Consider the following 120,882-nt stretch of genomic DNA (forward strand, 5'->3'; position numbering starts at 1 on the left):
ATAATATTCATATTTTTGGTGACTTTAATATTCACATGTAAAAGTCCACAGACCCACTCCAAAAGGCTTTCGGAGCCATCATCGACTCTTGGTTTTGTCCAACATGTCTCCGGACCTATTCACTGCCACAGTCATACTCTGGACCAAGTTATGTCCCGTGGAATAAATATTGTGAATCTTAATGTTTTTCCTCATAATCCTGGACTTATCAGACCACCATTTTATTACATTTGCAATCGTAACAAATAATCTGCTCAGACCCCAACCAAGGGTCATAAAAAAGTTGTGCTATAAATTCTCAGACAACCCAAAGCTTCCAAGATGCCTTTCCAGACTCCCTCTGCCTACCCAATGACGTCAGAGGACAAAAATCAGTTAACCACCCAACTGAGGAACTAATTTTAACCTTGTGCAATACCCTAGATGCAGTCGCACCCCTAAAAACCAAAAATATTTGTCTTAAGAAACTAGCTCCCTGGTATACAGAATATACCTAAGCTCTGAAGCAAGCTTCCAGAAAATTGGAAAGGAAATGGCGCTACACCAAACTGGAAGTATTCCGACTATATTGGAAAGACAGTACCATACAATATCGAAGAGCCCTCACTGCTGCTCGATCATCCTATTTTCCAACTTAATTGAGGAAAATAAGAACAATCCAAAAAAACATTTGATACTGTCGCAAAGCTAACTAAAAAGCAGCATTCCCCAAAAGAGGATGGCTTTCACTTCAGCAGTGATACGTTTTATGAACTTCTTTGAGGAAAAGATCATGATCATTAGAAAGCAAATTACCGACTCCTCTTTACATCTGCATATTCCTCCAAAGCTCAGTTGTCCTGAGTCTGCACAACTCTGCCAGGACCTAGGATCAAGGGAGTCACTCAAGGTTTTTAGTACTATATCTCTTGACACATTGATGAAAATAATCATGGCTTCTCAACCTTCAAGCTGCATACTGGACCCTATTCCAACTAAACTACTGAAAGAGCTGCTTCCTGTGCTTGGCCCTCCTATGTTGAACATAATAAATGGCTCTCTATCCACCGGATGTGTACCAAACTCATTAAAAGTGGCAGGAATAAAGCCTCCTGAAAAAGCCAAACCTTGACCCAGAAAATATAAAAAACTATCGGCCTATATCGAATCTTCCATTCCTCTCAACAATTTTAGAAAAATCTGTTGTGCAGAAACTCACTGCCTTCCTGAAGACAATGTATACGAAACACTTCAGTCTGGTTTTAGACCCTATCATAGCACTGAGCCTGCACTTGTGAAGGTGGTAAATCTTTTAATGGCCTCAGACCGAGGCTCTGCATCTGTCCTCATGCTCCTAGACCTTAGTGCTGCTTTTGATACCATCGATCACCACATTCTTTTGGAGAGATTGGAAACCCAAATTGGTCTACACGGACAAGTTCTGGCCTGGTTTAGATCTTATTTGTCGGAAAGATATCAGTTTGTCTCTGTGGATGGTTTGTCCTCTAACAAATCAAGTGTAAATTGCAGTGTTCCTCAAGGCTCCGTTTTAGGACCACTATTGTTTTCACTATATATTTTACATCTTGGTGACCTCTATGCAGATGACACACAGCTGTACATTTCGATGAAACATGGTGAAGCCCCAAAATTGTCCTCCCTGGAAGCCTGTGTTTCAGACATAGGGAAGTGGATGGAGGCAAATGTTCTACTTTTAAACTCGGACAAAACAGAGATGCTTGTTCTAGGTCCCAAGAAACAAAGAGATCTTCTGTTGAATCTGACAATTAATCTTGATGGTTGTACAGTCGTCTCAAATAAAACTGAAGGACCTCGGCGTTACTCGGGACCCTGATCTCTCTTTTGACGAACACATCAAGACTGTTTCAAGGAAAGCTTTTTTCCATCTACGTAACATTCGAAAAATCAGAAACTTTCTGTCCAAAAATAATGCAGAAAAATTCATCCATGTTTTTGTCACTTCTAGGTTAGACTACTGCAATGCTCTACTTTCTGGCTACCCGGATAAAGCACTAAATAAACTTCAGTTAGTGCTAAACACGACTGCTAGAATCTTGACTATTGATCATATTACTCCAGTGTTAGCATCTCTACACTGGCTTCCTATTAAGGCAAGGGCTGACTTCAAGGTTTTACTGCGAACCTACAAAGCATTACATGGGCTTGCACCTACCTGTCTTTCCCGGTTGGTCCTGCCATACATACCTACGGTCACAAGACACAGGCTTCCTTACTGTCCCTAGAAAAGCATGGGAGCAAACAGCTGGCGGTAGGGATTTCTCCTATAGAGCTCAATTTTTATGGAATGGTCTGCCTATCCATGTGAGAGACGCAGATTCGGTCTCAACCTTTAAGTCTTTGTTGAAGACTCATCTCTTCAGTAGTTCCTATGATTGACTGTAGTCTGGCCCAGGAGTGTGAAGGTGAACAGAAAGGCACTGGAGCAACAAACCGCCCTTGCTGTCTCTGCCTGGCCAGTTCCCCTCTCTCCGCTGGGATTCTCTGCCTCTAACCCTATTACAGGGGCTGAGTCACTGGCTTACTGGTGCTCTTCCATGCCGTCCCTAGGAGGGGTGCGTCACTTAAGGGGGTTGAGTCACTGACGTGATCTTCCTGTCTGGGTTGGTGCCCCCCTTGGGATGTGCCGTGGCGGAGATCTTTGTGGGCTATACTCGGCCTTGTCTCAGGATGGTAAGTTGGTGGTTTGAATATATCCCCCTAGTGGTGTGGGCGCTGTGCTTTGGTAAAGTGGGTGGGTTATATCCTGCCTGTTTGGCCCTGTCCGGGGGTATCGTCGGACGGGGCCACAGTGTCTCTCAGTCTCAGCCTCCAGTATTTATGCTGCAGTAGTTTATGTGTCGGGGTGCTAGGGTCAGCCTGTTATATCTGGAGTATTTCTCCTGTCTTATCCGGTATCCTGTGTGAATGTAAGTATTCTCTCTCTCGAAGGACCTGAGCCCTAGGACCATGCCTCAGGACTACCTGGCCTGATGACTCCTTGCTGTCCCTAGTCCACCTGGCCGTGCTGCTGCTCCAGTTTCAGCTGTTCTGCCTGCGGCTATGGAACCCTGACCTGTTCACCGGATGTGCTACTTGTCCCAGACCTGCTGTTTTCAACTCTAGAGACAGGAGGAGCGGTAGAGATACTCTGAATGATTGGCTATGAAAAGCCCACTGACATTTACTCCCGAGGTGCTGACCTGTTGTACCTTCGACAACCACTGTGATTGTTATTATTTGACCCTGCGGGTCATCTATGAACATTTGAACATCTTTGCCATGTTCTGTTATAATCTCCACCCGGCACAACCAGAAGAGGACTGGCCACCCTTCATAGCCTGGTTCCTCTAGGTTTCTTCCTAGGTTCTGGCCTTTCTAGGGAGTTTTTCCTTGCCACCGTGCTTCCACACCTGCATTGCTTGCTGTTTGGGGTTTTAGGCTGGGTTTCTGTATAGCACTTTGTAACATCAGCTGATGTAAGAAGGGCTATATAAATAAATTTGATTTGAATCACCCATTTCGTATGATATGTTACAAATTTGCAGAACTTACAATATGTTATGAATTTGCAAAACATATATGCTACGAATGCTAGCTGGCTAACATTAGCTAGGCTAGGGGTTAGGATTAAGAGTTAGGTAAAAGTGTTAAGGTTAGGGGAAGGGTTAGCTAACATGATATGTAGTTGCAAAGTCCCTAAAAAATAAGTAAGTAGTGAAAGTTGCCAATTAGCTAAAAATGCTAAAGTTGTCCGTAATGAGATTCAAAAGATGTTCGAGTTATCCGACTAAATGTTTTGCCTTAAGTAACCATCTGCCTTGTGTAACCATTCCAAACATAACCTATCATACTAATTTGGTCTCCCGGATTTACATTTTACTGTGTTACACCTAGTCTATGAGACCAGGCTGACCCCTGGGCGACAGTGTAGGTCGAATGTGACAAGTTAACTATAACCAGCCTGAGTAGGCCTATTCTATTTAGAGAAATGAATCATTATCAAGTTGGTTAATGTAATGTCTGCTGAATTTGTAAAAATCCACCCGCACTCAGTCCTGCCCCACCTACTCAGCCAGTCAGGAGTAGCTACTGTGTTGCGGCCGTTGCATACTGCATACTTTTTTACTAATGGTACTTGCTAAATAGTATGCGACGATGAGTACACAGTATGCAGTTTAAGTATGGGTATTCGGACACACGCACTGTCTAGAATTGGCACGGATGTAAGGTAACACTTCGCAAAACATATAAGCGGTGCAGCCAACGGGTTTCTCCACGCATCACGCCGACAAAAACAAACACCTTTCTGGTAAGAAGAGGGGTGGGGGCGTATGCCTTATGGCTAACGAGGCATGGTGCGATGAAAGAAACATACAGGAACTCAAATCCTTCTGTTCACCTGATTTAGAATTCCTCACAATCAAATGTAGACCGCATTATCTACCAAGAGAATTCTCTTCGATTATAATCACAGCCGTATATATCCCCCCCCAAGCAGACACATCGATGGCTCTGAACGAACTTTATTTAACTCTTTGCAAACTGGAAACCATTTATCCGGAGGCTGCATTCATTGTTGCTGGGGATTTTAACAAGGCTAATCTGAAAACAAGACTCCCTAAATTTTATCAGCATATCGATTGCGCAACCAGGGGTGGAAAAACCTTGGATCACTGTTACTCTAACTTCCGCGACGCATATAAGGCCCTGCCCCGCCCCCCATTCGGAAAAGCTGACCACGACTCCATTTTGCTGATACCTGCCTACAGACAAAAACTAAAACAAGAAGCTCCCACGCTGAGGTCTGTCCAACGCTGGTCCGACCAAGCTGACTCCACACTCCAAGACTGCTTCCATCACGTGGACTGGGACATGTTTCGTATTGCATCAGATAACAACATTGACGAATACGCTGATTCGGTGTGCGAGTTCATTAGAACGTGTGTTGAAGATGTCGTTCCCATAGCAACGATTAAAACATTCCCTAAACAGAAACCGTGGATTGATGGCAGCATTCGCGTGAAACTGAAAGCGCGAACCACTGGTTTTAATCAGGGCAAGGTGTCTGGTAACATGACTGAATACAAACAGTGCAGCTATTCCCTCCGTAAGGCTATCAAACAAGCTAAGCGTTAGTACAGAGACAAAGTAGAATCTCAATTCAACAGCTCAGACACAGGAGGCATGTGGCAGGGTCTACAGTCAATCACGGACTACAGGAAGAAATCCAGCCCAGTCACGGACCAGGATGTCTTGCTCCCAGGCAGACTAAATAACTTTTTTGCCCGCTTTGAGGACAATACAGTGCCACTGACACGGCCTGCAACGGAAACATGCGGTCTCTCCTTCACTGCAGCCGAGGTGAGTAAAACATTTAAACGTGTTAACCCTCGCAAGGCTGCAGGCCCAGACGGCATCCCCAGCCGCGCCCTCAGAGCATGCGCAGACCAGCTGGCTGGTGTGTTTACGGACATATTCAATCAATCCCTATACCAGTCTGCTGTTCCCACATGCTTCAAGAGGGCCACCATTGTTCCTGTTCCCAAGAAAGCTAAGGTAACTGAGCTAAACGACTACCGCCCCGTAGCACTCACTTCCGTCATCATGAAGTGCTTTGAGAGACTAGTCAAGGACCATATCACCTCCACCCTACCTGACACCCTAGACCCACTCCAATTTGCTTACCGCCCAAATAGGTCCACAGACGATGCAATCTCAACCACACTGCACACTGCCCTAACCCATGGACAAGAGGAATAACTATGTGAGAATGCTGTTCATCAACTACAGCTCGGCATTCAACACCATAGTACCCTCCAAGCTCGTCATCAAGCTCGAGACCCTGGGTCTCGACCCCGCCCTGTGCAACTGGGTACTGGACTTCCTGACGGGCCACCCCCAGGTGGTGAGGGTAGGTAACAACATCTCCTCCCCGCTGATCCTCAACACTGGGCCCCCACAAGGGTGCGTTCTGAGCCCTCTCCTGTACTCCCTGTTCACCCACGACTGCGTGGCCACGCACGCCTCCAACTCAATCATCAAGTTTGCGGACGACACAACAGTGGTAGGCTTGATTACCAACAACGACGAGACGGCCTACAGGGAGGAGGTGAGGGCCCTCGGAGTGTGGTGTCAGGAAAATAACCTCATACTCAACGTCAACAAAACTAAGGAGATGATTGTGGACTTCAGGAAACAGCAGAGGGAACACCCCCCTATCCACATCGATGGAACAGTAGTGGAGAGAGTAGCAAGTTTTAAGTTCCTCGGCATACACATCACAGACAAACTGAATTGGTCCACTCACACAGACAGCATCGTGAAGAAGGCGCAGCAGCGCCTCTTCAACCTCAGGAGGCTGAAGAAATTCGGCTTGTCACCAAAAGCACTCACAAACTTCTACAGATGCACAATCGAGAGCATCCTGGCGGGCTGTATCACCGCCTGGTACGGCAACTGCTCCGCCCTCAACCATAAGGCTCTCCAGAGGGTAGTGAGGTCTGCACAACGCATCACCGGGGGCAAACTACCTGCCCTCCAGGACACCTACACCACCCGATGTTACAGGAAGGCCATAGAGATCATCAAGGACATCAACCACCCGAGCCACTGCCTGTTCACCCCACTATCATCCAGAAGGCGAGGTCAGTACAGGTGCATCAAAGCTGGGACCGAGAGACTGAAAAACAGCTTCTATCTCAAGGCCATCAGACTGTTAAACAGCCACCACTAACATTGAGTGGCTGCTGCCAACACACTGACACTGACTCAACTCCAGCCACTTTAATAATGGGAATTGATGGGAAATTATGTAAATATATCACTAGCCACTTTAAACAATGCTACCTTATATAATGTTACTTACCCTACATTATTCATCTCATATGCATACGTATATACTGTACTCTATATCATCGACTGCATCCTTATGTAATACATGTATCACTAGCCACTTTAACTATGCCACTTTGTTTACATACTCATCTCATATGTATATACTGTACTCGATACCATCTACTGTATCTTGCCTATGCTGCTCTGTACCATCACTCATTCATATATCCTTATGTACATATTCTTTATCCCCTTACACTGTGTATAAGACAGTAGTTTAGGAATTGTTAGTTAGATTACTTGTTGGTTATTACTGCATTGTCGGAACTAGAAGCACAAGCATTTCGCTACAATCGCATTAACATCTGCTAACCATGTGTATGTGACAAATAAAATTAGATTTTATTTTATTTATAGATTGATTATGTTCCATGCATCTTATTTTCATTGAGTAAATAAATGCAGTAAATTTTTAAAAAAATGGTTAGAATATAATATTGTGTCTTTGTGCAAGATTGCTAATCAGGGGAATTATTGCATACTATTCCAAAACTGTCAAAGACCCAATTCTGGTTAACTATGTGGTTAATAACGCATCTAAAGTCACACATGCGCAGAGGGGAACGGGGCAACAGGCCCAGAAGCCTCGTCCTGCAAAATGTACCTCTTGACATCCCTCTGTATTGGTCGAGGATCTTGACACTACTGGGACGACTGGCGAGAACGCGCTCTCGCATTGTCCTCTCTGCGCGCTCCCGTGATACCTTCATTTCCAGTAGTTGTAGTTTCCTCCGCAATCCCCGGTTTTCTTTCTGGCTTTGAGTTATTTCCAATCGAAACACTGCATAGTCGTCGTCTACGAGTTTACAGATCTCTGCCACGGCAGCATTCGCTAGCACCTCCATAACGGAGGCTATTTGAGTGTGAAAAACCACACAGTTAGCCATTGTTAGTAGCTAGTTAGCGTTACCTAGATAACATCTATCAATATTTTGAGTTATAGGGTTAATACATGTCTAAATAACAACAAAAACGCTTAACGTGGAAATTGATCTTGGTCGTTCTTGATTCCGTTGACTTCTTCTTTGGTAGATTGGCGGTCTTAAACGTCTAAGATGCATGCCGCCACCTACTGTGCTGGAGTGCGTGGTCAATCACGATTCTCAAAGCTGTACTTTGATAGAAAAGAAAACCCATAAAACTAAATCCTCATACTACTAAGAAAATAAAAAATAGCCATATTAACTTCCAACAGACCATCCCCCAAATCCCTTCCAACACCCCGAACCTTAATGACCCTACACTTGAATATCACCCTCTCCTCAACATACCTGTAACAATACAATGCATGCTCCACTGTTACATCAACCATGCACTCCAGACGCAAAGCATTATGCTTACCGAACACCAACTCTAACTTCCTAATCTGACCTTTGAATCTTGGTCCACCGACCTTTCTTTAGAGGGCATATAAATCCTGGCCCTTGGGCTCAGAGTCCCACCTCTTCTGCTACACATCTATCAAAATGGCTCTGATCTTACATTTGGCCTCACCTCTACCCAGTGGTAGAGGTCATCGGTTTGTCTTCTACACACAGTATTTTGAACATCTAATTCAGGAATGTATACGCCTGTTCCTGTGCGACCACTATCTGGGTTGTTTACTTCTTCTTCATGTGATTTTCCGGCAGACTGAACACTTTGATGCGTATTGCTGCTGTTCACAGGTCTGAGTGTGAATTTTACCTTTTGGTCCCCCCAAAAAAAAGAGAAAAGGGGAAACATTTAAATTGCACCACTATTTAACCCTGGATATGCTATCCCCCAAAACCCACCACCCCATCCCACTACTTTGGCCCCAAGAGATCCTACATCAGGCCGCCGGTCTGGGAGGATGGAAGCCCTTCCCTCAAAACTCCCTGTAGGTCTTCTGTACTAAAATCGCTCATACCCAAATATTTCTCTGCTGCCTCAACTACCACATCTATCTTTGATTCATGTGATTTCCGCTCCATCAGTGCAGTGCAGTTGATCACCATGGCTATACACGCAAGAAATCCAACCTTTCTAAAAATGTATCCTCTCTGGATCTCTTTCATTTGCTCTAAGTTATTGTCTAACTTGTTGGGAAAGTGGTCAAAGTAGCTGATTTGTGTCAAAAGTTGAACGTTTGGAAGGCATGTCACAATGGGCCCTTTAGAATGCTGAGGAAATCCCATGAAAGTAGATGGACAAAAAGCTTAGTAGTGTAACGAAACAGGCAGGGAGCAGGTCTCGAACCCTCGACCTTCGAGCCCGAGGTCCGGCGCGCTATCGACCGTGCCGCAAAAGCATTCTCGTGCGGCAGAGTCGATTTCCGCGCTTACAAACCCAGGGTCGTTACAATATTTTATAAAGTATGAAGTATATCAAACACTTGTCATAAGTATATGACAACTGTAATAATAGAGAACAGAAGATAATGAGGCACTGAAGTTAAGTAAATTAAAAATATATACATTTCACAACATATTTGGACAACAGAGGGATGTTCATGAAGTCCTCTCTGGGCTGGGGGAGGATCAGTGGGTAGAGGGACTCTCTGCCTGGAACCCCTTTCCCTCAGATCACCTCTGACCCCGGCGTGGACACACATTAACTGAGCATAGCATACTGTACATGTGAAATTCATTATTTGAAATGCAAATGTAGACCGTTCCTTTTATTTAGACTTTTCTTTTAATGCTAATGAAGACAGAACGAATGCAAGCAGTGAAATGTGATACCAATGTTTTAGTCAAGATTCATACCTGGGAGATGTCTGAAGTGAAAATGCAATACACTGGGTTGTGATAGCTTCAGTATCTCTGCAGCATATCTGAATGGAAGCAAGTTTGTGGTTGTGAAATGAACACTGGATCCAGCAGGGTATTATTTTCTGTGGTCGCAGCTTGTATCAACTGTGCGTACCCTCTTTTCGTACAACAACGTCAAGATGGGCTTGTCAATCTGGACAGCAGATCCTTGTGGAAGGAGTGTGTGTACTGGTCTCAATGTTTTTGTGACTTCTTAACTGTAGAAAACAAAAATTGTGGCACATCTAACAGACTGAGTCAAGAGGGCTATTAAATGCAAAGTGAGACCAAATGTTGCTATGCTAACCAGGGAAATGTCACCAACGAAGTTACATGAGTGGGACAATAGCCCAATGAAAGCAGTCGATGAGGTTACTAAAACAGCTCTAACCTTTGATTGTTAGAAACTATTCCTGTTCTGATTTCATATTTGAAAAGCAGAAGAAGATTTCCTACACTAACTTTTTGTCTCACTTCTTGGGAAAGTGGTTAGAATTTCAGTTGTTAGAATTTTTGGGGGGTTACCAAAACAGCTGTATCGTTAAGATATTTTTGCTCTGATTTCATATTTGAATAGCAGAAAAGTAGAGGAAGTGTTCAAACACACACTTTGTGAAAGTGGTCAAAGTAACAGATTTGTGTCAAATGTTATATTGTTGAATATAATAGAATGTTGGAAGTCAAGATGTCAAAATGGACCCTTTAGAATGTTGTGGAAATCCCATGAAAGTGATTTCCAATGCCTCGCAAAGAAGGGCACCTATTGGTAGGTTGGTACATATAAAAAAAGCAAACATTGAATATCCCTTTGAGCATGGTGATGTTATTAATTACACTTTGGATGATGTATCAATACACCTAGTCACTACAAAGAAACATGCATCCTACCCAACTCAGTTGCCGGAGAGGAAGGAAACCGCTCAGGGATTTCACCATGAGGCCAATGATAACTTTAAAACAGTTACATTGTTTAATGGCTGTATAAGGAGAAAATTGAGGATGGATCAACAACATTGTAGTTACTCCACTAACATAAATTACAGAGTGAAAAGGAAGCTTGTACAGAATAAAAATATTCCAAAACATGCATTCTGTTTGCAACAAGGCACTAACGTAATACTGCAAAACATGTGGCAAAGCAATTAACTTTTTGTTCTGAATACAAAGTGGTATGTTTGGGGCAAATCCAATACATCACTGAGTACCACTCTCCATATTTTCAATCATAGTGATGGCTGCATCCTGTTGTGGGTATGCTTGTAATCTTTAGGGACTGGGGAGTTTTTCAGGATAAAAAAATAATTGGAATGGAGCTAACCACAGGCAAAATCCAAGAGGAAAACCTGGTTCAGTCTGCTTTCCACCAGACACTGGGAGATTAATTCACCTTTCAGCATGACAACCTAAAACACAAGGCCAAATCGACACTGGGGTTTCTTACCAAGAAGACATTGAATGTTCCTGAGTGGCCGAGTTACAGTTTTGACTAAAATCTACTTGAAAATCTAACCTGAAAACAGTTGTCTCGCAATGTTCAACAACCACTTTGAAAGAGATAGAAGAATTTTGAAAATAATAAATGGGCAAATGTTGCACAATCCAGGTGTGGAAAGCTCTTAGAGACTTACAGACTCACTGCTGTAATTACTGCCAAAAAGGTGCTTCTACAAAGTATTGACTCAGGGGTGTGAACACTTACGTAAATTAGATAATTCTGTATTTCATTATCAATACATTTGCAAAAATGTCTAAAAACAAATTTTTGAATTCAGGCTGTAACACAACACAATATGGAATAAGTCAAAGGGTATGAATACTTTCATTGTATATTCCGGACTCTGACAAGGATTGTTCTGAAATTTCTTAATTTCTACATATATATATATATATATATATAAAATATATATTTGTTAACATTTATTTAACTAGGCAAGTCAGTTAAGAACTTAAGAACAAATTCGTATTTACAATGACGGCCTACACCGCCCAAACCCAGACGACACTGGGCCAATTGTGCGCCACCCTATAGGACTCCAAATCGCGGCTGGTTGTGATACAGCCTGGATTTGAACCAGGGTGTCTGTAGTGATGCCTTTAGCACTGAGATGCAGTGCCTTAGACCGCTGCGCCACTCGGGATTATGTGTGTATTGTTTTATGTTACCTGGTATTAATTACTGAACTGTTGGAAACACAAGCACTTGGCTGCACCTGCGATATCATCTGCAAATCTGTGTATGCGACCAGTGAACTTGATTAGATTTGATTAGATTTGTTAAAGCGCTGTCGGGTGAATGCAGAACAGGGTGAAAACCACACACACACAGACCTCAACGAAGAAACTGCATTAACTTGATAAACTGCATTAATTTCCTCATTAAAAGTGTCTTGGGAAAAAAATTTAGTTGGTGAATGGATGTATAAAATAGGAATTTGTGAACATCATATAGCCTACACCAGTGATCACCAACCAGTCAATCTTCAAGACATTCCACACCAAACAGTTCTGTAGAAAAAACGACGATAAAGGTTGTGATAAAGGCTTGCGCTCCTTTTTAAATTTGATTTGTGTTGCGCTGTTGGCGGTAGGTGCTGTCACCGATCAAGCAAAGTCTTCCCATTTTGAACCATTCCATTTGTTTGAAAAGACAAACCTACCAGGTGGACCGAGTGAGTGAGCCTACTGCACTGGCCAATCAGATAGCTCAAATCACTGGGCCTACAGAGCTTCCACAGTAAAGTTTGATACTAGCCTACGTAAGACTTAATAACTTTTAAAACCATGACCACAGAGACTGTCAAAGAATACAGTAAAGAGCTGCTGTTTTTATGAGTGAGTTCATGTCAAAAATAAAAATGATTCAGCACCATTGCAAAACATAAAATGCTCTTCTCTACTACTTCCACTCGCGATGCAGCTGCAATGAATGAGTAGCCAAGTGTATTGCTTGCCCTGCATTTTTAAATTATTATTAGTCCATCGTCGTGTCTACTTTAAGAGGAATATTTCACTTTCGACTCGAGTTTCGCCATCAGGTGGAAGACAGTGTCCCCTCTCTCTGTTCAGTCTCACCAGAGGAAAAGTAGGAGAGAGCAGTGACTGTGAGAAGTGGACCCTCTGCTGTTCTTTCCCTCCCTCCACTGAGACTAATGCAACCTGAAGATCACTGACATCATGATTTGACCTAGTTTTTTCCCGAGCTCCCATTTGTATTGAAAGCACCATGACAATCAGATGCAGGTACCATCAGTCCAGTAAAATAAAAAAGCAAATTATTTCAATTTATGCTAAGCAAGTTGCTACACCAACTGATCTATTTTGTAAACAAAGCTTGAGTTTTGAAATATGGTCTGAGAAGAACAAATATTGGCAGGCCAGGCATATTGCCAGTATGCTGTGATAATGTATTAGTCCTACTGCCCAAACCTCATTCCTACAAAACTGTTAAGTAATGTTTTTTTTTAATTCTGAGCGATAGATCAATGAAAGTGATCTTGAATAGGTTGGTGACCACTGGTCTACACAGTATTGTAGGATGCATTATTCTACCCAGGAATATTCAACACGGAAATCTGTGACTCTTGTTAATCCAAATGTTCTGCTGACAACAATGAAAGTTAATCTTTTAATGCAGGGTTTGATCTAAACGTCAGAAGCTATCGAGTCAAATTGTTACTTTCTATGTTATAGAGTGGAATGGTTTTTCTGCTGGTGTATCCTGAGGTAGCTCCTATCTGAAAATCTCTTCCCACAGGGCGTACAGGCGAACAGCCTCGCTTCAGTGTGGATCTTCAAGTGCATCTTCAGATGGTGCTGGTGGGAGAACCTCTTCTCACACTGGGGGCAGCTGTAAGGTCTCTCTCCTGTGTGGACCCTCTGGTGTCTCTTCAGGTCACCAGCCTGGGCGAAACACATGTGACACTGGGTACAGCTGAATGGTTTCTCCCCTGTGTGGACCCTCTGGTGCCTCTTCAGGTTGCCAGCCTGGGCGAAGCGCATAGAACACTGGGTACAGCTAAAGGGTTTCACCCCCTGTTTTTTGGCAGATGTTGCTTCCCCCCCCAGAGCCTGGGCTCTAGCCCTGTCTTTTGAGTTCAATGCCTGATCCATAAGGGCACAGCCGTGTGAATCGGAAGGCCCCATTGACGTGGACACTGGGTCGCGATCCCGTAACGGGTGGACGACATTTGGATTTGTCTCTAAGCTTTCCCTGTAATCTAAGAAATCTCTGCCTTGTGAGTGTCTGTCTCCTAGGTGACTATTTGCATTCCATGTGGGAGGAGCGTCACCCTCCACTTTCACAGTCACTTCGTCTACGACTATAACCTCTCCTTTCTTATCTAGGCACCCTTCAGAGTATACACTACTACTGTACCGGTTCCAGTCCCCTCTAGACAGATCATTCTGTGTCTCTAAATCCAAGGATACGTTTCCAGGGTCCATCTCTGTTGCGTAAGTACAAGACAAGTCATCAATGCCTGTGTATAACACCTCACCATCTCCACGAGAATGAACCGTCCTCTGGACCTGGTGAAATATCGGTAAGTATTCTGAGCCGGGAACAGGAGGACAGCCCAATGGCCCCAGCCCAAGTCTCTCTGGGTCTGATCCGTGGTCAGGTCCTGTGTGTAAAAGCCTGTGTGTTACAGTTAAAATCTCAGTGTCCGTCTCTGACTTTAGGACAGCCTCTGGTGTTCCACAGACCTCAGTGACAATGCGTTGGTAACTGGACTGCGCTGGGGCGGTGTCCTCCGTGGCTACAGGGGGCATTCCAGTCGGTCCAGTCTGGATGTCTCTGCTTTGCTGTGGGTCCTCCTCTCTTTCAGTCTTCTCCTGCTTAACCCCAGGACCAGCAGCCTCTGCATCTGCAGACTGACACAAGAAGAGGTTGTTACCATTAAATTAGTAAAATTGGATAAATGTTGTAGGGAAGAAAGTTTCACAAGCTCCCTTATGGCAGATAAATAAGGATGTACATGTAAGCAAGTGAATAGCCAGCCACATTTGATTCACAAAGTAACTGTAGTTTTTTTATGTAACACTATCACACAAACCTCTATCACGATAACGGGCTGGGTTGAGGTTCCACTCCCCTCATCAACAGTGATTGGTTGGTCATCTCTCCATGTATTGTGTCCCACTGGCTTCACAAAACTCCTGTGACCTCCAGTGAGATGTCCTTCACCTGAGAGAGTGATTGGGGGAAAAGAGATGGTTAGGTTAGCTAATGTTAGCTAATGCTCAACGCTGTATTGTACTCTATTGACAGTTTTGAAATTGACTATAATTGGTAAGGATGTAAGATAACCCTTCTCATAAATTATTGATATACTATTTATTGAGAAATGTATTATGTTTGATGCATCAAAATGTTTTCATTGAGTTAATAATAGGACATGCAATAAATCAAGAATATGGTTAAAATATCATATTGTGTCTTTGCTCAAGATAACTAAGTAATCAGGAGAATTATTGCATACTATCCAAAATATGACCAAGACCCAATTCTGAGGAACACATCTGAACACATGTGCAGAGGTGAACGGTGCGACAGGCACTGAGCTATATATGAACCGCGACAGGCCGCACAAGCTCGGCCTTCTGCAACATGTACAGTACCTCTTGCTATTCCTCTGTGTCTGTCGACGAGCTTGACACTATTGGGACGACTGGTGAGGACGCGCTCCCGTGCTACCTTCAGTTCGAATAGCTGTAGTTTCCTTCGCAATGCCCTGTTTTCTTTCTGGCTTTGAGACATTTCCAAACGAAACACTGCATAATCGTCGTCTACGAGTTTACAGACCTCTGCCACGGCTGCATTCGCTAACACCTCCATGATGGAGGCTATTTGAGTGTGAAAAACCATACTGTTAGCCATCGTTAGCTAACGTTATCCGCTAACTAGCTGGCTAGCGTTACCTCGACAATCGATAACATCTGTCAACCAAGTGCTGTAGGTATGTGATGTTGTGCAGTTAAATTGTTAATTTTGAGTTCCATGGTGTTAATAAACGTATAAATAACAACAACTCTAACGTGGAAATTGTTCTTGGTCGCTGTTCTTTTCCGGTTACACTTCTTCTTTGGGTTTTATGTCGAACAACACGCAAAAATATGTATTGTCGCCACCAACTGTGCGGAATGAAATAAAAGATCCCAAAATACTAAATGTAATGTGGATAAAAATACTGACTACCCGAAATCTCCCATCAACATGATCCTGTCTTCATCTGTTTAAATCAATAATCCATGTCTGATCCCTACACCGGCCCGGGAGATAGCACGTCTTCCATCTGCAATAGCCCTTGTAAATCTTCCGCTGTGAATTACTAAAGACACAGATACTTTTCCTGCTGTAGCCATAAGGAGTTCCTTTCTACTTGAGATGTGCAGTTTCACAGCTGCAATGAAAGCCACAAAACCCACTTTCTTTAAATACAGCAAGTCTGGTTCTCTTGGTTGTCAAATAGGCCTATTGACTATGAGTATTGATGCATCAACTACAGTACCATTTCTTCAACTTCACTTGCTTACTCAATTATTTTGATTGCCTCCGCATAGGAGCTCTGATTACCGCCCTAACTTTTGCCACCTCAACCTCCTTCACCCTTACAGGGCACTCCACGAACTCTGGGCCATGATCCCAACCACAATTGCAACAAGGCCATTCTTCACTCCGATCTGTATACTCCACCCGTCTGCACACACTTGAAACATGGCCATATCCTATACAATTTTTACACTGTTTTGGTGATAAAAGCTCTTGCTGCGTAACTCATATACCCCAGCTTCACATGTGTAGGGAGGTGCTCATCATCAACAAACAATAAAACCGACTAACTTTCTTCCATTGTTCCTTCCACCATGCAGGTCAAGCGACGGGCACGAACCACACCTGGGATTCCTGTCACAAGGTTTTCCTCCCGAACTTCCATCGACACCCTGGAGACACCCTACTCCGGAGATCAAAGCACGATACTTCGGGTGACTCGATTCTTGTGAGACCCACTGCCCTCTTCCTCTGTTCCTCAGACACAAAATGAATTAAGCCCACTCCTGTTCACTCTGATTGAACTTTTATCAACATACGATTCACCCTCTTCGAGACCCCGAACGGATATCCCAGATAAACATTATCATCAAAAAATCTCATCCCAACAAGAAACAAATCCTTGTCGGATATATTATCATCCAATTTAATTATTGACACTTTTTCATTTTTTCATTCCATTCTTCGACACTACTGTTGTCCATTCCTCTCCTTCAACTCCACTCGAAGCACTTTTAATTTCAAACTCGGTATTCACTTCTGCCATCACCGACGGCTACCTCTGTTTACTTCTTCTTCTATGATATAATGGCGGTCCGCAAACAAACATTAGCTCCACATTTCTAAATCCTCCTACTTAAGTAATTCTAAGAAAATAAAAAAGAGCCCTACTAACATTAAATAGACCCCCCCCCCCCATCCTCCAAATCCCTTCCAAACCCCGTTAAGCCTCAACAACCCTATACATCGACCATAGACTTCAGACACAAACCATTCACATGCTTGGCAACCAGATGTAATGTACAATGTACTAGGTACAATCGGGCAAAAACCACCTCTTCCTTCCTAATCTGACTTTCTTCGGGGGGCATATCAATGCAGACCCTTGGTCTCATTGTCCCATCTCTTATGCCACTCATCAATCAAAATGGCTTTGATCTTACATTTGGCCTCACCTCTACCCAGTGGAACATTAATATCAATTACATATTGTTTCAAATCTCTTTTGGCTATCTGGTCTACAATTTCATTCCCTTCAACAACCGAATGGGCTGGGACCCAGCAGAATCTCACTACTATACCTACGTTCTCAATTCTCCATAATAATATTAATGCCTCCAATAGTACAATACTCCTATTCGATTTGCCAGATGATAAACTATTCAATACAGACAGGGGATCTGAGCATACTATAATTCTGACAGGTTGTACATCCTCCACAGTTCAACTGAGTATACGGAAAGTTCATCTGTTAGTCTTCTACATATCTGCACATCAAATTCAGGAACGTAATCGCCTGCTCCTGTGCGCCTACTAGCTGGGTCCTTGGATCCATCTGTGAAAAGCCGTAAAAATGCATAAAAACTAATACCAATGTAATTGTCAACCAGTTTCCCTATATCACTGACTTCTGACCTATCTTGTCTTTTGTCTACCAAGGTTAGATCAACAACAGGATCTTGGAGTAACCACTGAGGAACATCCCCTATCACCACAGAAGGGCCAACCTCCAATTCCCTCAGACCACTCATCAGCAAGCTTTCCAACTGTCCAACCAAAACCACTGCCTTGTCTACTAATATATTCCCAACAGTCATCTAGAACAATAGCAGTGGGATGGTCAACCTCACAGCCTTTCAGCCTAACCCAATAAGCTAATTACAATTTTTTACACTGAATATCCGAAAGCATCTCACCTACCTCCACTAGTAAGGCACATGCAGATGTTGATTTAAATGCACCAATACATATCCTTAAAGCTGTATACTGGATTCTGTCCAGCCTCTGAAGACAAGTCTTCGCCGCTGTTCCATAAACTATACACCCGTAATCAATTGTCGTTCTGATCAGAGCTCTATAAATATCCATCAACGATTGTCTATCAGCACCACATTCATAACCAAAGACCAAGCGCATAAGATTCACCACCTTCTTACACTTTTTTTCAACATTTGACATGGTATTTCCATGTATATCGCTCATTGAACCATAGACCCAAATATTTGTACTTAGAAACCCTGATGATTTGGAAAGGCACACACCTGTTTATATAAGGTCCCACATTGAAAGTGCATGTCAGAGCAAAAACCAAGCCATGAGGTTAAAGGAATTGTCCGTAGAGTTCCAAGACAGGATTGTGTCGAGGAACAGATCTGGGGAAGGGTACCAAAAAATGTCTGCAGCTTTGAAGATCCCCAAGAACACAGTGGCCTCCATCATTCTTAAATGGAAGAAGTTTGGAACCACCAAGGCTCTTCCTAGAGCTGGGCGGAGAAGGGCCTTGATCAGGGAGGTGATCAAGAACCAGATGGTCACTCAGAGCTCTAGAGTTCCTCTGTGGAGTTGGGAGAAACTCCCAGAAAGACACCATCTCTGCAGCACTCCACCAATCAGGCCTTTATGGTAGAGTGGCCAGACAGAAGCCACTTTTCAGTCAAAGGCACATGACAGCCCGCTTGGAGTTTGCCAAAAGACACCTCAGACCATGAGAAACAAGATTCTCTGGTCTGATGAAACCAAGATTGAACTCTTTGGCCTGAATGCCAAGTGTCACGTCTGGAGGAAACCTGGCACCATCCCTACGGTGAAGCATGGTGGTGGCGGCATCATACTGTGGGGATGTTTTTCAGCAGTAGGGGTTGGGAGAGGCAAAGATGAACAGAGCAAAGTACAGCGAGATCCTTGATGAAAACCTGCTCCAGAGTGCTCAGGATCTTAGACTGTGGCGAAGGTTCACCTTCCAACAGCACAACGACCCTAAGCACACAGCCAAGACAGCGCAGGAGTGGCTTCGGGACAAGTCTCTGAATGTCCTTGAGTGGCCCGTACTTGATCCCGATCGAGCATCTCTGGAGAGTCCTGAAAGTAGCTGTGCAGCAACACTCCCCATCCAACATGACAAATATTGAGAGGATCTGCAGAGAGGAATGGGAGAAACTCCCCAAATACAGGTGTACCAAGCATGTAGCGTCATACCCAAGAAGACTCAATGCTGTAATCGCTACCGTGCTTCAACAAAGTACTGAGTAAAGGGTCTGAATGCTTCTGTAAATGAAACATTTCTAAAAACCTGTTTTTGCTTTGTCATTATAGGGTATTGTGTGTAGATTGATGAGGGGGGACGATTTAATCAATTTTAGAACAGGGCTGTAAAGTAAGAAAATGTGGAAAAAGTCAAGGGGTCTGAGTACTTTCCGAAGGCACTGTATACATTTGTAGCACTCAAAATCAGAGAGGTCACAGAGGCAGGACATACATCAACCGGCCTCTCTAAAGACAACTCTCCAACAGACTTTAAGCAATGATCCCCAAACTTTTACCAGTCTGCTTTATGAAAGCCCCATCTTCTGAATGGTACTCTACCTGGAATAGTAACATCACAGTTCATGGTACACCAAATCAAGAACAAATCATGGTACACCAAATCAGGAAATTATCACTTCCAACACTAGAATCATTCATTACATTACATTCACACTTAGATGCAATAGAGTTAGAAGCCATTGTGAGGTCCAGGCAGGATGTAACCCCTCGAACAACATCAACTCTTGTGCCACATCCATCATTAAGACATACTGATGCTCGTTTCCATCACATCTTCCACAATAGTACCATCAGCATCTGTTCTTCCTCATAAACTAGTTAGGTGCATTAAAGTCACAGCACTATCTTTCTAGAGCCCAATTCTACTGATATTTCATCAAACATCTCTACAGATATTTGATGACAAGTGTTGTACTTTTTTTTTAAACATTTAACAGTACCACCTGCACTGTAGATTTTCACCATCACACATTCATAGTCAGATGGGACAGGTGTATTACGATATACAAGACCTTTCCTTATGAACGTAGCACAGCCACCACACTGTCCAGTTGATCTATCAGAACTGATTGATCAACAACCAGGAATAATAAAAACAAGACGTGGCCTAAGCCACATTTCTTGAACACATATCACATCAGGTTTGATCTCTAAATCAATTACATATTCCTTAAAATGCTGACCGTTAGCAATAAGGCTTCTGGAATTCCACTAAAGGATGACAATAACTCTATCATCACACTGAGACATTACATCATTAGTATTATTGAGAATCAACATATCAACAATCATGGCGACATTAACATCTGTTACTCCTAAAAACCGTTGCTGCTACCACAGTGATCTTCAACCTGGCAGTTCTTCCTTCCACAAATGCCACCAGGTTGATCACCTTTCCAATGACGGCTATGAAGTCCTTTGACACAAAAACATTGTGAGAGCAAGATTTCTGAACAGGTCTCGTATCCATGTCAGGACCAACATAAGCAATATTTCCTACAGTAGGTCCACTTATTCCAGGAGTAACCCGATTATCTACATCATTCTGCCTAATAGTTCCACCAATCTGCCTTGCAGCCTCTGCATAAGATACTTTATGAGTGATTTTATATCTTTGGGTTTCTCTAGCCTCTTTTTGCACCTGGCATCCACCAAATGCTGCACCATGCCCCCACCACCACAGTTAACCTTGACATTATTCACACATTTACCATAATCATGTCCTCACTTGGCACATCTTTTCTTTACTTTGCACAGCGCTGCTACATGTCCCATTCTTTGGCATTTAAAACACCTTAATGAAGGTGGGACCAACGCTCTAGCAAGGAAAGTAAGGAAGCCCATCTGTACTTTCTTAGGCAAAACCTTCTCAAATATTAATAGTACTGACAGGCTTTCACTTCTCTGCCCCTCTTTCTTACCTTACAGCATTTTGGCTTCAACCACTCTGCCCCCTCTCAGTGGCATCCCGTCATTCAGGGCAGTTTTGAGCCCCACCTGTTGTGCTCCATTGAAAAGGAAGGTGGCGTGGCGGTCGTTGTGGGCCAATTTTGTTATCAAATTCTGACATTGTCTGGATTTATGGTGTATTTAACACAACTGGGAACTCTGGGAAAAAAATAAGGTTGAATTATGACGTCAGTGATCTTCAGGTCGGAGCTCTTGAAAGAGGCCAGAATTCCCGACTTGGAATTCCGAGTTGGATGACCGTTCAAAATGTATTTTCCCAGTCAGTGCTAATTTTTTTCCGAGTTCCCAGCTGTCTTGAACTCAATGAAGTTTGAGATTTCCACTTCCCTGAGTTTCCAGTTGTTTTGAACATGGCAGAAGTCATGCTGGATTGACAGCATGGCCAATTTATTCCACTTTTTCTGGCCCATTGTGTTGAATGTTTCTCCTTTGAAGCTTGGGAAAAGACACTCTAAAACCCAGACTTAGACCACACACTGAATATCAGGCTAGTGATTGCTTTGCAATGCTTGCAGTTGGCAACTGATTCCTTCCAAAACACTCATTGTTGAATTTGCGATTTACAACTTGTTGTGTAATGTTTATGTCCAATGGCCGATGGTAATTTCTACCCACCTTTTCTCCCCAATTTCATGATGACGATCTTGTCTCATCGCTGCAACTCCCCAACAGGCTCGGCAGAGGCGAAGGTCAAGTCATGCGTCCTCTGAAACATGACCTGGTTCACTTAGAAATGTCCTTGTTTAAAATTTAAAAAAAAAACATGTTTTGTCCGTTAAAATAACATAACATTTATCAGAAATACAGTGTAGACATTGTTAATGCTGGAAATGACTATTGTAGCTGGAAGCAGAATATTTTTTCATGGAATATCTACATAGGTGGACAGAGGCCCATTATCAGCAACCATCACTCCTGTTAGCTAATCCAAGTTTATCATTTTAAAAGGCTAATTGATCATAAGAAAAACATTTTTCAATCATGTTAGCACAGCTGAAAACTGTTGTCCTGATTAAAGAAGCAATAAAACTAGCCTTCTTTAGACTAGATGAGTATCTGGAGCATCAGCATTTGTGGGTTCGATTACAGGCTCAAAATGGCCAGAAACAAAGAACTTTCTTCTGAAACTCGTCATTCTGTTCTTGTTCTGAGAAAGGAAGGCTATTCCATGCGACAAAATGGCAAATAACTGAAGATCTCATACAACGCTGTGTACTACTCCCTTCACAGAACAGCGCAAACTGGCTCTAACAAGAATAGAAAGAGAAGTGGGAGGCCCCGGTGCACAACTGAGCAAGAGGACAAGTACATTAGAGTGTCTAGTTTGAGAAACAGACGCCTCACAAGTCCTCAACTGGCAGCTTCATTAAATACTACCCGCAAAACACCAGTCTCAACGTCACCAGTGAAGAGGTGTCTCCGGGAATGCTGGCCTTCTAGGCAGAGTTGCAAAGAAAAAGCCATATCTCGGACTGGCCAATAAAAAGAAAAGATTAAGATGGGCAAAAGAACACAGAACCTGGACAGAGGAACTCTGCCTAGAAGGCCAGCATCCCGGAGTCACCTCTTCACTGTTGACATTGAGACTGGTGTTTTGACAAAATCTGCATCCCTTTTAGACAAAACCCCTAACCTGCTACGAATAAGTCACTTCCGGTCGTAGCTATATACAACATTGTCAAAACCAAAACTAATGCTTCTTCTTCTTTGGTGTATTGGCGGAATGCGCTGTTCTTTGAAATACAGTACTGCCTATTACATCAAATCTCATGTGTGTTAGCAAGAACAGAGTAGAAATAGAATAAAATATAATACAATATAATGCCTTTATTCCATCTACATCACCTCAGTAAGGTAAATAGTCAACTCTCCTTTATCGAGCCAAGGATTACTGTCTCTCTAAAAACAGGTATTTGCAAGCATGTTTCAAATGAGTTAATAAAGAGTTAATGAGGCTAATTACACTCCTAAACAGAAGTAAACAGGTTGTACACTCTGATCCTATATGTAGAGACCAAGTACATGTTCACTTTAGTTCATGTTTAATATTTCAGTCATAACACGACCTGAAGGTAGCTTAAAGACCAGTGGTCACCAACCTTTCCTGAGTCAAGATCCCTTTTTCAGTCAAAAAGCAAGCATAGAGAATTTTTTAAATCCATTACTTTTTACATTAACCTATGAAAAACAGTTTTGTAGGAATGAGGTTTGAGCAGTAGGCCGAATACATTATCACAGCATATTGGCTATATGCCTGGCCTGACAATATTGTTCTTCTCAGACCATATCATATTTCAAAACTCGAGCTGTGATCACAAAATAGATCAGTTCGTGTAGCACTTGCTGAGAATAAATTGAAATCATTTCTCAATAATTCGCTTTTTATTTTACTGGACTGATGGTACCTGCATCTAATGGCCATGGTGCCTTCAAGACAACTGTGAACTCTGGGGGAAAAAACTAGGTAAAATCATGATGTCCGTGTGTTAGAGGAATTCAATTCCTATATGTTCATTAACCAATTCAATTATAACAAAGCAAAACACTTTGTCCGTTTCTAAGAATTTGTAAGGTTCTTATTTGCATGAAACAGGCAAAGATCAGTCTCAAAATTAATCAATAGCGTTTATTCTCGAGAGCTCTGAGCATAATCACATCAATAGTTTATATATTACACATAGCGTCATGTCTTACTAAAATGTCCCTCCTCCTCCTGGATCATAACAAAGCAGCTTTTCAATTCAATTCCAACACATACACATTGCTTATCTTCGGCTACCATATGTTACACAATCTACTGCACGCCCAACGGTTTCTCCCCTCCCTGGTTGTGGACCAGACATCTTTCCTGTTGTTAGTTTCACTGTGATCACAAGTTGTCTGTTGACCATTCCTCTTGGCCTATGTACCAACATATTCTTTAACAGACAACAGTTAACTATGTGAGTTATAACTCTATGCCAAATGTATACATTATTTAGTCATTATTGATAAAAATCCTTCAACACCGTGATCTTCAGGTCGGAGCTCTAGAAAGATGCCTGTTTTTTATTTGGAATTCCGAGTTCAAATCAAATTTTATTGGTCACATACACATATTTAGCTGATGTTATTGCGGGTGTAGCGAAATGCTTGTGTTCCTAGCTCCAACAGTGCAGTAGTATCAAACAATTGACAACAATACACACATCTAAAGTAAAAGAACGGAGTTAAGAAATATATAAATATTAGGACGAGCAATGTAGGAGTGGCATTGACTAAAATACAGTAGAATAGAATACAGTATATACAAATGATGAGTAAAGCAGTATGTAAACATTATTAAAGGGACTAGTGTTCCATTATTAAAGTGGCCAGTGATTCCATGTCTATGTATATAGGGCAGCAGCCTCTAAGGTGCAGGGTTGAGTAGCAGGGTGGTAGCTAGCTAGTGATGGCTATTTAACAGTCTGATGGCCTTGAGATAGAAGCTGTTTTTCAATCTCCCGGCCCCAGCTTGGATGCACATGCACTGACCTCGCCTTCTGGATGATAGTGTGGTGAACAGGTCGTGGCTCAGGTGGTTGATGTCCTTGATTATCTTTTTGGCCTTCCTGTGACATCGGGTGCTGTAGGTGTCCTGGAGGGCAGGCAGTGTGTCCCTGGTGACACGTTGGGCAGACCGCACCACCCTCGGGAGAGCACTGTGGTTGCGGGCGGTGCAGTTGCCGTACCAGGCGGTGATTCAGCCAGACAGGATGCTCTCAATTGTGCATCTGTAAAAGTTTGTGAAGGTCTCAGGGGCCAAGCCAATTTTCTCTCAACCTCCTGAGGTTGAAGAGGCACTGTTGCGCCTTCTTCACCACACTGTCTGTATGGGTGGACCATTTCAGCTTTCCACCTTCTCACCAGGTGAACTGATCGTTCAAAACTATTTTTCCCAGTCTAAGTTCCCAGTTGTCTTGAACGAACTGAAGTCTGAGATTTCCAAGTTCCCAGTTGTTTTGAACACAGCATTAGTCTGAGCTGAGGGAAGGATAGTTCAGCAGAGGGTGTCTGCCTCTCATGGTCCCTGATCTCTCCTTTTCTCTGGTGAGACTGTCTTCAACCTGATGGCGAAACTCGATTAAAAACTCAGATGATGATGGCAAAACTCCTATGACCATAGAAAGTTAAAAATATTCCTCAATATTAAAATAGACACGACGAGCTACTACTAATAAAAACGTAGGCCTATCACTTTGCCTACCCGGCGTACATGGCTTCTGAATCTAGTGCGCCAACAGCTCAACACGAAAACAAACGGAGCACACGCCTTAATAGTTGGCTGTTCTACAGAAATGTTTGGTGATGGAGTAGGATTGCCTTAAAGATCGCCCAGTCGGTCGTGATCGACCGGTTGGTGACCACTGTAATTGACCGTTTACTGCAAACAGCTTGAGGTCAAGGACTGTAGACTAAAAACACTGACGTACACTCCCCTACATATTTATTTGAACGTTGAAGCTAAAACTTTTAATTTGGCTCTATACTCCAGCATTTTGGATTTGAGATCAAATGTTTCATATGAGGGGATAATGTTGTGCCCAATATAAATTCATGGTAAATAATGTATTGTATTATTTTGGTGTCACTTTTATTGTAAATAAGAATATAATTTGTTTCTGAACACTGCTACATTAATGTGGATGCTACAACGATTGCGGATAATCATGAACGAATCGTGAATAATGATGAGTGAGAAAGTCAAAGGCACAAAAACCATACCCCTATGACATGCTAACCTCTCACCATTACCAATAACAGGGGAGGTTAGCCATTTTATTTTGAGTGGGGGTATGATATTTGTGCCTCTGTAACCTTCTCACTCTTACATATCTCCAGTTTGGTTCACGTTTTTAAGGACACATCTCAAATATTCCCTCCCATCTCAGCGAAAGCGAGTTGATGTTAAACAGGTAAATTAGCAACCCTGGCACAAGGGTTAGAAAATGGCAGAGTGCCAATTTCGACAAGTCGAAATTGCCAATGAGCAATAGCGCCCTTAATGTCTTATTCAACCGGCTGTGTCCCACCCTTAGCCTCTGCCTTGCTCATGGGCACTTCCTCTCTCCTAAGGGCCTGTCTAGCAAGCACATCTACTTCCTCAGTCTCTTCCACCCCCACATGGGCGTGGACACAAGCCAAACTAATCTGTACACCCCATCTGCCTCACCGGGAGTGAATGTGGAGTACCTCATATATCATGTCTTGTCTCCTCCGTGATCTGAATGACTTCATTATCAATACTGCACACAAGTCCGAACACACAGCAACCCTCCCCATTGCAAGGACAACAGTACTGCCATCAGCTGTGAGGATTGAAAATATGCTTGGCCTATCATGAGGGTGTCTGTGTATGTTAGAAGGCTGTGGCTGGCCTTGGGTGTAGGCAGTTATCATGAGTTGTTGGGGGCACATGCAGAACATAGTGTTGCGAGAACAAACAGTCTTTTGTTAGATAACAGGAGCCAGGTGTGTGATAACTGTATCGAGAGTATGAGCGCATAGATATTCTACACAGCAACAACGCCTGACCCCTGAAGCGCCTAGGGGCTGGGACCAGTTCATGCGCCAACAATCAACGATAGGCTGAGTGAGTTTAAACCACGCCCAGTCTCTACTCTGACAGGCCAGCTCGGAAGCAGGAACTACTTCTGTCAGAGTATTTTAGAAGATAATATTAGTGTGTTGGCTCGTTCTCTGTTCTACACTGCGTGGTGTTACAGCGGACCCATACGAATATACAAAAATTGCATTTGCCATTTATCGCTCGTGTTAAATAAAAATACTTAAAGTAATATACTTAAATCAGTGACTCTGGTTCACAATTTTATCCTGATACCAGATTCGATTGACGCAACCCTTAACACAGCTCTCCCGTGTATACACCCAGTTGGTCTCTGTGATAGATCTGCCGATTGCCATCCTACGATCTTTCACTACAAGTGAGGTGGACAAATGACCGGAAATGACCTGAAAAGAATGGCTGGCAAGATCCCATCAGTGGCAAGGACAGAAACCTATATAGGTTTGAAGGAAGCCAATAAAGCCAAGGCCAATTTAAATTCTAAATGATAAACAGGCAGAGTCAACATATCAACAGGTTTGATCACCTATTTAAAAATGTTTGGTACATAAAGAAACAGGTACCACATAATGTTGGGGTACATCTGTTATGAATAGAACATCGAAAAAAAAAACAAATTGAGGGAAAATGCAGTGTTACACTTCAATGACAGTGTTTCTGTTATGCTAGCACACCAAACAACAAGTCTGTGTCATCTGAGAATGTGAAAGGACACAGAAAGAAAACGCTTACCTCAAGACACTTCACATGATAACTATAATATGTCAGCTAAAGAATGGTTCCCAGATATCCTGAGTACATCTCAAGCCACACTGCTATGATTTCTCCCCATTGTGGACACTCCTGTGTCTGATAAAGCTACTCAGGAGGGAGAAGCTCTTGTAACATAGTTTGTACTTGAAAGTCCTTGGTGTGAACGGTCTGGTGCCTCTTTACATAGTTCACCCTCAGCACAGCGCTTCCCACACGTGGGGCAGGGTTTTGGCTTGTCAGCTTCCGTCCTAATCCTCGGTGTCTTACGTTGTGACCCAATGACACTAGAGCTCCCTCCTTGACCTCTAGCCATTGTTTGGGTGTTGTTGGGATTGTGTGCTGTGTTATAGGCTAGGTACCTCCCGTGGTGAACGCCCATCCTGACCCTGTCTGTATTGGTGGGGTAACCATGAGGTAACTGAGGAAGGCTAGACCCAGAACCAGGCTTTCTATGAATCCAGTCACCAGGCATTAGACGAGACCCTGAAGGAGAAGACAGACTTCCTGTTAGACTATCACCAGGGGGGTCTCCCACCAATCTCTATGAAGGCTGAAGCCCAGGGTGACCTGCTCTGTTCATCATGGATACTGTGGTGTTTGTATCATAGGAATAGGAGGGTCTCTATCAGCCCCAGGCCCTGCTCCATCCCTGCACTGATACTGTGAAGAGAAGAGTCTGGGCTGCAGACTGGAGCCTCTGTCTCTCTGATGACCACCAGGACTGAGGTTGTTCAGTCCACCTGTCCACTGGTTGTGTTCTGTGTGGTGGTGGAGTCTCTGTCCCTCGTAGTTCGGTCCTGATTCTAACTTCTCTATCTCTATGACTGTGATTCAATTACCCAACAATATGGAGCCATTGGAGTTTATTATAAAAAATACCCTTGCTTTGATAAAATACAATTTAGAATACTTTGGAAAAGGTTCTACATTACACTCATCTTTATGTTCTTATCTCAATCTTTCTTATTCTTAACTTCCTGTCACGTAAACATGAAATAAGGCACGATCATTTCCTCATTATAAAACATCAGCATCAAACGTGACAGGTTGTCAACTCTTCATCAGTGAAGCATTTTTTTTACAGACACCATCACACCAACCATATCGACTGTCTCATCATACTCATTCTTTCCTCAGTTCACCTCATCCAGTTCCCCACTACATCCAAAACCAACAGAATTAACTACAAACTAACTAGTACTACATTACATGTCAAATACTCTATACATGGGTCTTGTGCATTTTCTGCTGGTGTATCCTGAGGTAGCTCCCCTCTCCCATGTGGACCTTCAGGTGCATCTTCAGCTGGTCCTGGCGAGAGATCCTCTTCTCCCACTGTTGGCAGCTGTAGGGTTTTCCGCCTGAGTGGACTCTGTGGTGCCCCGCCCCTTCAGGCGGTGCTGGTGAAAAAAATCACAATCTTAATTTTGTTCTTAGTTCTTCAAAGTAAATAAGACATACTTTTATGACTGAATACCAAATATCAATCTTAGATCATGTATTTTCAGGTAAAGCAACTGCTCTCTACCCCTCTCGTCGCGCCTTCTTTGGTCTCTCTATCTCAGACCGGACAAGTAGGCATGCAATGGATTATGGTCATTGTAGTTAATTACCACGTTTTCTGTGCTAAACTACAGAAAATATTGTCCTGTTGGAAACTACTACTCTCTACTACATTGCACAATTTGGGCTTGATCTGACTTCTCTAGAGACACTGCTGCATTGCGGTCACAGAAAAAAACGAATGGAATTTAAATAATTGAACCAACATCAGTCAATTAGTTGTTTAAAATTGGAAAGATAATCTACATTTCTGTTAATTGAGCAGTACTACTGGTTGGAGAGCCTGTTCTCACACAGGGGGCCGCCAAATTCTTTCTCCCCTGTGTGCATCCTTTAGTGGATCTCCAGCTGTTTGGGGAAACTGAAGGTTTTCCCACAGAACAAACACAGGAAGCACTTCTCTTTGCCACAGGATCTTCTGATTGCGTTACTACTACTGTCATTTGTCAATGGGCTTGTGTAGCTATTTAGTGATGAGGCACTGGCATTGTCTGAGGTCTGGTTTAACATTAGGAGAGTGTGAGGAGGATGAAGGCCAGGGAGTGTCTGTGTTGTCTCAGGATCCATGTTCCAGTTGATAGATCCTATAGAAGGCAGGCTGAAGGCAGCACCTGTTAGGGGGTTAACCTGAGGCGCCATCAGTCTCTCTGAATCACAACAATAGGAGCAGGACGGAGCATCGCTATTCTAGTCTGTGACTGTTCTCTCCCACCAAATAAGACACTTCTCCATCGACCAAACCTATGCCTCACTCTGGTGTCAGCCAGTCTGTTGTCATGGACACTAAGTTTGGTTGTTGTTTTGTAATCAACTGTGTTTCTGGTTGTGGTTAACAGTGTTGTTCCCCAGCCCAGAGTTGAGGATGCTGCCCCACCCACTGACCTCCACTATGTCACCTCTGGTCCTGGCCTGCTCAGTGATGCCGTCCCCCAGGCCCTTGGCTTCACTGGTCTGGGAATCCAAGATGGCCTCCCAGTCTCCTCTGTTAGCCTCCAGCCAACCACCTGCAGGAAGCGGTTCGAAAATAGACTTTACAAACATGACAGAGAACTTTCTACATGTGGAGATTTTTGAGTCAAGTACCTGGTGAAGTTCATCCATTATAATGTGTGTTTTTCTATGTAAACATAAGTTGTGTTGATCAGCACTCCTACTCAGAAGCTTTGTGGATACAGGCCCTGACCTAATACCATTCAGACAGTAGTTCACAGTAGGCTCACCTTAGTGAGACTGTGTGTGGTCCTGTGCTGCTCAGCTGGTTCCTCTGTGGGTTCAGGAGGAGGTGTAGTCTGGTTGTCCTCCATGACCATGGTCCCCTCAGGGTTCCCCAGACCCTCCTCACACCCATCCTCCTTCACCAGCAGCACCTCTGGACCCTCCTCCTCCTGGAAGAGAGTTGTAATACAGATTACACAGACATACACTCCTTCAAGTATACACACAGATAATAAACACACTTTTAAAATGTGTTTCTCCATCTCTACTACATTTGAGTCCTATACTGTAGTTATAGAATGACTTCACTGTTAAACTCATCATGGTGGACATAAATATGATGTGGGTAATAATAGTCAAAAGTCATCATCAGACAAACCTGACTAAACTATAATGACGTGTACAGTAGATGTTTGTTAGTGTGTGGGTATGTGTAGGTATATTTAGTGTATATTGGTTATAAAGTGCTCTTGGGTGTATGTAGAATAGGGTGAGATCAGATGTGATGTATACTAAAGACAGATTCAATGAAAGTTAGAGTGAAAAGTCCCATTTTGTGTTTATTAAACATAAACAAGTGTTAAATACACCATATGAAAACCACACATACACATCTCAACTAAAAATATGCAAGAATTTAAAAAAATTAAATAGTTTAATGGAAGTAATCAAATAGGCATTTGTGAACATATATCCTACACAGTACAAACACAATAAGTATCAGACTTTTTAGGCTTATATGCCTTATATATCACACAATGTCTGGATGCAATATTCTACCAAGGAATATTCAACAATGAAATCTGTTACTCTCGTTATTCAAAATTCATCAGTGGATCTTTTCTGCTGACAATGCACATTAATATTTCTCTTTAATTCAAGATTTGATCTAAACCTCAGAAGCTATCGAGTGGAATGAATACTTAATATGTTATAGAGTGGAATGTTTTTTCTGCTGGTGTATCTTGAGGTAGCTCCTCTCTGAGAACCTCTTCCTGCAGTGTGTACAGGCGAACGGCCTCTCTCCCGTGTGGACTTTCAGGTGCATCTTCAGTTTGTCCAGACGGGAGAACCTCTTCTCACACTGGGGGCAGCTGTAGGGTTTCTCCCCTGTGTGGACCCTCTGGTGCCTCTTCAGGTCACCAGCCTGGGCGAAGCACATGTGACACTGGTTACAGCTGAAGGGTTTCACCCCTGTGTGGAACCTCTGATGAATCTCCACCTTCTGGAGGCAGCTGAAGCCTTTGTTACAGAACATGCAGAGGAACCGTTTCTCTTTACTACTGTCTGATGTTGCTCCCCCTTCCCGAGCCTGGGCTCTAGCGCTGTCGTTTGAGTTCAATACCTGATCGAAAAGGCTGTGTGAATCGGAAGGCCCCATTGATGTGGACACTGGGTCCCGATCCTTGAGTGTGTGTAAAGGGGAGTGGGTCGCGACATTTGGATTTGTCTCTAGACTTTCCCTGTAATCTAAGAAGTCTCTGCCTTGTGAGTGTCCGTCACCTAGGTGACTATCTGCATTCCATGTGAGAGAAATGTCACCCTCCATTTTCACAGTCACTTCATCAATGACTATAACCTCCTCTTTCTTATCTAGGCACCCTTCAGAGTATACACTACTAGTGTACCGGTTCCAGTCCCCTCTAGACAGATTATTCTGTGTCTCTAAACACAAAGGCATGTTGCCAGAGTCCATCTCTGTAGAGTAAGAACAAGACGGATCATTAACACCAGTGTCTAACGCGTCACCCTCTCCACGGGAATGAACCGTCTTCTGGCTCTGGTGAAATAATGGTAAGTATTCGGAACCGGGAGCAGGAGGACAGCTGAGTGGCCCCAGTCTCTCTGGGTCTGATCTGTGGTCAGTTCCTGTGTGTAATAGCCTGTGTGTTTCAGTTAATGTCTTGGTGTTGGTCTCTGACTTGAGGGCGAAGTTCGGCATTCCACTGACCTCCGTGATGCAGTGTCGGATCCTGGGCTGGGCAGGGGAGGTGGGGTCCTCCGTGGCTACATGGGGCGCACCAGATGCTGCTCCAGTCTGGATGTCTCTGCTGTGCCATGGTTCCTCCTCTCCTTCAGACCCCTCCAGCTTGACCCCAGGACCTGCCGCCTCTGCATCTTCAGACTGACACATGAAGAGAGGAGTTTATTACCGGTACATGAGTTGAATTGGATAACAATGTCGTAGGGAATGTGCTCTAACCTCTATCACGATAACGTGCTGGGTTGAGGTTCCACTCCCCTCATCAACAGTGATTGGTTGGTCATCTCTCCATGTATTGTGTCCCACTGGCTTCACAAAGCTCCTGTGGCCTCCAGTGAGATGTCCTTCACCTGAGAAAGTGATTGGGGGGAAAGAGGTGGTTAGTTTAGCTACTGTCAATGCTCAACAATATATTTATTGACAATGTCTACAATTGGCAAGGATGTAAGTTAACATTTCTCATAACTTCTTGATATACTATTTAGTGATCGATGTATTATGTTCCATGCATCACATTGTTTTCATTGAGTAAATATTAGGAAATGCAGTACATGAAGAATCTGGTTATAATATCATTGTGTCTTTGTGCAAGATAGCTAAGTAATCAGGGGACTTATTACATATTATCCAAAAACTGACCAAGACCCAATTCTGGTTAACACATTTGAACACATGTGCGCAGAGGGGACACATGAGCAGAGGGGAACCGGGCGAAATGCCCTGAGCTGTGAATCCGCACTCACATTGTGACGTATTTTACTACGCCGTACATCATCTTCACGCAATCTCGTTCCACTACTGGACGGAGACAATGGCCTTTTCTCCGTAATTTCAATCAGGCAAATGAGGTTTACAGGTGGATCCCAAAATAAATGTGTAATGTGATAAAAAACAAAACAATTTAAGTTAACTGTGAAAGACATTTTATATATAAAAGGTTAAGTAGCATATCGTTGTTAAATGTGTGCATGCTTTTCTCCTCTGAAAATACAATAGCTGTTTCAAAGGGGGTGTGGCAGATAACGGCAATTTCTATAGGCAATCACATAGAGAAGTGCGATTAGACAATTCCTAAAACACTTTAGTCCTCACCTTTGTGCACAAAACACCAATTGAATTATATTTAAAATATATAATCACTCATAGCCAAAGATATTAACATTTTATATTCACCCAATGTCTGCCATGTTTTGGGATGACGTCGTCGCTGCTCCCTATGTGCTAGTGCGCATGTGATGTTAGTCTGTATAAACCGGGAAAACTACGGTCAGACATTTTAGATACAGTCTCCAGTTCTTATTATACGTCAGTGATTGACACGCTCCTCGACCACTTATCGGTTTCCGGATCACAGGGGAGAGAGACAACGATTACGATATACTGACAAGATACACATCTCTCCGTCCTAACAATGGGAGTTGTTGTCCACAAAGCCGCAAGGAGGGCTGTCTTGCTCCCAACTATCCTTTCTTTGGATTGGTGGATACGTCTCATTATTGTAATTATTTTTTGAATGTTCGATGAGGGTTGTTGACGTCAACCGCCAGTATTCAATGGAGAGAGAAGCTACACAACTAGCCTCATTACATTTATAATAGCCATCTTGAAGCAAATACGATACAAAATATTTCCCCCCCCCCCCCCCCCAAAGTTGCCGGGATGTCACGTCGTACTTACACTCGTAACGCCTTAAGCATTACGAAGCTTCTATTCGACCAAACAAAACTCACGTAGCAAATAAGGCAGAACATTTTTTTTGTTGCAAAATTCAACACAATCATTGACTTCCCTGCAAAAACTCATTGCTTGGTGGGCGAAAATGATCAAACGGAGGGAGACAGACAGATTTTCCTCCGAGTTGGGCCTCTCTGTGCCAGATGCCAAGCAGTTGCCAATAGCGCAGCTGTAGAACTTTGAGGATCTGAGGGCCCGTGCCAAATCTTTTCAGTCTCCTGGGAGAGAAGAGGCATTGTCGTGCCATCTTCACAACTGGGTTGGTGTTTGTGGACCATGATAATTCCTTAGTGATGTGGACACCGAAGAACTTGAAACTCCACTACAGCCCTGTCAATGAGAATGGGAGCGTTTTGGTCCTTTGTCTTGCTGACGTCAAGGGAGAGGTTTCCAGGTCACTGACATCATCCCTATAGACTGTAGTGTTGGCACATTTTACAAATGATAAGAGGCCAAGTATCGCAATACCACGGCAGAAAAATTCAGTGGCCTAGAGTCCTGTTCGCCCCATCCCCTCCAATGCTTGTTCCCGATTTCTAAACGTTACGCACGTGCTACACACAAAAAACGTCACTGATATTCACACTTCTACTCAATACATATTGGATTTTTACAGTTTGCTGTAAAGCTGCACACATGCCTGTCGCAAAGCTGTTTTTCTTCTCTGGCACTGCTGTGTGACACAACACTTGCAAAGCCTACCCAGACTGGCCTATGCACTGGTTATACCAAGGATGAAATGATATACAATGTATCAACATGGCTCACTTTCTGAGCTGCTCCAATGTATCAAATGTACAAATGTAACAACATACAACTGTGACTGCATCACAGCTAAATTCAATTTTTAAAAATGGAGGAAAAGATGAGCATTAAGAGCAGATGGAGAGAAGCAGGTAAGTGGTGCCTGGAATGGGATTGGCTGATTAGAAGACATTTGTTGCTAAATTCCTATTGCCACTACGCTATATTTGACTGGGTAAATAAGCATAAGCTACAGCTAGCTAGCACGGCAGTGCATAAAATGTGTTGAGCAGTTGACACAAAGAGAGAAAGACAATAGTTGGACAGTTTTGAACAAATACATTTCTTCAAAAATGAAGGAGAAGCAAGAAAGCGAGAGATATTTTGTATTTTTTTTTCCACATTTTCACTGAGCTAGTGAATGCAGCTAGCTAGTTTAGTCTACTCAAACACCCAGCTCAAACAGCAAGGGATGCCATGTTAGCTAGCTGGCTATGCCTAGCCAACACTAATATTCCCAAGTCAAGGTAAGCTTTTGGTTTTAATTTAATGCCACGAGGCCCGCCAGTGTAACTACTAAACTTTTTGCTAACTGTACTGCATGATTGTAGCGTGTTTAACACGTTAGTTCTAGTAGCTATGTTGACAACAAAGTAGGCTGTGTGTACAGCCTGGGTCACAGACAGCTGATGTATTGTACACTAAAGCCTGCAAGGAATTAACGAGCAGTGATCATGCTGTTTGTATGCAGCTGCAATGAAAGTGAACTGTGTTTGCGTGTGATCAGGGGTCTATTCCTTCCGCCGATTCCGTTGAAAAACGTTTCTTCAATAGAAGCAAACAGAACGGGGATAAACATAGCTGAATTTGTAATTTGCTGTAAAGCTGCACACATGCCTGTCGCAAAGCTGTTTTTCTTCTCTGGCACTGCTGTGTGACACAACACTTGCAAAGCCTACCCAGACTGGCCTATGCACTGGTTATACCAAGGATGAAATGATATACAATGTATCAACATGGCTCACTTTCTGAGCTGCTCCAATGTATCAAATGTACAAATGTAACAACATACAACTGTGACTGCATCACAGCTAAATTCAATTTTTAAAAATGGAGGAAAAGATGAGCATTAAGAGCAGATGGAGAGAAGCAGGTAAGTGGTGCCTGGAATGGGATTGGCTGATTAGAAGACATTTGTTGCTAAATTCCTATTGCCACTACGCTATATTTGACTGGGTAAATAACTTTATTTTGAGTTCATGTGGCTCAGACTTGAGCACTTCGAGTCCCAGTGCCCGAGTCCTGGTCCGACTTCAGCCACAGCAACTCGTGACTCGAGCACAGCGGAATCAAGGTTTAGTGACTCTACTACATCACTGGGGCGAAACACTGCTCTGTGTATTATCTATGTAGCCTGAATTAGGAATTTACATGGCCAGATAATTCTTATATAAGCAGGGTTGAAAGTAGATTTAATTTATTCCCGGTATGGACGAGCTTAGTCATAGATTTAAATATACAATCTCTGTTAATTCAATAGGATCTCTGTGGGCGTAGTCGTAAAGATCTGTTATTTAACTTTTAAAATGTATTACATTTTATTGTGGTATAAACACAACCAGTCATGTTTTCATCTGATCAGTGGAGGCTCATCAGGAGGAAGGGGAGGGTCATACTCCACAGTGAATTTAATTTTTAAAAAAAATTAAAACCTGAAGAAAGTTAACCTTTTAAGATAAAACTATACTCAATATATTCACATCTTACCAAATAATTGATTATAAAACACTGTTTTGCAATGAAGGTCTACAGTAGCCTCAACAGCACTCAAAGGTAGCACCATGGTGTAGCCAGAGGACAGCTAGTTTCCGTCCTCCTCTTCAATACAAAACCTAGAAAGCTCATGGTTCTCACCCCCTTTCCATAGATTTTCACAGTAATTATGAAAACGTTCAGAGGACATTCTCCTACCTATCAGAGCTCTTGCAGCATGAACTGGCATGTCCACCCAATCAAAGGATCAGAGAATGAATCTAGTACTGAAAGCATAAGCTACAGCTAGCTAGCACGGCAGTGCATAAAATGTGTTGAGCAGTTGACACAAAGAGAGAAAGACAATAGTTGGACAGTTTTGAACAAATACATTTCTTCAAAAATGAAGGAGAAGCAAGAAAGCGAGAGATATTTTGTATTTTTTTTCCACATTTTCACTGAGCTAGTGAATGCAGCTAGCTAGTTTAGACTACTCAAACACCCAGCTCAAACAGCAAGGGATGCCATGTTAGCTAGCTGGCTATGCCTAGCCAACACTAATATTCCCAAGTCAAGGTAAGCTTTTGGTTTTAATTTAATGCCACGAGGCCCACCAGTGTAACTACTAAATTTTTTGCTAACTGTACTGCATGATTGTAGCGTGTTTAACACGTTAGTTCTAGTAGCTATGTTGACAACAAAGTAGGCTGTGTGTACAGCCTGGGTCACAGACAGCTGATGTATTGTACACTAAAGCCTGCAAGGAATTAACGAGCAGTGATCATGCTGTTTGTATGCAGCTGCAATGAAAGTGAACTGTGTTTGCGTGTGATCAGGGGTCTATTCCTTCCGCCGATTCCGTTGAAAAACGTTTCTTCAATAGAAGCAAACAGAACGGGGATAAACATAGCTGAATTTGTACAATAGAAACTCTCGTTTGCAACTGTTGGATTAATGATTACAGGCTAGATCAGCTAGATGCAGACAAGTGTGCAAGGTGGTATTGAATGTGTCACTGTCTGTCACCTTGATTACTCAAATGTTTCTCTCGACCTCAACATTGTAAACTTTCATTCATAGGCAAGGTTGTAGCAACCTCATGATGGGTGTAGGGAAAATTTGAGTATCATGTAGTAACCTAAACCTATCGAAGTTACATTAAGCAGGGTGAAAGGAATATGAATGGCAGTCACCCAGTATGCTATAAAATAAATAAGGCAATGCTCAGCAGTTTCCCATGTGTATCAAGAATGGTCCACCACCCAATGAACATCCAGCCAACTTGACACAACTGTGGGAAGCATTGGAGTAAACATGGGGAAGCCTACCAGGGGAATGCTTGACACCTTGAGTCCATGCCCCAACAAAATGAGGCTGTTCTAAGAGTAAACATTTGGAAGGGGTTCCTAATTGTACACTGTATGTGTGTGATTTATGTTTATTATAGGTTAATGAGGCAATACAAATGTGATGTGACGAAAATGAAAGGGCATTTCATTGACTAAAATGGCCCACTGTTTTCGTCATTTTGACAATAACTCGACTAAATCATTACTCAAACGAATTTTTTTTAACTTAATATGTTTGTCAAAATGACTAAGACTAGATTAAATCTAACATTAACACCCTGCCTGCTAAATGTACCTCTTGCCATCGCTCTGTATCGGTCGAGGATCTTGACACTACTGGGACGACTGGCGAGGACGCGCTCTCGCATTGTCCTCTCTGCGCGCTCCCGTGCCACCTTCAGTTCCAGTAGCTGTAGTTTCCTCCGCAAAGCCCTGTTTTCTTTCTGGCTTTGAGTTATTTCCAAACGAAACACTGCATAGTCGTCGTCTACGAGTTTACATATATCTGCTACGGCTGCATTCGCTAGCATCTCCATAATGGAGGCTATTTGAGTGTGAAAAATCATACCGTTAGCCATTGTTAATAGCCGTTCTCGGTAACGCTTGCTAGCTATCAACCAAGTCCGGTCTCCAACGCGAATTAAACACTACCTGAGGTAACTAATGTAATGATATGCAGTTAAATTAGTCATATTTTAAGTTCCAGGGTGTTAATAAACGTCTAAATAACAACAAAAACGCTTTAGTGGAAAATGTTCTTGGTCACTGTTCACTTCCGTTTACACTGAAGTAAAAGGATCTTATGGGTTGGCGTCATAGTGCAAAGGGTGTGGTTAATTGAAAAAGTTATGCGCGCTGTTCTTTGAAATACTGCTTATCACCCATCCTATTCATAATCACTATCTTTGAACGAGCCTAGGATTACAGTCTCTCTGAAAATAGGTATTTACACAAGCCTGTTTCAAATGACAAGTTAATGAGGGGCATGTGGTTAATTACCCTCTTACCTCAAGACACTTCACATGATAACTATAATATTTTAGCTAAAGAATGGTCCCCAGATATCCACTGCTATGATTTCTCCCCATTGTGGACACTCCTATGTCTGATAAGGTTACTCAGGAAGGAGAAGCTCTTGTAACATAGTTTGCACTTGAAGGGCCTCTCATTGGTGTGAATGGTTTGATGCGACTTCACATAGTTTGCATAGGCGAAGCACTTCCCACGCGTAAGGCTTGTTTGTGTCAGTCCTAATGCTCAACTTCCCACCTTGTGACGCAATGACACCAGAGGCGGTAGAAGCAGGATCCACCACACTCAGGTGGTTAGTCTTTGAGCTCCCTCCTTGACCTCTAGTCATTGTTTGGGTGTTAGGATTGTCTACTGTGTTATAGGCTAGGTACCTCTCGTGGGGAACACCCATCGTGACCCTGTCTGTATTCGTGGGGTAACCATGAGCCAGCTGAGGAAGGCTAGACCCAGGCCTTCTATGAACCCAGTCACCAGGCATTAGATGAGACCCTGAAGGAGAAGACCGATTTGCTGATAGACTTCCACCAGGGGCTCTCCCACCACTCTCTGTGAAGGCTTAAGCACAGGGTGATTTGCTTTGTTCATCATAGATACTGTAGTGTTTGTATCATAGGAACAGGAGGGTCTATCTCTATCAGCCCCAGGCCCTGCTTCATCCCTGCACTAATACTGTGAAGAGAAGAGTCTGGGCTGCAGACTGGATCCATGACTGGAGCCTCATCTCTCTGATGACCACCAGGACTGAGGTTGTTCAGTCCACCTGTCCACTGGTTGTGTTCTGTGTGGTGGTGGAGTCTCTGTCCCCCATGGTTGGGTCCTGGTTCTGACTCGGAAAGGAAGAGTACCGGCTCCTGATCCATGTTCCTGCCCGGGGCCAGGGTTTGTGACCAGCCACTTCAGAGGTCCAGTCTCTCCTGCCAGTAACACTGGATATCAGCAGGTTCTCATGGACTGCAGACTATAAACAAAGATTGTTCATTAGAGCATATAAAGGTATATATAAGAAACCCTTTGCTGTACACACAGAAACATGACATATTATAAAATGTTAACCACAGTGAAGTGTAACTAACACTGATTCAAGAACCTAGCCATATGGAGCTATTGGAGTTTATTACTTTTATATATATATAAAAAGGTTCAAACAGTCTGCAAATGATACAAAATAACCAAGTTAGTCAGCAGAATCAATGTAGGTTTTCAACAAAATGGCATTAGAATCATTTTTATTGTACAAAACCATACGCGACAAGTAGAATAACTTCTCACTATGGTAACACTTGACCATTTCTGTAAATCTGGTACGCTCGCTTTGATCAAATTCATTTTAGAATACTTTGGAAAAGGTTCAACATTATATTACACACACCCTCATGTCAAATAAACATGAATTAATGCACTATGATTATCTAATACACCTAAAGGGACAAAGTTTGTCACTATCACTTTAGCATTTTACAGACATCATCACACCAACCATCATCTACTTTGCCTCATCATACTCATTCTTTCCTCAGTTCATCTCACTCAGTTCCCAGCTACGTCCACCCAGTTCCCAGCTACGTCCAATACCAACAGAATGAACTACAAACAAACTAACTAGTACTACATTACACATCACTACCCACTGGATACGAACTGGTTAAATCAACGTTATTTCAATGTATTGTGACGTGGAAAATACATTGGATTAGAAAAAAGTCAAAACATAAAAAAATGTATTTATACTTTTGAAACAAAACGTATTATCCACTTAACGAAAACACAAACAATAGACTAGAGAGTTGATCTATCTACAAGTCCAGCCCTGCTTAGCTATTCGTCATTGACCATTACCAACGCGTTATCGTTAGAATGGTTGTTGAGAAACGTCCACTTAATAGATTCACTGTTGCTATGGAAGTCATTCTGAAGGGTAGGTTAAACAGAGAAAATGAAATGTAACCCTTCTTCATGAATCATATATCATCAATGATGCTATTTAGGCCTATATAGCATTTGGAACGTCATCAACAGCTATTGTTTCAATTCAACCCAGTGTAAAAGTAAAAAGAGACAATACATATAGGCCTGGAGTTTAAGCTTTGGTTGGTTTCAAATGGAATCTAGAAGTTCATAATACATATGTTGGATCAACAGTGAAGAGGCGACTCCGGGATACTGGCCTTCTAGGCAGAGTTGCAAAGAAAAAGCCACATCCCAGAATGGCCAATAAAAAGAAAAGATTAAGATGGGTAAAAGAACACAGACACTGGACAGAGGAACTCTGCCTAGAAGGCCAGCATCCCGGAGTCACCTCTTCACTGTTGACATTGAGACTGGTGTTTTGTGGGTACTATTTAATGAAGCTTCCAGTTTATGACTTGTGAGGCATCTATTGCTCAAACTAGATACTCTAATGTACATGCCCTCTTGCTCAGTTGTGCACTAGGGCCCTCCCACTCCTCTTTCTATTCTGGTAAGAGCCAGTTTGCGCTGTTCTGTGAAGGGACTAGTACACAGCGTTGTATGAGATCTTCAGTTTCTTGGTAATTTCTCGCAAGAAATAGCCTTCATTTCTCAGAACAAGAATAGACTGACGAGTTTCAGAAGAAAGTTATTTGTTTCTGGCTATTTTGAGCCTGTAATCGAACCCACAAATTCTGACGCTCCAGATACTCAACAAGTCTAAAGAAGGACAGTTTTATTGCTTCTTTAATCAGGACAACAGTTTTCAGCTGTGTTAACATACTTGTAAAAGGGTTTTCTAATGATCAATTAGACTTTTAAAATTATAAACTTGGATTAGCTAACACAGTGCAATTGGAACACAGGAGTGATGGTTGCTGATATTGGGCCTCTGTACGCCTATGTAGATATTCCACAATTAAAAAAAAAAAAAACAGTTTCCAGCTACAATAGTCATTTATAACATTAACAATGTCTACACTGTATTTCTGATCAATTTGATGTTATTTTAATGAATAAAAAGGTGCTTTTCTTTCAAAAAACAGGGACATTTCTAAGTGACCCCAAACTTTTGAAAGCTAGTGTATGTTGGCAAACGTTTTATCAAATAAATAAGGTATGAGAACCAGGGAATTATTGTGTGATAACAAGCTCTTAAGGGCTGTTTCCCCAGCCCTTGGCTTCACCTTGGTCATAAGAACAGCCCTTAGTCGGGAGCTATCACAGGATAAATCCTGGGTTCTCATGCCTTATTGCTGAAACAACATCTAGGTTGCTAAGAGAGATATCCGAATAGTCAGCACCAATTTCAAGTTAAGATAGTTGTTTTATGAGATCGCCAGTGTCTCAAGTATGATGGCAATTGCACCACTATAGTGCACCACTACAGGACAGCCAGCCTATAGTGGCCGCTAGATCTGCACTATCGTCTAGGATTGATGTGCATTCCCGGTAATACACTCGTTTCCCCTGTGGACCGGCTCGTACATATAACGTCCTTCATTCAGGCTGCAAAGGCATAATTTCCCTCCTTAACTAGCTTTAAATGGTGAGCCGCAGGCACCTTAGGATGTTACACACTTGGCTGAATGCGGTGTACAACATCTTAAGTTGTCCAAAAATAGTGGTCATTTGGTAGTGCTATTAGATCAATCACAGTCATAACACATTAAGTTGTTGTATAAATTAACAATATCTGACAATGTGTGATTTTAACTTTGAACTTTATTGTGATTTTACATTTTTGAAAGCTCAGTGACAACACAGGTGAAAACGAAACCAAAAATCTGACAGATTTTTCCATTGGAATTTGGTTTCACTTTTAGATGGTTGAAAGCATAGTGATAACACATTGGGAATTCAGCAAACTTTTAGCTGTCATTCTGAGTAGGTGAAAATAGATCAATATATCTACCAAATACCAAATATTACCCAATTCTACATGTTGAAATGACGTGGTGAACCCAGGGGGTACACACTATTCATGGACCATGTGCATTTTCTGCTGGTGTATCCTGAGGTAGCTCCTCTCTGAAAACCTTTTCCCGCAGTGCGTACAGGTGAACGGCCTCTCTCAAGGGTGGACCTTCAGGTGCATCTTGAGATCGTGCTGGCGTGAGAATCTCTTCTCACACTGGGGGCAGCTGTAGGGTTTCTCCCCTGTGTGGACTCTCTGGTGCCTCTTCAGGTTGGACAATTGGGAGAAACTAGCCCTGCACAAGTGGCAGCCAAATGGTTTCTCCCCTGTGTGCATCCTCTGATGGATCTCCATCTGTTTAGGGAAACTGAAGGCTTTCCCACAGAATGAACACGGGAAGCGCTTCTCTTTGCCACCGGATCTACTGACAGTGTTAAAACTACTGTCATTTGTCAATGAGCTTGTGTAGCCATTTAGCGTTGAGGAACTGGCATTGTCTGAGGTCTGGTTTAACAGGACAGTGTGAGGAGGACAAAGGCCTGGGCGTGTCTGTGATGTCTCGTGGTCCATGTTCCAGTTGATAGAGCCTATAGAAGGCAGGCTGAAGGCAGCACCTGTTAGGGGGTTAACCTGAGGTACCATCAGTCTCTCTGAATCACAACTATAGGAGCAGGACGGAACATCGCTAGCCGAGTCTGCGTCTGTTCTCTTCCGCCACATACGGACACTTCCCCGTAGCTGCAGACCAAATCTATGCCTCGCCCTGGTCTCAGCCAGTCCGTTGTCATGGAGACTAAGTTTGGTTGTTGTTTTGTGTTTGACTGTCTTTTTCTGGTTGTGGTTAACAGTGTTGTTCCCCAGCCCAGAGTTGAGGACACTGTCCCATCCACTGACCTCCACTATGTCGCCTCTAGTCCTGTCCTGCTCAGTGACATTATCCCCTGGGCCCTTGGCTGCACCCATCTGAGTCTGGGAATCCAAGATGGCCACCCAGTCTCCTCTGTTAGCCTTCAGCCATCCACCTGCAGGAAGAGGTTAGAAAATAGACTTTACGAACATGGCAGAGAAAACTCTATGCATGCAAACATAAGTTATATTGATTTAAGAAAAAACAATCCTGGAAAATTTCTAATCCCAGTTAAGATCTATTTTTGGTATTTGGTATTTTATTAGGAAAAGCATTCTAGGTGAAGCTGGTTGAGAGAATGCCAAGAGTGTATAAAGCAGTCATTACTGTACGTAGGCTATATGCATTTCTCCCTTACCTTGCTCACCCATCCTTAGTCCACTCAACAGATCAATGCTCTCTGGTGCATCTTCTGTCTCCTCTTTGACCAGCAGCAGATCAGGCTTCCCATCCTCCATGCCTGCTGACTGTAAGATACAGAGTGAGAGGATGTTGGATCAAGAAATCAAGAAACCTTGCTATGGAGCATCTTCTGATTGGGCAATGAGGGATTGCTATGAGTACCATGCAAACATGTTAGTTCATTTGATTACTTGGTTTGATAATTCAAAGGCATGGTTCCACACTTAAGACAACATGTATGAAGACCTAGGCCCGTATCAACAAAGAGAATCAGAGTAGGAGTGCTGGTCTAGGATCTTGCCATATAATCTTATTCATTATGATCTAAAAGGCTAAACTGATCCTAGATCAGCACTCCTACTCAGAGGCTTTGTGGATACAGGCCCTGAACGAATACCATTCAGACAGTAGTTCACAGTAGGCTCACCTCAGTGAGACTGTGTGTGATCCTGTGCTGCATAGCTGGTTCTTCTGTGGGTTCAGGAGGAGGTGTAGTCTGGTTGTACTCCATGACCATGTTCCCCTCAGGGTTCCCCAGACCCTCCTCACACCCCTCCTCCTTCACCAGCAGCACCTCTGGACCCTCCTCCTCCTGGAAAAGACAGGTGACACAGATTACACAGACATACACTCCCTCAGGTACATACACACAGATAATAAACACACTTTAATGATGGATGGGCCATACTTGTGAACATTAGAAACTAACATTAAATTCAAACAGTTGCTCTGTCACAAAATGTGCATCAGCCAGTTAAAATGGTCAATTTACTTGCACGTGATAGAACGCTGCATTGTAGCTGGTCCCATCAGATAACCTGGTACACGTTAGCCCTATGCTAACCTCACCAGATGACTGATTATTTCCTGGAACAAAATTCCACATCAGCCTATCAAAGATCTTAGACTTTATATCCACCAACAAATTGTATTTCTTAAAATAGGTCAACCCTGGCCACCAGAGGGATATTTTAAACCTACATATTCAAGGTTGCCTTTTGTTTTGTTGGTCTGTAACAACATATGCCAGTATTGCATTGATACATCCTTGACAAGGCTACTTGCTGTTACTACTAATGTTAGACAATGTTCAGCAATAAAGTTGTAGGTGGATTATACAACATGTACGTTTATATTCATTCAGTACCAGTCAAAAGTTTGGACACCTAATCATTCCCGTGTTTTTCTTTGTTTTTACTTTTTCTACATTATAGAATAATCGTGAAGATATCAAACTATGAAATGACACATGGAATCATGTAGTTACCAAATCATAATATATTGAATATTTGAGATTATTTAAAGAAGCCAACCTTTGCCTTGATGACAGCTTTGCACATTCTTGGCATTCTCAACCAGCTTCATGAAGTAGTCACCTGGAATGCATTTCAATTAACAGGTGTGCCTTCTTAAATTTGTGGAATTTCTTTCCTTCTTAATGCGTTTGTGCCAATCAGTTGTGTTGTGACAAGGTAAGGGTGGTATACAGAAGATAGCCCTATTTGGTAAAAGACCAAGTCCATATTATGGCAAGAACATAAGCAAAGAGAAATGACAGCATCATTACTTTAAGACACGAAGGCCAGTGGATCCCGGAAAATTAAGAACTTTGAAAGTTTCTTCAAGTGCAGTCGCAAAAACCATCAAATAAGCAAAGAGAAATGACAGCATCATTACTTTAAGACACGAAGGCCAGTGGATCCCGGAAAATTAAGAACTTTGAAAGTTTCTTCAAGTGCAGTCGCAAAAACCATCAAGAGCTATGATGTAACTGGCTCTCATGGGGACCGCCACAGGAAAGGAAAACCCAAAGTTACCTCTGCTGCGGAGGATAAGTTCATTAGATGTAACTACACCTCAAATTGCAGCCCAAATAAATGCTTCTGAGTTCAAGTAACAGACACATCTCAACATCAACTGTTCAGAGGAGACTGAGTGAATCAGGCCTTCATGTTCAAATTTATGCTTAGAAACCACAACTAAAGGACACCAACGAGAAGAGACTTGCTTGGGTCAAGAAAAACGAGCATTGGGCATTAGACCGGTGGAAATCTGTCCTTTGGTCTGATGAGTCCAAATCTGAGATTTTTGGTTCCAACCGCCATGTCTTTGTGAGACACAGAGTAGGTGAATGGATGATGTCCGCATGTGTGGTTCCCATTGTGAAGCATGGAGGTGGTGGTGGTGTGATGGTGCTTTGCTGGTGACACTGTCAGTGATTTATTTAGAATTCAAGGCACACTTAACCAGCATGGCTACCACAGCATTGTGCAGCGATACACCATCCCATCTGGTTTGTGCTTAGTGGGACTATCATTTGTTTTTCAACGGGACAATGACCCAACACACCTCCAGGCTGTGAAAGGGTTATTTGACCATGAAGGAGAGTGATGGAGTGCTGCATCAGATGACCTGGCCTCCACAATCACCCAACCTCAACCCAACTGAGATGGTTTGGGATGAGTTGGACCGCAGAGTGAAGGAAAAACAGCCAAAAAGTGCTCAGCATATGTGGGAACTCCTTCAAGACTGTTGGAAAAGCATTCCAGTTGAAGCTGGTTGAGAGAATGCCAAGAGTGTGCAAAGCTGTCAAAGGCAAAGGGTGCCAACTTTGAAGAATCTCAAATATAAAATAGATTTGGGTTTGTTTAACACTTTTTTTGGTTACTACATAATTTCATAGTTTTGATGTCTTCACTATTATTCTACAATGTAGAAAATAGTCAAAACAAATTAAAACCCTTGAATGAGTAGGTGTGTCCAAACTTTTCACTGGTACTGTACATTGTTTAAAAAAAAGTTGACAGCGCTCGTGGTCCTGTCAAATAGTTGTAATTTACCCTTACTGCTATCACTAATTGGTGGTGTAATCCACTAAGGCAGTAAACCTAGAGACGACAAGGTACGATGGCCGCGAGTTCGAATCCTCCTCTGGGCAAGGATTTAATTTGAGGAAAAAGCGCTCCACTGTGGGCCCTCGACTGAAATAATGGAAATGTGAAAAAGTAGATTATAAAAATGCATCTAAAACATTGTAAATGTAAGCCTACAATTATATCTAATATAGCCTATAGTAGCAATGATTATTTATGTAGTAGTGCCAGTAGCCTGTGTGTCGGTCAGCAACAGGGACAAGAAGCTACTCATAAAATGTATTGGTAATCTTCATTTACATGGTTTTGCCTGCACTTCTCCTCTTCACACAATTAGTGTAAGCCTAATATCTAGCTTCTTACTTTCAGTTGTCTCTATGACTATGAACACACCCTGAAAACAGTGAATGGTCTTAGTTCATTGAGTATAATTGCCTTTAAAGTAAGGGATCTAACATTAAGTAGCCCTACTTTGAGATGTGAGGTATCACGATTTCTTTCAATAATGACAGGAATGGAGGAGGTCTTTATCCTAGTGAGATTGCTAAGGCAAACACCGCCATGTTTATTTTTGCCCAACCCAGGTCGAGGAACAGACATGGTCTCAATGGGGATAGCTGAGCTGACTACACTGACTGTGCTAGTGGCAGACTCCACTAAGCTGGCAGGCTGGCTAACAGCCTGCTGCCTGGCCTGCACCCTATTTCATTGTGGAGCTGGAGGAGTTAGAGCCCTGTCTATGTTGGTAGATAAAATAAGAGCACCCCTCCAGCTAGGATGGAGTCCGTCACTCCTCAGCAGGCCAGGCTTGGTCCTGTTTGTGGGTGAGTCCCAGAGAGAGGGCCAATTATCTACAAATTCTACATTTTGGGAGGGGCAGAAAACAGTTTTCAACCAGCGATTGAGTTGTGAGGCTCTGCTGTAAGAGCTCATCACTCCCCCTAACTGGGAGGGGGCCAGAGACAATTACTCGATGCCGACACATCTTTCTAGCCGATTTACACGCTGAAGCTATGTTGCACTTGGTGACCTCTGTTTCATCCTAACATCGTTGGTGCCAACGTGGATAACAATATCTCTATTCTCTCTACACTCTCCAGTTTTAGTTTTAGCCAGCACCATCTTCAGATTAGCCTAAACTTTCACTGCTATGTGGATGACACACAGCTGTACATTTCAATGAAACATGGTGAAGCCCCAAAATTGCCCTCTCTCGAAGCCTGTGTTTCAGACATAAGGAAGTGGATGGCTGCAAACTTCCTACTTTTAAACTCAGACAAAACAGAGATGCTTGTTCTAGGTCCCAAGAAACAAAAAGATCTTCTGTTGAATCTGACAATTAATCTTAATGGTTGTACATTCGTCTCAAATAAAACTGTGAAGGACCTCGGCGTTACTCTGGACCCTGATCTCTCTTTTGACGAACATATCAAGACTTTTTCAAGGACAGCTTTTTTCCATCTACGTAACGTTGCAAAAATCAGAAACTTTGTCCAAAAATGATGCAGAAGAATTAATCCATGCTTTTGTTACTTCTAGGTTAGACTGCTGCAATGCTCTACTTTCGGCTACCCGGATAAAGCACTAAATTAACTTCAGTTAGTGCTAAATACAGCTGCTAGAATCCTGACTAGGACCAAAAAATTGATCATATTACTCCAGTGCTAGCCTCCCCACACTGGCTTCCTGTCAAGGCAAGGGCTGATTTCAAGGTTTTACTGCTAACCTACAAAGCATTACATGGGCTTGCTCCTACCTATCTCTCTGATTTGGTCCTGCCGTACATACCTACACACGTACGCTACGGTCACAAGACGCAGACCTCCTAATTGTCCCTAGAATTTCTAAGCAAACAGCTGGAGGCAGGGCTTTCTCCTATAGAGCTCCATTTTTATGGAATGGTCTGCCTACCCATGTGAGAGACGCAAACTCGGTCTCAACCTTTAAGTCTTTACTGAAGACTCATCTCTTCAGTGGGTTATATGATTGAGTGTAGTCTGGCCCAGGAGTGTGAAGGTGAACGGAAAGGCTCGGGAGTAACGAACTGCCCTTGCTGTCTCTGCCTGGCCGGTTCCCCTCTTTCCACTGGGATTCTCTGCCTCTAACCCTATTACAGGGGCTGAGTCACTGGCTTACTGGTGCTCTTTCATGCCGTCCCTGGGAGGGGTGCGTCACTTGAGTGGGTTGAGTCACTGATGTGATCTTCCTGTCTGGGCTGGAGCCCCCCCTTGGGTTGTGCCGTGGCGGAGATCTTTGTGGGGGAAACTCGGCCTTGTCTCAGGATGGTAAGTTGGTGGTTGAAGATATCCCTCTAGTGGTGTGGGGGCTGTGCTTTGGCAAAGTGGGTGGGGTTATATCCTTCCTGTTTGGTCCTGTCTGGGGGTATCATCGGATGGGGCCACAGTGTCTCCTGACCCCTCCTGTCTCAGCCTCCAGTATTTATGCTGCAGTAGTTTGTGTCGGGGGGCTAGGGTCTGTTTGTTATATCTGGAGTACTTCTCCTGTCTTATCCTGTGTCCTGTGTGAATTTAAGTATGCTCTCTCTAATTGTCTCTTTCTTTCTCTCTCTCGGAGGACATGAGCCCTAGGACCATGCCTCAGGACTACCTGGCATGATGACTCCTTGCTGTCCCCAGTCCACCTGGCCGTGCTGCTGCTCCAGTTTCAACTGTTCTGACTGCTGCTATGGCATCCTGACCTGTTCACCGGACGTGCTACCTGTCCCAGACCTATTATTTGAACATGCTGGTCATTTATGAACATTTGAACATCTCGGCCATGTTCTTTTGTAATCTCCACCCGGCACATCCAGAAGAGGACTGGCCACCCCTCATAGCCTAGTTCCTCTCTCGGTTTCTTCCTAGGTTTTGGCCTTTCGAGGGAGTTTTTCCTAGCCAACGTGCTTCAACACCTGCATTGCTTGCTGTTTGGGGTTTTAGGCTGGGTTTCTGTACAGCACTTTGAGATATCAGCTGATGTACGAAGGGCTATATAAATACATTTGATTTGATTTATTACCACCTTATTAATAGGCCTACAGCGTGCAGTAGGATGTGTTGATTAGTTGATTGACAGGTGTATTGTAGAACAGGGCCGGTCCAAGGCGTAAGCGGCCTTGAGCCCCATGGCAAAATGTGAAGAAATACAGCAACTTTAAAACTGAAATTCTCTCTGCCGTCAAAGGGCACAAAACGTTTTGCTGTGAGGTGGTGGCCCCCTCAATCAAATCTCGCTTAGGGCCCCCAAAAGCTAGGACCGGCCCTGCTTTAGAAGATAAACTTTCCTCGAGTGTGGATGCTCGCCAATGTGGGTTTGAGTCCGGACTCGTGATCAACTTTAAAAAAGAAAATAACACTGTTACTGCAATACTGCCATCTGTAGGATAATAATGAGGTGTTTGACTTTAAGGTCGCTCCTTTGCTCGTGTTTGTTCACCTCAATCTACGTCAACATTTATAATTGGCTGATGCAGAACTTGTTCCAGGAAATAATCAGTCTTCTGGTGAGGTTCGCATCGGACTAACGTGTAGGTTATCTGATGGGACCAGCTACAATGAAGCCTACTATTGCGTGCAAGTAACTTAATGAGTGAAACGGTTTCTAATGTTCACAAGTATGGCTCTGGAGTGTTTACCCATCCCCACTATGTTTGAGTCCTATACTGTAGTTTCAGAAGGACTTGATGGTTTTTAAACCCATCATAGTGGACATAAATATGATGTTGTGGGTAAATATAAGTCAGTTATCATGTCAAAAGTCAGACAAACATGACTGAACTACCTTGAACAGTAGGTGTTAGTGTGTAGTATTTATATTGAAGTGTATAATGCATATAAAGCACTGGTGTGTGTCTGCAGAATAGAGTGAGATCAGATACTAAAGAGAGTCAATAAAAGTCTTAGAAAAGTCCCATTGTGTTTATTAAACAAACAATTGTTAAATACACCATATGAAAACAACACATACATACGTATCTCTGCGTACCCGGCAGACATCTCAGCTTGGATGTCTGCCCACCACCTCAAGCTCACTCTTCCTCCCGGGGAAGACCTACCCCGCTCCAAGGTTCATGCTCTGCAACATCCGTAGAGTACGACCCTTACTCACACAAGAAGCGGAGCAGGCCTTAATCCACACAGTTGTCATTTCCCGTCTAGACTTCTGAAGCACTCTGTTGGATGGGCTCCCCTCCTGTGCCATCAAACCCCTGAAACTTATCTAGAACGCTGCAGTCCGCCAAGTTCTCCCATGTCACCCCGCTCCTCGGCACACTCCACTGGCTTCCAGTCGAAGTTCGTATCCACTACAAGACCATGATGGTTGCCTACAGAGCAGCAAAGTGAACTGCCCCTTCCTACCTTCAGGCTATGCTCAAATCCTACACCCCAATCCAAGCACTCCATTCTGCCACCTTTGGTCTCTTTACCGCCCCACCCTTACGAGTGGTCAGCTCTTGCTCAGACCAGTCAAAGCTCTTCTCTGTCCTGACACCCCAATGATGGAACCAGCTTCCCTCTGAAGCTAGAACAGCAGAGTCCCTTCCAAAAAAGAATGAGTCTTCCTACTAGCACTGACTTTGCTGCTAAGTACTTTATTTAAGGAAATGTACTTGCTACGACTGTGTTACGTGGTTGTTTAGCCCAGCTTTCTTAAAATGAACGCATTAACTGTAATTCACTGTAGATAAGAGTGCCTGCTAAATGACTAAAATGTACATTTAAAATATGTCTCAATCTGTATGAACATCATATAACCTACACAGTACAAACACAATATGTAACAGACTTTTTAGGCTTATATATATATATATATCACACAATGTCTGGATGCAATATTCTATCCAGGAATATTCAACACTGAAATATGTTACTCTCACTATTCTAAATGCATTTGTGGATATTTTCTGCTGACAATGAAAATTAATCTTTGTCTATAATGCAGGATTTGATCTAAACATCAGAGGCTATTGAGTGGAATGGTTACTTTCAATGTTATAGAGTGGAATGTTTTCTGCTGGTGTATCCTGAGGTAGCTCCTCTCTGAGAACCTCTTCCCGCTGTGAGTACAGGCGAACAGACTTTTTCCTGTGTGGACCTTCAGATGCATCTTTAGCTGGTTCTAGTTGGTGAAACTCTTCTTACACTGGGGATACCTTTAGGGTTTTCCCTTGTGTGGACCCTCTGGTGCCTCTTCAGGCTGGACGAGTGGGAGAAGCGCATCTGACACTGGGTACAGCTGAAAGGTTTCTCCCCTGTGTGGACCCTCTGGTGCCTCTTTAAGTCACCAGCCTGGGTGAAGCGCATGTGACACTGTGTACAGCTGAAGGGTTTCTCTCCTGTGTGGACCCTCTGGTGGATTTCCACCTTCTGGATGCAGCTGAAGCCTTTGTTACAGAACATGCAGAGGAATCGTTTCTCTTTACTACTGCTTGATGTTGCTCCCTCTCCCTGAGCCTGGGCTCTAGATCTGTTGTTTGAGTTCAATACCTGATCAAAAAGGACACGGCCGTGTGAATTGGAAGGCCCCATCAACGTGGACACTGGGTCTCGATCCCGTAGTGTGTGTAAAGGGGAGTGGGTCGCGACATTTGGATTTGTCTCTAAGCTTTCCCTATAATCTAAGAAATCTCTACCTTGTGAGTGTCCTTCTCCTGAGGGAGTCTCGTCTACATTCCATGTCAGAGGAACATCGCCCTCCACTTTTACAGTCACCTCATCTAAGACTATAACATCCCCTTTCTTATCTAGGCACCCTTCAGAGTATGCACTACTACTGTACAGGTTCCAGTCCCCTCTAGACAGATCAGTTTGTCTCTCTAAACCCAATGATATGTTGCCAGAGTCCATCTCTGTAGTGTAAGAACAAGACAGATCACTGCCAGCCTCTAACACGTCACCCGAGTCTCGATGGGAATTAACTTGAACCGCCCTCGAGCTCAGGTTATCGTAAAGTAAATAATCTGAGCTGGGAACAGGAGGACAGCCCAGTCGCCCCAGCCCCTCTGGGTCTGATCTGTGGTCAGATCCTGTGTGTAAAAGTCTTTGTGTTTCAGTTAAAGTCTCTGTGTCCGTCTCTGACTTGAGGACGGCGTTCGGCGTTCCACTGACCTCCGTGATTCTGCATCGGGTCCTGGGAGCGGTGGCGGTGAGGTCCTCCGTGGCTACATGGGACGCTCCAGTCTGGCTGTTCCGTGGGTCCTCCTCTCCTTCAGACCTTTCCAGCTTGACCCCAGGACCAGCAGCCTCTGCATCTGCAGACTGACACAAAAAGAGAGGAGGTTATTACCAGTCAATTATTTTAATTGGATAACAATATCTCAGGGAAGTTTCACAATATGTTAGATATGTAAGGGTGACCATGTAAGCAAATTAATAGCCAAGGGGAGCCATTTGATGTACTGTAAATTCTAATGTTACACTAAGACAGTAACCTCGATCACGATAACATGCTGGGTTGAGGTTCCACTCCCCTCATCAACAGTAATTGGTTGGTCATCTCTACACGCATTATGTGCCGCTTGCTTCACAAAGCTCTTGTGGCCTCGAGTGAGATGTCCTCCATCTAAGAGAGTGATTGGGGGAAAAGAGGTGCTTAAATTAGGTACTGTCAATGCTCAATGCTATATTGTACACTATTGAAACTGTCTAGGATGTAAGGTAACACTTCTTATAACTTCTTGATATACTATTTATTGTTCCATGCATAATGTTATTTTAATTGAGTTTGACAACAGGGCATGCAGTAAATCCAGAATCTGGTTAGAATATAATATTTTGTCCTAGTGCAAGAAGCCTGGTCCCAAACTATTTTTGTTGTTGTTGCAAGATGGCTAGGTTAACAGGGTAAGTATTGCATACTATCTAAACACTGACCAAGATCCAATTTTGGTTCACACATCTGAACACATGCGCAGAGAGGAACGGGGCGACAGCCTCCGCAACATCAAAATGTACCTCTTGCCATCCCTCTGTATCGGTCGAGGATCTTGACACTACTGTGACGACTAGCGAGGACGCGCTCCCGCGCCATCTTCAGTTCCAGTAGCTGTAGTTTCCTCCGCAATCCCCTGTTTTCTTTTTGGCTTTGAGTTATTTCCAAACGAAACACTGCATAGTCGTCGTCTACGAGTTTACAGATATCAGCCACGGCTGCATTTGCTAGTACCTCCATAATGGAGGCGATTTGAGTGTGAAAAATCATACAGTTAGCCATTGTTAGCAGTTTTAGGTAACGCTTGCTAGCTATCAACCAAGTCCTGTCTCCAACGCGAATTAGACACTGAGGTAACTAATGTAATGATATGCAGTTAAATTAGTCATATTTTGAGTTCCAGGTTGGTAATAAGCGTCTAAATAACAACAAAAACGCTTTCGTGGAAAATGTTCTTGGTCACTGTTCACTTCCGTTTACACTGAAGTAAAAGGATCTTATGGGTTGGAGTCATAGTGCAAAGGGTGTGGTTAATTGAAAAAGTTATGCGCGCTGTTTTTGAAATACGGTACTGCTTATTACGTTATACATCAAATCTCCTATTCATGATCACTATATTTCAAGGTAAGACCAGACTTTAGAAATAAGTGTGTTAGCAAGAATAGAGTTGAAAATAATGACTTTATTACGTCTAAGTAAGGTAACTATTCAGTTGTGCTTGAACTAGCCTAGGTTTACAGTCTCTATAAAAACAGATTTACACAAGCCTGTTTTAAATGACAAGTTAACAAAGGATTAATCAGGGGTATGTGGTTAATTACCCCAAGACACTTCAAATGATTAGCTAAAATATTATAGTTAAAAATAATTCCCGGATATCCCCTGCGTACATCTCAAGCCACACTGCTACAATTTCTCCCCGTTGTGGACACTCCTATGTCTGATGAGGCTCGTCAGGAAGGAGAAGCTCTTGTAACATAGTTTGCACTTGAAGGGCTTGTCCTTGGTGTGAACGGTTTGATGAGTCTTCACATAGTACGCATGAGCGAAGCGTTTTCCACATGTGGGGCAGGCGTACGGCTTGTCGGCGTCAGTCGTAATGCTCGACTTCCCACATTGTGACGCATTGACACCAGAGGAGGGAGAAGCAGGATCCACCACACTCAGGTGGTTAGTCTTTGAGCTCCCTCCTTGACCTCTAGTCATTGTTTGTGTGTTGTTGGTATTGTGTGCTGTGTTATAGGCTAGGAACCTCTCGTGGTGAACGCCCATCATGACCCTGTCTGTATTCGTGGGGTAACCATGAGTTAACTGAGGAAGGCCAGACCCAGGTCTCCTATGAACCCAGTCACTAGGCATTAGATGAGACCCTGAAGGAGAAGACAGATTTGCTGATAGACCCCCTTGGTGGTAGTCTCCCACCACTCTCTGTGAAGGCTGAAGCCCAGGGTGACCTGCTCTGTTCATCATGGATACTGTGGTGTTTGCATCATAGGAACAGGAGGGTCTCTCTCTATCAGCTCCATCTCTCTGATGACCATCAGGACTGGGGTGGCTTAGTCCACCTGTCCACTGCTTGTGTTCTACGTAGTGGAGTCTCTGTCCCTCGCGGTTGGGTCCTGGTTCTGACTCGGAAAGGAAGAGCAACGGTTCCTGATCCATGGTCCTGATCTGGTGCCAGGGTTTGTGACCAGCCGCTTCATAGGTCCAGTCTCTCCTGCCAGTAACATCAGATATCAGTAGGTCCTCGTGAACTGGAGACTGTAAACAAAGATGGTTCAGAAGAGCATATAAAAAGGTTTATACAAGAAACTCTTTCCTGTCCACACAAACATGGCAAGATACAAAATGTTAACCACAGTCAAGCCCATCTCTAACACTGCGATTTAAGAACCTAATAATATGGAGCTATTGGGAGTTTATTATATAAATATAAATAACTCAGCAAAAAAAAACGTCCTATCAAGGTCAACTGCGTTTATTGTCAGCAAACTTAACATGTGTAAAAATTTGTATGAACATAAGATTTAACAGACATAAACTGAACAAGTTCCACAAACATGTGACTAACTAATATGGAATAATGTGTCCCTGAACAAAGGGTGGGGGGGTCAAAATAAAAAGTAAAAGTCAGTATCTGGTCTGGCCACCAGCTGCATTAAGTACTGCAGTGCATCTCCTCATGGACTGCACCAGATTTGCCTGTTCTTGCTGTGAGATGTTACCCCACTCTTCCACCAAGGCACCTGCAAGTTCCCAGACATTTCTGGGGGGGGGGGTGGCCCTAGCCTTCACCCTCTGATCCAAGACAGGTCCGAGACATGCTCAATGGGATTGAGATCCGGGCTCTTTGCTGGCCATGGCAGAACACTGACATTCCTGTCTTGTAGGAAATCACACACAGAACGAGCAGTATGGCTGGTGGCATTGTCATGCCAATTTGTAATTCGCTCTGGATAAGAGCGTCTGCTAAATGACTTAAATGTAAATGTCATGCTGGAGGGTCATATCAGGATAAGCTCGCAGGAAGGGTACCACGAGGGAGGAGGATGTCTTCCCTGTAACGTACAGCATTGAGATTGCCTTCAATGATAACAAGCTCAGTCCGATGATGCTGTGACACACCGCCCCAGACCATGATGGACCCTCCCTCCAAATCGCTCCAGAGTACAGGCCTCGGTGTAACGCTCATTCCTTCGACGATAAACGCGAATACGGCCATCACCCCTGGTGAGACAAAACCGCGATTCGTCAGTGAAGAGCACTTTTTGCCAGTACTGTCAGGTCCAGCTACGGTGGGTTTGTGCCCATAGGCGGCGTTGTTACCGGTGAGGGCTGGTGAGGACCTGCCTTACCTGCCTCAGTCCAGCCTCGCTCAGCCTATTGCGGACAGTCTGAGCACTGATGGAGGGATTGTGTGTTCCCGGTGTAACTCGGGCAGTTGTTGTTGACATCCTGTACCTGTCCCGCAGGTGTGATATTCGGATGTGCTGATCCAGTGCAGGTGTTGTTACACGTGGTCTGCGAGGGCGATCAGCTGTCCATCCTGTCTCCCTGTAGCGCTGTCTTAGGCGTCTCACAATACGGACATTGCAATTTATTACCCAGGCCACATCTGCAATCCTCATGCCTCCTTGCAGCATGCCTAAGGCACGTTCACGTAGATGAGCAGGGACCCTGGGCATCTTTCTTTTTGTGTTTTTCAGAGTCAGTAGGAAGGCCTCTTTAGTGTCCTAAGTTTTCAGAACTGTGACCTTAAATTGCCTACGGTCTGTAAGCTGTTAGTGTCTTAACGACCGTTCCACAGGTGCATGTTCATTAATTGTTTATGGTTCATTGAACAAGCATGGGAAACAGTGTTTATACCCTTTACAATTAAGATCTGTGAAGTTATTTGTATTTTTATGAATTATCTTTGAAAGACAGGGTCCTGAAAAGGGATGTTTCTTTTTTTGCTGAGTAATATACAGAGACAGACAGACATGAGTTCAAACAGTCTGCAAATGATACAAAATAACCAAGTTACTCAATTTAGTATTTCTTTTAAACAAAATGGCATTAGAATCATTTTTAATGATTGCATAAAACGATACATGACAAGTAGAATAACTTCTCACCATGGTACCCTCGCTTTGATCAAATGAATTTGAGAATACTTTGGAAAAGGTTCAATATTACACACAGCTTCATGTCAAATAAACATGAATTAAGGCACTATGATTGTCTAAAACACCTATAAAGGGACAAAGTGTAAAAATGCTAAAGTGATGAAAAGTGACAGACATCACATCTACTCTGACTCAATATACTCATTCTTTCCTCTGTTCATCCAGTTCCCAGCTACATCCAACACCAACAGAATGAACGACAAGAAAACTAACTAGTACTATATTACACATCACTACCCATTGGGCACAAATTGGTTAATTCAATGTGGTTTCAACATAATTTGTCAAAGTATTGTGACATGGAATCTACGTGGAAAATACATTGGATTTGAAACAAGTCGTGAATGTATAATTGTTTTTATTTTTACCTTTGAAACGAAGACATCTTCAACGTAATATCCACTATAAAAAAAAAACATTTTTAAACAATAGTCTGGGCAGCACCTACTACTAGAGAGTTGATCTATCTACAAGCTCAGCCCTACTTAGCTTGATATTCATCATTGACTATTACTAGTAAAAATTCCCTGTCTTAGGTCAGTTACAATCACCACTTTATTTTAAGAATGTGAAATGTCACAATATTAGAGTGATTTATTTCAGCTTTTATTTCTTTCATCACATTCCCAATGGGTCAGAAATTTCCATACACTCAATTAGTATTCGGTAGCATTGCCTTTAAATTGTTTAATTTGGGTCTAACGTTTTGGGTAGCCTTCCACAAGCTTCCCACAATAAGTTGGGTGAATTTTAGCCCATTCCTCCTGACAGAGCTGGTGTAACCAAGTCAGGTTTGTAGGCCTCCTTGCTCACACACGCTTTTTCAGTTCTGCCCACAAATTTTCTATAGGATTGAGGTAAGGGCTTTGTGATGGACACACCAATACCTTGACTTTGTTGTCCTTACGCCATTTTGAATCAACTTTGGTAGTATGATTGGGGTCGTTGTCCATTTGGAAGACCTATTTGCGACCAAGCTTTAACCTCCTGACTAGTGTCTTGATGTTACTTCAATATATCCACATAATTTTCCTGCCTCATCATGCCATCTATTTTGCGAAGTGCACCAGTCCCTCCTGCAGCAAAGCAGCCCCACAGCATGATTCTGCCACCCCCATGCTTCACAGTTGGGATGGTGTTCTTCGGCTTGCAAGCATCCCCCTTTTTCGTCCAAATATAACGATGGTCATTATGGCCAAACAGTTCTGTTTTTTTGACCAGAGGACATTTCTCCCCATGTGCAGTTGCAAACCGTAGTCTGGCTTTTTTATGGCGGTTTTGGAGCATTTGCTTCTTTTTTTGTTGAGTGGGCTTTCAGGTTATGTCGATATAGGACTCGTTTTACTGTGGATAAAGATACTTTTGTACCCATTTCCTCCAGCATCTTCACAAGGTCCTTTGCTGTTGTTCTGGGATTGTTTTTCACTTTTCGCACTAAAGTAAGTTCATCTCAAGGAGACAGAACACGTCTACTTCCTGAGCGGTATGATGGCTGCTTGGTCCCATGGTATTTATACTTGCGTACTATTGTTTGTACAGATGAACGTTGTACCTTCAGGCGTTTGGAAATTGCTCCCAAGGATGAACCAGACTTTTTTTCTGAGGTCTTTGACTTTCTTCTTTTTACCACAACTTTGGAAGTATGCTTGGGGTCATTGTCCATTTGGAAGACCCATTTGCCTCCCAAGCTTTAACCCCCTGACTGATGTCTTGAGATGTTGCTTCAATATATCCACATAATGTTCCTGCCTCATGATGCCATCTATTTTGTGAAGTGCACCAGTCCCTCCTGCAGCAAAGCACCCCAACAATATGATGGTGCCACCGCCATGCTTCGCGGTTGGGATGGTGTTCCTCGGCTAGCAAGCCTCCCCTTTAACCTCCAAACATAACGATGGTCATTATGACCAAACAGTTCTATTTCATCAGACCAGAGGACATTTCTCCAAAAATTACGATCTTTATCTCCATGTTCAGTTGCAAACCGTAGTCTGTCTTTTCTATGGTAATTTTGGAGCAGTGGCTTCTTCCTTGCTGATCTCCCAAGGATGAACCAGACTTGTGGAGGTCTCCAAAGTTTTTTCTGAGGTCTTGGCTGATTTCTTTTGATTTTCCCCATGATGTCAAGCAAAGAGGCACTGAGTTTGAAGGTAGGCCTTGAAATACATCCACAGGTACACCTCCAATTGACGACTCAAATGATGTCAATTAGCCTATCAGAAGCTTCTAAAGCCATGACATTTTCTGGAATTTTCCAAGCTGTTTAAAGGCAGTCAACTTAGTGTATGTAAACTTCTGACCCACTGGAATTGTGATATAATTCATTGTAAGTGAAATAATCTGTCTGTAAACAATTGTTGGAAAAATTACTTTGTCATGCACAAAGTAGATGTCCTATCCGACTTGCCAAAACTATAGTTTGTTAACAAGAAATTTGTGGAGTGGTTGAAAAACAAGGTTTAATGACTCCAACCTAAGTGTATGTAAAATACCAACTTCAACTGTATGTGTATGTTGACAAATGTTTTATGAAAGAAATGAGGCATGAGAACCTGGGAATTATTGTGTGATGACTCCCTCCTAAGGGCTGTTTCCCCAGCCCTTCGCTTCACCTTGGTCATAAGAACAGCCCTTAGTTGGGAATTATCACACAATAATTCCCGGGCTCTCATGCCTTATTGCTGAAACAACATCTAGGTTGCTAAGAGAGATATCCGAATAGTCAGCACAATTTCAAGTTAAGATAGTTGTTTTATGAGATCGCCAGTGTCTCAAGTATGATGGCAATTGCACCACTATAGTTGCACCACTACAGGACAGCCAGCCTATAGTGGCCGCTAGATCTGCACTATTGTCTAGGATTGATGTGCATTCCCGGTAATACACTCGTTTCCCCTGTGGACCGGCTCGTACATAAAGTGTCCCCCATTCAGGCTGCAGAGGCATAATTTTCCTCCTTAACTAGCTTTAAATGGTGAGCTGCGAGGGCGTGGGGGGTATGTGTACTGACTAAATAATACAACATTTTCCACCACTATTATCAGACACCTTAGGATGTTACACACTTGGCTGAAAGAGGTGGACAACATCTTAAGTTGTCCAAAAATAGTGGTCATTTGGTAGTGCTATTAGATCAATCACAGTCATAACACATTAAGTTGTGTATAAATAACAATATCTGACATTGTATTCCCATGGTTGAAAGCTCAGTGATAACACAAGTGTCAACTAAACCAAAAAAATTACATTTACATTTAAGTCATTTGGCAGACGCTCTTATCCAGAGCGACTTACAAATCTGACAGATTTTTCCATTGGAATTTAGTTAACATTTTTGATGGTTGAAATCTGTGATAACATATTGGGAATTCAACAAACTATTAGCTGTCATTTTAGGTAGGTGAAAATAGATTGGAATCTCATTGATCAATGTATGTACCAAATATTAACCAGTTCTATATGTTGAAATGACGTGGTGTACCCAGTGGGTATACACTATTCATGGGTCATGTGCATTTTCTGCTGGTGTATCCTGAGGTTGCTCCTCTCTGAGAACCTTTCTCTGCAGTGCGTGCAGTTGAACGGCCTCTCTCAAGTGTGGACCTTCATGTGCATCTTGAGATCGTGTTGGCGTGAGAACCTCTTCTCACACTGGGGACAGCTGTAGGGTTTCTCCCCTGTGTGGACTCTCTGGTGCCTCTTCAGGTTGGACGAATGGGAGAAACTAGCCCGGCAAAGGTGGCAGCCAAATGGTTTCTCCCCTGTGTGCATCCTCTGGTGGATCTCCACCTGTTTGGGGAAACTGAAGGCTTTCCCACAGAATGAACACGGGAAGCGCTTCTCTTTACTACTGGATCTGCTCATAGCGTTACTACTACTGTCATTTGTCAATGGGCTTGTGAAGCCATTTAGTGTTGAGGAACTGGCATTGTCTAAGGTTTGGTTTAACATTATGAGAGTGTGAGAAGGATGAAGGCCAGGGAGCATCTGTGTTGTTGCAGGGTCCATGTTCCAGTTGATGGATCCTATAGAAGGCAGGCTGAAGGCAGCATCTGTTAGGGGGTTAACCTGAGGCGCCATCAGTCTCTCTGAATCACAACTATAGGAGCAGGACGGAGCATCGCTAGCCGAGTCTGTGTCTGTTCTCTCTCGCCACGTACCAAATCTACACCTCGCCCTGGTCTCAGCCAGTCTGCTGTCATGGAGACTAAGTTTGGTTGTTGTTTTGTATTCCACTGTCTGTTTCTGGTTGTGCTTAACAGTGTTGTTCCCTAGCCCAGAGTTGAGGACGCTGTCCCATCCACTGACCTCCACTATGTTGCCTCTAGTCCTGTCCTGCTCAGTGACATTGTCCCCTGGGCCCTTGGCTGCACCAGTCTGGTTCTGGGAATCCAAGATGTCCGCCCAGTCTCCTCTGTTAACCTCCAGCCAACCACCTGCAGGAAGAGGTTCGACTTTACGAACATGGCAGAGAACTCTACATATGGAGTTTTTTTGAGTCAAGTTAATACGTTATAGTTAGGCCATCACTATTCCTATCTATTACTGTATGTAGGTTATATGTATGTCTCTCTTACCTTGCTCCCCCGTCTTTAGTCCACTCAGCAGGTCAATGCTCTCTGGTCCATCTTCTATTGTCTCCTCTTTGACTAGTAGCAGATCAGGCTTCCCATCCTCCATGTCTACTGACTGTAAGAGATACAGAGTGAGAGGATGTTGGATCAAGACATCTGATGAGCACCCTGCTATGGAGCATCTTCTGATTGGGTAATGAGGGATTGCTATGAGTACTATGCAAACATGTTAGTTGATTTGATTACTTGACACTCTTTAATGGTTTGATAAATCAAAGGCATGGTCCCACACTTAAGACAACATGTATGAAGACCTCGGCCCGTATCCACAAAGAGTCTCAGAGTAGGAGTGCTGATCTAGGATCTTTCCATATGATCTAAAAGGCTAAACTGATCTTAGATCAGCTTTGTGGATACAGGCCCCGAACTAATACCATTCAGACAGTGGTTCACAGTAGGCTCACCTCAGTGAGACTGTGTGTGGTCCTGTGCTGCTCAGCTGGTTCCTCTGTGGGTTCAGGAGGAGGTGTAGTCTGGTTGTCCTCCATGACCATGGTCCCCTCTGGGTTCCCCAGACCCTCCTCACACCCCTCCTCCTTCACCAGCAGCACTTCTGGACCCTCCTCCTCCTGGAAGAGAGTTGTAATACAGATTACACAAATATACACTCCCCCAGGTACGTAAAAACAGATAAACACACTTTAATGATGGATGAGCCATACTTGTGAACATTAGAAACTAACATTAAATTCAAACAGTTGCTCTGTCACAAAATGTGCATCAGCCAGTTAAAATGGTCAATTTACTTGCACGTGATAGAACGCTGCATTGTAGCTGAGTCCCATCAGATAACCTGGTACACGTTAGCCCTATGCTAACCTCACCAGATGACTGATTATTTCCTGGAACAAAATTCCACATCAGCCTATCAAAGATCTTAGACTTTATATCCACCAACAAATTGTATTTCTTAAAATAGGTCAACCCTGGACACAAGGGATATTTTAAACCAACAAATTCAAGGTTGCCTTTAGTTTCGTTGGTCTGTAACAACATATGCCAATCTTGCATTGATGCATCCTTGACAAGGCAACTTGCTGTTAGTACTAATGTAAGACAATGTTCAGCAATAAAGATGTAGGTTGTACAACATGTAAGTTAATATTCATTCATCGTTTTAAAAAAGGTTGAAGATGCTCGTGGTCCTGTCAAATAGTTGTAATTTACCCTTACTGCCATCACTAATTGGTGGTGTAATCCACTAAGACAGTAAGCCCAGAGACGGCAAGGTACGATGGCTGAGAGTTCGAATCCCCCTCGGGGCAAGGATTTCATTTACGGAAAAAGCACTCCACTGTGGGCCCTCGACTGAAATAACACATATATGAAAAAGTAGATTATAAAAATGCATCTAAAACATTGTAAATGTAAGCCTTCAATTCTATGTAATATAGCCTATAGTAGCAACAATGATTTATGTAGCAGTGCCAGTAGCCTGTGTGTCAGTCAGCAACAGGAAGCAGAACCTACTCATAAAATGTATTTGTAATCTTCATTTACAGGGTTTCGCCTGCACTTCCTCTTCACACAATTAGTGTAAGCATAATATCTAGCTTCTTACTTTCAGTTGTCTCTATGAACACACCCTGAAAGCAGTGAATGGTCTTGTGTTACCACCTTATTAATAGGCCTACAGCGTGCAGTAAGATGCGTTGATTAGTTGATTGACAGGTATATTGTAGAACAGGGCCGGTCCAAGGCATAAGCGGCCTGAGCCCCATGGCAAAATGTGTAGAAATACAGCAACTTTTAAAACTGAAATTCTCTCTGCCGTCAAAGGGCACAAAATGTTTTGCCGTGGGGTGGTGGGCCCCCCAACCAAATCCCCCAAAAGCTAGGACCTGCCCTGCTTTAGAAGATAAACGATAAACTTTCCTCGAGTGTGGATGCTCGCCAACGTGGGTTTGAGTCCGGACTCGTGATCAACTTTAAAAAACTAACTAACACTGTTACTGCAATACTGCCATCTGTAGGATAATAATTACATTTACATTTAAGTCATTTAGCAGACGCTCTTATCCAGAGCGACTTACAAATTGGTGAATTCACCTTCTGACATCCAGTGGAACAGCCACTTACAATAGTGCATCTAAATCATTTAAGGGGGGGGGGGGGTGAGAAGGATTACTTTATCCTATCCTAGGTATTCCTTGAAGAGGTGGGGTTTCAGGTGTCTCCGGAAGGTGGTGATTGACTCCGCTGTCCTGGCGTCGTGAGGGAGTTTGTTCCACCATTGGGGGGCCAGAGCAGCGAACAGTTTTGACTGGGCTGAGCGGGAACTGTACTTCCTCAGTGGTAGGGAGGCGAGCAGGCCAGAGGTGGATGAACGCAGTGCCCTTGTTTGGGTGTAGGGCCTGATCAGAGCCTGGAGGTACTGCGGTGCCGTTCCCCTCACAGCTCCGTAGGCAAGCACCATGGTCTTGTAGCGGATGCGAGCTTCAACTGGAAGCCAGTGGAGAGAGCGGAGGAGCGGGGTGACGTGAGAGAACTTGGGAAGGTTGAACACCAGACGGGCTGCGGCGTTCTGGATGAGTTGTAGGGGTTTAATGGCACAGGCAGGGAGCCCAGCCAACAGCGAGTTGCAGTAATCCAGACGGGAGATGACAAGTGCCTGGATTAGGACTTGCGCCGCTTCCTGTGTGAGGCAGGGTCGTACTCTGCGGATGTTGTAGAGCATGAACCTACAGGAACGGGCCACCGCCTTGATGTTAGTTGAGAACGACAGGGTGTTGTCCAGGATCACGCCAAGGTTCCTAGCGCTCTGGGAGGAGGACACAATGGAGTTGTCAACCGTGATGGCGAGATCATGGAACGGGCAGTCCTTCCCCGGGAGGAAGAGCAGCTCCGTCTTGCCGAGGTTCAGCTTGAGGTGGTGATCCGTCATCCACACTGATATGTCTGCCAGACATGCAGAGATGCGATTCGCCACCTGGTCATCAGAAGGGGGAAAGGAGAAGATTAATTGTGTGTCGTCTGCATAGCAATGATAGGAGAGACCATGTGAGGTTATGACAGAGCCAAGTGACTTGGTGTATAGCGAGAATAGGAGAGGGCCTAGAACAGAGCCCTGGGGGACACCAGTGGTGAGAGCGCGTGGCGAGGAGACAGATTCTCGCCACGCCACCTGGTAGGAGCGACCTGTCAGGTAGGACGCAATCCAAGCGTGGGCCGCGCCGGAGATGCCCAACTCGGAGAGGGTGGAGAGGAGGATCTGATGGTTCACAGTATCGAAGGCAGCCGATAGGTCTAGAAGGATGAGAGCAGAGGAGAGAGAGTTAGCTTTAGCAGTGCGGAGCGCCTCCGTGATACAGAGAAGAGCAGTCTCAGTTGAATGACTAGTCTTGAAACCTGACTGATTTGGATCAAGAAGGTCATTCTGAGAGAGATAGCGGGAGAGCTGGCCAAGGACGGCACGTTCAAGAGTTTTGGAGAGAAAAGAAAGAAGGGATACTGGTCTGTAGTTGTTGACATCGGAGGGGTCGAGTGTAGGTTTTTTCAGAAGGGGTGCAACTCTCGCTCTCTTGAAGACGGAAGCGACGTAGCCAGCGGTCAGGGATGAGTTGATGAGCGAGGTGAGGTAAGGGAGAAGGTCTCCGGAAATGGTCTGGAGAAGAGAGGAGGGGATAGGGTCAAGCGGGCAGGTTGTTGGGCGGCCGGCCGTCACAAGAAGCGAGATTTCATCTGGAGAGAGAGGGGAGAAAGAGGTCAGAGCACAGGGTAGGGCAGTGTGAGCAGAACCAGCGGTGTCGTTTGACTTAGCAAACGAGGATCGGATGTCGTCGACCTTCTTTTCAAAATGGTTGACGAAGTCATCTGCAGAGAGGGAGGAGGGGGGGGAGGATTCAGGAGGGAGGAGAAGGTGGCAAAGAGCTTCCTAGGGTTAGAGGCAGATGCTTGGAATTTAGAGTGGTAGAAAGTGGCTTTAGCAGCAGAGACAGAGGAGGAAAATGTAGAGAGGAGGGAGTGAAAGGATGCCAGGTCCGCAGGGAGGCGAGTTTTCCTCCATTTCCGCTCGGCTGCCCGGAGCCCTGTTCTGGGCTCCGAGTGTTTGACTTTAAGGTCGCTCTAATGCTCGTGTTTGTTCACCTCAATCTACGTCAACATTTATAATTGGCTGATGCAGAACTTGTTCCAGGAAATAATCACTGTCATGGTGAGGTTCGCATCGGACTAAAGTGTGGAAGGTTATCTGATGGGACCAGCTACAATTTGTCTCCCGAGTTGCACAGTGATCTAAGGCACTGCATCTCAGGGCTAGAGGCGTCACTACAGGTCTGATCCCGGTATCACAACCGGCAGTGATCGGGAGTCCCACAGGGCAGGTTAAGGGAGAGTTTGGCTGGGGTAGACAGTCATTGTAAAATAAGATTTTTTTTCTTAACGGACTTGCCTAGTTAAATAAATAAACAATAACCTACTATCACATGTAAGTAAATTAATTAGTTTAATTGGCTAATACACAGAAACAGAGTAACTGATGCAGAACTTGTTCCAGGAAATAATCACTGTCTTCTGGTGAGTTTCGTATAGGACTAACGTGTAGGTTATCTGATGGGACCAGCTACAATGAAGCCTACTATTGCGTGCAAGTAAATTAATGAGGGAAACGGTTTCTAATGTTCACAAGTATGGCTCAGGAGTGTTTACCCATCCCCACTATGTTTGAGTCCTATACTGTAGTTTCAGAAGGACTTGATGGTTTTTAAACCCATCATGGTGGACATAAATATGATGTTGTGGGTAAATATAAGTCAGTTATCATAAGTCAAGTCAGACAAACCCTGACGAAACTATTTTGACATGTACAGTAGGTGTTTGTTAGTGTCTGGGTATGTGTAGATATATTTAGTAAGTATATATTAGTTATAAAGTGCTGTTGTATGTATGCAGAATAGGGTGAGATCAGATGTGATGTAAACTAAAGAGAGTCTCAAAGTCAGTGTTTATTAAACATTAACAAATGTTAAATACACCATATGAAAACAACACATACACACGTATCCCTGCGTACCCGGCAGACATCTCAGCTTGGATGTCTGCCCACCACCTCAAGCTCAACCTTGACAAGATGGAACAGCTCTTCCTCCCGGGGAAGACCTACCCCGCTCAAAGGTTCATGCTCTACAACATCCGTAGAGTACGACCCTTACTCACACAAGAAGCGGAGCAGGCCTTAATCCACGCAGTTGTCATTTCCCGTCTAGACTTCTGAAGTGCTCTGTTGGATGGGCTCCCCTCCTGTGCCATCAAACCCCTGAAACGTATCTAGAACGCTGCACTCTGCCAAGTTCTCCCATGTCGCCCCGCTCCTCGGCACACTCCACTGGCTTCCAGTCGAAGTTCGCATCCACTACAAGACCATGATGGTTGCCTACAGAGCAGCAAAGTGAACTGCCCCTCCCTACCTTCAGGCTATGCTCAAATCCTACACCCCAATCCAAGCACTCCATTCTGCCACCTCTGGTCTCTTTACTGCCCCACCCTTACGAGTGGTCAGCTCTTGCTCAGACCAGTCAAAGCTCTTCTCTGTCCTGACACCCCAATGATGGAACCAGCTTCCCCCTGAAGCTAGAACAGCAGAGTCCCTTCCAAAAAAGAATGAGTCTTCCTACTAGCACTGACTTTGCTGCTAAGTACTTTATTTAAGGAAATGTACTTGCTACGACTGTGTTACGTGGTTCTTTAGCCCAGCTTTCTTAAAATGAACGCATTAACTGTAATTCACTGTGGATAAGAGTGCCTGCTAAATGACTAAAATGTACATTTAAAATGTCTCAATCTGTATGAACATCATATATCCTACACAGTACAAACACAATATGTAACATACTTTTTAGGCTTATATATGCCTTACATATCACAATGTCTGGATGCAATATTCTATCCAGGAATATTCAACACTGAAATATGTTACTCTCACTATTCTAAATGCAACTGTGGATATTTTCTGTATGACAATGAAAATTAATCTTTAATGCAGGATTTGATCTAAACGTCAGAAGCTATTGAGTGGAATGGTTACTTTCTATGTTATAGAGTGGAATGTTTTCTGCTGGTGTATCCTGAGGTATCTCCTCTCTGAGAACCTCTTCCTGCAGCGCAAACAGGCAAACAGCCTTTTTCCTGTGTGGACCTTCAGATGCATCTTTAGCTTGTTCTAGTGGGTGAACCTCATCTGACACTTGGTAGAGCTGAAGGATTTCTCCCCTGTGTGGACCCTCTGGTGCCTCTTCAGGTTGCAGGCCTGGCTGAAGGACATATGACACTGGGTACAGCTGAAGGGTTTCACCCCTGTGTGGACCCTCTGGTGGATCTCAACCTTCTGGGCGCAGCTGAAGCCTTTGTTATACAGAGGAAACGTTTCTCTTTACTATTGCCTGATGTTGCTCCCCCTCCCTGAGCCTGGGCTCTAACCCTGTTGTTTGAGTTCAATAGCTGATCAAAAAGGACACGGCAGCCATGTGAATTGGAAGGCCCCATCAACGTGGACACTGGGTCTCGATCCCTGAATGAGTGTTAAGGGGAGTGGGTCGCGACATTTGGATGCGTCTAAGCTTTCCCTGTACTCTAAGAAATCTCTACCTTGTGAGTGTCCTTCTCCTAAGTCAGTCTCATCCACATTCCATGTGGGAGGAGCATCACCCTCCACTTTCAGTCACTTCATCAATGACTATAACCTCTTATCTTGGCACCCTTCATAGTACACACTACTACTGTAGCGGTTCCAGTCTCCTCTAGACAGATTAGTCTGTGTCTCTAAACCCAAGGATATGTTGCCAGAGTCCATCTCTGTAGTGTAGGAACAAGACAGATCACTGCCAGCCTCTAACACGTCACCTGAGTCTCCATGGGAATTAACAGTCCTCGGGCTCGGGTTACCGTAAAGTAAATAATCTGAGCTGAGAACAGGACAGCCCAGTCGCCCCAGCCCCTCTGGGTCTGACCTGTGGTCAGATCCTGTGTGTAAAAGTCTTTGTGTTACAATTAAAGTCTATGTGTCCGTCTCTTGACTTGAGGACGGCGTTCGGAGTTCCACTGACCTCCGTGATGCTGCGTCGGGTCCTGGGCGCGGTGGCGGTGAGGTCCTCCATGGCTACATGGGACGCTCCAGTCTGGATGTCTCTGCTGTGCCGTGGGTCCTCCTCTCCTTCAGACCTCTCCAGCTTGACCCCAGTGACTGCAGCCTCTGCAGACTGACACAAGGAGAGGTTATTATTACCAGTAAATTTGTTTAATTGGATAACAATATCTAAGTTTCACAAGTTCCCATATGTTAGATATAAGAATGTACATGTAAGCAAATTAATAGCTGAGGGGAGCCTTTCTGAGATAAACGGGCCACATTTGATGTACTGTAATTTCTTATGTTACACTAACCTCTATCACGATAACATGCTGGGTTGAGGTTCCACTCCCCTCATCAACAGTGATTGGTTGGTCATCTCTAAACGTGTTATGTCCTGCTGGCTTCGCAAAGCTCCTGTGGCCTCGAGTGAGATGTCCTTCGCCTGAAAGTGTGATTGGGGGAAATGAGTGGTTAAATTAGGTACTGTCAATGCTCAATTGTACACTATTGGAACTGTCTAGGATGGAAGGTGACACTTCTTGTAACTTCTACAACTATTTATTGTTCCATGCATATTATTTTTAATTGAGTTTGACAACACGACATTCAGTAAATCAATAATCTGGTTACAATATTATATAGAATATGATATTTTGTAAAAAAACAACAACAAAAAACATTTGCAAGATGGCTAGGTAAACAGGGCAAATATTGCATACTATCCAAACACTAAACAAAATCCAATTCTGGGTCACACATCTGAACACATGCGCAGAGAGGAATGGGGCGACAGCCTCGGCAACATCAAAATGTACCTCTTGCCAATCCTCTATATCGGTCGAGGAGTTTCACACTACTGGGACGACTGGCGAGAACGCGCTCCCGTGCCATCTTCAATTCCAACAGCTGTAATTTCCTCCGCAATCCCCTGTTCTCTTTATGGCTTTGAGTTATTTCCAAACGAACCACTGCATAGTCGTCGTCAACGATTTTACAGATCTCTGCTACAGCTGCATTCGCTAGCACCTCCATGATGGAGGCTATTTGAGTGTGAAAAACCATACAGTTAGCCATTGTTAGCTAACGTTAGCAGCTAACTAGCTAGAAAACATAGATCGTCCTGTCGACAACGCGAATTAAAGACTACCAGGTGTAAATATGTGACGCTGTGCAGTCGAGGGATTCATATTGAGTTCCAGGGTGTTAATAAACGTCTAAATAACAATAAAAACGCTAAATGTAAGACTGTTATTGGGTCAATGTTAACTTCCGTTTATATTGACGAATTATTTTTTATTCTTCCTCTCTGTTTTAATGGCTTTCGCAACAATTTGAAGTGCATGCCGCCACCTACTGTATGGGTGGATAAGTTAAACGACAAAAAAACATTAACTTCGAAATCAACCTGCTTTTCTGTTCAAATCAAACATTCTAATCAGGTCCCTACACAGGCTCAGAAAAGAGCCTGGGAGGTCGTGCCATCTCCCAACGACAGTATCCTTGCCGGTGCTTCTGCCATGAAATATTGATGCCCCTATAATACTTTTCAGCCATAGACAATGATTAATTGGACACTTGAACAATACAATTAATAAATGTGTCAATAAGTGTTACAAAATCCACCTACACAATAACTGTATCCAGATCTCTTGACTGACGAGGAACATTTACTGTTGTAAATGTTGTGCATCCACTGCCATTTCCACTGGCCCATTAGACTCTCTCCCCAGCTCCACATAGAAGATCTGCTGGACAGCCCTGATCCTTGACACCTCAACCTCTTTCACCCTAACAGGGCACTCATGGAAGTCGGGAATATGATGCCCACCGCAGTTGCAACATTTTACATTCAGACTCTTCAATAACATACCCTCCCGTCTGCAAACACTTGAAACGCGCGTTTCCACGAACGCTCTCATGGCGTAGCTTTTATTTATCCGAGGGGACTAAACTCCCAGGTGAAGTTAGTTTCTGATGAACAGTGGTGTGAAGTACTTAAGTCATTTTTGGGGGTGTCTGTACTTTACTATTTATATTTGACTACTTTTACTACATTACTAAAAGAAAAATGTACGTTTTACTCCATAGATTTTCCGTGACAGTCAAAGTATTCGTTGCATTTTGAATCGCTAGCATGACAGGAAATTGCTCAATTCTGGCGGACTGTCTAAACGCATGCTTAGTTTGTAAATTAATAATGCTCGTGTGCCCCTGGTTATCCGTAAATAAAATATATTAAAAAAAAACACAAATGGTGCCATCTGGTTTGTTTAATAAATGGAATTTGAAATGATTTATACAGTTCACTTTCAATACTTATGTATATTTTAGCCATTACATTTACTTTTGATACTTAAGTATATTTAAAACCAAATGCTTTGGATTTTACTGGGTGATTTTTACTTGAGTAATTTTCTATCAAGGTATCTTTACTTTTACTGAAATATGACAATTGCATATATTTTCCACCAGTGTTGATGAACTTAAGGCGTGGAGCCGAGACCAGGCTTTGTGGAATCTAGCTCCGACTACATCGATTCGCCAAACGTCAATACTTTCAACAAAAACAACATATATTAAACGCCCACATTGCACGTGTTTGTCCACTGTAGTTCTGTGACTTTATTTGTTTGCTGAAATCCTTACTTTTTCAGTAAATGCTAATCAAATACAACCACTGACGTTTTGCTCATTGCTGTTGCTCGAAGATGGCAACTAGTGGTGAAGTTCATCAGAAAACTTCCTTCACCGTGGAGTTAAGTCCGCTAATATATCCCAGCTTTACATGGTCGGGAGATACTCTTAATAAACAACATTAATACATATCAAATTTGCTCGGTTTTCCCCATCCATCATACGGGTCAAGAGACGTACATGAACTACACCTGGACTTTTCAGGCTGAGATACTAATGTCGCGATGCCAGAGATGATACTTTTACCGTTGCCCTGTTCTGAAATATCAAAGCTGTCCACTTCATGGGTATATGATTTCGCGAGCCACAATGCACGCTCCTTTTGCCCTTTAGATATACCACTCCTGGTTACTGACTGCATCCACTTCTTCACCATCCTGACTCCAAAATGGTTTCCATCCTCATCCCAAAAACTTGATCCAAAAATAAACGATTCATCAGACTCACTTTCCACAACAATTTGAGCTCTTTTCGTTCCATTCTTAGACTTCACTGTTGTCCACTCATCCTTCTCTGTACTGTACTCGACGCACTTTCAGCATTAAATAGCACTTGCGCTCGCTCTCCAGCGTCTCACCAACGGCCTTCTTCAGTGATCTTGTTGGTTTACCTCATAGCAGCGCAAAGGGTGTGGTTAAATAAAAAGGTCTGCGCGCTGTTCTTTGAAATAAGGTGCCGCTTATTACATTACACATCAAACCTATTCATCAGTATATTTCAAGCTCAGAGTAGGCTTGTTTAGAAAGAACAGTGTGTTAGCAAAAATATAGTAGAAAATAATCCAATTACTATTCCATTTACATCACCTCAGTAAAGTAAATATTCAACTATACTTGTTCTTGCTTAGGTTCACTGTCTCTCTAAAAACATGTATTTACACAAGACTGTTTCAAATGATAAGTTAACAAAGGGTTAATGAGGGGTATGTGGTTAATTACCCCCCTTACCCTAAGACACTTCACATGATAACTATAATATGTCAGCGCTAAAGAATAGTTCCCAGATATCCACTGTGTACATCAAGCCACACTGCCACAATTTCTCCCCGTTGTGGACACTCCTGTGTCTGGTAATGTTAGTCAGGAAGGAGAAGCTCTTTGCACTTGAAGGGCTTCTCATTGGTGTGAACGGTCTGGTGCCTCTTCACATAGTTTGCCTCAGCAAAGCGCTTCCCACACTTAGGGAAGGCGTACAGGTTGACAGTATCTGTCCAAATGCTTGGCCTCCCACGTTATGACCCAATGACACCAGAGGTAGCAGCAGCCACCACCCTCAGGTGGTTAGTATTTGACCTCCCTCCTTGACCTCTAGCCATTGTTTGGGTGTTGTTGGGATTGTGTGCCGTGTTATAGGCTAGGTACCTCTCATGGTGAACGCTCAACCTGACCCTGTCTGTATTTGTGGGGTAACCATGCACTGAGACTGTGAAGAGAATGTTCTGGGCTGCAGACTGGATCCCTGACTGGAGCTTCTGTCTCTCTGATGACCACCAGGACTGAGGTTGTTCAGTCCACCTGTCCACTGGTTGTGTTCCGTGTGGTGGTGGAGTCTCTGTCAATCGTGGTTGGGTCCTTGTTCTGACTCGGGAAGGAAAAGCGAAGGCTTCTGATCAAGGGCCAGGGATTTTGACCAGCCACTTCAGAGGCTCAGTCTCTCCCGCAAGCAACACCAGATATCAGCAGGTCCTCATGGACTGCAGACTGTAAACACATATTGTACAGAAAAGTATAAAGCTTTATATAAGAAAATCTTTGCTGTACACACAAACATGATATTTTAAAACCGTAGTCAAGCCCTTCTCTAACACTGATTCAAGAACCTAACAATATGAAGCTATTGGAGTTTATTATAAAAAATATACAAAAGTGTCAATTTAAGAATTAAGAATAATGTTTTGGTTTGACTGAGATAAGGAAAACTCAGTCCCTGCAATGACAAAAATATACAGAGTCAGTCAGCACACAGTCAAATGGTCAAACACTCACATAACGTGAAGTACAGTACTTTTATTGTACAAAACGATACGTGACATGTACATAAACTTTTCTCACTATGGTAACACAACCTTTTCTGTAAATCTGGTACCCTTGTTTTGTTAAAATGAATTTTAGAATACTTTGGAAAAGGCTCAACATTACACACAGCTTCACGATTTCATATCAAGTAAACTTAAGGCCCAATAATTTTCTCATTATAAAACATTATCATCAAACAACTGGAAAAAAGTTGGTAGTCTTAATCAGTGAAACATTTTTACAGACACCATCACACCAACCACCAGCATATCTACTCAGTCTCATCATACTCATTCTTTCCTCAGTTCACCTCATCCAGCTCCCTACTACATCCAAAACCAACAGAATTAACTAAAAACAAACTAGTACTACATCACATGTCACTATACTCTATACATGGGCTGTGTGCATTTGCTGCTGGTGTATCCTGAGGTATCTCCTCTCTGAGAACCTCTTCCCGCAGTGCGTACAGGCAAATGGCCTCTCCTCCGTGTGGATCTTCATGTGCACCTTCAGATGGTGCTGGTGTGAGAACCTCTTCTCACACTGGGTACAGCTGAATGGTTTCTCCCCTGTGTGGACTCTCTGGTGCCTTTTCAGGCTGGATGATTGTGAAAAACTGGCCCGGCACAGTTGGCAGCCGAAAGGTTTCTCCCCTGTGTGCATCCTCTTGTGGATCTCCACCTGTTTGCGGAAACTGAAGGCTTTCCCACAGAATGAACACGGGAAGCGCTTCTCTTTGCCACCAGATCTACTGACAGTGTTACAACTACTGTCATTTGTCAATGGGCTTGTGTAGCTATTTAGTGTTGAGGCACTGGCATTGTCTGAGGTTTGGTTTGACATTAGGAGAGTGTGAGGAGGATGAAGGCCAGGGCGTGTCTGTGTTGTCGCAGGGACCATGTTCCAGTTGATAGATCCTATAGAAGGCAGGCTGAAGGCAGCATCTGTTAGTGGGTTAACCTGAGGCCCCACCAGTCTGTCTGAATCACAACTATAGGAGCAGGATGGAGCATTGCTAGCCGAGTCTGTGACTGTTCCCATAAAGACAACTCCTCGCCCCTGCAGACCAAATCTACGCCTCACCCTGGTCTCAGCCATTCTGTTGTCATGGAGACTAAATTCAGATGTTGTTTTGTGTTCCACTGTCTGTTTGTGGTTAACAGTGTTGTTCCCCAGCCCAGAGTTGAGGTCGCTGTCCCATCCACTGACCTCCACTATGTCGTGTCTGGTCCTGGCCTGCTCCGTGATGTTGTCCCGTGAGCCCTTGGCTGCACCCGTCTGGGCCTGGGAATCCAAGATGGCCACCCAGTCTCCTCTGTTAGCCTCCTGCCAACCACCTATAGGAAGAGGTTACAAAATAGACTTTAAAAAATATTACCTGGTCAAGTTCATACATTACAATGTGTAGTTTTTGTATGTAAACATACGTTGTGTTGATAGCCAGATGCATCACTATTCCCATTGAAGATCTATTACTGTATGGTGGCTGTATGTATTTCTCCCTTACCTTGCTCCCCCATCTTTAGTTCACTCAGCAGGTCAATGCTCTCTGGTTCGTCTTCTATTGTCTCCTCTTTGACTAGCAGCAGATCAGGCTTCCCATCCTCCATGTCTACTGACTGTAAGAGATACAGAGTGAGAAGATGTTGGATCAAGAAATCTGATATGAGCATCTCCTGATTGGGCAATGAGGGATTGCTATGAGTACTACGCAAACATGTTTTTCCTAAAATTCTAAATCAAATAGTTAAATGATCCATGGTATGAACTTCTTAAAACAATTCCATACAACCCCCCCCCCCCCAACTGCTTAGACTTTTAAGAATGAACAACTCCAAAGCAATTGCGTGTGAGTCAGGAACCACTGACTCACTGTATTTTACTATTATCAATACACCTGCTGGTAACTCTTAACTGGTTAGGACAGCTCAAGAGGTCTCCTAAATATCTGTCAACCAGGTGTGACTCTTACGACTAAAGAGGCTTCATGCATAGCTTATATTTTGACCCATTAGAGTTGGAGTGAAATCTCTCTATTCTCAGCACTTACAACTGATTTTCTACTCTAAGAGGCTTATTGGAATACGCCCCGACCTAATACCATTCAGCCAGTAGTTTACAGTGGGCTCACCTCAGTGAGACTGTATGTGGTCCTGTGCTGCTCAGCTGGTTCCTCTGTGGGTTCAGGAGGAGTTGTAGTCTGGTTGTCCTCCATGTCCATGGGCCCCTCAGCGTTCCCCAGACCCTCCTCACACCTCTCCTCCTTCACCAGCAGCATCTCTGGAACATCCTCCTGGAAGTGAGAGGTGATACAGATTACACAGACATACACTCCCTCAGGTATGTACACACACACAGATAAACACACTTTCAACATGGAGTGTTTACCCATCGCCACTACATTTGAGTCCTATACTGTAGTCACATAATGACTTCATTGTTGTGAAACCCATCATGGTGGACATACATATGATGTTGGTAAACAGGAGTCAGATATGATAAGTCAAAAGTAATCATCAGACAAACCCAACTAAACTATTTTGACGTGAACATTAGGTGTTTGTTAGTGTGTGTAATACACCATATGAAAACCACACATACACGTGTATCTCTGTGTGCCTTGCAGACATCTCTGCTGGGATGTCGGTCCACCACCTCAAGCTCAACAAGACGAAGCTGCTCTTCCTCCCGGGGAAGGCCTGCCCACTCCAAGACCTCTCCATCATGGTTGACAACTCCACAGTGCAAAGAACCTTGGCGTGACCCTGGACAACACCCTGTCATTCTCTGCAAACATCAAATCAGTGACTCTCTCCTGCACGTTCATGCTTTACAACATCAGTAGAGTGTGACCGTTCCTCACACAGGAAGCAGTGAAGTTTCTAATCTAGACTACTGCAACTCTGTCGGCTGGGCTCCCTGTTTGCGCCATCAAACCCCTGCAATTTATCCAGAATGCCGCAGCCCGCCAGGTGTTCAACCTTCCCAAGTTCTCCCATGGGTTGTTCTATGTCATTTCTGCAAGCCATGACACCCACCATCATTTCTGTAGTTAGAAACAAGATTAGCATTCCTTCAACATTATTTTGTTGAAATATAATTGAATCCCGAGAAATTAAGCTAAATGATTGCACCCAAATTGGCCATTTTAATTTATAGGTACTGTATTGATTGAATTTTATATGAATCCTATCATTTGACTTGGGACAAACTTTTTTCTAACAATGAGTAAGACATGAAGAAATGTACTGGTCAAAAGCCACCCATACTCAACACCAATCCCACCCCAACAATGTGTATATAGTATCAGTTCTCTATCTGACATGTAGTATGGAGCTGGAGCTGCAGCTTAGAGTATTGTTTCTTCATCCTATGTAATGTATTATTGTTGGAATCTGCACAGACCCGGGTCTCACCAATGAGTTCGTACCACACCAATCTTAGTTGAGTATTTCTTTACTAAAAAGCTAAAATGATGATAAAAGATACACATACACAAAAACACATTCTAGGCTATTGATTAGAACTTAGTATAACGGGCCAACACACTATGGCGCGTGTTACCCAAAATGGGGATTTAAAAGAGAGAGAAAAAGAGAAAGTACACGAGAGACATATATTTGGGTGAATTTGTCAGCTATGCTTATTTTAACCCTTGCCCCAAACTGCCGCTCTTATGGGTTAAAATATAATGATGTAATTACGTGTGGGAGGTCTCAGATGGGAAGGTCCGCTTGGACCATTTAGGCTGCTCAATGACTCACTTCTCCGGCACAACTCTCTGGTTGTCCTCACGATGTCAGTGTCCTTTTGGCTTAGTGGTCTGTTTCCTAGCCCTTGCTCTGGAAGGGGTCTTCTGAGGACAGACAGCTCTGTAGCTCAGAGCTCACAGCATATGAATGAAACAGTGTAGATACCACGATTCAATGGAGAGTGGAGGCTAGGTGGTCCGGCTTGAATTCACCCGCTTAGACACAGCTACTCATCCGTAGATTGGGTAGAAAAATATTTCTTTGTCTTCAACCTTGGGTTGAGTTTTGGGTTCGTTTACTTCTTTAGACCTCGGCTGCAGCTTGGGTCACTTAGTCTGATCTGTTAATTCTTCACTCACAGGTTTTATACCCTCGGGTCAGAAGTGGGCGTAACCGCCTTTAGGGCAATTCTCTTGGCGTACCAAGTTAAGAGGTCTAGATTTTACTCAAATCCAATTTTAGACAACTGACTTCACATTTCATCTTTACCAAAACATTCTCTTTGATTTGGACATTTTCCATACAACGTACAATGTATAAACATCAAACATATACTAGGAAAACTCTTAACGTTACAATGTTTTCGTAATAACGTCATCTATGAACCTTTAATAACAAAACAAAAATGACATACATTTTCATATTCCATCTATCGTCATGACCATCATTGTGGCTGACGGAAACCATTGTTCCAAAGTCCCATTATTTAATGTTCTGAGGCTTGTTCTCCATAGTAACAGGACAAAAGGAATTTGTCTGTGGCCTAAGATTTACCATGGGCGTGAGGGGTCATAAAACCCCCACATCCTCCTATCCCTTGAGATCCCTTCTCCTCTGCTGGGGATGAAATCTCTCTGCAGGATTGTGGTCGTTGGTAACCTGAGCCGAGCAAGATAGTCATGACACATGCTACTTGTCAGACAGAGAACTGATACTATATACTCGTTGTTGGGGTGCAATCAATTTGTTTAATTTCTCAGAGATCTAATTGTATTTCAACAAAATAATGTTGCAGGAAAGCTAAAATGATCTATATCCAACAGAAACACTTTCAAAACAATCTGAGATGGTGGGTGTCAAAATCATCTATCTTGTGCTTTTTGAGGTGGAATGACCCCCATGTCGCCCCGCTCCTCTGCACAATCCACTGGCTTCCAGTCGAAGTTCCCATCCTCGACATGACCATGGTGATTGCCTACATAGCAGCAAGGGAAAGTGCCCCTCCCTGCCTTCAGGCTGTGCTCAAACCCTACACCCCACCTGAGGACTCCGTTCTGCCACTGGTCTCTTGGCCGTCCCACCACTATGGGGGATCAGATCCCGCTCAGCCCAGTCAAAGCTCTTCTCTGTCCTGACACCCCAATGGTGGTACCAGTCCATGCTCATCTTCCAAAAATGTCTGAAACCCTACCACTTGAAAGAACATCTTAAATAAATCCCCTTAAATAAAGTCTTCCTACCAATGTTATAGTTTGTGGGTTTTATATTACTTTCTATTTCTATTCATTTTAAGATTTTTATTTGAAATTGTTTTTCAGATCTGATTCACTAGTTTTTATTTAGTTGAAGTTGTATAGTTTTTTTTATGCCACTTCTTGCCACTATGGGGCAGTAATACATAAAGTGATTGGTCAGGTTATAGGTTATATTTAAAGGGATAGTTCACCCAAATTACACAATTAAACATGGCTTACAGGGCAAGGAATCCAGTCTATGGACAAGGTATGACGGAAATCTATGTATCTCAATGGGTGCGTTTCTTTGCTCATAGGTTGCTGACACCTTACAACACCTGGATAGGCATTTGACGTATCAGCTAACCCCATCATGTCGAGCTCCCCTGCTCAGACGTTGCAAGCATCGACCAATGGTTGCACGCAGGGCTGACTATTATGGAATTTGGGGTAACGATTATTTGTCACACAAATGGAAACAGTTATTGTCATAATTGTCATTTCTGTTCAAATGTTTTGCGCTTGTTGCATCATAATGCATCTGAGGGAAGACATAGTGGTGTACGAAATTGACACCCTTGATAAAAATGAGCAAAAATGACTATAAAATACAGTACATAATTCATTTACTGAGCTATATTGTATGCAAAAAAAATAGGACGTGTATGTTATTTTATACTAATACAATTGCTCAGAGAAAGAGATGTTCTTCAACAAGTAATATTTTTCTTTCTCAAAAATATAGGGGTCAAAATGATTGACATCCCTGTCTTCAATACCTAACATTGCGAGGATAACGGTACTGAGACTTTTTCTAAAACGTTTTATGAGATTGGAGAACACATTGGGAACGGTCTTAGACCATTCCCCCATACAGAATCTTTCCAGATCCTTGACATCCTTCATTTGTGCTTAAGGATTGCCCTCTTCAATTCAAACTACAGGTATTCGATGGGATTTGAGTTTGGAGACAGATTCTGTGGTCAATCTTTGTTGATGTGTGCTTTGGGTTATTGTCTTTCTGAAAGATCCATTTGAACTATCAGCTTTCTGGCAAAGGCAACCAGGTTATTGGCTAAAATGTCCTGGTTCTGAGTAAAGTTCATGATGCCATTGACCTTAACAAGGGCCACAGGACCAGTGGAAGCAAAACTACCCCATAACATCAAATATCTACCACCATATATTACAGTGGGCATGGGGTTCTCATCTGCTTATGCATTTTCATTTTAACGCCAAACCCACCACTGGTGTGCATGGCCAAAGAGCTCAGTTCTTATCTGTTCTTCATCAATGAAGACTGCCACGACTCATTGAACAGCACAAGAGAGGCAACATTGCATACCTGAAGTACGACCAGCTGGTCTTTCACCCCCTCCGCCCTAGTAGGCCTACTGCAAGCGAATGAAGCCCACTGAGAGAATACCAAGAGTGTGCAAAGCTGTGATCAAGACCAAGGGTGGCTACTTTGAAGAATTGTTTAACTCTCTTTTGGTTACTACATGATTCCAGATGTTATTTCAGAGTTTTGATCTCTTCACTATTATTCTACAATGTAGAAAATAGTTAAAAAGAATGTGTGTAGGTGTGTCTAAAACTTTTGACCGGTACTGTATATTTCTTCCCAACCCACCATGGACAGCTCAAACACAATTTTACGGTGGTTTAGGGAAGGTTTAAAACAAATGCCTATGTCTCATCAGTATTCATAGCATTCTTAGTGCTTGTTAGAGCATCATGACCTGCTGTAGCACAGCGGTCCAAGTAGCGTGCTCCGGCTGTAGACCACTGATTGATTCCTTTAATTAATTACCTTTTTTTCCCACCCCTTTATTTAAAAAACATCTTTCTCCCCAACCTGCCATGAACAGCTCCAATACAATTTTAGCTGTTGAACATGGTGGTCTCCTGAACTGGGAGCACCAATTGCACTTCGTTAACACTGACAAACACTACAGATGTTGAATCTTGGGGTCTCCCGAGTGGCGCAGCGGTCTAAGGTACTGCAGTGCTTGAGAGTTCACTACAGATCCGGTTCGATCCCGGTCTGTGTTGCAGCCGGCCGCAACTGGGAGGCCCATGAGGGGCCGCACAATTGGCCCAGCATTGTCCGGGTTAGTGGAGGGTTTGGCTGGGATGTCCTTGTCCCATCGCGCTCTAGCAACTCTCTAGTACGAATTCCGGCTCTCACAGACCTGTTAGTTTTTCTTTAAGAAGCCCTCCTGTTCTCCACTCATTACCTGTATTAACTGCACCTGTTTGAACTCGTTACCTGTATAAAAGACACCTGTCCACACACTCAATCAAAACAGACTCCAACCTCTCCACAATGGCCAAGACCAGAGAGCAGTGTAAGAACTTCAGGGATAAAATTGTAGACCTGCACAAGGCTGGGCTACAGGACAATAGGCAAGCAGCTTGGTAAGAAGGCAACAACTGTTGGCGCAATTATTGGAAAATGGAAGAAGTTCAAGATGACAGTCAATCACCCTTGGTCTGGGGCTCCATGCAAGATCTCACCTCGTGGGGCATCAATGATCATGAGGAAGGCGAGGGATCAGCCCAGAACTACACGGCAGGACCTGGTCAATGACCTGAAGAGAGCTGGGACCACAGTCTCAAAGAAAAGCATTAGTAACACAATACGCCGTCATGGATTAAAATCCTGCGGCGCACGCAAGGTCCCCCTGCTCAAGCCAGCGCATGTCCAGGCCCATCTGAAGTTTGTCAATGACCATCTGGATGATCCAGAGGAGGAATGGGAGAAGGTTATGTGGTCTGATGAGACAAAAAGAGCTTCTTCCGCCGTGTTTGGAGGAAGAAGAAGGATGAGTACAACCCCAAGAACACCATCCCAACCGTGATGCATGGAGGTGGAAACATCATTCTTTGTTTGGGGGCACTGTGTTGAAGCTACTGTGCCTCCATCTTGGAACTCCCCCACCATTGTAAAAAAAAACATTTTTGGAAGCTATATAAATGCATTTATTAATGTCCACATTCATTTTTTCCACATGTATTTAATTACAGACACATTAATGCGAAATGTGTTATTTTATTATGTGCAATAAACAAAAACAGGAATATGTAAAGACATTTTCCTTAAAGTATACTTTGAGATCACTTATGTTACTGTCCCCACTACAACAACAAAAGTATTTAAAATCATGTACTTTTGTCCTTTATTGAAATACAGGAGAATTCCATTCAATCCCATGGAGGACTGCTCCTACTGGGGAGTGAGTATCCATAACATTCTTAGTGTTTACAAGAGCATTGTGACCTGCCGTAGCGCAGTGGTCTAAAACAGAGCACTCCCGCTCCAAGCCTGGCATTTATTTCAATGTTTTCAAGAAGTAAAACGAATAGTCTGATAATTTACACATCAGAGAAAAGTGTCCCGGCTCAACTAAATCGTCTTTGGGTACGTTGAAATGCATAAGCATCTCGACAGATTTACAAAATAATATCCACACCAAAGACCATAACTCATTTGACAATAGCCCAACTGTAGAACGTGGGTCAGCATCCACACTGGAGGAAAGTTTATCATTCTACAGTAGGCCTACATCTGTCAATCAACTGATGGTCCTGAAGCAAATTCACGATTCATTTTCACTCAAACATAATTTTAAGCTTTGTTCTACGGTTGACAGTTAGCTGATTTCGGGATTATATATATCAATTTGCTCTACTTAAATACACTACATTGACCAAAAATATGTGGCACCTGTTCGTCAAACATCTCATTCCAAAATCATGGCCATTAATATGGTCCCCCTTTCCTGCTACAACAGCCTCCAGTCTTCTGGGAAGGCTTTCCACTAGATGATGGAACATTTCTGAAGGGACTTGCTTCCATTCAGCCACCAGAGCATTAGTGAGGTCGGGCACTGATGTTGGGCGATTAAGGCCTGGCTCGCAGCCGGCATTTCAATTCATCCCAAAGGTGTTCAATGGGGTTCAGGTCAGGGCTCTGTGCAGGCCAGTCAAATTATTCCACACTGATCTTGACAAGCCATTTCTGTATGACCCTTGCTTTATGTACAGGGGCATTGTCATGCTGAAACATGAAAATGCACCCGTCACTAGTCTCAACTAAAAATCTGCATGAACTTGATAAACTGCATGCATTTTCTCATTAAAAATATGTTGGGAAAAAAATAGAGGACTTGAACATAAGTAATGAAACAGGCATTTGTGAACATCATATAGCCTACACAGTACAAACACAATATGTAACAGACTTTTTTAGGCTTATAAATATATCACACAATGTCTGGATAAAATATTCTACCCAGGAATACTCAACACTGTTAGTCTAAATCTCATTATTCCAAATGTATATGTGGATGTTTTCTGATGACAACAATGAAATTGTATCTTCGTCTTTAATGCAGGGATTGATCTAAACGTCAGAAGCTATTGAGTGGAATGGTTACTTTCCATGTTAAAGAGTAGAATGGTGTTTCTGCTGGTGTATCCTGAGGTAGCTTCGCTCTGAGAATCTCTTCCATCAGTGAGTACAGGCAAACAGCTTCTATCCCACGTGGACCTTCAGGTGCATCTTCAGCTGTTCCTGGCGGGAGAATCTCTTCTCACACTGGGGGCAGCTGTAGGGTTTTTCCCCTGTATGGACCATCTGGTGCCTCTTCAGGTGACCAGCCTGGGCAAAGCGCATGTGACACTGGGTACAGCTGAAGGGTTTCTCCCCTGTGTGGACCCTCTGGTGGATCTTCACCTTCTGGGGGCTGCTGAAGCCTTTGTTACAGAACATGCAGAGGAACCGTTTCTCTTTACTATTGCTTGATGTTGTTCCCCCTCCCCGAGCATTGGCTCTTTGGTCGTTTGAGTTCAATACCTGATCGAAAAGGACACGGTCGAGTGAATCGGAAGGTGCCATCGTCGTGGATACTGGGTCGTGATCCTTGAACTCGTGTAAAGGGGAGTGGGTGACAATATTTGTATTTGTCTCTAAGCTTTCTCTGTAATGTAAGAAATCTCTGCCCTGTGAGTGTCTGTCTCCTTGGTGACTATCTGCATTCCATGTAGGAGGAGCGTCGCCCTCCACTTTCACAGTCACCTCATCTACGACTATAACCTCCCCTTTCTCATCTCGGTACCCTTCAGAGTATACACTACTACTGTACCGGTTCCAGTCCCCTCTAGATAGATCAGTCTGTCTCTCTAAACCCAAGGATATGTTGCCTGGGTCCATCTCTGAAGTGTAAGAACAAGACAGATCATCAACACCCGTGTCTAATGTGTCACCATCCCCATCCCCACAGGAATGAACCATCCTCTGGCTCTGGTGAAATACCGGTAAGTACTCTGAGTCTGGAGCAGGACAGCCCAGTGTCCCAAGCCCCAGTCTGTCTGGGTCTGATCTGTGGTCAGTTGCTGTGTGTAAGAGCCTGTGTGTTTCAGTTAAAGTCTCTGTGTCTGTCTCTGACTTGAGGATGGCGTTCGGCGTTCCACTGACCTCCGTGATGCTGCGTCGGGCGACGGCGGTGGGGACCTCCGTGGCTACAGGGGGTGCTCCAGTCACTCCAGTCTGGATGTCTCTACTGTGTTGTGGGTCCTCTATTTCAGGGCTATCCTGCTTGACTCCAGGACCTGCAGCCTCTGCAGACTGACACATGAAGAGCGGAGGTTATTACCGATACATGACTGAAATTGGATAACAATGTCATAGTGAAGTCTCAAACTCTCCTATGGCAGATAAATAAGGATGTACATGTAATCATATGAATAGCTGAGGGGAGCCTTTCTGAAATAAACTAAACACATTTTATGTACTGTAATTTTGATGTAATACTATTACACTAACCTCTATCATGGTAACATGCTGGGCTGAGGTTCCACTCCCCTCATCAACAGTGATTGATTGGTCATCTCTCCATGTATTGTGTCCTGTTGGCTTCACAAAGCTCCTGTGGCCTCCAGTGAGATGTCCTTCACCTAAGAGAGTGATTGGGGGGAAAGAGGTGGTTAGGTACTGTCAATGATGAACGCTATATTGTACAATATTGACAGTTTTAACACCGTCAAGAATTGGTCAGGATGACTTTGCATAACTTCTTGATATCCGATTTATAGATTGATTGATTATGTTCCTTGCATTATTCTTTCCATAGTAAATAATAGGTAATTCAGTAAATCAGGAATCTAATTAGAATATGATAAAGTATTTGTGCAAGATAGCTAGCTAAGTAATCAAGGGGCATTATTGCATACGATCCAAAAACTGCCCAACCCCAGTCAGGGACAGATTAATGCAGGGGCTTACTGAGGATGAAGCACCTAGGCTCAGACCCGTGGCGGACCAACAGACAGCAAAAATGATTTTTTTTACTGCAACCGTCAACTACAGGAAGATTCAGGGGCCCGCTCTCAATGAGTGTAGACAGCCTGCTGCTGCCACTCTGCTAATCATCAGATGGGGGGGGGGCACCTTGATTGGGCAACTGATTAATAAAATAAACTGCATAATAAAGAAATGTGACTGGCCAATTTTGTGAGTCAGAGACTGGGCCCAAGAGGAAAATATATTTATTTTTTATACAACCACAGGAGCCCGCCCTCAATGTTCAAAATACAACAGAGAGCATAATTTAACCACATAGGCTCAATAGTTTCAAAAAAACAAAAACAGGATTACATTTGATCACAAGCACATACAGGTAAACTGCCAAAACAAAGGAAACACCTGCCAGTATGGCTTCAATGCACCTTGGCATAGATTCAACAAGTGGATTTAAACCACTCATGACTTGAATGGGAACTGCCATCTATGATTATATTTCTATGGTTGGCTGTGGCTCCCAATTTCTTGCTAACAGTAGCACTGTTTTTCTAAGTAGCTCATCTTGAGATAGACTATTGCCAAGAGGAGCAAATCGGCCATCACTGGGAGTAGTAGCCTATGGCTTCATCTTCATCATTAGGTGAGCCTGGGCAATTTTTTGGTTCGAATTCAAGACCAGATTTATCTCTGTTTGTCAGTATAGCCACTCATTTATGTGATATTAAAAACGATTTAGCTAATGTATTTTGTCATGTAAATGAAGTAGAATTGCTTGAAATTAGAATTTTAAAAGGCTTTTTTTTAGGACCCTGCTTACAAATGTGTGGAAATCCTGAAAACTGTAGCCTATGCCACATCACAAATGTTATTATGGCTTTATTATAATGGGGCTTTGACATCCACATAACTTAACACGTGTCGAATTGCATCTTGGTGCACGGATTTGTTTACAAAAAAATATGGTGTGCCGAAGGGGGTGGTGTCTATAACAATAAAAAAATGTAAAAAAAATCTAAATCTATCCCTGAGCCTAATTCTAGGTAACAGGGAGACAGCCCCCGCCTAATGCAAATTGTACCTCTTGGCATTCCTCTGTATCGGTCGAGGATCTTGACACTATTGGTCCCTTCTGCGCACTCCCGTGCCACCTTCAGTTCCAGGAGCTGTAGTTTCCTCCGCAATGCCCTGTTTTCTTTCTGGCTTTGAGTTATTTCCAAACGAAACACTGCATAGTCGTCGTCTACGAGTTTACAGATGTCTGCCACGGCTGCATTTGCTAACACCTCCATGATGGAGGCTATTTGAGTGTGAAAAACCATACAGTTAGCCATTGTTAGCAGCTAGCTAGCGTCACCTATATAACATTTATCAACCAAGTTCGGTCTCCAACTCGAATTAAACACTACCTTGTAAGTATGTGATGCTGTGCAGTTAAATTAGTAATGTGTTGAGTTCTAGGGTGTTAATAAACGTCTAAATAACAATAAAAACGCCAACGTGGAAATGGTTCAGTCACTGTTCACTTCAGTTTACTTCTTCGTGTGGATTTCCGTCTGACTTAACTCTGTGTTGGGTATTGCTGCCCTTTGCAGGTCGGAGTGCGGACTGCACATTGGTCACAAGAAAAGAGAAACATTCAGCGCATAATTGTATTAGTGGAAAACAAGACTGTTCTCAGGGCAGACCTGGTTGTAGTTAGATATTTTCGAGTAGGGTCTAGGATAATTTGAGCATTTTAGCTAGCCCTTTCCTTAACTGTGCGACCAGTGTCCCCCGCAACGGGACAGTTGAGCTAACGTAGGCTAATGTGATTAGCATGAGGTTGTAAGTAACAAAAGAAATCCCAGGACATAGACATCTGATATGGGCAGAAAGCTTAAATTCGTGTTAATCTAACTGGAATGTCCAATTAACAGTAGCTATTAGGGCAGTCTTGATACAACATTTTGCAATAGTTCATTGGATCAGTCTAAAACAAAATATAAATTGTGCCTGGGCTGGAATAATACATTATGGCCTTTCTCTTGCGTTTTTTTCTTTGTATTATCTTTTATCAGATCTAATGTGTTATATTCTCCTACATTAAGTTAACATTTCCACAAACTTCAGTTTTTCCTTTCAAATGGTTTTAAGAATATGCATATCCTTGCTACGGGCAGTTAGATTTGGGTGTCATTTTATAGGAAAATTGAAAAAAAAGGTTGGATCCTTAAGAGGTTTTAACCTTAACATAACTCTCCTAACCTGCTGCGTAAATTCTCCTAACCTGCTATGAAAATGAACTTCGTCACCGGTAGACCTGCCCTGAAAGCAGTGTGAGTACCCACATGCTGCAGATTATGCACGCTGATGCCACAAGGTCTGCGAACCTCAAAGCACATGCATTTGCGTCTCAGATGGTATTTTTGCATCTCAAATGGTATGTGTGCACGCAACCTGTAGACGTTCCTGAAGTCTCACGCGGAGATGGAAGTCATCATGTTGGAGGACCGGGCGAGGAAGAGGGTGGATGGCAAGAAGAATTAAAGCAGCAAGAATGGCACAAGGTGCAAACCCCAACCGACTGCAAAATATAAGCTGAGTACTTTCTCCTTTGGGTCAAGCACAGAAGAGAAAAATGCTGAAGACCCTGAGTAGTCATAGATAGTGAACTTGAAATTGATCCTGACAAAAGTGAGGAGAAATAACTTAGGTCGTCAGGTGAGGTGAAGGCTTCCGAGCCTCACCCTAATGATCAAGCCTGGACTGCTGAGGAGTGATTGACTCCATCCTAGCTGGGGGGTGCTCCCATCTTATCTATGCTCATAGACAGGGCTCTAGCTCCACAATGAGATGAAGGCCAGGCAGCAGGCTGTTAGCCAGCCTGCCAGCTTAGTGGAATCTGCCACTAGCACAGTCAGTGTAGTCAGTTCAGCTATCCCCATTGAGCTATCCCCATCTGTGCCTCAACCTAGGTTGGGCAAAACTAAACATGGTGGTGTTCGCCTTAGCAGTCTCACTGGAATAATGACCTCCTCCATTCCTGTCATTATTGAAAGAGATTGTGACATCTCACATCTGAAAATAGAGGTACTTAATGTTAGATCCGTCACGTCCAAGGCAGTTATAGTCAATGAACTAATCACTGATCATAATCTTCATGTGATTGGCCTGACTGAAACATGGCTTAAGCCTGATGAGTGTTAAATGAAGCCTCTTCTCCTGTTTACACTAGTGACCATATCCCCTGTGCATCCCGAAAAGGCGGAGGTGTTCCTAACATTTACGATAGCAAATTTCAATTTACAAAAACAAGGACTGCATTTTCGTCTTTTGAGCTTCTAGTCATGAAATCTATGCAGCCTACTCAATCACTTTTTATAGCTACTGTTGACAGGCCTCCTGGGCCGTATACAGCGTTCCTCACTGAGTTCCCTGAATTCCTATCAGACCTTGTAATAATGGCAGATAATATTCACATTTTTGGTGACTTGAATACTCAAATGGAAAAGTCCACAGACCCACTTCAAAAAGCTTTCGGAACCATCACCGACTCTTGGTTTTGTCCAACATGTCTCCGGACCTATTCACTGCCACAGTCCTACTCTGGACCTAGTTATGTCCCGTGGAATAAATATTGTGAATCTTAATGTTTTTCCTCATAATCCTGGACTATTGGACCACCATTTTATTGTGTTCACAATCGCAACAAATAATCTGCTCAGACCCCAACCAAGGATCATCAAAAGCCTCACTATGAATTCTCAGACAACACAAATATTCCTAGATGCCCTTCCAGACTCCCTCCACGTACCCAAGGACGTCAGAGTACAAAAATCAGTTAAACACCTAACTAAGGAAGTAAATGTAACCTTGCGTAATACCGTAGTTGCAGTCGCACCCCTAAAAACATAAAACTATTTGTCATAAGAAACTAGCTCCCTGTACAGAAAATACCAGAGCCCTGTTGCAAGCTTCCAGAAAATTGGAACGGAAATGGATTTACACCAAACTGGAAGTCTTCAATCCCATGTTGTATCGAAGAGCCCTCACTGCTGCTCGATCGTTCTATTTTTCCAACTTAATGGAGGAGAAAAATAACAATTGAAAATGTATTTTTGAATGTGTCGCAAAGCTAACTAAAATGAAGCATTCCCCAAGAGAGTATGGCTTTCACTTCAGCAGTAATAAATTCATAAACTTCTTTGACAAAAAGATCATGATCATTTGAAAGCAAACGATGGACTCCTCTTTAAATCTGCGTATTTTCTCAAAGCTCAGTTGTCCTGAGTCTGCACAACACTGCCAGGACCTAGGATCAAGGGAGACACTCGAGATTTTCATACTATTTCTCGACACATTGATGAAAATAGTCATGGCCTCTAAACCTTCAAGCTGCATACTGGACCCTATTCCAACTAAACTACTGAAAGAGCTGCTTCCTGTGCTTGGCCTTCCCATTTTGAACATAATAAATGCCTCCTTATGCACTGGATGTGTACCAAACTCACTAAAAGTGGAGGTAATAAAGCCTCTCTTGAAAAAGTCCAATCTTGACGCTGAAAATAGAAAAAAAAATGGCCTATATTGAATCTCCCATTCCTCTCAAACATTTTTGAAAAGATGTTGCGCGGCAACTCACTGCCTTCCTGAAGACAAACAATGTATACGAAATGCTTCAGTCTGGTTTTAGACCCCATCATAACACTGAGACTGCACTCGTGAAGGTGGTAAATTACCTTTTAATGGCGTCAGACCAAGGCTCTGCATCTGTCCTCATGTTCCTAGACCTTAGTGCTGCTTTGATACCATCGATCATCACATTCTTTTGGAGAGATTGGAAACCCAAATATGTCTACACTGACAAGTTCTGGCCTGGTGTAGATCTTATCTGTCGGAAAGATTTCAATTTGTCTCTGTGGATGGTTTGTCCTCTGACAAATCAACTGTACATTTTGGTGTTCCTCAAGGTTCCGTTTTAGGACCACTATTGTTTTCACTATATATTTTACCTCTTGGTGATGTAATTCGGAAACATAATGTTAGCTTTCACTGCTATGCGGACGATACACTGCTGTACATTTCAATGAAACATGGTGAAGCCCCAAAATTGTCCTCCCTGGAAGCCTGTGTTTCAGACATAAGGAAGTGGATGGCGGAAAATGTTTTTCTTTTAAACTTGGAGATGCTAGTTCTAAGTCCCAAGAAACAAAGAGATCTTCTGTTGGATCTGACAATCTTGATGGTTGTACAGTCATCTCAAATAAAACTGTGAAGGACCTCAGCGTTACCATGGACCCTGATCTCTCTTTTGACGAACATATCAGGACTGTTTCAAGGACAGCTTTTTTCCATCTACGTAACATTGCAAAAATCTAAAACTTTCTGTCCAAAAATTATGCAGAAAAATGAATCCATGCGTTTGTCAATTCTAGATTAGACTAATGCAATGCTCTACTTTCTGGCTACCCGGATAAAGCTCTAAAGTAACTTCAGTTAGTGCTAAACATGGCTGCTAGAATCTTGACTAGAACCCAAAAAATGTATCATATTACTCCAGTGTTTAGCCTCTCTACACTGGCTTCCTGTTAAGGCTAGGGCTGATTTCAAGGTTCTACTGCTAACCGACAAAGCATTACATGGGCTTGCCCCTACCTATCTTTCCGATTTGGTCCTGCCGTACATACCTACACGTACACTATGGTCACAAGACGCAGGCCTCCTTATTGTCCGTAGAATTTCTAAGCAAACAGCTGGAGGCAGGGCTTTCTCCTTTATAGAGCTCAATTTTTATGGAATGGCCTGCCTATCCATGTGAGAGACGCAGACTCGGTCTCAACCTTTACGTCTTTGTTGAAGACTCATCTCTTCAGTAGGTTATATGATTGAGTGTAGTCTGGCCCAGGGGTGTGAAGGTGAACGGATAGGCACTGGAGCGACGAACCGCCCTTTCTGTCTCTGCCAACGGTTCGTGCCATGGGAGAGATCTTCATGGGTTATTCTCAGCCTTGTCTCAGAATAGTAAGTTGGTGGTTTGAATATATCCCTCTAGTGGTGTGGGGGGCTGTGCTTTGGCTAAGTGAGTGGGGTTGTATCCTGGACACAGTGTCTTCCGACCCCTCCTGTCTGAGCCTCTAGTATTTATGCTGCAGTAGTTTGTGTCAGGGGGCTAGGATCAGTCTGTTATATCTGGAGTCCTGTGTACATTTAAGTATGCTCCCTCTAACTCTCTCTCTCTTCTCTCAGAGGACCTGAGCACTAGGACCATGCTTCGGGACTACCGGGACAGCTTTTTTACCGGGACCCAACAACCACCTGGTTGTGCTGCTGCTCCAGTTTCAACTATTCTGAATGCGGCTATGGAACCCTGACCTGTTCACCGGACATGCTACCTTGTCCCAGACCTGCTGTTTTCGACTCTCTCTCTATACCGCACCTGCTGCATCTAACTCCGAATGGTTGGCTATGAAAAGCCAATTGACATTTACTCCTAAGGTGCTGACCTGTTGCACCCTCTACAACCACAGTGATTATTATTATTTTACACTGCTGGTCATCTATGAAGGTTTGAACATCTTGGCCATGTACTGTTATAATCTCCACCCGGCACAGCCAGAAGAGGACTGGCCACCCCTCACAGCCTGGTTCCTCTCTAGGTTTCTTCCTAGGTTCCTGCCTTTCTAGGGAGTTTTTCCTAGTCCCTGTGCTTCTACATTTGCATTGCTTGCTGTTTGGGGTTTTAGGCTGTGTTTCTGTATAGCACTTTGTGACATCGACTGATGTATAATGGCTTTATAAATACATTTGATGAGGAAAATGCCATAGATTACTCTGAAAGTGGTGTCCTGCTTTGCTCTCCGGAGCACAGCGCCACTGAAAGGAGTGATAACCGGGGTGAGGTTGAGTGTTAAGGTGGGTCAACTGAAGTCGGGGATCCCGGTTGTCTGTGTTGCACGCCGTTTGGTGGTGAATGATTGTGTGTTTGCCGGATAAAGTCATAAAGTCATAGAACTTATCCCGTGAGAGCTTTTGTTACGAACCCAGTACGGTGTTTCAGGTGTCAAGTTTATGGTCATGTGTGAGAAGTGTACAGGAGGGGAGGGGACAAAAGAGTGAGTAGTTTTGGTGGAAAAAGTGGTGTGTGTCAATTGTGGGGATGGCTATGTTGCTGGGGATCAGAAATGTCCTGTGCGAGTGAGACAGGGTGAGGTTGCCAGGGTGAGAGCAGTGCATAAAGTGTCATATGCTGAGGCAGTGAGGAAAGTAAATGATGGTGGGTTAAGGGTTAGGGAGCCTGAGAGGATCCCTGTGAGTAGTAGGCCAGGACAGAGTGACCCCAACAATTTGTGCTTTAGTAAGTCTTCTTGGTGTTTATTCCTATGGTCATTAATTGTACTGCACAGATGGAAAGGAAATCTCAGAAGATTGAATTGGTAGTAACAGCAGCAGAGATGTTTTGGCGTATCAGAGATTTCGTGCACAAAAACTACAGGGGGTTTTGAGAGAAGGATTTCCAGCCTCCCAGGCCGACGGCCTTTTGTAGGATCTGTTAGGGCAAAAGTAGTGGGAAGAGGTGCTGGGGATAGTGGTATATGCAGTACCAGTCAAAAGTTTGGACACATCTACTCATTCAAGGGTTTTCATTATTTTTCTACATTGTGGAATAATAGTGAAGACATCAAAATTCTGAAATAACACATATGGAATCATGTAGTAACAAAACAAGTGTTAAACAAATCAAAACATATTTTATATTTGAGATTCTTCAAAGTAGCCACCCTGTGCCTTGATGACAGCTATGCACACTCTTGGCATTCTCTCAACCAGCTCCATGAGGAATGCTTGAAGGAGTTCCCATATATGCTGAGCACTGCTTTTCCTTCACTCTGTGGTCCAACTCATCCCAAACCATCTCAATTGGTTCGAGATTGGGTGATTGTGATTGGTGATTGTGGAGGCCAGGTGATCTGATGTAGCACTCCATCACTCTCCTTCTTGATCAAATATATCTTACACAGTCTGGAGGTGTGTTGGGTCATTGTCCTGTTGAAAAAAAATGACAGTCCTAAGCGCAAACCAGATGGGACGGCGTATCGCTGCAGAATGCTGTGGTAGACATGCTGGTTAAGTTTGCCTTGAATTCTAAATAAATCACAGACAGTGTCAACAGCAAAGCACCCCCAAACCATCACACCTCCTCCTCCATGCTTCACCAACTCTGCGTCTCGCAAAGATTTTACCTCCCATGCTGTTGGTGGTGGTAACGCACCATCGTCTCTGGCACCATTCGACATCCTGTCTCATCTCGCATGTCTTACATCATCTGTGGCGTGAAACACTATTGCAAAAAAAGGGAGAAGGGGAAAATTGAACCACTATCTAACCCTGCACTTATACGCTATTCTCAAAAACCCACCACCCCATCCCACGACTTTGGCCCCAACGATCCTACATCAGACCCGCCCTGTAGATCTTCTGCACTTAAACCTCTCACATCCAAATATGCATCTGCTGCTGCAACTACTACATCTACAATGCCTTCAGGAAGTATTCACACCGCTTGACTTTTTCCAATTTTGTTGTGTTACAGAGTGGGATTAATTGTCATTTTTTGGTCAATGATCTACACGATCTACACAAAATAATGTAATGGCTCTGTAATGTCAAAATTTAATGTCAAAATCCTAACATTTTTGACAAATTAATGAAAAATTAAACAATAATCTATATCTTGATGAAATAAGAGTCAGAAACACCTTTGGCAGTGATTAAAGCTGTGAGTCTTTTTGGGTAAGTCTCCAAGAGATTTGCACACCTGAGCTGTACAATATTTGCCAATTATTCTTGATCATTGCTCGATAGCCATCTTCAAGTCTTCCCATAGATTCTCAAGCCGATTTAAGTCAAAATTGTAAGCCAAAACTAAGCCACTCAGGAACATTCAATGACGTCTTGATAAGCAACTCCAGTGTAGATTTGGCCTTGTGTTTGAAGTTATCATCCTGCTGAAAGGTGCATTCGTCTCCCAGTGTCTGTTGAAAAGCAGACTTGAACCAGGTTTTCCTCTAGGATTTTGCCTGTGCTTAGCTATATTCCGTTTCTGTTTATCCCCCCCAAAAACTCCCTCGTCCTTGCCGATGACAAACATACCCATAACATGAAGTTTTAAGAGTGGTACACAGTGATGTGTTATGCTGGATGTTCTCCAAACATGACGCTTTGTATTCAGGACATAAAGTTCCTTTCTTTGACACATTGTTTGCCTTGTTGCAAACAGGATGCATGTTGTGGAATATTTTTATTCAGCAAAAGGCTTCCTTCTTTTCACTCTGACAATCGGGTTAGTATTGTGGAGTAATTACAATGTTGTTGATCCCATCCTCAGTTCTCTCATATCACAACCACTAAACTCTGTAACTGTTTTAAAATCACCATCGGCCTTGTGGTGAAATCCCTGAGCAGTTCTTTCCTTTCTGACGCCTGTATCTTTGTAGCGAATGGGATTTATACACCATCCAAAGCCTAATTAATAACTTCACCATGCTCAAAGAGATGTTGAGCGTCATTCAAAAATATATTTGTACACATCTACCAGTCGTTGCCGTTCTTTGCGAGGTATTGAAAAATCTCCCTGGTCTTTGTGGTTCAATCTGTGCTTGAAATTCACTACTCGATTGAGGGACCTTACAGATAATTGTATGTTTTGGGTACAGAGATGGGGTAGTTGTTGAAAAATCATGTTAACCACTATTATTGAACACAGAATAAGTCCATGATGCAACTTATGTGATTTGTAAAAACACATTTTTATTCCTGAATTTATTTAGGCTTGCCATAACAAAGGGGTTGAATACTTATTGACTCAAGACATTTCAGCTTATCATTTTAATTCATTTGTAAACATTTGTAAAACAAAATTCCACTTTGACATTATGGGTTATCGTGTGTAGATCAATGACATAAAATCTCAATAGAAATTCATTTTAAATGAACAACAAAATGTGGAAAGTCAAAGGGTGTGAATACTTTCTGAAGGCACTGTATCTATTTCTATGATTGAAATGACACCCACCCTGTCTATATTCAAGAGCATGTTGTCTCTCAACCGATGGCGGGAAAAACCCAAAACCCTCAGATGAAATTAAATCTGCTTTTACATGTTTTTAGATCATTGATGTTAAAGGTTTTAAAAAAAAGGTCACTTCAAAAAATATATATTTTCTATCATTCTCAACTGTTTATCTTTTCCAGTGATGAAGACATGGATGTTTCATGGTATGGTGGGATATGCAAAATGGGTCAACTTTAAGCACCTTTATTTCGCAAATGTTTTGGCAAATGTTTTGGCATTCAGGTCCATATCTATGGAAGGTTATGTTCAAAAAGTTATTAAATTCAAATGGATTTACTTACCCTATGTTAACACTTTACTTTTTCCATAAATCTAGTACCCTCACTTTGATAAAAAATATTTTTTTAATACTTTGGAAAAGGTTTAATATTACATTACACACAGCTTCACTACTTTTATGTCAAGTAAACATCAATTAAAGGACAAACATTTCCTAATTATAAAACACCAGCGTCAAAGAACAGGAAAAGGTTGTCCCTTTTCATCAGTGAAGCATTTTTATAGACCCCATCACACTAACCACCACCATATCATCTACTCTGTCTCATCATACTCATTCTTTCCTCAGTTCACCTCATCCACTTCCCTATACAGTTGAAGTTGGAAGTTTACATACACCTTAGCAAAATACATTTAAAATCAGTTTTTCACAATTCCTGACATTTAATCCAAGTAAAAATTCACTGTCTTAGGTCAGTTAGGATCAACACTTTATTTTAAGAATGTGAAATGTCAGAATAATAGTAGAGAATGATTTATTTCAGCTTTCATCACATTCCCAGTGGGTCAGAGGTTTACATACACTCAATTAGTATTTGGTAGCATTGCCTTTAAATTGCTTAATGTGGGTCAAACGTTTCGGGTAGCCTTCCCCTGTGCTTCAAAGGTCGGATGGTGTTCTTCGGCTTGCAAGCATCCCCCTTTTTCCTCCAAACATAGCGATGGTCATTATGGCCAAACAGTTCTATTTTTATTTAATCAAACCAGAGGATCTTTGTCCCCATGTGCAGTTGCAAACTGTAGTCTGGCTTTTTTATGACGGTTTTGGAGCAGTGGCTTCTTTCTTGCTGAGCGGCCTTTCAGGTTATGCTAGCTTCTTAAAATCATAATGAATACTACTATATAGACCGTTGTATCTCATCTTATGTATCTGAACTGAGCTTAACACATTTCAGTGTGGAATACTGCCTCCAGACATTTTATTTTAACCTTTATTTAAGTAGGAAAGTGAATTAAGAACACTCTTATTTTCAGCGACGGCCTAGGAACAGTGGGTTAATTGCCTTGTTCAGGGGCAGAACGACAGATTTTTGCTGCACATAGCTAGTCTATCGTGTTGATATTTATCTGACAAGTCACTATGGCCCGATTCACTTTTTATGCGCTTTTCTCTTTATGTGTAATCTGACCTTAAGCATGAGAGTAGCTATTTGTTTGAGGAGATAGAATAAATGAAGGTGTGGTGGAGCTGTGTCTCGATATGCCGTATTCTGACCTTGACTTAATTCCACCACCTTTACGCGCGAGGAAACCATGCACAAGGATGAACGAACCTGCCATATTCCAAGTGGAAAAAGTTTCTACTATTTTTTCTGACAGAAATAAGAGCATTCTCCATGCACTGTAATTTATAAATTGATAAGAGCTTTGATAAGAGCGAGGTAAATGAGTAATCTGTTTGAAGGGGATTGTAAATATACATAGCAATTGTTTTAGATTATTTTTCCTTATGATCCCTGGAGGCGAATGTGAAACCAGCCATATGGAAGCAAACTGAAAATCATATCAACATGACATGTATTGCGGACCCTAGTGTAGACTTTCACTAGGCGCTGGATTTCTCCCTTACCTTGCTCCCCCATCTTTAGTCCACTGGTTTGATAATTCAAAGACATGGTCCCACACTTAAAACAAAATTAAGACCTGGGCCCATATCCACAAAGAGTCTATGAGTAGGAGTGCTGATCTAGGATCAGGTCCCCACCTGTCTATATAGTAGTATTCATTATGATTTGAAAAGGTACAACTCTAGACACTGTGGATATAGGAACTGGCCTAATACCATTCAGACAGTAGTTTACAGTGGGCTCACCTCAGTGAGAGTGTGTGGTCCTGTGCTGCTCAGCTGGTTCCTCTGTGGGTTCAGGAGGTGGTCTATTCTGGTTTTCCTCCATGACCATGTTCTCCTCAGGGTTTCACAGACCCTCCTCACACCCCTCCTCCTTCACCAGCAGCACCTCTGGACCCTCCTCCTCCTGGAAGAGACAGGTGACAGATTGCACAGACATACACTCCCTCAGGTACGTATGCATCAGAGGCAGCTGGTGGCACCTTAATTGAGGCCTATAGTAATGGCTTCAATGGAGTAAATGGAATGGTATCAAACACATCCATGTGGTTGATACCATTCCATTGACTCCATCCCAGCCATTATTATGAGCCGTCCTCCTCTCTTCAGCTTCCTGTGTTACATGCACACACAGATAAAACACTTTCAACTTTTACCCTTCCCCACTGTGTTTGAGTCCTATACAGTCGTTACAGAATTAATTGTTGTTAAACCCACCATTGTGGACATAAATATGACGTTGTGGGTAAAAATAAAGTTAGCTATGATAAGACAAAAGTCATCAAAAGACAAACCTGACTAAACTATTTTGACATGTACAGTAGGTGTTTGTTAGTGTGTAGGCATGCGTAGGTATATGTAGATCAGATGTGATGTATACTAAAGAGAGCCTCAATGAAAGTCTTACAATGAAAATTCCCACGTGTTTATTAAAACAAAAATAACTATTAAATACACTTTATGAAAACCACACATTCACGTGTCAACAAAATATCTGCATGAACTCAATAAACTGCATTCATTTTCTCATTGAAAAGTGTATTGGGAAAAAAATAGAGTAGTTGAACAATATTCTACCCAGGAATATTCTACACTGAAATCTGTTACTCATGTTATTCAAAATTGTCTTTAATGCAGGGTTTGATGTAAATGTCAGAAGCTATCGAGTGGAATGGATACTTTCTATGTTATTGAGTGGAATGCTTTTTCTGCTGGTGTATCCTGAGGTAGCTCTGAGAACCTCTTGGACGAGTGTGAGAAACTGGCCCGGCACAGGTGGCAGCCGAACAATTTCTCCCCTGTGTGGACCCTCCGGTGCTTCTTCAGGTCACCAGCCTGGGCGAAGCGCATGTGACACTGGGTACAGCTGAAGGGTTTCACGCCTTTGTTACAGAACACACACAAGAACCGTTTCTCTTTAACATCGCCTGATGTTGCTCCCCCTCCCTGAGCCTTGGCTCTAGTCGTGTCATTTGAGTGCAATTCCTGATCGAAAAGGACGCGGCCGTGTGAATCGGAAGGCCCCATGGACGTTCACACTGGGTCGCGATCCATGAACATGTGTAAAGGGGAGTGGGTCGCGACATTTGGATTTGTCTCTAAGCTTTCCCTGTAATATAAGTGTCCGTCTCCTAGGTGACTATCTGCATTCCATGTGGGAGGAACGTAGCCCTTCACTTTCACAGTGACTTTATCTACAATGAGACCCTCCCTTTTCTTATCTAGGCACCCTTCAGAGTATACACTACTTCTGTACCGGTTCCAGTCCCCTCTCGACTGATCAGTCTGTGTCTCTAAACCCAAGGGCATGTTGCCAGGATCCATCGCTGTAGTGTAAGAACAAGACAGATCTTCAACACCAGTGTGTAACGTGTCACCATCTCCAAGGGAATGAACCATCCTCTGGCTCTGGTGACATACCGGTAAATACTCTGAGCCAGGAAGACAGCCCAGTGTCCCCAGCCCCAGTCTCTCTGGGTCTGATGCTGTGTGTAAGAGCCTTTGTGTTACAGTTAAACTTTTGGTGTCTGTCTCTGACTTAAGGAAGGTGTTCTGCATTCCTCTAACCTCCGTGAGGCTGTTTCGACTCCTGGGCTGCGAGGCGAGGTGCTCTGTGGCTACAGGGGGGTGCTCCAGACGCTGCTCCAGTCTGGATGTCTCTGCTGTGTCGTGGGTCCTCCTCTCCTTCAGTCCTCTTCTGCTTGACCAGAGACGATCCTCCAGGACCTGCAGCCACTGCATCTACAGACTGACACAAGAAGAGAGGAGGTTATTTCCGGCATATGAGTTGAATTGGATAACAACGTCATAGGGAAGTCTCACAAGCTCCCCTATCCTCCTGAGACCCAGCAATTCATTTTTGCCCTCATGCCACTGTGTCAGGTCCTATTATACATTTGAGAGGACATTCTGGGCATTTCCAGATTAAATAAGAGCTTGTTAATAAAAGTTATCTGTTCATATTTACTGTTAACTGAGTCATAATTTCCACTACAGTTCAAATATAATACAACAAATCTATACAAATATTTGTTCACATTTGTTTCTTTGTAACAAGCTTTTGTTCACCCCAAAAAATATAAACATTTCAAAAACATTTTTTTGTTTACTCTCAGGGGCAAGTTAATACCGGAGGGTAGTCTTTCTGAAATAAACTGTTCACATTTTATTTACAAAGTAACTATTTTTTTATGCAGCAATATTACACTAACTGCTATCATGATAACATGCTGGGTTGAGGTTCCACTCCCCCATCAATAGTGATTGGTTGGTCATCTCTCCATGTATTGTGTCCCGCTGGCTTTACAAAGCTCCTGTGGCCTCCAGTGAGATGTCCTTCACATGAGAGAGTGATTGGGGGGAAAGAGGTGGTTAGGTTAGGTATTGTCAATGCTCAGCTGTATATTTATTTACACTATTTAGAATTGGCCAGGATGTATGGTAACACTTATCAATTTCTTGATATACTGTTTATTGATTGATGTATTATGTAACATGCATCTTGACTAAATAATAGTAAAATCAGTAAATCAAGAATCTAGTTAGAATATAATATTTTGTGTCTTTGCGCAAGATAGCTAAGTAAATCAGGGGAATTATTACTTTGTATCAAAAACTGACCAAAATGTAATTCCTGGAAACACATCTGAACACATGTACAGAGGGGAACGGGGCGACTAGCACTGAGCTATATATGAAATGCGACGCAGCCTCCACCTCCTTCAACATTTTCTTTCTGGCTTTGAGAAATTTCCAAATTAAACACCACATAGTCGTCTACGAGTTTACAGATATCTGTCTGCCACGACTGCATTCGCTAGCACCTCCACGATGGAGGCTATTTCAGTGTGATAAACCATACAGTTAGCCATGATTGTTAGCAGCTAGCTACCGAGCGTTACCTAGATAACATCGATCAACCAAGTCCTGTCTCCAACGCGAACGAAAGTCGACACGGGGTAAGTATGTGATTCTGTGCTGTTAAGATTGGTCATATTTGAGTTCCAACATGATGTTAATAAACGTTTAAATAACAACAAAAGCGTGAACGTGGTAATTGTTGTTGGTAACTATTCACTGACGTTTACACTGAAGAGAAAGGATCTTATTGGTTGGCGTCATAGCGCAAAGGGTGTGGCTAAATGAAAAGGTGACGCGCACTGTTTTTTGAAATTCGGTAAAGCTTATTACGTTACATGTCAAATCTCCTATTTGTGATCAGTATCTTTCAAACTCAGTGCAGACTTGTTTAGAAAGAGCAGTGTCTTAACAAGAACAGAGTAGAATATAATTACTTTATTCCATCTGCATCCCCTCTAAGGTAAATATGCAACTGTGCTTTATCTATCCTCGGTTTACTGTCTCTCTAAACACATGTATTTACAAGCCTGGACCCTCCTCTGCTTGGAAGAGAGAGGTGATAGAGATTTCACAGACATACACTCCCTCAGGTATGTACACACAGATAATAAACACACTTTCAACATAGTGTTTACCCATCCCCACTACGTTTGAGTCCTATAGTGTAGTTACAGAATGACTTCATTGTTGTGAAACCCATCATGGTGGGCATAAATTATGTTGTGGATAAATATGAGTCAGTTATGATGAGTCAAACGTCAGACAAACCTGACTAAACTATTTTGACGTGTACAGTAGGTGTTTGTTAGTGTGTAGGTATATTTAGTAAGTGTATATTGGTTATAAAGCACTTTTGGGTGTATGCAGAATAGGGTGAGATCAGATGTGATGTATATTAAAGAGATTCTCAATGAAAGTATTAGAATGTAAAGTCCCATTTTGTGTTTAATAAACAGTGTTAAATACACCATATGAAAACTACAAATACACATCTCAACTAAAAATATGCATGAACTTGATAAACATTTTCTCATTAAAAGTGTCTTGGGGAAAAAATTAAGTAGTTGAATGGAAGCAGGCATTTGTGAACATCATCAATACACTGAACAAAAAAACTTGGCTTCCAAGTGGGTGGGCCTATGCCCTCCAAGACCCACCCATGGCTGCACCCCTGCCCAGTCATGTGATATCAATAGGGCCCAATTCATTTATTTCAATTGACTCAGTAAAATCTTTAAAATTGTTGCATGTAGCGTTTATTTTTGTTCATTGTATAAATGCCTTATACAGTGAAGGTACAAAACGTTATGAACACCTGCTCTTTCCATGACATGAAGAAATATGATTTCTTATTGTTGTCACTTGTTAAATCCACTTCAATCCGTGTAGATGAAGGAGAGGAGATGGGTTAAAGGAGGATTTTTAGAATTTAGACACGGATTGTGTGTGTGCCATTCAGAGGGTGACTGGGCAAGACAAAAGATTTAAGTGCCTTTGAATGGGGTATCATAGTAGGTGCCAGGCGCAACAGTTTGTGTCAAGAACTGCAATGCTCCTGGGTTTTTCACACCCAATAGTTTCCCATATGTATCAAGAATGTTCCACCAGCCAAAGGACATCGAGACAATTTGACATAACTGTGGGAAGCATCGGAGGCAATATGGGCCAGCATCCCTGTGGAACACTTTCGACACCTTGTAGAGTCAATGCCCCGACAAATTGAAGCTGTTCTGAGGGCAAAAAGGGGGGTGCAATTAAATATTAGGAAGGTGTTCTTAATGTTTTGTGCATTCAGTGTATATCACACAATGTCTGGATGCAATAATCTAACAAAGAATATCTGTTACTATCGATATTCTAAATGCATCTGTGGATCTTTCCTGCTGACAACAATGACAATTATTCTTTCTCTTTACTGCTGGGTTTAATCTAAACCTCAGAAGGTATTGAGTGATACGGTTCCTTTCTATGTTATAGAGTGGAATGGTCATTCTGCTGGTGTATCCTGAGGCAGCTCCTCTCTGAGAACCTCTTCCTGCAGTGTGTACAGGCGAACGGCCTCTCTCCCGTGTGAACCTTCAGGTGCCTATTCAGCTGGTGCTTGCGGGAGAACCTCTTCTCACATTGGGGGCAGCTGTAAGGTTTCTCCCCTGTGTGGACCCTCTGATGCCTCTTCAGGTCACCAGTCTGAGCAAAGCACATGTGACACAGGGTACAGCTGAAGGGTTTTACCCCTGTGTGGACCCTTTGGTGGATCTGCACCTGTTTTGGGAAACTGAAGGCTTTCCCACAGAACGAACACGGGAAGCGCTTCTCTTTGCCACCAGATCGACTGACAGCATTAATCCTAATACTGTAATTTGTCAATGGGCTTGTGTAGTCATTTAGTGTTGAGGCACTGGCATTGTCTGAGGTTTGGTTTAACATTAGGAGAGTGTGAGGAGGATGAAGGCCAGGGAGTGTCTGTGTTGTTGCAGGGTCCATGTTCCAGTTGATAGATCCTATAGAAGGCAGGCTGAAGGCAGCATCTGTTAGGGAGTTAACCTGAGGCGCCATCAGTCTCTCTGAATCACAACTATAGGAGCAGGACGGAGCATCGTTAACAGAGTCTGTTTCTGTTCTCTCGCGCTGCATATGGACACCTCTCTGTCCCCGTGGACTAAATCTACACCTCACCCTGGTCTCAGCCAGTCTGTTGTCATGGAGACTAAATTCGTAAGTTGTTTTGTGTTCCACTGTCTGTTCCTGGTTGTGGTCAACAGTGTTGTTCCCCAGTCCAGAGTTGAGGTCGCTGTCCCAGCCTCTGACGTCCACTATGTCGCCTCTGGTCCTGTCCTGCTCAGTGATGCCTTCCCCCAGGCCCTTGGCTGCACCCGTCTGAGTCTGGGAATCCAAGATGGCCACCCAGTCTCCTCTGTTAGCCTCCACCCAACCACCTGCAGGAAGACGTTACAAAATATACTTTAAAAAACATGGCAGAGAACTCTACATGTTGAGATTTTAAGTCAATTACCTGGTGAAGTTCATACATTATAATGTGTTTTTGTATGTAAACATAAGTTGTATTGATTTCATTTTATGAATGAAGAAAAAAAGAATAGCCAGGCACATCACTATTCACATTGAGGTATATCGATTAGCAGTGACCACTTTTTGACTATGGCCGTGATGGCATTCTATTCACTCTAATTATGCTAAATTCTCTGAGGAAATCGTCTAACATTTGAACCATATATGGTAGAGACATGGGGCGTGGACTATTGTATTCCTGCTGTAAACCATCATTGAATTGACATATTTTATTAAAACCATGAAAGAAAAAATAATTGTATGGGTGAACATGTCATGTATCCCCCAGCATCACAATGGGATTCAATGAGTTCTAGCTTCCGTTGCTAGGGTTGTTGGTCGAACTTCCAACATTTTGACCGGCCTACATAATGAACAAAACGTCCGTTGAGATATTATTGTTTTTCTGATGTCATTTACCAATAGTAAATAGTAAATGGACATATTGTTATTTTTATTTTATTTTATTTTTTATTTTACCTTTATTTAACCAGGCAAGTCAGTTAAGAACAAATTCTTATTTTCAATGATGGCCTGGGAACAGTGGGTTAACTGCCTGTTCAGGGGCAGAACGACAGATTTGTACCTTGTCAGCTCGGGGGTTTGAACTCGCAACCTTCCGGTTACTCGTCCAACGCTCTAACCACTAGGCTACCCAGCCGCCCCAAGGTTATGAACCTTGAATGAAAAAATTGTTATTGGTGAATATCCAATGTTATGTTCTAATATGTACAGTCACCTCAAATTATTGACTCCCTTGATAAAGATGAGCATAAAAGACCGTATACAATAAATAATTCAAATGCTGAGAAATATTGTATGCTCAAATTATATTATTTTATAATAACACAATTGGTCAGAGATTTTGTTTAACAAACAATAAAAATACATCTCAAAGATAGGCGTCAAAGTTATTGGCACCCCTGTTTTCAATACTCCAGCACACACCCTTTTCGAGGACAACAACACAGACGTTTTCTAAAATGTTTTATTAGATTGGAGAACACATTGGGCATGAACTTACACCATTCCTCCACACAGAATCTTTCCAGATCCTTGATATCCTTTGTTTGTGCTTATGGACTGTCCTCTTCAAACCACAGGTTTTCAATGGGGTCGATGTCCGGAGACTGAAATGGCCTTTGCAAAATGTTGATTTTTGCGGTCAATTAACCATTTCTTTGTGGATGTTGATGTGTGCTTGGGGTTACTGTCTTGCTGGAAGATCCACTTGCGGACTAGTTTCACCTTCCTGGCAGAGGCAACCAGGTTTTTGGCTAAAATGTCCTGGTACTGGGTAAAGTTCATGATGCCGTTGACCTTAACAAGGGCCCCAGGACCAAAGGAAGCTAAATACCCCCATAACGTCAAAGATCCACCACCATATGCTTCCGTTTTTCGACACCAAACCCACCACTGGTGTGCATGGCCAAAGAGCTCTATTTTCCTGTCAATTGACCAGAGTACCTTCTGGAGTTTTCTAAATGGGATTGGTACTTGGATTGAAACCAGTACAATGCCTTCCGCCTGGCTACTCCAACCTCGGCCAAACGCTCCGCCCCCCCGCAGCTACTCGCCCAAGCCTCTCCAGGTTCTCCTTTACCCAAATCCAGATAGCAGATGTTCTGAAAGAGCTGCAAAACCTGGACCCGTACAAATCAGCTGGGCTTGACAATCTGGACCCTCTATTTCTGAAACTATCCGCCGCCATTGTCGCAACCCCTATTACCAGCCTGTTCAACCTCTCTTTCATATCGTCTGAGATCCCAAAGGATTGGAAAGCTGCCGCAGTCATCCCCCTCTTCAAAGGGGGAGACACCCTGGACCCAAACTGTTACAGACCTATATCCATCCTGCCCTGCCTATCTAAGGTCTTCGAAAGCCAAGTCAACAAACAGGTCACTGACCATCTCGAATCCCACCGTACCTTCTCCGCTGTGCAATCTGGTTTCCGAGCCGGTCACGGGTGCACCTCAGCCACGCTCAAGGTACTAAACGATATCATAACCGCCATCGATAAAAGACAGTATTGTGCAGCCGTCTTCATCGACCTTGCCAAGGCTTTCGACTCTGTCAATCACCATATTCTTATTGGCAGACTCAGTAGCCTCGGGTTTTCTGATGACTGCCTTGCCTAGTTCACCAACTACTTTGCAGACAGAGTTCAATGTGTCAAATCGGAGGGCATGCTGTCCGGTCCTCTGGCAGTCTCTATGGGGGTGCCACAGGGTTCAATTCTCGGGCCGACTCTTTTCTCTGTATATATCAATGATGTTGCTCTTGCTGCGGGCGATTCCCCGATCCACCTCTATGCAGACGACACCATTCTATATACTTCCGGCCAGTCCTTGGACACTGTGCTATCTAACCTCCAAACAAGCTTCAATGCCATACAACACTCCTTCCGTGGCCTCCAACTGCTCTTAAACGCTAGTAAAACCAAATGCATGCTTTTCAACCGTTCGCTGCCTGCACCCGCACGCCTGACTAGCATCACCACCCTGGATGGTTCCGACCTTGAATATGTGGACATCTGTAAGTACCTAGGTGTCTGGCTAGACTGTAAACTCTCCTTCCAGACTCATATCAAACATCTCCAATCGAAAATCAAATCTAGAGTCGGCTTTCTATTCCGCAACAAAGCCTCCTTCACTCACGCCGCCAAACTTACCCTAGTAAAACTGACTATCCTACCGATCCTCGACTTTGGCGATGTCATCTACAAAATTGCTTCCAACAGCAAACTGGATGCAGTTTATCACAGTGCCATCCGTTTTGTCACTAAAGCACCGTATACCACCCACCACTGCGACCTGTATGCTCTAGTCGGCTGGCCCTCGCTACATATTCGTCGCCAGACCCACTGGCTCCAGGTCATCTACAAGTCCATGCTAGGTAAAGCTCCGCCTTATCTCAGTTCACTGGTCACGATGGCAACACCCACCCGTAGCACGCGCTCCAGCAGGTGTATCTCACTGATCATCCCTAAAGCCAACACCTCATTTGGCCGCCTTTCGTTCCAGTTCTCTGCTGCCTGTGACTGGAACGAATTGCAAAAATCGCTGAAGTTGGAGACTTTTATCTCTCTCACCAACTTCAAACATCTGCTATCTGTGTAGCTAACCGATTGCTGCAGCTGTACATAGCCTATCGGTAAATAGCCCACCCAATTTTACCTACCTCATCCCCATACTGTATTTATTTATTTACTTTTCTGCTCTTTTGCACACCAATATCTCTACCTGTACATGACCATCTGATCATTTATCACCCCAGTGCTAATCTGCAAAATTGTAATTATACGCCTACGTCATCATGCCTTTTGCACACAATGTATATAGACTCCCTTTTTTTTCTACTGTGTTATTGACTTGTTAATTGTTAACTCCATGTGTAACTCTGTGTTGTCTGTTTACACTGCTATGCTTTATCTTGGCCAGGTCGCAGTTGCAAATGAGAACTTTTTCTCAACTAGCCTACCTGGTTAAATAAAGGTGAAAAAAAAGATGAGGAGCTAGAGCCTTGTAGGAGTGACACCACCTGTCGGAAGACAATGTGCTATATGTAGGTCTCTCTTACCTTGCTCCCCCATCTTTAGTCCACTCAGCAGGTCAATGCTCTCTGGTCCGTTTTCTATTGTCTCCTCTTTGACCAGCAGCAGATCAGGCTTCCCATCCTCCATGTCTACTGACTGTAAGAGATACAGAGTGAGAGGATGTTGGATCAAGAAATCTGATATGAGCACCCTGCTATGGAGAGGCTCTGTGGATACAGGCCCTGACCTAATACCATTCAGACAGTAGTTCACAGTGGGCTCACCTCAGTGAGACTGTGTGTGGTCCTGTGCTGCTCAGCTGGTTCCTCTGTGAGTTCAGGAGGAGGTGTAGTCTGGTTGTCCGCCATGACCATGGTCCCCTCAGGGTTCCCCAGAGCCTCCTCCTTTACCAGCAGCACCTCTAGTCCCTCCTGGAAGAGACAGGTGATACAGACATACACTCCCTCAGGTACGTACACAGATAAACACACTTTAAACATAGTGTTTACCCATCCACACTACATTTGATTCCTATACTGTAGTTACAGAATGATTTCATTGTTGTTAAACCCATCATGGTGGACATAAATATGATGCTGTGGATAAATATAAGTCAGCTATGATAAGTCAAAAGTCAGACAAACCTGACTAAACTATTTTGATGTGTATATTAGTTATAAAGCGCTGTTGGGTGTTTGCAAAATAGGGTGAGATCAGATGTGATGTATACTAAAGAGAGTATCAATGAAAGTCTTAGAATGAATACTCCCATTTTGTATTTATTAAACAAAGTTTTAAAATACACCACATGAAAACCACACATACATGTGTCAACAACAAAAAATACAACTTAAACTGGAACAGCCTCAATCTGTCAGGGCATGGACTCCACAAGGTGTTGAAAGAGTGCCACAGGGATACTGGTCCATGTTGACCCCAAGGCTTCCCAAAAGTTGTGTCAAGTTGGCTGGATGTCCTTTGGGTGGTGGACCATTCTTGATACATGAGCATAAAAACCCCAGCAGTGTTGCAGTTCTTGACACACTCAAACCTGTGCGCCTGGCACCTACTACCATACCCCGTTCAAAGGCATTTAAATCTATTGTCTTGCCCATTCACCCTCTGAATGGCACACATACACAATCCATGTCTCAATTGTCTCAAGGCTTAAAAATCCTTCTTTAACCTGTCTCCTCCCCGTCATATACACTGATTGAAGTGGATTTAACAAATTATATTAACAAGGGATCGTAGCTTTCACCTGGTCAGTCTATGTCATGGAAAGAGCAGGTGATTCTAATGTTTTGTACACTTAGTATATATACAGTTGAAGTCTGAAGTTTACATACACCTGAGCCAAATACATTTAAACTCTGTTTTTCACAATTCCTGACATTTAATCCTAGTACAAAATTCATTGTCTTAGGTCAGTTAGGATCACCACTTTATTTTAAGAATGTGAAATGTCAGAATAATACTAGAGAGAATGATTTATTTCAGCTTTTATTTCTTTCATCACATTCCCAGTGGGTCAGAAGTTTACATACACTTAATTAGTATTTGGTAGCATTGCCTTTAAATTGTTTATCTTGGGTCAAACATTTTGGGTAGCCTTCCACAAGCTTCCCACAATAAGTTGGGTGAATTGAGGCCTATTCCTCTTGACAGAGCTGGTATAACTGAGTCAGGTTTGTGGCTTCTTCCTTGCCGAGCGGCCTTTCAGGCTATGTTGATATAGGACTCCTTTTACTCTGGATATAGATACTTTTGTACCCGTTTCCTCCAGCATCTTCACAAGGTCCTTTGCTATTGTTCTGCGATTGATTTGCACTTTTAGGAGACAGAACGCGTCTCCTTCCTGAGCAGTATGATGGCTGCTTGGTCCCATGGTGTTTATACTTGCGTACTATTGTTTGTACAGATGAACCTGGTACCTTCAGGCATTTGGAAATTGCTCCCAAGGATGAACCAGACTTGTGGAGGTCTACAATTTTTTTTCCTGAGGTCTTGGCTGATTTCTTTTTGATTTTCCCATGAAAGAGCCACTGAGTTTGAAGGTAGGCCTTGAAATACATCCACAGGTACACCTGCAATTGATTCAAATTATGTCAATTAGCCTAACAAAAGCTTCTCAGGCCATGAGATAATTTTCTGTAATTTTCCTAGCTGTTTAGAGGCACAGTCAACTTAGTGCATGTAAACGTCTGACCCACTGGAATTGTGATACAGTGAATTAAGTAAAATAATGTGTCTATAAACAATTGTTGGAAAAACTAGATGTTCTAACCGACTTGCCAAAACTATAGTTTGTTAACAACAAATTTGTGAAGTGGTTGAAAAACAAGTTTTAAATGACTCCAACCTAAGTGTATGTAACACATATGTAATACACACACACACACACACACACACACACACACACACACAAAGTGGGGAGAACAAGTATTTTATACACTGCCGATTTTGCAGGTTTTTCTACTTACAAAGCATGTAGAGGTCTGTCATTTTTATCATAGGTACACTTCAACTGTGAGAGACGGAATCTAAAACAAAAAAAACAGAAAATCACATTGTATGATTTTTAAGTCATTAATTTGCATTTTATTGCATGGCATAAGTATTTGATCACCTACCAACCAGTAAGTATTTCGGTTCTCACAGACCTGTTAGTTTTTCTTTAAGAAGCCCTCCTGTTCTCCACTCATTACCTGTATTAACTACACCTGTTTGAACTCGTTACCTGTATAAAATACACCTCTCCACACACTCAATCAAAACACACTCCAACCTCTCCACAATGGCCAAGACCAGAGAGCTATGTAAGAACATCAGGGATAAAATTGTAGACCTGCACAAGGCTGGAATGGGCTACAGGACAATAGGCAAGATCTCACCTCGTGGGGCATCAATGATCATGAGGAAGGTGAGGGATCAGCTCAGAACTACACGGCAGGACCTGGTCAATGACCTGAAGAGAGCTGGGACCACAGTCTCAAAGAAAAGCATTAGTAACACACTACGCCGTCATGGATTAAAATCCTGCAGCGCACACAATGTCCCCCTGCTCAAGCCAGCGCATGTCCAGGCCCATCTGAAGTTTGCCAATGACCCTCTGGATGATCCAGAGGAGGAATGGGAGAAGGCCATGTTGTCTGATGAGACAAAAATAGAGCTTTTTGGTCTAACCTCCACTCGCCGTGTTTGGAGGAAGAAGAAGGATGAGTACAACACCAAGAACACCATCCCAACCGTGAAGCATTGAAGATGGGTCGTGGCTGGGTAATCCAGCATGACAACGACCCAAAACATACAGCCAGGGCAACTAAGGAGTGGCTCCGTAAGAAGCATCTCAAGGTCCTGGAGTGGCCCAGCCAGTCTCCAGACCTGAACCCAATAGAAAATCTTTGGAGGGAGCTGAAAGTCCGTATTGCCCAGCGACAGCCCCAAAACCTGAAGGATCTGGAGAAGGTCTGTATGGAGGAGTGGGACAAAATCCCTGCTGCAGTGTGTGCAAACCTGGTCAAGAACTACAGGAAATGTATGATCTCTGTAATTGCAAACAAAGGTTTCTGTACCAGATATTAAGTTCTGCTTTTCTGATGCATGACATAAGTATTTGATACAATAAAATGCAAATTCATTACTTAAAAATCATACAATGTGATTTTCTGGGTTTTTGATTTTAGATTCCGCCTCTCACAGTTGAAGTGATGATATGATAAAAATGACAGACCTCTACATGCTTTGTAAGTAGGAAAACTTGCAACATCGGCAGTGTATCAAATACTTGTTCTCCCCACGCATATATATCACACAATGTCTGGATGCAATATTCTACCCAGAAATATTGAAATCTGTCACTCTCGTTATTCCAGATGCATCTGTGGATATTTTCTGCTGACACCAATGAAAATTCAACTTTGTCTTTCATGCAGGGTTTGATCTAAATGTCAGCAGCTATCCAGTTGAGTGGTTGTTCTGCAGGTGTATCCTGAGGTAGCTCCTCTCCGAGAAACTCTTTCCCCCGTGTGGACCTTCAGGTGCATTTTCTGCTGGTGCTGGTGGGAGAATCTCTTCTCACACTGGGGGCCGCTGTAGAGTTCTCCCCTGTGTGGACCCTCTGATGCCTTTTCAGGTTGAACGAGTGGGAGAAACTGGCCTGGCAAAGGTGGCAGACGAACGGTTTCTCCCCTGTGTGGACCCTCTGGTGTCTCTTCAGGTTGCCAGCCTCAGCGAAGCGCATATGACACTGGGTACAGTTGAAGGGTTTCTCCCCTGTGTGGACCCTCTGGTGAATCTCCACCTTCTGGAGGCAGCTGAAGCCTTTGTTACAGAACATGCAGAGGAACGGTTTGTCTTTACTATTGCCTGATGTTGCTCCCCCTCCCTGTACCTGGGCTCTAACCCTGTCGTTTGAGTTCAATACCTGATCAAAAAGGACGTGGCCGTGTGAATCAGAAGGCCCCATCGACATGGACACTGGGTCGCATTCCCTGAACACGTGTAAAGGGGAGTGGGTCGCGACATTTAGATTTGTCTCTAAGCTTTTCCTGTAATCTAAGAAGTCAATGTTGTTGCCCTGCGAGTGTTGTTCTCCTAAGTGAGTTTCGTCTGGATTCCATATCAGAGGAGTGTCACCCTCCACTTTCACAGTCACCTCATCTTCGACCAGACCCGCCCCTTTCTTATCTTGGCACCCTTCAGAGTATACACTACTACTGTACCGGTTCCAGTCCCCTCTCATTGAATTAGTCTGTGTATCAAAGCCCACAGGCATGTCACCAGGTATCATCTCTGTCTCTGTAGCATATGAACAGGACAGATCATTGCCAGTCTGTAGCGTGTCACCTGAGTCCCGATGGGACAGAACCGTCCTCGGGCTCAGGTTACCGCGAAGTAAATACTCTGAGCGGGGAGCAGGAGTACAGCCCAGTCGCTCCAGCACCGTTAAAGTCTTTGTATCGGTCTCTGACTTGAGGACGGTGTTCGGCTTTCCACTGACCTCCGTGATGCTGTGTCGGCTCCTGGGCTGTGCTGGGGCAGTGGTGGGGTCCTCCGTGGCTACAGGAGGCGCTCCAGTCTGGATGTCTCTACTGTGCTGTGGGTCATCCTCTCCTTCAGACCTCTCCTGCTTAACCCCAGGACCTGAAGCTTCTGCATCTGCAGACTGACACAAAAGAGGAGGTTATTATGAAAGTCCTGCCTACTTCCTGTTTCCAGTCCCATATGGTTCTTGCATGGGCTTCAACCTTATATCATCAAATTCACAACGCAGTCATATAAGATACCTGAAAACATTTGACTCTTAAGAAGTAAGACACATTGGTGAAAGTTAAAGTCTAATTTGAACTACAACTCAGCAGCCTCACGGGACAATAAAAACCTGATAGTGACCGTCCGTTCTGCGTTTTATATTAGATTACACTGGAGCTTTTGTCTGAACGTTGCCAGACAGTACTTTTTTTATAAAGGCTAAAAATACATGTTTTTTGTAGACCGACAAACTGTCGAAAGACAAAGACTTGTTCAGCTGGTGGGAGTTGTAGTTCTAATTAAACAGTTCTAACGTTTCGGCTTTGAGCTTCTCCTTGGCTGTCAAATAAGATGAAAACCGGTATATGTTGGGTAAATTCAATCGGAAACACATACATTTTGATATGTCTTATATGACCGTGTTTTATGAATTTTACGATGCAAATTATTAACCTACAAAACAAGGAACAAGAAAGTACAACAATGGGATTGTTTGAGTGGTAAGCAACCCACTAGACGGAAGTCGAGGAGTGAAGTCTGGAGGTGCATCTTCTAAAGCCAAACGTCAGGCTCTGTAGTGGTTTTCCAACAGCAAGGCTCAGATTAACATGGTAGTGTCCAAATACCTTGTATTGTTGATAAAAGTTTGTCTGTACGAATATCAAAATAAACTATTCTATACTCATATATCCCACACTTACAAACTGCAAACATAACGCGTATACAATTAGAGAGATTTCTAAAAGGGAGAACTCGGCCCAAAATCTGTCTTCTCCAGAAGGTGGCATTTGTTTTGTTTTTTGCTCACTAAGTGTGTAGTTTTTATATGGAATTCAATGAGTGTCAAATTTGGTTAACAAATATTGACTTATTTGCTACATGTGACTTAATTGACTGAATAGAATTTATAATAATTAGGTTGTTTTGAGTGTACTTAAGACAGATGGTTACTTAATACAAAAACAAACCAAAGGTTGTGATTTAGAATCTCATCACGGACAATTTTAGCTACACTGTACAAAAATATAAAAGCAACATGTAAAGAGTTGGACCAATGTTTCATGAGCTGAAATAAAAGATCCCAGACATTTTCCATACGCACAAAAAACGTATTTCTCTCAAATGTGGTGCACAAATGTGTTTACATCTCTCTTAGTGAGCATTTCTGCTTTGCCAAAATAATCCATCCACATGACAGGTGTCATTGCACAGGTTCACCTTGTGCCGGGGACAATAAAAAGGACACTCTAAAATGTGCAGTTTTGTCACACAACAGAATGCCACAGATGTTTGAGGGAGCATGCAACTAGTATACTGACTACAGGAATGTCCACCAGAGTTGTTGCCAGATAATTTAGTGTTCATTTCTCTACTATAAGCCACCTCCAATGTTGTTTTAGAGAATTTGGCAGTACGTCCAACCAGCCTCACAACCGCAGACCATGTGTATGGCGTCCTGTGGGCGAGCAGTTTGCAACTGACCCTTAAGAATTCAATAACAATGTCATAGGGAAGTCTCACAAGCTCCCCTATGGCAGATAAATAAGGATGTACAAATGAATAGCTGACCTCTATCATGATGACGTGCTGGGTTGAGGTTCCACTCTCATCAACAGTGATTGGTTGGTCATCTCTCCATGTATTGTGTCCTGCTGGCTTCACAACCCTCCTGTGGCCTCCAGTGAGATGTCCTTCACCCGAGAGAGTGATTGGGGGAGAAGAGGTGGATGGTTAGCTATTGTCAATGCTCAGTGGTATATTTTAAACTATTGGCAGTTTTGACACGATTTGGAAAGGATATAAGGTAACACTTATCATAACTTCTTAATATACTATTATTCATATGTATTGTGTTCCATCTATCACATTGTTTTCATTGAGTAAATAATAGGAAATGCAGTTAATCAATAATCTGGTTAGAATATGATGTGTCTTTACGCAAAATAAGTAATTAGAGGAATTACTGCACACTATTCAAAAACTGACCAAGACCCAATTCTGGGGAACACATATGAACACGTGCAGAGGGGGACGGGGAGACAGGCACTAAACCTTATAAACATCGACAGGCTGCGCAGCCTCTGCCTTCCAGGAAATGTACCTCTTGCTATGCTTCGGTCGAGGATCTTGACACTACTGGGATGACTGGCGGGGACGCGCTCCCGTGCCACCTTCAGTTCCAGCAGCTGCAGTTTCCTCCGCAATGTCTTGTTTTCTTTCTGGCTTTGAGAAATTTCCAAACGAAACACTGCATAGTCGTCGTCTACGAGTTTACAAATGTCTGCCACGGCTGCATTCGCAAGCACCTCCATAATGGAGGCTATTTGAGTGTGAAAAACCAAACAGTTAGCCATTGTTAGCAGCTAGGTAGATAACATCTATCAACTAAGTCCTATATCCAACGAGAATTAAAGGCTATATGGGCGAAGTATGTGATGATGTGCGGTTAAATTTGTCATATTTTGATTTCCATGGTGTCAATAAACTTCAAAATAAAAACGCAAATGTGGAAATTGTTAATGGTCACTGTTCACTTCCGTTTACACAGAAGAGAAACGACGTTATTGGTTGGCGTCATAGCTCAAAGGGTGTGGTTAAATGAAAACGGTAAGCTCGCTCGTCATGTGCGGGTCAGTTTTTTGTTCACCCGCAATTGCTAATAACCGCCCGACTAAACGTGATAAAGTGAACATCTAAGTCCTGCACCCGACCCTTACCCGCAAATATGGAAATCCGATGTAGGCTACTGTCAAATATGTCGGAACTATATTTTGACAGGCCGCATGATTTTTTTGTTGTTGCCTAATTTAGATATGTTTCTGCTTATCATTTCCGACATTTTGGTAGGCTATTTGTTAGTCAACATATACTTGTATACATGTAGCTTGTCTCCTGTTATTATATTACAATCATTTCGTTACACATTTTTAGCAGATGTTATTGTGGGTGTATGTGACCTATAACATTTGATTTTGATATGGTGCCCAAGAAGATGAAATAAACCCTTGCTCAACAGAATGTCATAAATTATTGAATGAATGTTTCAATGGGTGAATTTTTCACCGGCATTTCTGCTTCTTTCGTTGAGGGACCAGGGAGAAAATGCAAAATCCAAAATATGTTCTGTGCAAAATGTCCGTTTGATCGGTTGTAAGGAAATATAGAAACATGTGAAATCGACCTACCATGTTTCTGATAAGATTTCAGTTGGGCTTGGATTTGATTTATTAGGATCCCCATGAACCGATGCAAATGGCAACGGCTAGTTCCACTGGTGTCTGACACACAAGGAAAAAGACAGTTTACATAAGTTTAAAAACATGAACATGTAGTGTGTGCATCTGTCAGTTACACATACATGTCAGTACATACATAGAAGTAGGACACGCCCCCCCTCATTGAGAGCGACACAGCTGCACGTGAGCTCACACATTTTTTTAACCGTGTTTTTTACAATAGGTTTTCTTTTTCCAAGCTATATGGAGGGTGCTGTTTGTTAGCAAGAGCAAAGACCTGAGGACACCACCCAACCTGGAACGGGGTGATTAGTGTTTGGTCTGATGCTATTTTCAAAGCCAAGAAGAAAAAAAGAAAAACAAAGTACATTACAATGATATTATGAAAATGAGAAAAGAACTTGCCTACCTGGTTAAATAAAGGTGAAATAAAAATAAATAAAAATATTTTATTTTATGGGGACTTACTGCTGAGTTAAGGCTCCCAGGTTTGCAAGGACACACCAGATACAAATTCAATTAGCACTAGCTGTGAAATAAAAGGTGTTGAGGCCTTCGGGCCCAACAAGTGGCAGTCTTTGAAGCATCCTCTGATGCCCCCTCCTGCTGTTCAAATCAAATGTTATTAGTCACATGCGCCGAATACAACAACCTTACAGTGAAATGCTTACTTACGAGCCCCAACCAACAATGCAGTTTACTAAAAATATGGATAAGAATAAGAGATAAAAGTAACAAGTAATTAAAGAGCAGCAGTAAAATAGCATTAATGAAACTATATACAGGGTGGTACTGATACAGAGTCAATGTGCAGGGGCACCAGTTAGTTGAGGTAGTATGTACATGTAGGTAGAGTTATTGTGACTATGCACAGATAATAGCAACAGAGAGTAGCAGCGGTGTACAGAGGGGGAAGGGGGAGGGGGGAGAGCAATGCAAATGGTCTGGGTAGCCATTCAATTAGATGTTCAGGAGTCTTATGGCTTGGGGGTAGAAGTTGTTTAGAAGCCTCTTGGACCAAGACATGGTGCTCCGGTACCGCTTGCCGTGTGGTAGCAGTGAGAACAGCCTATGATTAGGGTGGCTGGAGTCTTTGACAATTTTTAGGGCCTTCCTCCGACACCGCCTGGTATAGAGGTCCTGGGTGGCAGGAAGCTTGGCCCCAGTGATGTACTGGGCCGTTCGCACTACCCTCTGCTCGGTCCTCTTTTTCCTGTAGTCCACAATCATCTCCTTTGTCTTGATCACGTTGAGGGAGAGGTTGTTGTCCTGGCACCACACGACCAGATCTCTGACCTCCTCCCTATAGGCTGTCTCGTTGTTGTCGGTGATCAGACATACCACTGTTGTGTCATCTGCAAAATGTAATGATGGTGTTGGAGTCCTGTCTGGCCGTGCCGTCATGAGTGAACAGGGAGTACAGGAGGGGGCTGAGAACGCACCCCTGAGGGGTCCGAGAACGCACCCCTGAGGGGTCCCTGTGTTGAGGATCAGTGTGGCGGATGTGTTGTTACCTACCCTTACGACTTTTGGGCGGCCCATCAGGAAGTCCAGGATCCAGTTGCAGAGGGAGGTGTTTAGTCCCAGGGTCCTTAGCTTAGTGATGAGCTTTGAGGGTACTATGGTGTTGAATGCTGAGCTGTAGTCAATGAATAGTATTCTCACATAGGTGTTGCTTTTGTTTAGGTGGGAAAGGGCATTGTGGAGTGCAATAGAGAGTACATCATCTGTGGATCTGTTGGGGCGGTATGCCAATTGGAGTGGGTCTAGGGTTTCTGGGATGATGGTATTGATGTGAGCAATGACTAGCCCTTCAAAGCACTTCATGGCTACAGACGTAAGTGCTACGGGTCGGTAGTCATTTAGGCAGCCTACCTTAGTGTTCTTGAGCACAGGCACTTGGTGGTCTGCTTAAAACATGTTGGTATTACAGACAAGGACAGGGAGAGGTTGAAAATGTCAGTGTAGACACTTGCCAGTTGGTCAGAGCATGCTCGGATTACATGTCCTGGTAATCCGTATGGCCATGCGGCCTTGTGAATGTTGACCTGTTTAAAGGTCTCGGGCGGTCGTCATCACTGGTCAAATAGCTGACACAAATTCCCTTTTCCTTTTCTGTTGGTTATGTCTGTATTGGTTTCACCTGTTTCTCGTTTGGGTTTTTTTGTTCAGGGCTATTTAAGCCTTCTGTACCCGCCTGCTTTTGTGCGGGCTTGTTTTCTGTTCTGTTTGTGGATGGTTGTGTTTTGGTTATTTTTTGGACTGTTTTGGGTAGGTCTTTATGTTCGCCTGTTGTTGTTGGCATGACCTTATTTCTTACCGGAATAAATACGGCAAACCCAAAACCCTCTGCTCTCTGTGCCTGAATCCGCACCCACCACTCCTAGCTACGTAACAATGGCTTCTGGTTGGAGTATGTATGTACGGTCACTGTTGGGAAGACAACATTGATGCACTTATTGATGAAGCCAATGACTGATGTGGTGTACTCCTCAATGCCATTGGAGGAATCCCGGAACATATTCCAGTCTGTGCTAGCAAAACAGTCCTGTAGCTTAGCATCTGCTTCATCTGACCACTTTTTTATCGATCTAGTCACTAGTGCTTACTGCTTTAATTTTAGCTTGTAAGCAGGAACCAGGAGGATAGAACTATGGTCAGATTTGGCAAATGGAGGGCGAGGGAGAGCTTTGTACGTGTCTCTGTGTGTGGAGTATAGGTGGTCCAGCATTTGTTCCCTCTGGTTGCACATTTAACATGCTGAAGATCATTCACTGGCATTTTCTATGAGAAATCTGCCTCCAGAAAAGCTTCTCCCAAGTGGGCGTGACACCTACTCCAGTTGCCTGCTGCACTGCTGCTTGGATTCCAACTGGAAATCTGTTCACTGTCTGCCCTGGCCTGTCTCCCCCTGTCTGGTACAGGTATCCCTACCACACTCACCCCTCTCTCCCGAGCTTTCGCTCGCCTCCAGCACTCACTCACTGTTGGGGCGAGTGACTCTGAACTTGGCTAGCCCCAAGTCGTTGTATATATTTTTTTTTCTTGTGTATTTAGCTATTTGCCTCATGACTCCTGCCTACTTTGTTGATTAAAAACTCTCTTTACCCATCCGTGGGACAGACTATGTTTGTTCCCACACTCGGGACTTTGGCTCTCTATTGGTTACACAGACTTTTGGTCTCCCATCCTATTCTAACCACCTCTCGCCAGCTTTATATTCATGTTACCTATTGAAATTGCTGTACAATATGATCTTGTTGCCATCTGATGCATTCAGATGTCATAAATCATCACTGCAGAGCTCTCCCTGTCCTCTGCCGTGCCATGATTGTATTATTGCTGATGATATCTGGAAATGTGCATGTACAGCCTGGCCCATCTATTGTTGCTAGCCCCAGTTCTGACTTGTGCTCTGATATCTGCTTCGCTGATCCTGCTTGGTGACCTAAACTGGGACATGTTTTAAACCACCTGACCAAGTCCTAAAGCAATGGGACTCCCTAATTCTTTCTCAGATTATTACCAATCCCACAAGGTATAACTCCAAATAGCCAGAAAAAGCTACTCTCCTCGATGTTATCCTCACAAATAATCCTAATTAGTATCAGTCTGGTGTTTTCTGTAATGGTCACTGTTTTACAGCCTGTGTCCTGATTTGTCATAGACACCTGCTAAAAAACATTAATGAGCAAGCCTTCCTTCATGAACTGGCCTCTGTAAAATGGTATAGAATCAGCTTGATCCCCTCTGTCGAAGACACTTGGACCTTACCTTAATGATATTTTCAGTGGTATTGTTTAACAAACAAGCTCCCATAAAGAAAATGAGAATTAAAAACCGGGTCAGCCCGTTGATCTTGCAGAGTTACTCCACCTCAAGAATTGTATTTTGCAAAAGGCTCGACACATGCATACTCCGGCTGACTGGCTATCGTTCAGACAAATGAGAAATAAGTGCACTCAGACTATTTTAAGGAGTAGTTCTCTCTCTCTGTGGGCCTAATGAATATATTTCAATTGACTTATTTCCTTATATGAACTGTAACTCAGTAAAATCTTCAAAATTGTTCAGTATATTAACTTGGGTCCAGCCCGAAGCCCCGATATCAAACTTGCAACATTGTATAAAATGTTTGGGACCCTCAGAGTCTCTTGCACCAGTGAGCTCGAGACAGACACCGCTGTAAGCTATTTGAGCAAGGGATAAGAAGTAATCAGGTAGGCCTATGAGTAATAATTGAGTGTCTAATTATTCATTTTAATTTTATGTAAGCTTTATTTAACTAGGCAAGTCAGTTAAAAACAAATTATGATTTACAATGAGGGCCGACCCCGGCCAAACCCTAACTGGACGATGCTGCGCCAATTGGGCTCTGCTCTATGGGACTCCCAATGACGGCCGGTTATGATACAGCCTGAAATCGAACCAGGATCTGTAGTGACGCCGTTAGCACTGAGATGCAGTGCCTTAGACCGCTGCACCACTCGGAAGCCCAAAAAGAGGGAGTTATCGAAAGGGAGAGAGCTGGAAATATTTTTCAAATACATTGAAAAACTATTGCCCCACAATATTCCATGAAACGTCTCAGGAGGAAAACCATCAAGCCCTGGTGATTCGCCTCTTCTTATAGATGTTAATGCACTCCTGAGTTCTTCATGGCTAAGTGGGGAATCATGGAATTCATATTGCCCTCTATTGAGTTTGGGGCCTTCGAATGTTGATAAGAAATGTGTCATCTCTCTATGATCAGGGTCAACCTCTGACATATATAATTGGGAATAAAATTGCCTAAACATATCATTCATTTCTGTTGGGTCATGTGATATCTTACCGGATGGTGTTTGAATTGTATTGATACAAGACAAGGCTTAATTTAGCTTAAGCCTTGCAACCAAAAGTCTATTAGCAATCTCCCCCTGAGAGTAATATGT

General features: G+C 43.1%; 7 protein-coding genes across 13 annotated transcripts in view; all 7 read right to left on the reverse strand.

Moving 5' to 3' along the window:
• Nucleotides 1–7,918, reverse strand: part of LOC135507609 (zinc finger protein 662-like) — a 16,558-nt gene extending 8,640 nt beyond the window's left edge. Inside the window, exon 1 of the mRNA XM_064927163.1 lies at nt 7,499–7,918. Within this exon, the coding sequence (XP_064783235.1) occupies nt 7,499–7,781 (283 nt within the window). The 5' untranslated portion in view covers nt 7,782–7,918. The remainder of the gene's footprint in view (nt 1–7,498) is intronic.
• Nucleotides 7,919–9,564: 1,646 nt separating this feature from the next.
• On the reverse strand, nt 9,565–15,738 carry LOC135507610 (zinc finger protein 408-like). The gene is made up of 3 exons (XM_064927164.1): nt 15,288–15,738; nt 14,723–14,853; nt 9,565–14,540 (listed from the first exon to the last, which is right to left on the reverse strand). The coding sequence occupies exons 1-3, from the start codon at nt 15,544–15,546 to the stop codon at nt 13,353–13,355; spliced, it is 1,578 nt and encodes a 525-aa protein (XP_064783236.1). The 5' UTR covers nt 15,547–15,738; the 3' UTR covers nt 9,565–13,352.
• Nucleotides 15,739–28,440: 12,702 nt separating this feature from the next.
• On the reverse strand, nt 28,441–38,745 carry LOC135507613 (zinc finger protein 329-like). Of its 2 annotated transcripts, XM_064927166.1 has the most exons (6): nt 38,229–38,744; nt 32,574–32,704; nt 32,322–32,495; nt 30,376–30,540; nt 30,038–30,159; nt 28,441–28,992 (listed from the first exon to the last, which is right to left on the reverse strand). In XM_064927166.1, the coding sequence occupies exons 1-5, from the start codon at nt 38,509–38,511 to the stop codon at nt 30,043–30,045; spliced, it is 870 nt and encodes a 289-aa protein (XP_064783238.1). In that variant the 5' UTR covers nt 38,512–38,744; the 3' UTR covers nt 28,441–28,992; nt 30,038–30,042. The 2 variants fall into 2 exon arrangements, with proteins under 2 accessions (XP_064783238.1, XP_064783237.1); XM_064927165.1 differs by lacking the exons at nt 28,441–28,992; nt 30,038–30,159; nt 30,376–30,540 and having other exon boundaries at nt 30,911–32,495; nt 38,229–38,745.
• A 3,826-nt stretch (nt 38,746–42,571) lies between these two features.
• On the reverse strand, nt 42,572–54,545 carry LOC135507615 (sex-determining transformer protein 1-like). The gene is made up of 6 exons (XM_064927170.1): nt 53,966–54,545; nt 53,443–53,573; nt 53,120–53,269; nt 44,567–44,731; nt 44,096–44,204; nt 42,572–43,852 (listed from the first exon to the last, which is right to left on the reverse strand). The coding sequence occupies exons 1-6, from the start codon at nt 54,222–54,224 to the stop codon at nt 42,987–42,989; spliced, it is 1,680 nt and encodes a 559-aa protein (XP_064783242.1). The 5' UTR covers nt 54,225–54,545; the 3' UTR covers nt 42,572–42,986.
• Nucleotides 54,546–54,604: 59 nt separating this feature from the next.
• LOC135507614 (zinc finger and BTB domain-containing protein 43-like) lies at nt 54,605–71,166 on the reverse strand. 2 transcript variants are annotated; one of them, XM_064927168.1, is made up of 7 exons: nt 70,938–71,166; nt 69,622–69,752; nt 69,285–69,437; nt 62,649–62,813; nt 62,188–62,299; nt 61,919–62,046; nt 54,605–55,703 (listed from the first exon to the last, which is right to left on the reverse strand). In XM_064927168.1, the coding sequence occupies exons 1-7, from the start codon at nt 70,975–70,977 to the stop codon at nt 54,849–54,851; spliced, it is 1,584 nt and encodes a 527-aa protein (XP_064783240.1). In that variant the 5' UTR covers nt 70,978–71,166; the 3' UTR covers nt 54,605–54,848. The 2 variants fall into 2 exon arrangements, with proteins under 2 accessions (XP_064783240.1, XP_064783239.1); XM_064927167.1 differs by lacking the exon at nt 70,938–71,166 and adding an exon at nt 70,126–70,607.
• Nucleotides 71,167–71,648: 482 nt separating this feature from the next.
• LOC135507616 (zinc finger protein 574-like) lies at nt 71,649–87,072 on the reverse strand. 2 transcript variants are annotated; one of them, XM_064927172.1, is made up of 7 exons: nt 86,614–87,072; nt 85,059–85,189; nt 84,711–84,860; nt 76,154–76,315; nt 75,530–75,641; nt 75,232–75,359; nt 71,649–73,704 (listed from the first exon to the last, which is right to left on the reverse strand). In XM_064927172.1, the coding sequence occupies exons 1-7, from the start codon at nt 86,864–86,866 to the stop codon at nt 73,651–73,653; spliced, it is 990 nt and encodes a 329-aa protein (XP_064783244.1). In that variant the 5' UTR covers nt 86,867–87,072; the 3' UTR covers nt 71,649–73,650. The 2 variants fall into 2 exon arrangements, with proteins under 2 accessions (XP_064783244.1, XP_064783243.1); XM_064927171.1 differs by lacking the exon at nt 71,649–73,704 and having other exon boundaries at nt 73,982–75,359.
• A 14,720-nt stretch (nt 87,073–101,792) lies between these two features.
• LOC135507669 (zinc finger protein 624-like) lies at nt 101,793–115,256 on the reverse strand. Of its 4 annotated transcripts, XM_064927263.1 has the most exons (6): nt 114,814–115,256; nt 114,282–114,403; nt 112,462–112,626; nt 107,744–107,890; nt 107,504–107,615; nt 101,793–103,791 (listed from the first exon to the last, which is right to left on the reverse strand). In XM_064927263.1, exons 1-6 carry the CDS (start codon nt 115,064–115,066, stop codon nt 102,827–102,829), a joined length of 1,764 nt encoding a protein of 587 aa, XP_064783335.1. In that variant the 5' UTR covers nt 115,067–115,256; the 3' UTR covers nt 101,793–102,826. The 4 variants fall into 4 exon arrangements, 1 of the variants encoding a protein (XP_064783335.1); XR_010450689.1 differs by lacking the exons at nt 101,793–103,791; nt 107,504–107,615; nt 107,744–107,890 and adding exons at nt 108,221–109,546; nt 109,943–110,002 and having other exon boundaries at nt 110,354–112,626; XR_010450690.1 differs by lacking the exons at nt 101,793–103,791; nt 107,504–107,615 and having other exon boundaries at nt 107,821–107,890; nt 109,943–112,626.
• Nucleotides 115,257–120,882: the final 5,626 nt, after the last annotated feature.

The sequence above is a fragment of the Oncorhynchus masou genome, chromosome 21 (assembly GCF_036934945.1).
Source record: "Oncorhynchus masou masou isolate Uvic2021 chromosome 21, UVic_Omas_1.1, whole genome shotgun sequence".
NCBI lineage: Eukaryota > Metazoa > Chordata > Actinopteri > Salmoniformes > Salmonidae > Oncorhynchus > Oncorhynchus masou.

Excerpts from the sequence above, each read along its gene's own strand:
- LOC135507610 (XM_064927164.1), bottom strand. The coding sequence starts at position 15,546 with ATGGCTAACAGTATGGTTTTTCACACTCAAATAGCCTCCATCATGGAG. Across the intron at positions 14,854-15,287 it reads ACACAGAGGAATAGCAAGAG|GTGAAGGACATCTCACTGGA; the intron begins GTACTGTACATG and ends TCACTCTCTCAG. Across the intron at positions 14,541-14,722 it reads AGCCCGTTATCGTGATAGAG|TCTGCAGATGCAGAGGCTGC; the intron begins GTTTGTGTGATA and ends TTCTTGTGTCAG.
- LOC135507613 (XM_064927165.1), bottom strand. The coding sequence starts at position 38,511 with ATGGCTAACGGTATGATTTTTCACACTCAAATAGCCTCCATTATGGAG. Across the intron at positions 32,705-38,228 it reads ATACAGAGCGATGGCAAGAG|GTGAAGGACATCTCACTGGA; the intron begins GTACATTTAGCA and ends TCACTTTCTCAG. Across the intron at positions 32,496-32,573 it reads AGCACGTTATCGTGATAGAG|TCTGAAGATGCAGAGGCGGC; the intron begins GTTAGAGCACAT and ends TTCATGTGTCAG.
- LOC135507615 (XM_064927170.1), bottom strand. The coding sequence starts at position 54,224 with ATGGCTAACTGTATGATTTTTCACACTCAAATCGCCTCCATTATGGAG. Across the intron at positions 53,574-53,965 it reads ATACAGAGGGATGGCAAGAG|ATGGAGGACATCTCACTCGA; the intron begins GTACATTTTGAT and ends TCACTCTCTTAG. Across the intron at positions 44,732-53,119 it reads CCCGATGCAGAATCACGGAG|GAGGAGGAGGGTCCAGAGGT; the intron begins GTCAGTGGAACG and ends TGTCTTTTCCAG.
- LOC135507614 (XM_064927167.1), bottom strand. The coding sequence starts at position 70,384 with ATGGCTAACTGTATGGTTTTTCACACTCAAATAGCCTCCATCATGGAG. Across the intron at positions 69,753-70,125 it reads ATATAGAGGATTGGCAAGAG|GCGAAGGACATCTCACTCGA; the intron begins GTACATTTTGAT and ends TCACACTTTCAG. Across the intron at positions 69,438-69,621 it reads AGCATGTTATCGTGATAGAG|TCTGCAGAGGCTGCAGTCAC; the intron begins GTTAGTGTAACA and ends TCCTTGTGTCAG.
- LOC135507616 (XM_064927171.1), bottom strand. The coding sequence starts at position 86,866 with ATGGCTAACTGTATGGTTTTTCACACTCAAATAGCCTCCATCATGGAG. Across the intron at positions 75,642-76,153 it reads CCACATACAGTCTCACTGAG|TCAGTAGACATGGAGGATGG; the intron begins GTGAGCCCACTG and ends TATCTCTTACAG. Across the intron at positions 75,360-75,529 it reads ACTAAAGATGGGGGAGCAAG|GTGGTTGGCAGGAGGCTAAC; the intron begins GTAAGGGAGAAA and ends CTCTTCCTATAG.
- LOC135507669 (XM_064927263.1), bottom strand. The coding sequence starts at position 115,066 with ATGGCTAACTGTTTGGTTTTTCACACTCAAATAGCCTCCATTATGGAG. Across the intron at positions 114,404-114,813 it reads CGACCGAAGCATAGCAAGAG|GACATCTCACTGGAGGCCAC; the intron begins GTACATTTCCTG and ends TCTCGGGTGAAG. Across the intron at positions 107,616-107,743 it reads CCACACACAGTCTCACTGAG|TCAGTAGACATGGAGGATGG; the intron begins GTGAGCCCACTG and ends TATCTCTTACAG.